Source organism: Rhinolophus hipposideros, assembly GCF_964194185.1.
Source record: "Rhinolophus hipposideros genome assembly, chromosome: 13".
Classification (NCBI taxonomy): Eukaryota; Metazoa; Chordata; class Mammalia; order Chiroptera; family Rhinolophidae; genus Rhinolophus; species Rhinolophus hipposideros.
Window position 1 is genome coordinate 5,928,153 of NC_138059.1, and position 142,953 is coordinate 6,071,105.

The window sequence follows — 142,953 nt, forward strand, 5'->3', positions numbered from 1 at the left end:
CTGGGCTGAGTCAATTCCACTTCTGGGTATTTAGCTGAAGAACACAAAAACATTTAATTTGAAAAGAATGATGCACCCTGTGTTCACTGCAGCATTAGTTACAGTGGCCATGATATGGAAGCAACCGAGGTGCCCACTGATAGACGGATGGATAAAAAAGAGGTGGTACCTAGATACAATGGCATAGTATTCCGCAATAAAGAAGAATGACTCTTGCTGTTTGTGACAACATGGAGGGACTCAGAGGATATCATGCTCTGTTCAATACGTCAGACTGAGAAAGACAAATAGCATATGATTTGCCTTATCTATAGAATCTAAAAATAATGAATAAACAAAACAGAAGCGGACCCATAAGAAAACAAGCTGATGATTGTCAAAGGTGGGCAGGGAGGGAATAAAAAAATTAAATAAATAAATAGAACTTTCTGGGTCATGTGCAGTTGGAAATAAAGAGAAGCTCCCCGGGCCTCACTTGTAAGAACTTCTTTCTAGGGGACCCAAGTATATCTCTCTGTATCTTGTTGATCAAAATGGGAATTAAATCCACTCATTCCTCAGCCAAATTCTGGCAAAGATTAAGGTGGTCATGATTGACCAAGAATGATCAGCTGGCTGGTACGGCTGTTGGTCTAGTATTTGTGAGCAGTGTGGATGGAGGGTATGGTTCTGCTGAGTGGTTCTTCTGACTCAAAAGATCCCAAGATTCTCAGGGTTGGAAGGGGTTCAGGCATCATGCCCTATATCCTCCGTAATGCAAAATCTCCTGGATGGCTCTCCTTCCACAAGTTTACACTCCAGGTGGCTCAGGCTGCCTGGGCAACCCATCACAGTTGGGTTGCTGGCCCCTGACCCTGTGAGGCCTGCCCATCAGATTCCTCTCCTAGAAAAACAAAAACCCACAGTGCATTCACAGCAGGAAGTGAAGCTGAAAGGATTGCCACCGGTGTAGAGAGGCTGGGGCCACAGACATGCACACAACTTTGAAGGCTGGCTCCAGGACTTAACGGAGAGAGCCTATAGGCAGAGAGAGAAGAGAGCAGAGAGGGGAGGGAGGGAGCGAAAGAGAGAGCCAGGAAGACAGGCCGTCTTTCTCCTTCCAGCTTCCCACTTTCAGCTTCAGTTTGTACATCCTCACATTACCTCTTTTTATATAAGGAAAGCTGGACCAGTTCCTCACAGCCCCAAGAGCCCAAAGTAAAACACTATCCAAAACACAAAACACCACGTGCTCAGCAGCTCTGAACTCACCTTTGACGAGCAAGGCAGCCCTTTGCTTTTCTGCACAATCACCCAGATGGCATCAGAACCCATTAGGATCTTTCCACGCTGATGTGCCAAGGGGTGGGGGCAGGGTGAAATCAATTTCCTTAATCATCATTACTGAGAGGTTTGCTGTAGCTCTGAAAACATGGAGGGAGGGGGGAGCATCAAATCAATGTCGGGGCTCCCCAGGGGGTTCCCTGTGCAGTCACCCTCAATAATTACTATTACCAGTTGTCCTCCTGCAGCACTTGTGGGGAGACCCAGTCAGGGTGACCAGAAGGAATGCTTGGACACATGTCCCCGACATATAGCCCTGCACCTAGGCTCCTCCAAAAGGTCCAGGGCCATCAGAAGTGCTGCTTTCATGGAATGTCACAACTCCAGAGAAAAGGGGAGGGGGAAGAGGCCCTCTCTGCTACCTTGTAAGATATACATTGGAACAGAAAGGAAGTGGGTGAGAAAAATCCCGTCAGACATCTGGGAAAAGATGTGTCTGGTGTATACTTTTTTATGTAGACAAGGTGATGACTTATGCGTGTATCACCACCAGTCACTTAATAAGGAATTTCCATCTCGCTGTGGAGTCATCTAGGGGAACTGCCAAGAACCCAGGGCTGAAATGGGAGCAGACTTTGGCTGCAAAGCAAAACAGCTGGATGGTCTGGGGCCACTAACTCGTGCAGTCTGATCCTCTCTCCAGACTCTACTAGGAAAGGAGTATAGTCTTATATTACTATAGCATTTGCTACCCTGCTTCCCCGAAAATAAGACCTAGCCGGACCATCAGCTCTAACACATCTTCTGGAGCAAAAATTAATGTAAGACTGGGTCTTATATAACACCGAGTATAATATAATATAATATAACACCGGGTCTTACAATAATTTTTGCTCCAGAAGACACATTAGAGCTGATGGTCCGGCTAGGTCTTATTTTCAGGGAAGCAGGGTATTTTTTTCAAAGTGCTTTCATGTACATTATATTATTTGATCCTTGCAATAAACAATATTTCTTTATTAATTCATCCATAAAATCTTTAAGAGGTGTGAGATGGGTGTTGCCATCAGCAGGGAACAAAACTCCACGCATTCCTTGTCCACAGCAAGCTGGGTTAAATCGGAGGGCAAAAGCCACCAACTGTACAATCATGCAAATCAACAGGGTGCTGCAGGCAGCTGTCCTTGTGAGGACAGCAGACAGACCGCTCTTGTATTTCAGACGATGACTCGATGAAGAGGAGCTGGATGGTGTGCCCCGAGCCACAGGTCCAGGTGCTGAGTCTGAGAGGTCCAAGCTAGAAGAGGTTGGAAGATGCTGTCTCTGGAGAGAACAGTAGTTGATGCTTCTAGAAAACGTCTCTGAGCCCCTCCTTCCATCCACCAAAGCATTTTGGGGAATGCCAAGTGCCTCACATTTCAGAAGGAGCAAAGCCCACAAGGTGCTTCCAGATAGACCCCCTCTCTAGAATCAAAACAAAAACCAGCAAGGTCACAAAACAGCCCCAAATTTTCTCTCAGACTCATGGAGGGCAGCAAACTCACCCAGATCCTGAGCCCAAAATGCAGCTTGGCAGGACTCTTTGAAGAATATTTATAGATCCATATGCTTTTTGTTTTATTGTTTTGTTTTGGCTTAAATTTTCCCCTGACTCCTGTCCTCCCCTCCCCACCCCTTTTAAAATCTGTTTTTCTTCTACTTCTCTCTTCTCTGAATATCTCTCCTTGTCTCCCGCAAGTCCCAGAAGTGTTACTCAAGACCTCTACCCCATCCTCAAGGATGGACCATCTCTGTGCTGTAGGCAGGGACCAGTACTAGCAAAGTCCACTATGGACATAGCTCACTTTTATTGAGCATTTACTATATGCTAGGTACAGATGTGTGCATTCACGTAATCATCACAACCTTATGGGATGACCAGTTCTTAGGCCGTTTTCACAGATGAGGAAATTCAACAACAGAGCTAAGTAAGCTTAGAAATTCCCTAACTAATCTAAGATCTTACATCCTTTGAGTGGCAGGGCAGTATGTCAACCAAGAAGTCTGATCCATTTGCCCTGGCCTGAAGCCTTATACTGCAGTATCTCTCTGATGAAAGATGGGTTAGAAAGCTCTCTTCTCTTCCACTGCAAAAGGCTGACCACTCCACTGGAGTAATGGAAGTTGGAAGAATTAACTCACCTTTAGGCCAAACTGCACCTCCTTTTCTCTTAGCATTCCTTAGAAAAGTTGCAAAAGAGGTAAAGTCCAGTAAGGGCATAAGACCTGTACAACCAGAATTTTTAATGCCTCTTAAATCTTGTGTCCAGCATTTAGCCTCTAAGGCTGGCATTCTGCCATTGGGCAAGATATTTCCAACCTCCTCACTCTCCTATAAGGAAAGGCAACAAAGCCAGAAACCTGATCTCCCGAGGGTGTCTGGTCCCAGGAGCCCCAGCACCAGGCCGCCTTGGAGCCAAACGCTAGCTGGGTCCCCCTGCCTGGCGCTCACCCTGCTCCGCACCGCGCTACAACCTCCGCATGTGGAAGAAACGGTGACCGGCAGGCGGCCCGCGGTTGGAGCCTGGCCGCGGTGGCCCTTCGGTGGCTCCAAACTGGGTCGGGCTGGGCCTCACCAGCGCCCCCGCCCCGCCGCGCTTCTTCCCTCCCCCTCCTCAAATCCCACCTCGAGGCCCGCGCCCTTCATCAGTCGGCGACTCCGCACCGTCGCCAGCAGGGGGACCAGCCCCTTGCTACCTCGCACCCGACTGAGGCTCTTCAGGGCGCCCCACGTCCTCCAGGTGGGCGCCCGTTGCCTCCTCCCCGGAGCCGACCCCACGAAGCCCCGGGCCACCTGAACGCTCCTCCCCAGCCTTGCCAGCTTGGGGGCGGGGGCCTTGGCGAGCGGTGCCCCGGAGCTGTTCCTGCAGCGCCCCTCTCTGGGCCGCGATCCGGCCCCGGAGCCGCCTCCGGAGTCTCCCCAGCCGGGCCTCCGCCGACCCCGCCGCGAGACACGTGGCTCCGGAGCTCTGCATTCGTCTCGCAGGAAGCCCCGAGCGAGCGGAAAGCCGAGCGGAGCCCGGGTGGGAGGGGGCCCGGCGCGGGGAGAGGGAGCGCGGGCCCGAGGGGCGGGCGCGGGGCGGAGGAAGGGGAGGGCCGCGCGGCCCCGGCGCCCGCCCTGCTCTGGCGTCCGGGCTCCGGCCCCGGCCGCCCCGCCCGCCCCTCCCGTGGCACCCGGGGGAAGGTGCTCCCGAGACCGCTCCCAGCCTCACCCCGCCTCCCCGCTTCCCCGGCTCCAGCCTCCGCCGGCGGAGCTCCACTATGCCAGACAGTTTCGACACTTTGCAAAGACAAAGACCAGAGGGAGGAGGAAGAGGAGAGCGAGGAGGAAGAGGAGGAGGTGAGAGAAGGAAGGGGCGATGTGAGCCGGGCAGGAGGCGAGCGTTCGGGACCCTCCCCGAGCCTCCTCATCCCCAGAGCCCCCGAAACTCCAGCGTGTGCCCCGCCGCGGTGAGTGAGCGCGCCGAGCCGACCGCTGCCGGGGTGCGCGGGGGCTGCGCCCGCGGAGTTGGGACTCAGGCAGTTTCGTGTGTGTTCTCCGAGTGGAGGGGTGACTGCCCGGACCCAGGGACAGAAGTGGTGGTGGGGGGGGGCTGGAGGAGGGTGTGACCGGGGACGTGGGACCCAAGACCCCAGGCGCTGGGAGGAAGACCCGCGTAGGGCGACCCCTTCCCTCGCCCCGGAGTCACCCAGGTCTTTGCGAGAGGAAGGAGGTCGCGGAGGAGCTCGCGCTCCGCTGTCTGCAACCCTTACTGGACCGACTGCTGGGAGCCTACGCCGGGTCTCGTGCAGCGGTCCCTGGGGTGGCCCTAGTGACACTGCACCCCAGCCCGCCTGGAATCTCCCGGGTCTGGGCCGCGGGAGGGCGGAGCACCACTAGCGGCGGGGCTCGGCGCGTGTGAGCCCAGCCGGGGTCGCGGAGGCCGCGGGGCGGTATCCGGATCCAGCCTCCAAATCCGCTGCGACCAGGCACAGATCCGAGAGGTGGCCGTCGCCTCCAGGGACGCCAGCAGCCCGCGTTTCTCGGGATACGGTGGAGAAGTTGGCACCGGTGTCGGGGCAGCTGGATGTGGCGTGGTGGGCAGTGAGGGACTGGCGTGGGCGACGCGGAACATGGCGGGGGTGGCGCTGGTGGCAACTCGAAACTCCGAGTTCGCCCTAACCCCCAAGAAGCGCCGCAGCTGCTGCAAAAGTTAGCAACTCGCGGTGTGTGACCTGCGCGGGGCAGAGGCCGCGCCTTCGGAGAGCGCGAGAGGGTAGTGAGCGGTGGTGGGGGGCAGAGCGCCCGCCTGGGGGTACAGTTAGATTCGGCCCTGGGACGGTGGCGCAACTTTCATCTCCTTTCACTAAGCTTGAGTGTGCGTGAGCGTGACCTTGAGGGAGGAATCGCTGCTGACTTTGAGTTGGGGGGCTGCGGGGGCGCCCGGCTTGGCACAGACTCCCCAGCGCGCCTTCGCCTAACCCGGTGGCCGGGTCTCCAGCTCGTCTGGGCTCTGTTCCTTGTCTGCAGCCCCGAGTTTCTCTTCCCTGCGACCCTAAGGTCCCTGCCAGTGCCTACCACGCACCGGGTTTGTTGGGGGCGCTCGGCGAGCGGACACGTGCGCGTCCAGAAATGTGTGAGTGAGTGGGGGCTGGGCGAGTCACGGGCTTTGCGTGCCCCTCAGAGGGGGACAGCCTGGACCCTGAGGGCAGTGACCTCCTCACCGGATCGCCGCATCAGGCATCCGCCTGGCGTCCACGTGGCCACCTCCAGGGACCCCTCGCCTCTTCTGGCTTATCCCCCTCGCGGTTCCCCACGCCCCGCGGATTTGTGCCGAGTCCGTTCCCCTGGGAGACAGCGAGCGCCCACCCTCGTTCTGCAGCTGTGTGCCAGTGTGCGGACCGTCGGGAGGCCGATACCTCCGGCAGGGTAAACGAAATAAGCGGGATCGTGGTTGCCCAGTCATTTCCACCGCTCCTGGCACTTAGTAGGTTCAAAAGGTGTTGGGAATGGCCTCTGTGATGGAAGGTACTGGCAGGGGCCTAGACGTCTCCTTCTCCGCCCTGTTGCAGCTATTGAATACATATTAATCTACCAAGTCGAGACCTTTCAGCTCCCAGGCGTGCCTTGAGCACCTACTACGTGCTGGGCTCAAAGCGGGGCGATTCCTAGAAGCCGCTTGGCGGAGCCGCGTGGTTTTCTTTCCCCAGAGCTGCGGGAGAGCGCCCCAGAGGTTCATAAAAGGCAAGGTGCACTGCCCCCTGCCGGTTGTTGTGGAAACTGGCGCCTGGCTTCGCGGTCGGGAAAAGGCGCCAGCTGCAGGGTGCCTAGGGTCATTCGGGGCGCCTCCCTGCACCCTAACACCGTGGCGCATTAATTTTCTGAAATCCGTGGTTGGCTGAAAAGACCGACCCGAGTTCACCATTCCATGACCCCGGCCCAGATCTGGGTGTGGAATTGGGAGTCGTCTAGTCTCCCATTCTCTCTGTCTCTTTCTTCTCCTCTCTCCCCCACTCTCTCCCCGCTTTCTCTCCCTGACTTTGGGCATGAGGTTTAACTTCTCAGAGTCTCAGTTTCCATATCTGTAAAATGGGATCATTACTATCTACACCTTACAGCTATAAGAATAAATATTATATAATTGTGTGAATGTATGTGTATATATGTATGTTGGGGAAAGGAATTCCATCATACATGTTTTTGCTGAATAAATAAATGACAGAATGAGTAGGGGGTCTTCTTCCCCAGCCTGAGCAATCCCACAAGCCTGGAAATGGCTGTCCCTGCATTTTGCTAGACCTGCATTTCCTCTCTAGGTTTTACTGCTGGGGCACCGCCAGGGCCTGGGTGGAGCAGGGTCTTCTCCCCCCCTCCCTCTGCTGGCAGGCCTCAGCACCCAGGTCAAGTATGGGGCTCGCAGAAAAACAGGAAGGGTTGCCCAGAAGTGAGGGCAGAGGGTTTCTTTAAGGGCTGTGGGTTCTGCTCCTGGAAGCCCTGCACCAGCAAGCCAAAACTAACTTCTAAGCAGCCCACTTGCTAACCTCAGGGCTCTGTGGCTGTGTTCTCACTAGGAGGACCAGGCTGGGCACTCCCTCCCCTGGCTGGGGTCACCAGCACCCCTGCACATTGGGGACCTGCACACATATGGCCTTTGGGAACATTTGGCTCCCCAGGTATGGTGAGATGGGGTCCTGGATCCTCAGGGTTGTATGGGGCTTTGTGCCAAGTAGGTCTCTGTCTCCCCTCTCCACCAAGCAGTGACCCTCCCCCCCACCAGGCCAGGACTTTACTAGGAGGCAGGCTGTTGGCAGCCCCCCTGGAAGGGGCTTCTCTGAGTCTCCTGGTCAGTTAACCTTATTGAGTCCTTTGCCAGGTAGCAACTGCTGACTCAAAGGAATTATATTTGGACAGGGCTTTGCCTTGTGAGATCTAACCCTCTCCCCGGCTCCCTGCTCCCCCTCCACCCCACACACACCACAAAAGCAACCAAGAAAATGGAAAATGAAATCCACCAATCATCTTAGCCTTACATTACTTCCCAGTGAGTCCTATATGCATATATGCACACACATGGGACAGGGAGAAGCTGGTGGATTGGCTGGCCTGGGCACAATAAGGTTTATTTTACTATAATATAAAACTGGGTCTTATATTAATTATTTCTCCAAAAGTTGCATTAGAGCTGATTGTCCGGCTAGGCCTTATTTTCAGGGAAACAGGGTTTGCATATACTTTGTTCAGTTGTGTAACCCTGTAGGACCTTCAGCACCCTCCTCTCTCCTTCCCCCCACTCTTTACCTCCCCCTCCCCTGAGGATCTGAGAGCTCTCCCCTGCTCTGATTTAGGCAAAGGAGCCCAACCTTGGGCTTCAACAAGCCCCTCAGTTCTATTTCCAGGGCTAGCACTTTGAAACTGGGTCTCCACTTCACTTTGCTTTGCAGAATGAGAGGCTCAGAGTTCTACTGAAGAAGGACATTAACGCCTTTCTTTCTGAATACAGCCCCCACCTCGTTTGCCTTTGCCTCCAGCTCCATCCTCAGAACCCTCCAGGCACTGAGGGCATCACAGACAGCCCTAGCCCACCCTGTGCCAATGCACCTCCCCTGTCAGTCATGGAGCACCGGCCTCCTGGAGTTCAGTCATTCTCCAGCACTGCTCCGCACTGGATATTGAGAGCTGGCCCAGAAGTTTCAGACTCTGGGGCCTGAGACATGACAGCTGAGGTGACATTTGTGGGACTCTCAAATGATGCCTATTGTACATCAAACCATAGTAACCTCACCAGGACCTATTTTGTTCCCACTCTAAGAGCTGAAAATGTCCTTAGAAATCATTTTATTCAACTCTCTTTTGAATGCAAACATGCAGAGGCCCAGCTGGGAAATCACAGGACCTATGGTGATGAAGAGTGATCTCCAACGGTGGCTGGTTTCAAAAACTCCAAAGCCCTCTGTCCTGCCCCTTCCCCCAAACCCACACTCTGTTCCACACACTTAAGGAAACACTCCGTTTCCTCATTGAAACTAACATATCCTTGGGAAGCCTGGGGTTTTTGTTGTTTCTGTGGGTTGTGTTGTTGGTTAAATTGTTTTGATTTCAGTTGAACCAACATTTCTTAGGAACTTACTAGGTTCCAGGCACCATGCAGGGTGCTGGAAATACAGAGATGGAAGAACAGGCAGTCTGTCCTGTCCCTTGTCCCTCAGAGGTCACAGTGGTGCATGCCCTGCTTGAGCAAGAGTAACAGCTTAGCTAGCATTGGTCTGTTCTGCATGGTTCTGCAGAGGTGAGGGAACTGGGGATTTCCGGGGTGAAGTGCTTTGGCCCCCATTTCCTGCACTATGTCTTGATTTCTCAAGTGCTTCCATGGGATCCATTCTTGCTTCTCAGCCAGAGCACATGTCCCTTAACTACGTGCTCCTCGGAAGGTGGAGGGCTTCAGGGTGAGGGCATGTATGCTACAGAATGGCTGCTTTGGCTTTAAGAAACTAAAATCCAGGGCTTTATCTTTAACACTTGTCCTTATACTTGATCTCAGATTTAAATAACTGATTTGGGAGAGTGAGGTTAAAAAGCAGGGCCGGCAGCGTGTGGGGAAAGGGCCCAGGTTTCAGGAGCACACACCACACGCTAGCTGTGTGAGCAGGGCAAGCCCTGCACCTCCGAGGGCCAGAGCTGACGTGCACGTGGGTAGTTATCCCGTGATCGGTGTGCTGTGAGGATTAACCGAGATCATGCATGGGAGAGGACCACTCCTGGGGCCCGGTTTCCAGAGCCTTCTGATAGTCCAGTTAAGAGTCTGTGTGCAAAAAGGTAGTAAGAGGAAATGCTGCGTGCTGGACAGAGCATGCGGAAAATAGAAGAGTTGACTGAAGGTGGAAAGTTCTGGAAAGGTCATGGAAAAACACTTGAAATACAGGTTGGTTTTAGGGTTAGCAGTTTGTTAATAACTCCTCCTGGAACGAGCAAGGCCAAATGACTGGGTTAGAGTGGCAACATGCTTTTCTCATTCCTGTGAGTTGTGTACACCTTGTGAAGATTTTGTTTATTTTTTCCTTGGAGGACACAGAATTACCAGATACAAAGACACCTGGGTAGAGTACACTGGCGGAGGGTGCTCAGTGCCCTGAGCCCTTTCTGTGACACGGGTATAACGTGTCAAAGCTGGAGGCACCTGGAGGGGACTCAGTCTGTTGTGGTTAACGCTGGGACAAGGGTTAGACAGAGGGGTGTTTCCTACAGAATCAGGGAGACCCAGGTAGGGAAAGCACTGGCCCAGGACTCAGAATTCCTAGGTCCCGGTCCCGATCCATTTCCTCCAGCTGCTGGCTGGGGACCCGTGGGCATGTCACTTAAGCTTGTTGACTCTCCATTTCCTAACTAGTAGATGGCAGTGCAAATTCCCACTCTGCCTGGAGCAGAGGAGAGTTGGGAGGAGCCTACAGGATGAGGCATTTAGTACGTTTAGTAGCCTCTACTATTTTGTTAAGCATTTAGTGTGTGCCCGGTAGAGTGGCAAGTATTTTAGACATCGATTCATTCTGGGTTCCAGTTGGAAGCATGCACACTCAGATCAGGGGAGAGTTTAACACAGGGAGCATTTACAGAAAGGGGAGCAGCACGTAGGGAACTCAACGAGGGCTGCTGCCGTACCCAGTCACCACCACCCAGAAGAGGCAGAACAGGGATGGGCAAGAGGAAGGAGCAGAGCTAGAGCCTGTCAGTAGGAGCTGATAGAAGCCTCTGGAAGAGAGACACAGCCACACTCTTCAACCTGGCAGGGAGGAACCAGGAGGATAAACTCTACCACCTTGCTCTGTCCTGCTTGCGCTCCACAATCCTTGTGCCACCAAGAGCTGAGCCCCCCTGGGGTGGGGGGTAGTGGGGGGCACAAGAACCCCAAAACGCAGCAAGAAGCCAGAGGCTGGAGAACTCTGTTGCCCAAAGCCACACAGCTGGCGGAGGCTCCAGGTTTCACTCACTGTGTTCTGTCACCCCTAATAAAATAAATGCCTCAAGTGTAAGATATTATTATTAAGACGCTTAAGTTTTTTTCAATAGCTTCTTAATGAGAAGCAGAAATAGACTAAGTAGTCAGGTTTCAGTCCAAGGTTTACCACTTATGACTCAGTGATGAAATTATTTACCTTTCTGTGTCTTGAATTCCTTATTTGTCATGGCGATGATATCGTTGATGGGAAAATAAACCAGTGTCACTCAATAAATGTTCTGCGAGCGTTGGTGGAAGGGTGGGTTGTGCTTCCTCCAATCCCTTTTAGCCTGTTCAATACCCAAATAATACTATTTGAATATTATTAGGTTAAAAACATTTTTTTTTCTTTCTAAAAACACCTGAGGATGTTTGGACCATTTCTTCTCTCTCTCTCTCTCTCTCTCTCTCTCTCTCTCTCTCTCTCTCTCTCTCTCTCTCTCTCTCTCTTTTTTCTTCTAAAATACATAAAAGCTATCTAACCAGTTCTGTTTCTGGAGTTCTTAAGAGAATATAGCATACAAGTTAAAGATCACTTACAGTAATTCAGAGAAGTTGAAAAGAAGAGAATATTAATTCCAAATTATTTGGCAGAATTAAAAAGAGGGTTGAAAAGGACTTTTGGAGGGTCTGCATTCCGGTGTGCAAGAAAACACTTTCTCTGAATTTCACCAGGCAGAGCCTTTTACAAATTCAAACCAAATAGGTATCATTTCTATAGGTTTTGCTACATTAAAAAAGAAATCCATTTGAATCCACATTGAGCTAACAGTCGGGACTGGCTTAAAAACTCCCTTCAAGCATATTTACTTAGCGGAGGGCTCTTGAGAAACATACAACAGGAAAAACACAACCAAAGCAAACCTGGCTACTTCTCTAACTGAGAAAGTGGAATGACTCCAAAATTTTGTTTCATGCTCAAAAAGCCTAAAACAACTCCACATGAAAGGCGAAAATCCATCAAATTGGGCATTTACTTTTCAGAAACAAAAGGCTCCGTGGAAAGGAAAGAAAACACACATACACCACACACACACACATACACACACACATGACCTCTTTTCTTGGAAGACTCCACCAGAGCCCAAAATAAATCCCCTGAATTTTCTTGGCGGCCTGACAGTGGCCTGCGTTCTGTCTCCCTCCCTGTAGCGTGCTGTTGCCATAATGACCTCTGAAAACTCCCAGTGGTCTGACGGCTAAGCCAGCTTCTGAAACACTGACCTCTGCGTTCACAGCCATTGGCATTTGCAGCGCTGACTATTTGGCCCTCAGGTCAACTGCTCTCTGTGCTCCCCTGGGATGACTGTCCTCCCATTGTGCCAAGAAGTGGCTGACCCAAGGTCACACTGCCTCTCTCTACCCAGATTGTCCCGGTGCCTGAAATTACCTTCGTGAGAAGTAGGTCATCCTGGGGAAGGAATAAGCCCACACTCCCACCGCCTGGCAGCCCCTCAGAAGTCTTCCTCGGCTCGCCCCTCGGAGCTCCACCACCTGCCCTTCTCCTGTACAGATGAGGAAGTTGAAAGTCAGTGAGGTGACCTGGTCAACCCCAGGGCAGGTGCCTGGGAAAGGGCAGGTCTAGGCCGCTGACCTTGGGGGAGCCACCTCCCTTCACCCGGCCCACTCCCTGTGTGCATTCCACCCCGTCCCATGCTCCCTCTATCTGTTGGGCTGAGTCTTAGAACAGTGACCAAGGGCATACAGCTCAGTCCTAATTAGACCCTAGCGTCAACTTAACGAGCCAAAACCTTTATCATCATAACAATGTAATGTAACAACACAATATTACATAACACAACGCAAGACAAGGCAAGAGCACATCGCACAACACATCACATAACAACACCACCTAACACCACACGAAATAAAGGGAACACATCATTATGCAACACAACAGAACAGAACACAACACAACAGAACGTAACAACCACAGCTCCTGTAAACCAGGTACGGATGAGCCAGACCTTTGGTTAATCTCAGGAGTCCAGATTTAGGGGAGGGGCCAAGGTGAGACCAGGTAGGCAGCTCAGGAAAGGAGCGGTCAACAAGTAACTCATTTAGTTAGGTAATTTCCTGCTGTTTAGTTTATTTTGCATGTAAATCTTCTCACAGGTGTGGGAGTCCAGGTGGGAATCCACTAGTACAGGGAGTCAGAGTCACGGAGCAAAGGCATGAACAGGATTCCTAAGGAGAAGGAGACAGAAGAGAAGCCCTAGTGATTGCAGGCAGTCTGGGAACGGCAAATCTTACACCTTTTTGGAGGAAATAATAAACGGATTAACTGTCAGCCAGCAAAGAGGTTGCTGTGTGCCTTCTGTCCTGCTGTAGGGTTTCAAAGTAAATAATTTTAGTGGGTGGATTTTCTAGAAAACCCCAAGAGTTGAATTGTGGAGCCTACAAGATGGGCTGTCTCTGGGTTCCCGTGTACCCGGCCCTACCATTTGCTCTCCCATTGTGGCTGGGCCAGGACGCACACTTCTCTTCATCATGGTTTCCTATTACTCTAATTAATATTAAATCCCCAGTCTCTACAATAGCCCTGTAAAAATCACTGTTTGACCTTTTTTCCTAGCACCATTTTACAGATATGGGAACGCAGGCCCAGAGAAGTTAAGCCACTTGCCCAAGGTCACATACACCAGAAAATGGCAGAGCCAGAATTCATAACTGCTCCTTGCAAGTCCAAAGGCTGAGAGCTCAGGCACCAGGCTGTGTCACTCCCAGGACCATCCTTTATCTCTAGATTGGGGAACCTGGAAGGGTGGGACAACCTACCCAGGCAGTGCAGATAAGAAACTGGTCACAACCAGTGTGTGCCCCCACGCCTAGACCCTGCTGTGTGCTGTCCCACCCAGTGGGCGTGGCCAATGGACCCAAGTTCTGGAACAGCCTCTTTGGAAGGAGGTCCTGCTTTCTCTCCACATGCTGTGTCCTAAGTAATACACTAGCAGCCTCGTCCTCCTGAACTCTGGGGCTCCCATCCCGTTCCCTGATTCACCATGTGGGGCGAGTTGGATGGCTTAATGTAGCCCATGGTCCTCTGATTGGAGTTTTGGATCTCCTCATCGCGCCCTGCAATGCTGATTGCAAGAACTCATCCTTTGGCTTGTTGGCATAAATGGAATTGGGAGAGCCCGAGAGTGCCTGGGGATTGAGGAAGAACTGTGAGCCTCCCAAGGGCTCAGACAAGACTGAGCAGGAAGCTCGTCATCAGGCATTTAAATCACCCAACTTCCTAGACAGGTACCTCTTGTGCACCTGCGTCAAGTAAACCGACTAGGAAGTCTCTGTTGCAACACTGGAAAATTCCCTTTTAATCACATCTTTATGAAGGAGAGAAAGGTGTGTGTTGTGCTTCTCCTTACTTGAAAACGCTGCTGATCCTACCACCTGGTGGAGAGTTTGATAAATAAAGGCCATTGCTTGGGAAATAGATTAGCGGCCACCAACAAGAATGGCTTTGTGGGGAGTATTCCAGGTTGTCTCCAAAGCACAATCTTAATATTAAACTTCAGTCTTTGGGCAGAAAAGGAAATTAAAACGAAAGAGGGAGATTAGGAGACAGTGACATTGCCACCTCCTAATAGAAATTTCAAATGAAAGCCATGCCTTTCGTAATGGTTTAAAGAATTGGTTCCACCGTAATGCCTGCCGCTACTTTTCTGTCTCTGCCTACGACAGGGAACAAACTGGGCCAAGGCAAAATAATCCGGGCGCTACAGGACCTTAACAATTCAACTGATGTCTGTTGACAAACAGGGAGAGAAAAGGACTGGCCCTGGGAACAGTTTGGCATTTCGGAATACCTCTGCATGGTCGGGAAGCTGCCCCTGGGATGGAGTAAAGGAAAGTTTCTCTCTTTCTCTGAACATGAGCCCTGGTGTCATAAGCTGTAACCATTACTAAAAGGGACGGAAAGGAGGTGTGTATGTGAGTCCACTGAATGATAACAAAGTCACAGAGGGTGCACATTTAGGGAGTCTGAAACAAGAAAGAGCTGTGCGGCCTAGTGTTTGCAAGGAGCCTTACTTAGCCTACTCCAAAACTTCAGTTATTCATCTCCTGCTTCACTCAATAAAAACACTGGCTCTGCCCCTTCCTTGCTGTGTGACCTTGAGCGAGTGCATTAACCTCTCTGTGCCTCCATATCCTCATCTATGAAATATGGATAATAATAGTACCGACTTCCCGGTAGGTACTAAAGGAGTTAATACTTGGAAAGTGTTTAGAACAGTGAGTGCCCTGCAGAGTCCTGTGTGCCTCTGTCCTGGTGTAGGGTTTCAAAGTAAATAATTTTAGTGGATGGATTTTCTAGAAAACCCCAAGAGTTGACTCCTACACTCCTATAAGTGGTTGCTAAGTACAGGTTACGATGATGATGGTCGTTCAGGTTTAGACACAAACCTTCGTGCTCAGCCTCCCTTGAATTAAATTTTCTCATTTCAACTCCACCACCTGTTTACCCTGCATCTGCCTGAACGCTGCAAGGGATAGGGAGACCTGTCCCACACAGTGGTCTTTGACCTCCAGGCACCTCCGTGGATGAGTAACCTCTTCCTCACATAGAACTTCCAACCAGGGAAGGCTTCCTGGATGAGGTGGTAGGGTGGGGCTCTGTGGAACTGTCTGAATGTAAGGCTGGGAAAGTTGTCTGGGCTTACAAAGCTAGGGTGTGACCCCTGGGCCCTAGAGACAGGTGAGACGCACCTAAGACCGAATGTCACATTTTAGACATTCCCTGTCTCTTAGTTCACTGCTAAGGAGACAGCTCAGAGAGAGGCCTGATCGATACGATTCTTTAGCCTATTAGTGGGCAAAGCCAAGCGAGAAGCCGGCACCACATTTTCGCTGCCACGCCAGCCTTCACTGATGGGTTTTCTGCCCGACTTGGGCAGCCCAGGTTGTTCAGAGGCAAGCCTGCCGTGTCCTGGGTGCCAGGTCTCCCGTATAACCTGCTGCGTCAAACCCTCTCCACTCCCATTGTGTTTCCATGGTCTCCTGGACATAGTCTCCTGTAGTCCTCCCTCTGAGCAAATCCATGTTGGGTTTTGTGAATTCTGGGGTCTTTCTGTCTGTCTGTCCTGAGTTCCTGTCCAGGAAATACCAGGGGCTGGGCATTCTGGGTTCATTTAAACTTCTCAGCAGGGCTTTGTGGTCATTATTCTTACACCTATTTTGACTGTTGAGAACACTGAGACTCACTGAAGTTGGCCACCTGACCTAAGGTCCCCAGGCTGGGAGCGGTCGAGTGGGGGGCTGTTACACACCCCCTCCCACCCATGACCACGTCTCTCTCTAACGCAACCCCGCATTGGAAGGTTCCTGGCCCAGCCTATCTGGTCTGGCTGCCAGCATTAACCAGACCACTGCCCACCTCCCTCCCACCTCCTTTCCCTTTGTTCTGAGAATCAGATAAGGGGCCAAAAGAACAAAGTCCCCCTTTCACTGAACCATATTTCAAAGGGCTATAAATAGGACAGTTAATGGTGGCACTTGGGTTCCATTCACCAATGACAGACAGGCTTTACCTGACGCCAGCTGTGTCCTTTGGGCCTACGTTTCCCTGGTCAATAGGTTTCCTTCCTTCCTTCTTCCCCCTGATCCACAAGTACATATTTATGCCTCCTTAATTATGTGGTTGCCTAGAAAACAAACACATTTCACAATTCCTCCCAAATCTGAGAAAGGAGAACAATTCTGGGCAGACACAGAGAACAATGCTCGCCAGGCCCGAGGAGGCCACTCAGCCAGGCAGCGTCTCCCTCCTCTGAAGGTTAATCCGCTTTACCCAACAGGAAGTCCAAGGAGCCACCTCCTAGCTGGGAGGCCCCTGGGGGACAGAGGGGGGCAGTGAGGGCCAGAGGGACAGCACAGGCCCATGGTTGATTAGCTGAGGGTTCTGAGGCAATTACTTCCGTGTCTGAACCTCAGTTTCCTCACTTATGTTCAGCGTGGGGGTTGAGATAAATAAAACAGGAGAGGGTGGAGAAAAGCCCCAGAGAACAGCAGGTCTTCTAGCTGGAAGACGGGTGGGACCTGCTAACGGCAGCAGTAAGGGTGGAGGGAGCTCCTGCCCAGTAGTGGACCCCGTAGAGGAATCCACAGACCCAGCAGTTGTAGCTCCCCAGTCGTGCGATCAGAGGAAGGAGTAAGTCAGGAAAACATCCTACAGGACCTGCATTCTTTCAGTGATAAGGGGTGATCAAGGTTTTCTTCTTGCCTGCAAAAAGAGACTTCCACCCACGTTTTAGGAAAACCAGCTGGTAGTCCATGTGGGAGCTCTTGGGAGCCGTGTTTGGAGTATCTACTCCAGTGTGACAAGAACTGGTAACTTCATCTCTATGGGATTAGAGAACTGATGAAACTTGGGGGCTGAGAAACTATAAATTGAAAGCCCCTTGGAGATGTCCAGCCTGGTCGCTGAGAAAATTGGGGAGCCATTGATGATTACGGGGAGCCCAGCTTCAGAGGTACAGACCAGCAAACCATGCTGTCCCTTAAGGGCGGACCTGTGGGGTGTGAGGTAGAGAGGACCACCTCCTAGAGCCCAGCGAGGCTGGTTGGTGAAAAGAAAGGCTTGTGTGCAGGATGTCCATGGCTTTGAATCACACCTCTGCCAGTTTCTACCTGTGTGTCCTTGGGCAAATGACATTACTCTTTAGGGCCTCCGTTTCCACATCTTGTAATGGGGCTACGACGGCCACCATCTGAGGACTGCCGTAAAGATTGAGTGAAATCATGCACCTGAAGTGCTTAGTACGGTGCAAGGTCTTATTGTCTGTGCTCATTCCATTACAGCTAGCCAGACTTCAGCGTTTAGCCTCCGAACTCAGAAATCCACTCATTCTCAGGACTCCGGTGTTGAACCCCTTTCAGAGAGGGAGGGTGCACACTTTCTTAGCCTAACAGGAACATGTGCTTCCTGCCTTTCATTTTTACACCCACTGGCTGGCTTCCTCAGGCCCTGGACCACAACGGAGGAGGCAAAACCACACCCAGAAGGGGACCATCCCAGCTGCTCCACTCAACTTCCACCCTCAGCATTAGTCCTGTGGTCCCTGGTTCCCGCACCCAGAATTTCTGTCCCTATACCCTGCCCGCGTCAGGAAGCCAGCAGCATTCTAGCATTTACATGAATAGCTGTGGAGTCGTCTCACCACCTGATCTGCCCTTGTAGTCCCCTACTTCTGGGTCATGTGTCCCCTTTGCAGACAGAGCTGGCCAGGCCATCTCAGTGTTAATCTCATGCTCCATGATCATTTTGTCCTGGACAGGAATTCAGACGGAGAGGGAGAGACCACCCACTTGTTCATGTATAATCTGGCACGAGGTACAGAGTGGGGTGGTTCCTTGCTTGTGTTCCCGTATCCTCACCCCACACCGTGGGTTCCTATGGACAGAGCCCAAGAGTGTACTGTTGACCCCACCAGGTCAGAGCACCGTGCTGGCACAACGTGGGAAAGCCTTGACAAACGCTGACATGCAGTGAAGTCTGTTAGTCCTGGCCTGACAGTAGGGTCCAGTTACGAATCCGTTTATCATTCAGGCTCCACTCTTTACTATGACCTTGAGCAAGACCTTACACTTCTGCAAAATGATGCAAATAATAGTGCATGTATCACAGCACTACTATGAGCACTAACTGGGGTTTAAGGTACAAAGGGCTTAGTTTGGCAAAGTGCTAATGAACACTTAAAAATGATATCTGCTACGATATCATTACATTATTATTATTATTATTATTATTATTATTATTATTATGATTTCATGTTGTCTTTTTTTATTCACTGAGGTTTCAGTACAACCCTGCAAAGTATTGAAGCAGCTATGGTTTCTATTTCACCAAGGAGTAAACTAACACTCAGAGAAAGGCTATTGTTTTTGTTTTGTTTTTTTTCTGAAATCACACAGCTGGACTTGACCAGCCTCCCCCAGTTGACACACCTACCCTAGCATCAGGCCACACTGTTTGGGCATATGACATGACCACAGGCCTCTGAGAAAAGCTTCCTGTAATTTAAAAGTGCAGCGCTATTATTCAGTCAGGCCCAGTGTGGACAGTTGTTCAGACGATAGTTTTCACTTGGAGGGGAAAAGCTATGATTTCTTAAGCAAACTCCAGGAGTGAGGAAGGGCTTTACTTCCAGTCCCCTGCTCGACCCAGAGAAGAAACAAAAGCAGAGAACGAAATCTCTGGTTAGATTTATTGTGTGGTATTGCACAGCAGGAAACAAACATAAGCTGGCACGAGGGGGCTGCACGTGGTAGATGCTTTGACAGGGCAAAGAAGGAATAATTTTAGATTCAGAAAAGGGGGAGAACAGTATCATGATTTTTGTGTTTCGTGTTTTTTCCCCTCGGATTTGCCCTGATCTGTGTGCCAATAGAGTTGGACGTTTTCTTTGCCTCCAAGTGTCCTGATTTAAGCCCAGTAGACCGCTGCGAAGGGCCTGGTTGGTACCTAGGCGTTGCCAGTTTGATGGGTAGATACGAAGGGGCTGGGTGGGCTGGGGCAGGATGAGGGGAAGCCAGTGTGACAGTGGGAAGAGCGCTCGGCACACAGCAAAGCCCCCCGCCCTGCTCTCCTCTCTGGGTCTCAATTTCCTCCTTTGTGATCTCTGAGAGGGACCTTCTCTGGGCCTCCCTGAAAATGGGGATGATCTCTGATTTGTCTTCCTTGTATGACCCGTGCGTATAAACACACGTCACCCATTTTTAAGAGTTTGGTTGCTGTTCTGAATTGGAAGCAATTGTGGAAAGGATGGGGAAATGGGAATCTAGGAAGACACAGGAAGGCAGGGTGTGGGAAGAAGAACCCTGGCACACATTTCAGAAAAGGTTTCCGGAGCCTATGTTACAAAACAAAGAGCCAGGAGAGTCCAAGGAGCTAATTAGGCTGCTCCCGGGACCAGCAGGTAAGGCAGTGGGATACTGGCCTCCTCTGTGTGTTCAGCGCCCCTGTGCCCTGTTAGAGGAGCTGAGAAACAGGCCGTAGAAGGTGGGCGACACTTGGGGTACAGTCTAGTTTTTAAATGCCCTGTGGTTGCGAGCTCATCGGTTGGGGCTGGGAATTAAACCAACCAAGTTGCCAGCTATATCTTTAAAGGTCAGCGACAGAATTGCTTCAGGATGATGCTTTGCTCGAAGGTGAGTCCTAGGCTCTAACCAAAGGTCACAGGTGGCCACAGCTGCCAGGCTGTGGAGTCAAACAGCTGAGGCTCAGTTGGGAGCAGAGCTCCATGTGTAATTTACTTCACAGATTTCCTGCTTACATCTTATGGCATAGAACAATTACCATATGTGTTTCTATATGTGCACATGTACATGTAGGATTTCATGTTATCATGATTACCAGTTGTTTAGTAAGATGTGACATGCGTAAAACTCAGCTATAGGCTCCTGCTAAATCAGCCACATCCCAATGATACTCAGAGATTCATCTGCTTCATTCATTCATTCATTCATTCAACAGTCATTACTGAGTGCCTCCTACATCCATACCCTGTCCAATGGGAGTTGGGATGGGGGAATCGAGTGATAAGTAAAATACTGCCCCTTCCCCGCAACCTCTCAGGGCCTCAGTCTAGTGAGAGCTCCAGATAATAGGATTGAGTTAATTAATGCCTAATGCCTAATAAATTCTTGTTAAATGAAAGAATGAAAGAATAAACAAATGAATGAAGATAAGCAAATGAATAAGGGAAGCTGTATTTGCCCCAGCATAAGTTCCCTAACCCAGCTTGCAGTGTGGACTTTCTTGTGTCAGAGAAAACATATTGGAGGTGTGGCACATGAATAGTTGTGTTCATTCTCTCATTCAGGAAATAGTAATTGAAATTCTCCCAGGTGGCAAGCAGTGTGCTGGGTGGCTGTGAGTAGGACAGGCACACTCTTGCCCCCAGGGAGATATCAAGCTAGTGAGCTCAGGGAGTTCTGTGACATTTAGTGGCCATGGCTAGCCTTGTCTGGGTGGTCAACAAAGATGTCCCTGGGAAGGGCCACTGATGTTGAAATTCAAAGAGTGCGTCGAAGGTACAGTGGGAAGGGGTTGATGTGAGCCGGAGATAGTGTGAGCCGGGGATGGTGTGAGTTAGGGATGATGTGAGTTAGGGATGGTGTGAGCCGGGGATGGTGTGAGTTAAGGATGGTGTGAGTTAAGGATGGTGTGACCTGGGGATGGTGTGAGTTAGGGATGGTGTGAGCCTGGGATGCTGTGAGTTAGGGATGGTGTGAGCCGGGGATGGTGTGAGTTAGGGATGGTGTGAGCCGGGGATGGTGTGAGCCGGGGATGGTGTGAGTTAGGGATGGTGTGAGTTAGGGATGGTGTGAGCCAGGGATGGTGTGAGTTAAGGATGGTGTGAGCTGGGGATGGTGTGAGTTAGGGATGGTGTGAGCCTGGGATGCTGTGAGTTAGGGATGGTGTGAGCCGGGGATGGTGTGAGTTAGGGATGGCGTGAGCCGGGGATGGTGTGAGTTAGGGATGGTGTGAGTTAGGGATGGTGTGAGCCGGGGATGGTGTGAGTTAAGGATGGTGTGAGCTGGGAATGGTGTGAGTTAGGGATGATGTGAGCCAAGGATGGTGTGAGTTAAGGATGGTGTGAGCCTGGGATGGTGTGAGTTAGGGATGGTGTGAGCCAGGGATGGGAGCAGAGGATGTCTGGGTTACAGTTTACAAAGATCCTTCTGGCTGCTGTTAAGAGTGGGGCTGGCACTGGAGGAGGTGGCCATGGTAAGCCAGGCTAGGAGGCTGGGACCATGAGCACCCCACTTTAATGCTTCTGAAAAGGAAGTCTCATTCCCACAGCTTTCTTCCCTGGGACACTAAGCCCTAACTACTCAGCTTCTGACCACTTTGTGTATTTCCATGTCAACGTCCTCCAGTCCCCATCAGTGAGCTCCAAGTAGAATCTGTTTATAGTCAACACCAGATACTTTAGACAAATCCGGGGTCAGTCTGGCACGAAATCCTGTTGATTTTACATTTTAAATAGCTCTCGCATCTCTCACTCCTCCCTTTGCCCACAGCCCTGTCTTTTCTGGTCAATATCATCTCTTGACCATCAGCAACATGCTTTCTCTCCAAATGCAAGTTTATCATGTTGCATCATTGTCGGCAGTGTAAGGATAACAGTGATTGTATTTGTTAGCTTTCTCTGCATAACAAACAGCTCCAAACAACAAACATTTGTTATTTTCACTGATTCTGCGGGTGGACTGGGCATTTCTTTTGGTCGAGGCAGCTTGGCTGCGGCTTCCCAGACAAGCATGAGGGTTCAGCTGGGGTGGCCATAATGCCTGGGGCCACTCTTTGTGTAATTTCTCTTCCTCCAGGGGGCTGGCTCAGGAGTGTAAATATAGCTGCAAAATGATTCAATCCCAGAAGCGAGAGAGAGGAAGTTCTGTGTGTTAGCACATTGTAAGCCTTTATTGGTGTCACATTTGTGATTGGCCCATTGGTCAAAGCAAATTATGTGGCCAAGTTCAGATTCCAGGGGTGGAGAAATCAACTCCACTGCACGAGGGTGTGCATGGAAGGTGGCGTGAGCAAATTGGGGCCTTACTGCAATTTTCAATGCCAGTGGCTACGATAAAGACACGGAACCAGACAGAATGGGGGTATTCTGTTGTGGTCTGTTCTCCACCACTTACTGCCTTTGTCGTCTGGGGCAAGCTGACTCACGTAAACTCTCCAGGCCTCAGCTGCCCTTCCATAATGTGGGAATAATCAGTGTGACCTCCTTGGAGATTTTGCCAGAGGATCAGATGGGAAAACATGTGGTCTGCACCCCTGTCAGTGTTTGGGATACAATAGCTCAGCAGGGAGTCGGTTATTATTCCCAGATAAGGTCTTCAAAAGCCATTTCCTGTCCGGCTTCAGCCTGATTTATCCTAACCCTGATCTCACACTTTCACATCTCACATCTTTCTTTATTCTGGTCCTTAGAGACACTTTCCCTGGAACCTTTTCCTTTTGCCAAATAGCATTTCACTGGTACCTTGATCAAGAAGCAGTTAAAAACATCATCTCCTAATCAAATTCTTCTTTCAGACTGAGTCGGTCATTTTTCCCCTCAGTTCTCCCAAGTATCACTCTTGTCCTCGTGTCACACCTACCCTGAAGGATTTATCTCTTTGTCTGTTTTCTTCACCAAACGGAGCGTCTTGAGGGCACGAATTATGATTTACTCAACTTTCTGTCTCTGGCACTTGGCTCTGTGCATGGGACAGAAAAGGTGTTTATTTAAAAAAAATATTGAAGTATAAATCATTGGGTGAGTATGTGGAGAAATGGGTGAATACCTTTTTAAATTATCTTGAGTCATCTTCAAAAGACAGTGGATGAACTAAACATCAAAACTAATGCAAACTTTTTTCCTGTTTCTTTCCAGCTGGTACCATTTTCAGACTCAACCTTTGTGACCTGGAAATGCCAACAGAAGCCATTAGCATCACCAGGGTCTGTGGGGAACCGACACTTTGAGCTTTGTGGACAGAATCAGAGATGGACGGTCCTTCAGCCAACTGAGGTACATGACTAACCTTCCCGCACGAGTGAGAGGTGTTGTCTTTTCTGGTTTCTTCCATGGGCTGTGTTGGGTGGAGGTGAGAACATGTTCCCCTGTTTCTTGGTCTCTCTCTGTAACTTGGCCTGCTCTTCCAGGATAGTTCATAAAGAGGGAATTCTTTCTCCCTCCGGGAGAAAAGGCGGCCCTCTTAGAGTATCAAGCAACCCCTCTTTTTCTTAAAATGAAAGCCTTCTGAGCTCTGATGAACACTGGTGAGTAAAAACCTGGATTGGGGACATCCTTATATGACAAGTGGCTGCCATCTCAAAAGGCCAGGAATGACTCTGGTGCGCCTTGGAGTAAGCGTCAGCAGACAACCATGACCCACAGGACAAATCCGGCCTGGCCGTTTTGTGTGAAGGTGTTTGACACCCAGCCACGCCCATTCGTTCAGGCGTGTCTATGGCGCGGTCGCACACAACGGCCAGCAGCTGTGACAGACTGTTGTGTGGCCGCAAAGCCGAAAATATTTACAGTCTGGGTCCTAACAGAAAATGTGTGCCAGTCCCCGGTCTTGAACTGAACTCCATAGGTGGCTGTTTCAATTTTAATTAGTGAAAATGAAATAAAATGAAACGTGTAGCCCTCAGTCGCACTCCCCACTTTTCAAGTGCAAACAGCCACATGTGGCTCGTGGCTGCCATTGTGGACAGTGCCAGCTGAGCACGTTTCCATCTTCGCTGGGAAAGCTGGCTTGGGAAAACAGTGATCACCCTGGGATTTCTCTCTTCACTCTGCCAATCTCTAACCAGCTTGGGTGTAATTACAACCATCCTGGAAGAAGGAAGGTTGGGGTGTGTGTGTGTGTGTCTATTCTATATGATTATTGGTGAGGATCTCTCTTTCTCTCTCTCTCTCTCTCTATCTCTCTCTCTGTCTCTCTCTCTGTCCCTCTCCCTCCCTCCCTCCCTCCCTCCCTACCTATCTATAAAAATGGAATTACTTTTAAAATTTCTTTGGGCTGCCGACCTGTGGTCTCTGTGTGTGAGTCTGTGTAGAAACTAAGCCACTTGGGCCTTGGGGTTTATTAGTGTGATATATGTAAACAGTTAGATGAGATACGAGCTTCAGTCCTTCCATAGTGACAGGCAGACAGATACAACATGGGGTCTCCCCTAAAGGGGAACACACAATGGCCGCCATGTCCCCCATGGGCTGAAGTTAGGGCAAAGGAGATAAAAACAAGGAGAGGAAGAAAATGAGCTAAAGATGGGACATCTGTGACTTTTGGAAAAATGTGGAATGGTGGAGATGAAAGCTGGAGGGAAGGGATCGTGGGTTTACTTTCAAAGGACTTGCTGAATAAAGTAATGATGATTGGGACCTTATTGTCGTCGAACAGAAAGAGTTCGCCCACCAGGTGCTAGGAGACACAAACACTAAACACCGAGAATTGCAATGGAGAAATACTGGCTATTTTATTTTGAATGGCACCACGCAGGAGAACGGGAAGCTCAAGTGCAAAAGCCCGAACTCCCCGATGGCCTGTACGTTACAGACTCTGGGGGGCAAAATCACAAGACACCATGGGTTAGGGGTTCAGGGTCGTGCTGGGAGCCAATTGGTCGGAGGTGAGGTGAGGATAATGAATTGTTTCTTCAGGTCCTGAGGACAGTTCTGAGGTCTGTTCCGGCGTCCCTCTGTCTGGTCTTCTGGAGAGTAACCAGGGGGTCGTTCCACCTTAGGGCTCAGGAGCTGAACCATAACTTAGGTCAAGATGTATCTTTATCCTGCCAGAGGTCCTGACCCTGCGACCGTCTTCTGCTACCTGGGGGGTTGCTGATTATGTGGGGAAAGGCTGGGTCTCTGAGAGGGAGAGAGAGAGAGAGAGAGAGAGAGAGAGAGAGAGAGAGAGAGAGAGAGAGAGAGAGAGAGAGAGAGATGGGGATATGATTTCTAGAGCTGGGATTGAAAACTAAATTTAAGCAAAGTCCTAAGGACCCTCGGTTTCATGATCACATCTCAGAACTGGGCTGACCACGACCTGTTCTATCCAGGAGAGGCCTACACGTGAATACCTTTGTAGCCCCAGCTCCCAGAAGGATATATGCAGAACATGTACTTGATGATGCTCGTTTCTTTCATGCATCCACAAATATTTCTGAGCTTCATGTGCCAGGCACTGTTCTGGGCAGACAAAGACTCAGGGAGTTCACATCCTCGCAAGAAGTGGGGAAGGGGATGAGATGAGGGTAAGCAGGGGCAAAATATATGAGTGGTAGTGACTGGAGCAGGCAGAGGGTCGGGGGAGGGCAGCCTGAATGTTTATGGAACCCAATCACAGTGCTGATAAGAGACAACAAACAGGGAGGGGCGAAGGAGAACAGGGGTTGCTGATCAAAGGACAGGCAGGGGTCTTATTTACTCTCCCCAAGGGCGCTGTGGCCTCCTCCTGGAGAGCCAGGCCTGTATTCCCCGCCTTGTTAGAGGAGTCATGGGTTTGAGTACTCTCCCTTAAAACTCAGGCATTTCCTCCCCCCAAAATAAATGTTATCAGCTGGCCCAGAGGCAGAGTGGAGGCCAAGGCATTCCGACTAGATAAGAGGACATCCGAGCAATCATTAGATATGAAAATGGGCCCCAGTTCAAGCTGGTGGAATTTCCGTTGCTGATAACCTTTAAGAAAAGCTGCTAGAACAGGGCTTGTTTCCCTGGGAGAAAGGAAACTTGGGAGAGCCATCTTTGAACGTCTGAAAGGCTGTCAGGTGGAAAAGAATTAACTTGTACTGGGTGATTTTAAGGAGGGAATCCAAGCAGAATGAGTGAAATTAACAGAGACAGAGATTTCAGTTCTGCCTGGTTTTCCTCCCTTCTCATCCATCCATCCATCCATCCATCCATCCATCCATCCATCCATCCATCCATTTATTTATTCAGCAAACACTCCTAGGTCCCTGGCACTGGGCCAAGCACTGGAGGTAAAACAGGATAAGAGCTGTGTATGTCCTCAAGGTGTTAATTTAATGGGAGAAACAGAGAAATGAACAAATCAATGGTATGCACAGGTACAGGTCTGCGTTTGGTGAGGCCTGCAGCTAATACAATTTGGCAGTTGTCTTTAAGAAAAAAATAAAGTTATGAATTGAAAATAAAATACAAGCCCTAGACAAGTGGGGTGCCCTGGCGTTTAAGCTTCCTTGCCCTGGGCCTGGTCTCCTCTGGGTTTGCTGTGAGGTAGGTGAAGATGCCCTCTCTCCACGGTACCTGGAGCTGCAGGGGCTGGCTGGGCACCGCAGGGCTCTTTACCTGGGAGTCTGGACAAACACTTGACAGAAAGGCTGGCAGTGGGGATTCTGGTGTCTGTACTGGGTAGACTTACGTTTTGGGTCCTCTGAGACCTTGTTCTTGGGCTAATGAATTAGGGCTTACGACCTTGTTCTTCTTCGTGCTGCTGGGAGTTTTAAAGGCACTGTCCCTACAATTCTACAGGCTGACTTTATGATTCTACCTGCAGGACTGCACTCTTAAGAAATCACCTGAATTTCAGGACCGTAAGTGCTGGTGGAGTGTTTGCCAGCACTTATAAAAGGCTAAGTGTGGGTCATAGACGCTCTTAGCCCCAAACATTGGCAGATGTAACCCTGGGAATGTGCTGCTGTCATTCTCCCTGTTTCACTGGTGATGATGGACCCATGGTACAGAGTGGTTAAGTAACTTACCCACAAATGCACAGTTACTCGTAAGCAGAGAAGCTGGGCTTTCACGGCGGCATGTAGCCTGCCTCCAGAGGCCGGTCCCCTTGCCACATGGCCTCTACATGATCCTGGCTACATAGCAATATACTGGAAACGCCGTGAGTGGCTAAGATTAGAGAATGGATGAAGTACATCCATAGAACGGAATAATGTGTGTTGGAGCCATGCCAAGAGTTCCTACGTTCAAATGCTTTGGTTATTAGGTGTGAAGGTAGAGTACTACCTAGAAAATGAGACTCATGTTAACTGAAACTGTGTGCTAACAGTGCTTGAGCCTCTTCTCAGCCTTTTTCCCTGACCTGATGCTTAGGACAGGCTTATTCATTCACGGATCCATTCAGCAGGTTTTTACTGAGTGCTGGTTACACTCCTGATACTGGGGAGACAGTGGTAAGGAGCACAGGGTTTCTGCCCTTGTGTAGCTTACAACCTGGCCTTCTCCTGCTCGCAGGGCCCGCACGTCCTCCCTCCACATTGCACTAGACCTATCTTGCAGCAGAGCCCATTGGTCCCCGGTGCCCTCAGATCCAGTCCCTCCCTGCACCTGTTGCCTCATTTGTAAAACAGACCAGGGGACCCACAGACCATGTGGAGTTCAGAGTGAAGGCTCTTCACAGTTGTCAGCAGGGGGCTTTGCAGGCATTACTAGCATCATTACCATTTTCTAGAAAGGTCAGGCTCCTGACAGCTGAAACGATGGCAGCCAGCAGCAGCTGTGTACCTTCCTGATGCTCAAAGACCCAGCCCTGGTCCACAGCTGGCTTGCAGGGGAGCAAGCCCGAGCCCTGGAGTCCTCAGGACAAGCTTCTAGAGGGTTCTGTGCTTGCAGCTGTGTGCTTGCCTGTTGAGCTTTGTTCTCTGGATGAAATGGGCCCAGTCCCCTCCCCACCCCACAAGGATGTCCAAGTTGTAGAGGGTTCAAGAGAATGAACCCTGGAGTGAGTGAGATGAGCCTGGCGGCCACCTGCGTGTGCCTCTCCCCAGCTCTTGGTATTCCGCGTCCGTAAGAAAGGCAATAACCATAGCACCCACCTGCCAGGGTTTGTCAGGATGAAATGAGACAATGACTCAAAAAGCTGGGCACAGCGCCTGGCCAGTAGTAAATGCTAACTAAATTCCAGACATGATATCAATATTATTTATAGCCAAGCCACCCTGTGGTGGGCTTTTAGGACCTGGGCAGGGCTCCCCTTCCTGCCAGCACAGGGACAGTGTCTGCCTATAGCAAAACGTTTCTTCCACGAAAGGATGGATATTCCAGGGGTAACTGTGGTGGCCAGGCCCACGGGCCTTGGCAATACTAGTGCCACAGAGACAGAGGGCCACTAGAAACAGGGACATTTCCTGTGTGCTTCTAGAAGCCAACCTCACAGATTGAGTCATCCCTCAAAACCCTGATTTTTATTTTAGTCAAGCCTGGCTGATAAGCATTGGAGTTTTTCCCAATGACCTTTGTATCCGAAGGGCGTCCAGTTATGTCCTTCTTCTTGTTAGTGCCATGTCCCTGATGGCCCTGGGACAGAGTCCACATTCCATAATCAGCTGGACAGGGCTCACCATGCCCCAGGCCCACCAAGGGCCCCGGGCTCACCACTGTTCTCCCAGCCCCACCTAGCAGTGTGGTCTCTGAAGCCAGATGGCTGAGTCCCAATCACACTTCTGCCGTGGGCTGCTCCGCCTTGGGCAAGCCACCTGACCTCTCACGATCTGCGAAATAGGCACAAAAGATGGCAGTAGCACAGACCTCGTAGGATTGTTGTTAAATCCTTTGGACTGTGTAAAAACGCTTCGAACCCTGCTAGACTCAAAGCAATCCCTGACCCCTAGTGTTCTGTATACCGTGCAGTTCAGTCTCTGCTAGGAAGGCCTGGGCCACTCACCTGGGTCCAGGACGTTCTCCAGGCCAGAGTCAGTGATGTGCCTGGACCAGCCCTTGTAATTCATACTAAGATTGCAAGACGCACCTCAGTAACACCATCAGGGGAGTTTGAAAAAAAAAATCACCACATCCTGCAAGGCACATGGCACACCCCGGGTCACAGAGCGAAATCACAGAGAGAGAGGAAAGAAAAACCATACTGGGATTCTGCCTTTATTGGGGCCAAGGTTGGGGGGCGGGTGCCTAGGGTTTCCACAGGTTCACTCCTTCTTGGTGAATTTAAAACATAAGAGCGGGAGTTAGGGCACAGGAAGGGAAAAGCAGGGGGTCATTCCAATGGTTGGTTATCTAGGTTAACCAGGGCTTTCTAAAGGGAGAACTTCATGGATAGGGAGGCCTGGCTGTTTATCTGGTTGTGTGGCCAGCAATGTGCTTATTCCAGACGGATGCCTTTGAAATGGGCGATCAAAAGCTTAATGTCGGGCACGTTACAATGAAAATGGCTGATTGTCAGGTACTTATACAACAAATACATAGATATATATAGATGTGGCTCTGGCTATGACCAAAGCTATAGATACAAATAACCGTCACTTTAAATGAAGTACCTTTCGTGTCTCTAGGACTTGGGATAGGTGGTTGTCATGTGCTCCTCCTGACCTTGCACACCTTTCTCTTCTCACCTTCCTGTGTGAATCATCCCTCTTTAAAACTTAACTCAAGTGTCACCTCCTCCGGGAATTCTTTGCCCGCACTTGCTCTCCATTCTCCCACTGCTCCCCCAACACACCCCACGGTGTGTCTTGACCATACTGTGTGTCTAGTGTGGCTGCCGTGGTGTCTCTTCCCTGTTAGACTGGGAGCTCCTTGGGGAACAGGAACGTGTGATTCCTTCTTCATAGGGACGTATTAAAAACCCACCTGTGCCAGGTACTTCTGTGCATGTCCAGGGCCACAATGGATGGACATATGGAGGCCGGCACTGTTGGTCCACTTGTCTCGGCCACACAGAGCCAGCCCTGGCTGCTGGGTTGATAAAAATGACGGACAGCTAGCTAGCTGGCCACTCTGCTGGGTGGACACAGGCCTGGGTCCCCTTGGAGATTATTTCTCTCTTCTTCAGTCCTCTCAGGCGGCAACCAGCCTTCCACCCTTCTTGTGATGTCTGCCTTCAGCTTTTGGAGAACTGGAAATGAGGGGATTCCAGGTCAGGCTCCTTTAACTTGGGGACAGGCCACCGTCTGGGTATGGCTGACAGCCAGCCTGTGTGCTTGCTGGAACACCTGTTGTTTATAGGCCTGTGTGGCCCAGGTTAAGTGGAGCAAGGTCACCCTGCCAAAATAGCTGACTGCCCTTTCCGACCTGGAACGTGCAAGAACCAAAGTCAGCATATGACATCCATTTGGCAATCACTGTCCTGTGTACAATGTCCAAAGGCCGTGCGGGGGAGAGACATGTCGCCGTGTTGCTCAGTGGTCTTCGTGTAAACACTTTTGTCACAAGCACTAAAAATATCTGCTGTGCTGGGGGATTGGCCATCAGGTAAAGAGGAGGAAGGGAAGGCTTTCGGGGCGCGAGAGATGGATTGGCCTCTTCTGTTGGTTGAGGAGAAGGGAGTTGGCTCCTGTGCCGAAACCATAGCACGTGGACCGTCACTTAACGGGAACCTCCTTGAAGGCAGGGGCCATGTGCTTCCCCATCGAACACACAGCCCTGGGACAAGTTGGGGCCACTGTGTAGTGTGCTGGGAGGGGCGAGGAGCTCTAGCATCGGTGTGTAGGCTGCCCTGGAGTCTGAAGCTTCCTCAAGTCCATTTATAAACCCTCTCGAGGGCAAGGGACACTGAGGGGACATCCACCTTGGCACTTAGGGAGTGTCTTATGGAGCGTAACCCACATAAATGCGTGATCCCAGATGGGAGAGCAACTGTGGAGGCTCCGGGGGGCCCATAGCCTCTGCTCCCCCGCTTGCTTCCCTGGAGCCCCCTCGAGGGCGTGATGACAGCTCCTCCCTGTGCACCTCATTATCTCTTCTTCTGTTTGCTGGCAAAATGACTATCTTCCTGGAACCTCCTGATTGAGAACAGCTGGGCTCCAGGCAGAACTCAAAAAAGGGAACCCGCAGTGCGGTCCCCAGGGATTGTGGGGAACCCCAGGCGTCTCCTGAAGGCTGGCTTGTGCTCTGTCAGGGGCGCCTGTCACACTGGGAGTGGTTTCCTGCAAAGCTTTTTGTCAGGAAGCTCTCTGTGTGCTTTACAAAGGCATTTCCATTCCCTTAGCCTTTGAAAAGACACTTAGGTTCCAAATAAGATAAAAGGTGGGAGGCAGGGAGGCAGGAGGTCTCTTACCGAAGGGTTGGCTCCTTCCTTCTCCACCGCGGGGCACTCACCGGGAAGACCTTGTGAATAGTTTCATCACAGCGCCGCTCCTCACCCTGGCGCATTCCTTAATTCAGTGTACAGATCCCGACTGGGTGCCTCCTAGCGCCAGGCAGGGCTGCAAAGCTGGGGGAGCTTCTGTCACTTACGAACAGCAACCCCTCGTGAAACCTACATTCTGGTGGGGGGACTTCTGATAAAGGACAGAGTTAACAAGTAGGTTCAAGGATTCGTAGGAAGACGAAAAGTGCTGAGAGGGGATTTGAGGGTGCTACCAGGGGAGGGTGACTGGGGCTGGCCACACAGAGAAGAGAAATGTGAGCAGCGACTTGGAGGTCGTGAGGGCATCATCCACATGGGTACCTGGGGGGCAGCCATGGCCAAGCCCTCAGGTGGGAGCATGTGCCTGTGGAATCTGAGCAGCCGACCACTCGGGGTACCCCTGCAGAGTGAGTGAGGGGCCAGCAGAGGGTCAGGGAGGAGGGGGAGGGCGATTGTGCGGTCTCCCTGGCTTTGGAGGACACTGGCTCCATAACTTCCTATGGCTAATTCCCAGAGCTCCTCAAATTCCTCAGTCTTGTCTTTTCTGGGAAACCATCTTTGCACCCATCACTGGGCCTGGAGCCCCTCCTCTGGGTGCCCATGCTATCCCATGGTGACCTCTGGGCACTCATTCCCAGCTTCAGATGGAAGTTAAGCCACCTGCCACATTAAGACCTGTTAGCTGGGTCTTTCCATTCTATCTGCCACGTAGGGCAGCTGCTAGTCCTGTCTTTCATGGCTGCCTAGCCTTTTTCAGGAGCACCGCCTTCTTGAAGAAGGGCTCTCGTGCAGGACGCAGGACACTTTTCGTCCTATGCCCAAGTGGACAGTTCTCTCCATCAGAACCAGCTCACATTCTCTCTGCCCCTCCCCAGGCACTCAGCACATTCGCCGGCATTTGCCTGTCAGGTTCCCGCAGTAGATGCCCCATTCCACGGGGTAAGGACAGCCTGCACCCATGTGCGTCACCTCCTGCACTGCAGCTCCCAGGCTGCCGGAAGGTGCCCCTGGACCTGCACTGTGCCACCAGCACAGAACATGCAGGGCGCATGCGTCCTTGCATGGGCTGTCCCTCTGCCAGGAGTGCCGTCCCCTGTACCGTCACCCAGCCAGCCGTCTGCTGGCCCTTACGAACTCAGCTCCAGGGCCATCTCCATGGGAGACTGTCCCTGAGGCCTCATCTCCTTCAGCACCTGTCCCCGTCCCTGTCTTGGTGGCATGTGGTCCTGCCCTCAGAGACCTCACAGCCTAGAGCAGGGGCAGCAGGCTTTTTCCGTAAGGGGCCAGAGAGTTAATATTTTGGGGCTTGCGGGCCAGATCATCTCTGGGGTGACTGCTCAGTTCTGCCATTGTGGCGCCAAAGCAGCCACCGGCAGTACTTCAATGAACGGGCGTAATTGTGTTCCAGTAAGTACCGGCAGATGCCTGACACACAGTAGGCAGGCAGTCAGTATACGGGGACGCGTCAGTGAGCCTCTGAGCCTAGTGATCTGGGGAGACCCTGCCCTGTCCCTCCCAGGGCCAATGCTGGGGGCAGGCTGCTTGGGGTCTCTGGGGCCCCTGGGTAATAAGCCCCATCCCCCCTCCAGGGGCACTATTTCTGGGCAGGGGCAGGATTTGAACCCAGCAAGGTGACAGCAGCAGGTCTTTGCTCATAACCCCTGTGCCAAGCTGACAAGCAATAGACAGGATTCAGAGCTGGAGGGAACCACAGTGGATCAAACACACCCACCCCACCCCATTTCCCCAGTTGACAATGTTGCACAGAGAAGTGAGGTAATTTGCCCACGATCACACAGCATGTATTAGTAGAAGCAAGATTTGAAGCTGAGTGATTCGATTCCTAATCCCCACGTGGTTTATCCACCAGCCTAAACCCCTCCTTTGGCTGGACCTATAGAAAAACAGAAGCAAGGCCCCTCCCCCCGCCAGAGTAAACAGCCTCTCATGTTATCCTTTGTTAAAAAGTAGCCCCTTCTCCAGGCGGTGACAATACATAGATGGGTGTCCTAGGCCTGGAATCAGCCAGATCTGGATTCAAGAGTCAGTACTCAGGAGGGCCTGGGCAGGTCTCCTCACCTCTTGGAGCCTCTGGTTTCTCTTCTGGCAACTGGGGAACAAGGCCCTGCTTGGCTGACTTGTTCTGAGAACTGAGCGCACACACGATGTATCTGAGTGCCAGCCCTTGGCACTCAGCAAATGTGGCTTTTCGTCCCCGCTTCCCCGTTCACCCTGCCCCAGAGAGCCACCACGCACCCCACCCACCGCGCGAAGCTGCAAAACTTCATCCAGTGGTTCCTCTTGTAAACGGCCACTGTGACCTCATCATGTGTACTTTTGCAAGGCCAGGAAACCACGCTGAGCTATTTCCACCCCAGGGGCCGTGGCAGCTCCCTTTTTTATTCCTGCCCTATAATTGCAGGGTTTGACAGTGGTTTCTCTGTTGCCTGGAAGTCCCAGGACTCTCTCCGATATGTAATCATTCTCAGGAACCCACAGCAGTTAGGCCCCTGGCCCCTTAGTGGATGCCTTTTTCTGTGGAGACAGATGTCTGGGTGGAAAGGAAGACATTAGCTGGTTGAAGCAAAGTGTATGATTAGCCAAATGGACTCCACATGGATTTGGTGGCTCTGGATGGTTGGGGATCCTTAAGAGTCTTCATCAACTCTTTTTATCTTCCTCTTGATCTAGAACAATCTGCAAGAGCTTAAATCCTGGGTGCTGGCTGGGGAATGAGTGATGGGAGAGTAAACAGTCTTCTGTGGTTTCCAGAAGACTCCAGGGCTGGGAGAGTGGTCATGTCTGCAAAGGCGGGTGGCAGGGTGTTGGAGGGAAACTCAGCTCAAGAACCTGCCAAAACGCAGGCTGCCGGAGCCCAGGCCAACATCTGACTCAAGGCCACCTTTGGGAGAACTGAGAGGAGTGGTGGGATCCAATCATTTGCAAAGTGGTGACGTTGGCTGGAGGTGGTAGTGGTATCTGTTGGTGAAGAGCTCTGTTCTGGAGGAGACCATCTGTCTGGATTTGTGTCCTGGCTCTGCCACTTACAGGCTGGGTGACCTCGGATAAGTTCTTAACCTCTGTGTTTCAGATTTTTATCTGAAAAACTGGGATGATAATAACTCATTCAATCCTCGTTACAAAGAACTTATTTTTTGAGCGGTCATAAATCTATTGCTTGGAGAGAGGGCTGACCCCACTGCAGGCTTTTAAACAGGTCCTAGGAATCCCGTGAGAGTTGCCTGTATGTGACACGAAGTGGGAGAGGTGTCTGGCCATGCTGATCTCTGTGGCATGACTCTCTAAGTGCTTTACGTAAACTCCTGAGCCATCCTTACAATTCCCCTTTGAGGTCAGTGCTAGTTTTAGCTGTGCCATCCCTGCTTCACAGAGGAGGAGGGAAAGACACAGAGAGGTTAAGAAACATGCCCCAGGGTGCCCAGCAATGCTTGGGCAGAGCAGGATTCAGACTTGGGCAACTTGGCCCTGAGTCCACGTGCTTAACCACTGGGCTTCCTTACTGTCTCTTGGTGTGGAGGGAACAGTGTCTGCATGGTTGTCACAACGTGACCACATGCTGTGACAGAGATTCGCGCCAGGGTAGTTGTCGGGTCTGCCTGTTTCTTGGCTGACGCAGGCCTGCACCTCCCAGTCTGGGCCTCTGTGGTGCTTGGGGGAATGAGCAACCCCCCAGGAGGCCTTTCTGCCTGGTCAGAAGGTGGGAGGCCCTTCACTGCTCTCTGAGGCCCCTGGAGCTGGGTGGGGGCAGGGCGCAGGCCCATCTGTTTGGAATTAGACACGAACTGAGCACAGTTGGCCAGAAACCAGCTCCGCAAAGCCAGAAAGCAGAATTTGGAAACACTCCGCCAAATGTCTAAGCAGAACTGACTCTCCCCTTGAGATTCCATCCTGGTCTCTTTGCTCTGGCTCTCTTTTTCCCCCGCATTTTCTCCACGTCGGGCTGGGGACAGACGCGAGGAGACCCTGTCCTTGCCCTGTGAGGGTGAGAGGAGGGAGACAGTGTATTGGGGTCACATCCAGAGCCCAGAGAAGGACTTTATTCCAGAGAAGACAAAGGGGATCACTACCAACAATACAATTATTTGTTATGAGCTAACAGGGTGCCAGGGCTTAACATTTTACTCCTTGGGGTTGTCTCCAGTTTACTGATTAAAACCTGGGCTCCTAGTGCTTAGCTAGCAAGACCCCACGACCATGGAGTGACTCTGCTGGGATTTGAACCCAGGCTTCCTGGGACTCCTGCACTGGGCTCAAAGGCCAGCTGTGTGTGTGTGTGGGGGGGGGGGTAAAGTCCTCCAGGGTTCAGGTGAGGAGGCCTGAGTGCCATTTCCTGCTCTGTCCCTTATCAGCTATGTGGCCTCAGGCATGTTGGTTAACCTCTCTGAGCCTCAGACCTTCAGCTATGACATACAATACATATGACATTGGGACACATTCCAACAGGGACAGTGTACGGAGATCCAGCCACACTGAGCTTGTGACAGCACTTTGAAAGGCAAGCAAGGACCTATCTGAACTGCTAGGCGAGAGTGCCGCCATCCGACAGGCTTTTCAGTTGGGGTTTGGAGAAGGAAATAGAGGGGCGGAGGGGTGGGGGGGCTAGGGAGCCTCAGAGTCCAGGGACAGTGTTCCCAAGCCTCATTCCTGGGAAGCCGTTGCATTTTTCTTTTTAATTTTTTAAAATTTTGCTGAGTCTGCCTTCTCGCACGTCCCCTACCTTCTCTCCATTGTGGATGCCCCCTATTGCTTCCCATTTTCCATCTCTGCTTTGGGCCTAAGCCTCTGCAAGTGCAATTCCAAATCCTGAGAGACTGTCATTAAACACAAGCCTTGGGAGGTCCCTTGGTCAGGGTCCTGGGCAGGTCCCAGCTCACCAGTGGGGTGCTGGAGAAGATTTTAAAAGTGCCACAATTTTTCAGGTGTTTCTTTTTTTTTTAGTTTTGTTTTTTGGTTTTTTTTTTTTTTTTTTGTAGTTTTATTTTCATATCATAAAAGTAGCCATGATGACTGAAGGATATCCTGAGAAGAAAGAAAAGTGGAAAGGCCCAGAGCAAAAAAAGTCCCACAGAACTACCCCTTCCAGAAAGTACCTATTTTAGTGTTTTAGAACATCTCCTTTCACTGTATTTTGGTCCCTATATTGCTAAACTTATGATTCTGATTCTGATATTGTCTCCTTTGTTTTTTTCCCCCTACTTAACAGTATAGCAGGTGTTCCCCTGTGTTCTTTTACTTGAGCCTTATTAACGATGCAGATTTTTCTGTCCCATAAGAGATATTTGAACGCACCACAATGCACCTAATAATTTCTATATGGTGGAGCGTGTTGGAGCTCTCTGGCATTTTGCTATTAAAAATAACATGATGGTAAAACTCTCTGGGCACCAAACTCTGTCTGCATGTTGACCCACTTCCTGGAATAGATTCCTAGAAGGGGAATTACAGGGTGGAAGCAGACCACTACTTGAGTCTTTGGATGGCCACAGGGATGGCCTTTTGTCATAGACTGAAGGCTGTGGTGCGGCTGACCTGGCAGGAGCAGTGCCTCGTCTGCGGGGGGCCCATGCTCCTGCCCAAAGGGGATCCGACTCAGAAGTAGGGTACCAAATGGGATGGGCCAGACGCAACATTCTTTCTCGATGTGTTTGCAGAAGCTCTAAGAGTCCTGATGGTCTACGTTACGTTTCACTTGAAGCTGGGACAACTAGCCAGACTTGGAAGCCACAAGTGTCAGGACACAGAAGGCTTTGTGACGCTGGCATAGGGGCTAGTTTCGGCAAGACTGAATTCACCGTAGAATATATCCAAAGTGCTGCATGTGCACACGCACTGGCTACACCTTCCACGTCCCCTACTTCTCATTCTTCATCGCTGCTCTCTGGACATTTGACCTAGTATACATTTACTTCTTTGCTGATCCTTTCTGGTGCCTAGGATTTTAGCTGCCTTCATCCATTGTGCACCCAGCTGTAGCCTTTCCACCTGGAACGTGACCTGAGCCATAGCAGGTGTTCAGTACATAGGTACTGAATGAATGGATGGTGAGGGCAAAACGTAAAGACCCACTCAGAGGCCTCAGAGCACGATTATTAGAAGTAACAGTGCCTGACCACATTGATCCGTCGAGTTCTTAAGGTGTGCCTAGCATGCGATCCTGGGCACCTCCCAGGTCACCCCACGAGGTGGCTCTGTTATCATCCCATGGGCTTCCTAACTCCCGTCACTTTGTCATTATAACCGAAACCCCTCCCCATGTTTAAAAACAAAATTCCTTGTGACCCAGAATTTTCCTTCCTTTGACATATGTATATAAGAACATTCTGGAATGTGCGTGATACTCTCCTTGGCATTTTGAAGAGCTCTGGTGTTCACTGGGGAGTGGAATTGCTGGCGCCTGGAGCACGCCTCTGTGTAACGCGTCCCTGTACTGCTAGGTGGTTCCCTAGAGTAACTCCCGAATCTACTTTCCCATTAGCAGGTTATGAGCTTCCCTGTCTGCAAAACCCGCCAACATCTGGCATCACAGTGCCTGCTAATTTAGCCAGGCCAAGAGGTGTCAAGGGATGTCGCATCCTGTTTACATTTGCATTTCTCTGATTGCTAGTGAGGCCCAGGCCTCTGTGCCTGCTCTACTCTCAGCCTGGCCACTCACCCACCTGGTCGCCTCTGTTTTTTTGTTTGTCTTTTTCTGCTCCCCAGTGGCTCATCTAGACTCGCAGGCTAAGGTCATGTTTGCAACCCCAGCAATGTGGAATCTCACATTGCAGGGATCAAAGCCTGTTCCAGCCCCTATGGGCTGTGCAACTTCCAGCAGGGGCCTAAACCTCTCTGAGCCTCAGAGTTCTGACCTGCAAACCAGGGATTAAAAATAGCACCTCCGTGGGAGAGTTTTCTTGAGAGTTAGGTGAGATCATTTATACGCGTGTTCGGCACACGGTATGAGCAGTGGTGGCTGTAGGGTGTCCTGGCCCTTGTAGTCCTGCACTGTCATTATCTGTTTCCCGGAGTGGCCTCCACAGCCTGGGTGAACTCCAGGATTCCAGTCCTGGGAGGACTGCATGCACTGCTTCTTTCTATTTTCAGCTCTCAGCCATGCTGGGCAAATGGTAAGACCTTGAACAAATCACGTCAGGCTCGCTGGAGGAGAAGTAAGCATCAAATGATGGGTTGGCCTGTTTGCCTTTGGAAAGTCCCTCCCAACCCTGAAATTCTATGATCAGGAAATTACCCAGGAAAAAGTTCTCCTTGCTGGGTCCTTTCTAAGGTTTCTAAATGGGACTTTATTACACACTGCAGGTAATTATAGGAGGCTATCATCTTTCCGCTGATCAGGGGATCAGAATCCTGGCAGAGGCAGGGCCTCTCCCTTCAGCCGAGCGGTGGGAGGCAGCCCCGGAAGACTGAGCCTCAAGCTGGCAGCCCTCGACTCTCTACCCCAGGGGATGGCTGGGCAGCATCTAGTGGCATGTGACATTAGGAAAGTCATGACACCTTTAGACGTCCAGTCCATGGGGCACAGTCTCCTATGTCCACAGGGGCCATGTGGGTAATAACGATGGATAAACAGATCTGGATAAGGCAATAGGGAGTGGTGCAGCCTGTGGCAAACTGGAAAACTGACCAGGTTCTGACCAAAGGAGATAACTGCTGCTCAGCCCCAGGGGATTGTCGCTATGGGGAATGTGAGCCCAGGGTTCCTGGACCTTCCCTTCCTTTATTAAAGGTTTATTAAAGGTTTATTAAAGGTTTATTAAAGGAAGCCAGAGTCCAGACTTTTTTGTAAAGTTTCTGATTTTTAAAAGTTGCAACTAATTCAAAGTTCTGTCAATTGTTGTATATGATGCAGACAAACATGCCCATGAGGCAACAGTTTTTATATCCTCTGATTTATCACAACCTTGGACAGATTGGGAAACTGAGGCTTGACATTTGGGGAAGCTGCCAAAAATCCCCAGGGAGGTAGTGACTCTAATGGATGTGAGGATGGTCCTTTGTGGCTTAGTCTGAACGTGTTGTCCACCACCCTGATGGGCTCGTCACCAGCACCTTTTTCCAAGGCAGGAACTGAAGCCCAGAGAAGGAAAGGGACTTACTCAAAGTCACACAGGATGTAATGGCAGAGTCCGGAGTTGGTCCGGGGCTTTTGGGCCCTCTGCCATGGGACTGTCCACCCACAGTGCTGCCAAAAAAGACCCTGGAAAGGCTTCAGTAAAAGCCTGACCTAGGCTCGGCACAGGGCCAATTCTGACTGGCTGCCAATCTGCAGAAAATGGCTCACACACCAGTGGGCAGGAAGCTGCCAAGTGCTACTGCTGCCCAGAAAGAGCCATTTGTGGGTTTGCTGAGCTAACATTTTCAGCTCTGATGGTTACAACCTGGATTCAGGTACTGACTCTGCCATCTACTCACTGTGTGACCTTGGATAAGTGACTTAACCTCTCTGTGCTCACCTGAATATGGGGTAACAATAGGGCCCCTACTACTGGGTTGTTTGGAAGATTGCATGGCTTAACTCACAAAAGTGTTTGAAACAGTGCACATATAAATAGCGAGTGAACCTTAGCTATTATGTGTAGACTGCCGGGCACATAGTAGGTGTTCAGTGAGGGCAGTTGCCCTTCTGTGTTATTAAATGTGTCAGAACCTTCGCTTCTCGGCCTTTTGGCTAAGATCAAGTGTGAAATGTGTTAGAACCAGTCCATTATATTAATCTGGCTCCTTTCATAAAGACTGCACATTTCACACCCATCTACCTCCCCACACACCGTTAATGAAAGCCCCAAGCCCAGCTAACCTTGCTTTTCCATTTTTAGTAAGCTTTGGCTTGATGAGAATTTTCCAAATGTGTTTGTCGATCTTTTAAAACCCCAGAGATGAGTATTTACTGCCAAAATGTGCAAGTCTATCAAAGGGATTTAATTCAGGTGCTGGATAATGATGCTGGAGATTTGAAGAGGGAAAGTGACAAGGTTTTCCTTTCTTCCCCTTCTATCCTCTGTGGCTACGAGCACGTCTGTTCATCACTTAAAATCCTGTTTAAAAAGGTCACCGGTTATTTGTGTGAGTCACACAGTGTGAGCACTTAGGAAGAAAGAACTGGAGAGTGGTCTCCTTAGACTCCTACTCCATCCTGTCCTTCCTCTGATGGATTCTGTCCTGCGTCCCCATGCTGCTCCTAGCTATGGTGGCTGCCCCTCAACAGAGGACCACTGAGCCCAGGCACATGCCACTGTCCGTGATGAGAAGACCAGACACCTGCTCCCAGAGTGTGCCGAGTTTGCGAGCCGCCTTCCGTCCACTCTTTGACAGACACTAGTGTTCCCATTTTCCAGAGGAGCAGACAGGCTCCAAATGCTTTCAGCACTGGTTTCAAGTTGTCCAGCAAGGGAGCAGCAGAACCTGCAGCTGCCTATGGATAGCAGGGAGCGCCCTCTGAAAGCCCACACCCTATCTCAGCTCACCTCAGGCAGGTACTCCCCATGCCGCCCGCAGCCCAAGCTTCATTTCCTAGGAGATGGTATGAAGGGCGATAAAATCTTTACTGGCCTTCGTCTGCTAGGCGGCTTCCTGTGAAAGCCCAAAAAACATTTTGGAGAGTGGAGCTGGTGTGCAAAAGGCCACTGATTGGTTTATACCCGAGGCTTAACCTCTGATATTAAAACATCCAATGTGGTAGAAGGTCTTGGCCTGGGAGCTCCAGTGGGAACAGGAGTGCAGCCTAGTTCCCCAAGGGCACAGCCCAGAGGACGTGACTAGAAAGGGAAGTTGTGAGGAGCCTCTCACCTTGGCTGAATGGTTGGGTGACAAGTCACTGTCCTCCTGGGGTGACACGATCTGGCTGTGCTTCCCTCTCTGACCTCATCCTGTAAAATGATCCCCTTTGCTCAGCACGCTCGCACTACACTGGCCTGCCGGATGCCAGCTCAGGTCTGCCTGTGCTCTCGCACTGACTGCCCCTCTGCCTGAATTCTGCTCCCCTTGCCCGTCTTTGCATGGCTGTCTCACACAGAAGCTCAGCTGCAGTCCCTCCCGGTGCCACCTTCCCCGGCGTCCATTGTCATGCCACCTCCTTGCATTTTCTGCAGAAGTGTTCACCGCTCTGTGTGATTGGATGGGTGAGTTTCTAGAAGAGGGGGCTTTGGCTTGTTCGCTCTTGGATCACCAGCATCCAAGCGGGCCCGGCACATTCTGGGCCCCAGTGAGTCTTTGCTAAATAACCGAAGGCTTCTGTTGCTCGTTCTAAAGCCGAGAGTTTGGACCAGGTGGTTGAAGAGCCTCCCTGCTCTAGAAAAGGTCTCTGAGCTCGAGAGCACTCACTCCCGAGGCTTTCCCATCCTGCGGGTCCCAATTCAGAACAGCCTCATGCAGGCGTCTCAGTTCCCTCCCAGCAGAACCTGAGGCAGCGATTCATGTATGGAGGGAGTACCGAGGAGGTGCTCCAGAAGAAGGGGGCTGAGGACGGCAGGGGGAGGACAGAGGCTGAGCAAGGACATGCCCCCAGCTGGAGGCGACCTTCAGCCTCACCCCACCGGGGCCCTGGAGCACAAAGTGCACCCACCACAAGCACCATGGTCGGGGGCCTCTGCAATCCAGGTCTCAGTCAATACCTGGGGGCCGCCCAGGGTGGTGGGGTGCCAGGAGGTGGTCACCTCCCAGGTGAGGCATTGCCTGTCTGGCTGAGGCAACCCTCCGGAGCGAGAAGCAGCTGTGAGCGGCTAGCAGCCAACCACCATAGTGGCTGAGGGGCGGTGGCCCAGCCTAGAAAAGCCCATCCGGGCTGCATGCCCACAGCCTCCCCTCTCCGGAGCCCCGGCGCCTCCCAGGTAGCCTGACCCCAGCTGAGGAAAGGAAAACCTGAAACCAACCTTTCCAGGTGAATTGACTTCCAGGGTCACTGGGAGTAAGTAATCTGCTACCTAAGGAAAGTCCTGCAGCTCTTGGTTACCGGTCCCTGCCCCTTGTTGCCACAGGAGGGGAAGTGCCTCAGTGAAGGATTCTTAGCCATGAGCCACAGGCTGTGGATTCCCCAGCCACTGTATACGTGGCCTTGAGGCTTACCTGCTGTTAGCTAAGCCGGAGTGTTACCACCAAAGCTTCCATGATGGGAGGAAGTGAGCAAATAACACGTTGCTTGTTTTAGAAAGTAGTTACTTTCAATTAAATTCTATCATGAGTCTTCAAAATCCCTTTTTTCATGTTTCTGTGGAAAGTCTGAGGCAGGCCAAGCCCATCCTGGGCACCGACTCCCTCCTGCTGCCCGGGGTGGCCACTATGTAATATTAACGTCCACGGGCCTCCGCACCATCCATTATTGATGTGCAGAGGTCAGCGAGCTCAGGTGCTGCGTGAGCGCACTCAGGTGAGAGGGGCAGAAAGAGGCCCAGGCTGTCTTGACCATTCAGGAAGCTCTTTTCATCCCCATCCCCAGGTGGGAAGGCATTTTGCACACCTTACAGGTGACAAAAAGCAAGACAGCATGTGGCTGAAGCTGCTACAAGCCCACAGGATTATTGTTAAAACCAAGGGTATTATTATCTTTTGTCCTTGTTGTTTAGGGTGGGCCCCCACTCAGCTTTTAGGAAAAAAAAAACTAAAACAAGAACACCTCCCTAATTCTCGGATTCAACTACTCTCTCCCTTTATAAAATGCCCAGCTGTCTGTTTTCTGCCAATTAGAATATTCCAGAGTCAGGCCCAACCCCACCCCATGTGATCTGGGACTTGCCACCTGCACAGGCCTGTGGCGTGGGGTGGGGGGAGAACGGCTTCAACCTGACAGACAGCCTTCCAGCCCCTCTGCCCCCTCACCAGCCCTGGGTCCCTGCCAAGCTTTGCCGTTTGAACCCAGTTCCCTCTGTCACACAGGAAGCTGGAGCCACCTCGGAAACTGCTGCAAGCTTCCACAGTGTGTGTGAAGCGACCTACCCCAATGCCTGGCACAGGAGAGATCTCAGAATTAGAGCATGCCCTCTGATCTTCCGTCTAGAACAGGAAACGGTCCTAGAGATCACACAATACACAGCTTTCATTAACAGTTTGCAACTAGAAGGCTGATACTCAGGTCCCCTGACTGCCACCCAGCCCTCTGCAGGTAACCTCTGTCCTCTCCTCGCTGGTGAATGGCTTGTTAGGGTTCTGTCACTTCCCATTAGCCCTTAATATTTATTTACTCTCTGTGCCTGAGGTGAGCATGTTTCAGATACTCTCCCTGTGGTCAGTCTGACCATTTCTTTTTTCCCCTGTGTTTCAGATGAAGAAACTGAGGCTCAGAGACGTTAAGAACTCCCCTGAGGTCACACAGCTGGTAAGTGGCAGAGCTGGGACTTGAACCCAGCTCTCTTTGGCTCCAGAACCTGTGCTCTCAATGGTCTTGCTTTCTTTGCCTTCAACTGTGTTGAAATAATTGTCCCCCTTCCCACAGGTGTGGGAGACCTGTGGTTTGTGCCGTTCCCTGTGCTTCCTACAGTACCCAGGACACAGTAGGCTGTCCATACCCGTGGGATATTTAGAAGGCAATCCTTTCTAACCCCGTGTGGTGGGGCAGTGTGTTCAGGGAACGACATGTTCATCGAATCATTAGAAAGTTCTGGTTACCTGAGTGTTTCCCTGTTTGCCACATTCGTATACACCAATAAGTCAGCAACGCAGACAGCAGGAGAACTGCATTCTGCTCCCCATTATAATGAGGGCACACCCCATGTGTAGACTCTATCTGTAGGCTGTTTCGAAGATGGGTGATGTTTTCTTTGTGATTCAGAAAGTAGGACCCTGACAAAAAGGTAGGAAGGCAGCAGGCAAGGCAGGCGGTGGAGGTGGGGCCAGCATGGGGCCCCTGGGGCCCTCACCTCACATCCAGTTAGGTGCCCATCAGGGGCTGACTTTGTTCCCACCGGCCTTTGTTCTGCCCCCCGCGTGGCTCTGAGTATGACCATTCTATCCTGGTCTTGCTGTCTCTCATGTCCCCAATCTCCTGTCACCAGAGGCACCCGAGCCCTCTTCCCCATCTTTCAAACCCACTCTCGTTGTGAGAAGATTTCTTAGAACCCGTTTCTGAGAAAACTTTGAGAATGAATTAGCCCCACTTAGTAACATGACCGCAGATTAACTGCTTGATTTGGTCTCTGAAATCTCCAGAGGCCTCGTGGGATGGGGGTTGGAAGCGGATGTGACATTCTGAGGTCACCAGCATGGACAGAGAGTGTGGTCTGTGAAGAACTTTGGTTTGCAAATCACCTTGAGGGTGGTGAGAAGGCCCAGCAGCTGGGCTAAGGGTCCCCACCCCCACCTGCACCGGAAAGGGTGTTTCAGTCTCCGGTTTCTGCCTGGACGTAAGATAACAGTTTAAAGAAAATTTGAAAACCACTATGTAATGGCGAATGTCCTTGTCCAGAAGTCCAGAAATCTGGTTGTAGGTGTGGCTTTGCTCTGTCACGCTGTGTGGTCTTAGCCAAGCCCCTTCCCTGGGCCTCTGGTTGCCTATCTGTACAGTGGGCCATGGACCAAATACAGCTAAGGCTGACCCTCGGCTGTTGTTTCTCTGCTGGTGTAGCAATGAGACTTTGATGATACTTGTGCTGATTCTTTAGTTGACAAGGCAGAAACATGAAGCAGAAAACGGAGGCAGGCGTGGGTGGTATTTGATTAAAAAAAAACTATCTCCCATGGGTGCCCTGGTCAACATACCTGGGTTCAGGAATGAGCCACCATGGCTGGCAGAGGTCATTTCCAAGGAAGTCTCTCCGAGGCTCCAGGTTATCTGGGTGCCTCAACATGCTGTGTACCCCACACCCTGCCCAGGCACAGAGGAGCCCGCAGGCAGGACTCACACTTGTTTGCCATAGCTCTGGACGGCTGTACAGACGCACAGTGTGGTTTTGGAGTATTTTTGGTTTTGTTGTTTTTGCAAAAGTTAAAGGAAGTGTGTAGGCCGAACTCTGCCCTCCCTTCCATGAGAACAGCCAATCTGCTTAGTGGGGCAAGCAGAGCTCAGCTAGGAGAGGAAACCTCCAAACACAATGTGCAAAGATCAGAGGGTCCCTGCACTGAGCTGGACACTGTCCCAGGCCGTTCACTGGCAAGGCTGATATGAGATTGGCATCGTAATCATATTATCTGCAGGAGGACGTGAAGGCCCAGAAATGACCGCGACCCCCACCTTTCACAATGCACAAACTGGAATGACCTCTGCTCCCTGAGTTTGGAGCACTTCTCTCTGTACCCTCAGTCTATACATATTTGTTGAGGGCCTTCCACTGTTCTCAGCAAGGGGCGGACAAAGCAGTAAGTGACAGAGAAGTCTCTGCCCTCCTGGTGGAGGGCAGACAGACAAACTAAGAAGGGATTCAATATACAAGTGTCATTTTGTGATGAAGGCTGTGAGGGGAAAGGCAGTCCAGCTAGGGGATAGTGACAATGGTGACATTTTAGGAAGGTTTCTCTAAAAAGGATATTTGAGCAGAGCCATGACTGCAGCAAGGGGGCAAGCAGCCACGTGGATTCTAGGGGAAGGACATGCTAGGTGGTGGGAACAGCATGTGCAAAGGCCCTGGGGCAGGGAATGTGTTTGTTGTACCGTCACCCTCTTTGATTCTGACTTTCTGTGTGTTTGCTTCCCCACTCTCCCACCAAACACAGCTACTACTCTCTATTGTCCTTTCTGTCTGTCACTTGCAAGTGTCTGCAGGGGTATGGCAGGGATTAGTAGTTGTGTCACAAGAAAAATCAAACAGAATTGAATGGGGCAGAAAGAAGGTGTGTCTTTCATAGGAAACTGCTTGTCTCATTCCGTCATCTTCTTTGTACAGTTCACTTGGGTGACACGAGAAATGGTCTCCTATTCTTGCTTAGTATTTTTTTGAAAACATATTTGAACCGGGACCGTGACTTTCTAGTGCACTGTAATCCACTATTGCAGGCCCATCCTTCTCAGCAAGGCCGAGAACCTGGATCCCAAAACCACAGAAACTGAGCAAGCAGTGGTACTGGGGCTCGCTGCGGACCTCGAGCTGACCACTGGAGAGGGGGCTCCCGCAAGCAGAGCCTGGGGTGTGGGCAGGGGCAGGCAGACCTCTGTGCATGCATGGCCATTAGCGATCTGTGGCCTTGGGCAGGCCCATCCTGCCATCGGTGTCTGACTCCGGCTACAGCAGCTCACAGGCTGGGTGTGTTGTACGGGACATGTTTGGGGAGTTAGGGTCCCCGGGTTTTAGTCTCAGTACCATCAAAGTCTCGTTGACCACCTTGGGCAAGTTACATCCCCTCCCTGAGCCTTGGTTTCCTTACCTGGCAAAGGAAGCGGAAAAGTGTGGTCCTCCCTATGTTCCTCTGGGATCCTGAAATGCCACAAGCCTTTGCCTCCAAGGCAGGCAGCAGCCAGGCCTGGGGACAGAGCATCCTGACAGCTTCCCTTGACTTTGTAGAACTGGCTCTCAGCAGAAGGGGGCACGGCCTTGGTGGTCCTGCCTTGGGCATTCAGGTAAGAGCTTCAAGCCGACCCTGCCTCTCCCTGGTCTGGGACCTGTGGCGACACAGCCAGACAGACACTCCTGTCTGTGAGCAGAGGAATGTCTTTTCTGTCCTCGGGGCCCAGATCTTTAAGTCTTCCACCAACTGGATCTTATTCAGCTGGAAAAGTAATAATCAGAAAGCAGTTCTGCCTGGTTACTGGCCTGTGAGCTCCTTGAAAGTTTCCCATAAGGAACACTCAGAGAGCTTCTGTGCTCTGAGACTCAGAGCCCAGCCCTGCCTGTCTCCTCCCCAAGGAATAGGCTGCCTGGTGGTCGACCAGCCAGCCCATCATCCATCGGCATCAATGGGATATCCATCTGTCCAACTGCCCATTAAACAGTGCCCATGAGGGACCAAGGCCAAGAGTACACTACCAGAGATAACAAAACTAAATAAAATGTAGTCTGTACCCTCAATGGCAGTTCAGGCTCAACCTGACCACATTCTCCATTTGGTTGAATTCCAGAGAGTTCACGGCTAAGCTCGCTCTCAAGGGCATAAAAGATGCAAACACTCAGAAACTCTCACATCTCTATGTTACGTGTTTTTCCAAATTCATTGACTTAATAGGTTCTATGGTTACTAACTAAGACTAGTGTCTCTCTCTCCTTTAGTCAAATCAAATTTTCTTCTGGTCCGTTCCATCTAATACATCCAAGGCTCATATGAATTTCCATTCAGAATGGGAAGAACATTCTGGGCAAAACAAATAGCTTGTATTGAGGTCCTGTGCTTGTCGTGGGAAAAGGGATAGAGAGGGACTCAGGGAAGTGTTCCTAGAGAAGGTGGTACTCGAGATATGACGGTCACCAGGTGGGAGGAGGCCTGAGACAGAAAGTTGCTCCATCAACAGGGGCATTTTACTGATAGTAAAATACTGTGTGGAACGTAGAACAGCATAGGTGTTAAGTCTGGGATTTGATTTGATTTCACTAACAAGTTAATAAGTTCGCCTATTAGTGTTTCGTTGATGCCGGCAGAAGACACGAGACTCCTGAGTCAGAGACCAGGGGCTTTATCACTCAGGGCACAGCTAGCAGGACGAGCTTCGAGTTTGTGTCAGCTCCCCGTGACCTTACATCCACGGAGACCAGCCAGAGGGCCCTGACAGATGCCGGCACGTGTGATGGCTTGCAGTGTAGACCAGGGACACTGAGTGTGGGGAATCCACTGTGTGTAGCGCACAGGAAGCAAGCTGCCCCCTCTCATTTCATGATTGCATGCTGCAAACACAACCCTGAAAACTGATCCACATAAAAAGCAGTCAGGGTCTTTCATTCTTAGCCTTAGTCTACACAGAAAATGCACATGAATGTGAGGCCTACAGAACTGCGTCTCCTGACAAAGTTGGCATCGAAGAAGACTGGATTTGAATCCTGGGTCTAACACCTACTGACTGTGAGATTAGGTAGATGGTAATCTCTGGACTTCCTTTGGCCTTGGTTTCCTTATCTGTAAAATGGGGATAATACCTACCTTTCAGGTGATTATTAAAGATCATGTACAATCACTGTTCTAGGAACACAGTGGGGAATGAAAGAAAGTCTCTGAGCTCCGGGAACCTAGTTGCATGGAGAATATTTTCAGCTATACGAAAGTACATAGTGTCAGAAAACAAAGGCAGGGGGAAAGCAAAGGGTGATAAACATTATAATTCGGGGATACAAAAGATTCAGGGAAAGTCTCTCCAAAGGGTGGACATTTGACCCTGTATCCTGAGCTAAGTAAACAGTAATTAAGTGTTCTGTGGGAAAAGCACGCTGGGCAAAGCTAATCGCCTGTGCAAAGGTCCTGTGGTTGTCACGCTTGAGGTCGGTGTGGCCTGAGCAGAGTACGAAAGAAAAGGTGTAGAAAGTGGAGTCAGACCACAGGCAAGGGCCAGGCCTTGTAGGCTCTTGCAGACCGTGATAAGAACTTTGCATTTCATTCTAGGCATGGAGAGAATCCACTGGAAGCTTGAGCAGGTGACAGGCGTGAGCAGAGAACAGCGAGGAGAGGGCATGAAAGGGTGTTAAGGTCAGGATGTGATTTTGTCCTCCTGTTCCCAAGAGGCTAGACTTAGTTTCTCATGGCTCTAAGGCACTGTCGAAAAGATGCCACTACTTTCACGCCTGGAGTCTGAGCTCAAAGTCAACGCTTTAGATTCTAGGGGAGATGATAGCTGAGTCGATACTTTCAGAGGCTAAGGTCAGGAAACAAAAGGGAGTGAAGGTTCTGGGGACCAACCCCAGGTCCTGGCTAATCAGGAGGCGCTTGCCCTCTAAGCCTGCCTATCTACCTGCAAAAGAGGGAGAACATTAGCATCTGGGCACACTGTGGGGGCTGAGTGAATATAAGTTGGGTCTGAAGACCACATGCTTTGTCTGCGTTAGTAAGAGGAAGCAAACTCATCCTAATCATTCAGGCTTCTGGGTCTTGGATTATTCCATTTCTTTGCTGAGAATCAAAATGTTTGGTGTGTAGCTCTGAGTCCACGAGACACACACAGATACCTGCCAGCAAAATTCAGCCTCCAGTATCTTCCTGATACAGGGTGGTGTTGGTCATTCATTGGAGAGGGAAGGAGAAGGCCAAAGGGTCAGGACCCCAGAGGGTGTAAGTATGGAGGAAAGAAAACCCTGGGCGGCCCCTCTTCAGATCCCGGCCCCCACTCCCACCCCGCCCTGTTCACCTGGAGAGAACCTCAGTGTCCCCCACAGACTCCTGTGGTCTCTGCATCAGCCCAGGGCACTCGCAGATGACGATTTGCAGTGCCCCGTTTACAGGTGAGGAAGGCTTCAAGAGGTCACCCAGCTGGCGAAACATAAGGGCTGGAACCCTCAGACGGAGAGCCCTGCCTCGTGTGGTGTTTGCCCTGCCCTGCTCTGCCTGGAAACATGCCTGTATTTGCCACCCGGTCCAGCCTTGGTCTCTCTGAGACCCCAGGGGAGCAGCCAGCCCTTTCAAAGCCCGCCTCTCACCACTGCACTTTAGCAGGACATAAAAGGGCACCTCTGTGGTTTGAAGCAAAATGGGCAGAACAAGAGGTTGGGAAAGTGCTGTGTTCTCCAAGTGGGAGGCCTTTTGATGGCAGCTGGGGACAAGGTGTGCAGTCTCCCGCCCCCAGCCCTGAGGAGCTGAGGCAGAACGGCTCTCTCCCTGGGGCATTTCTGGCCAGGAGGCTGAGGGTATGCACTGTCCTGGGGGGGGGGGGGTCAGCCTCACTGACTCTTTCCCTCCCTCCTGCCCGACTTACCTCCTTCATTGGCTAGAGGGTGAGTAGCAGTTGTGAGTGCTTTGCGGAGAGGGGGCGGAGGTGGGACTAGGGCTGAGCCCCTCGCCTGTGTGGACACACCTGTAGGGGAGGTGATGGGCTCCATGCCGGGCCACGGCTGTGAGACCAGCTCAGCCTGACACTGAGAAGTAGCCACTGAGCGTGAAGAGACAGGGCTCTGCGGCTGCGCTGCTCAGACCACCTTTAGCTTCACTCTTAGGCAACACGACCCTGGGCCAAACGGCTTAACCTCCCTGGGCCTCCATTTGCTCCCCTGTAAAATGGGCGTAGTAGTATTCAGTGAGTTAACAGGAATAAAGCTCTCAGACCAGCTCTTAGAGCTCCCGAAATGTCCATTCTCAATGGGATTAGTGTAGAGATGGGAGCAGATAGGCTATGCCCCCCACCCCCTGCTGAGGCCAAGGCTCTTCCCTCACATTCCATCCTCTCAGCACTTCTGGGGCACTTGTCTTTGTTTCTATTTTGCACAGAAGGGCAGGGTGTGGTTTGCTGTGGTCAGCTGACTTGTCCAAGGTCACACAGTTGATTAGGCTTTGGAGTTGCAGCTCCTGTGGTCGTCTTCCCGTTGTACTTCTGGACCTGAGTTCTCTGCCTCCATCCACTGCTGACCCGGTGAATGCCCCTGAAGAGTGGGTCCTTTAACTTGGCTGAGTCCCCTCTGGCCAGTAAGTGCTGGATGACGAGGCGTCTCAGTAACTGCTAATGCCACAAGGTGGGAAGCGTGGCTGGGAGCTGTGACGCCTCAGAGAGGGAGAGAACCTTCTGGGTGTTCCCATTCCTACCTGGTGTAAAATGCAGACACCGCAGAGGTGGGCATCACTGCAGGCACGGCCAGTGCCGTGCAGGCTTGGACTCTGGGTCGAATCTCGGGTCCCTCACCTCCGTGGCCCTTGAACAATGGCCCTCAGCCTCCATATTCAAGAGGAAGCAGCACCCCTGGCACTGCTGTTATGAGGATGCAATGAGCACCTGGGAGAGGTGCCCAGCTCGATGCCTGGCACACCACGGTGGACGTCAGGGATGGGGCCCCAAACCTCCTTTGCCAACATGCCTTCGCATGGGTTTCTCCAGGACTCAGCAGCGGTGGGTGCAAATGGGGAGATGTCAGTGCTCATAGCTCACGCTCTCTCTGGCTCCAGCCCCCACCCCGTCCTCGAGGCTCTGGGGACAGACGCCTCCCGTGGTGTGCCAGGCCTCTGCTGGCCTCTGCGCTCTTGCCCTGCTCGCTGGGCTGCTGCCCAGGCTGCCCTGTGCTCTCCTGTCTCCTTCCCCGCGCCTCTGCAGGGCTGCCTGCTCCCAGCTGCTCTGAGAGCTCCCTGGCCCAGTGGTGTGACCCCTGCCATGTGCTGCAGGCGTCCAGGCGCCCAGTCTTCTCGGTGGACCTCACAGCCGTGCCATGTCCACGGGGCACGGTCTTCCCTGAGTCCAGGGCTCAGGAAGGCGATTGGCTCGGCCCAGAGTGCTGCGGAGTTGAATGGGTGACTCCTTCTACTGAGCTGCCCTTCCTGTTCCCCAGTTAGGACTCCGGGGGGCTGGTCCAGGGCAGTTTTACCCCAGCGACCCCAGGAGACGCCATGACACCCTCCAACCCTTGGTGTCTGGGATGGTTCATGCCGAATACGTGTTGGTTGTCTGGGGCTCCCGTCTCTCTTAGCACCGCACGGGGGCCGGGCTCCTCACCCCGTTGCGGCTGGGTTTATCCTGAGGTCTGAATCCCACTCTGGGCGTCACCGGAGATTGTCTCCCAAACCCTTCAGGAGGCTTCTGGATGCCTCTGTGAATCCAGAATGTTTAAAATCTCCCCACGGACGTCAGGGGGCCTGGGAGGAAAGTTATCTCTTTAAGCCTCACGTCAACTGTCTAAACTCCTGTTCCAGACCCCTGGGCCCCAGCGTCTCACTCATTCATAAGCTCCTTGGAACCAGGGACAGACGCCTGAGGTGGGGTGGGGTGCGGTTCATAGTTCTGAATGTCTTTCCAGTGTCATGACTTCTGTCCCACCCAAATCAGGAAAACCTTTCTCTTTTTTTTCCCACCCCCTGGGGACACCTGTCAGCCCGGATGTGCATGCAATGTGACTCCCTAAATTTCTGAGCACATTTCACGCTTCGGATGTTATGTGGATGTCTTAGGACTCTGACTTGAGCACCCCTCATTCCACACACATAAGGAGATTTGTGGATTTAAATTCCTTTTGTGCAGCTCCAAGTAGGAAAACGTATCCAGCTCTTTGTCATATGGCCCTGATCCTGGATCATCGTGTTTCTTGCGGGTGCTTCTCCAAACGCCCCACTCTGAACCTCCAGTCGTGCTGCAGGGAACCTTTGCTTTCTCTTCCAGCTCCCCACAAAGGAGCACGTGAGAGGTACTAGGGTAAGTCCGGGGGCATTTGCACGCGCAAGGAAGGGCTCTCCTCGCCTGCCAGCTCTTTTTGGGTGTGGGGCACCTGGGCAAATGGTCAAGTCAGTGCAGGAAGGAGTGGGGAAACTGAGGCCCCCAAGGAGACGGGCTTCCCAAGGCACCAAGATGGAGGCGAGGTTCCTGTGTAGACTCTAGGGGCCTCCTGCACACCCTTGGCTGTCCAGCCTCCATATGCTGCTCACAGACTATCAGCGGGTCCCCTGTCGCCTTCAGCGGGGACCACATTCCTGAAGACTTCCATGATCTGGCCCCGCCCACCCCCTTTTCCTTAACTGTGCCAGGTGCCCCCATCGCCACCGCCACCATCCTGTGCTTTGGGGAGCCGCCTGGTATACCCCATCCTCTCCGCTCTTCCATCAGTGTCAGAGCCCCCATCTCTAAGGTCCGTCCCCAGGGCCACCTCCCCCACAGAGCCTTCCCTCGCCCTTCAGTGGTCCCCAGTCTGCCACTGCCAAATCACTGCTGTTCCCTCCTTGGGGGTGCAGAGAGTTACATGTATGAACTGCTGTGTCCTCAGGCCTCCCCTCATGGAGGCTGGATTTCTTCCGGATGATGTTTCTGGAAGAACTGGCTTGGCTGCTGCTGTGGCCCATCCTCCCTGACCCGGGGAAGAAGGAGCCAACAAGTGGGTCCAGATCTGGGCTGGACTGCAGAACAGCTGCCAACTTCCTGGGTGACTCAGCGGGAGGAGCTGAACTGGAACGAGATGACCAGGGAGAAAACAAAACAAGGAAAGGAGAGCTCATGCTCGGCCCCGAGCCGGGCCACACGCAAACCCCGTGTAGTGGCAATGGTCACCGTCCCTCTCCTACAGCTCAGACACCAGGCTCAGGGCAGGGAACACCCCCCACCCAGACAGTGCTTGCTGGGCTCTGCCGTGGCTGGAATGCCAGCTCCTTAGGCAGCTCACTGGACTCGGGTGGGCCTCTGTTCCGCTTCTGGAAGATGGAGACAGCACTCAGCACCACCTCCGTGAGGCTGTGGGCTCAGGCAGTTTGATGCCCTGTTGTGCTTAGGGCGGGGACCAACAAAGGGAAAGCCCTCCACAAACGGTGGCTGTCCCTTCGGTTCATAGATGAATTAGTGCTCTGTGCGGCCACCTGGAAGGTAGAGACCGTTTTTCTCCTCATTTTACAGATGAGGGCCTTGAAACTCAGACAGCCCATGTAACGTCCCTGGGGTCATAGGCAGAGGGCTCGATGCGTTTCGGATTTCCCCTACAGGGCCCCGTCCCCGGCTGCAGCATCCAGACCAACTCCCAGCCCTCTGCCTGCCTTTCCTGCGGTCATTTTCAATCCGTGACGCCTTCTGAGCTTCCCTTGAGATGTGCCATGCCAGGGGAGCCGCGTACATCTTGCAGTTTGGGGCCTGGCTCTTCTCGGAGCTCTGGCAAACTTGTACTGTGTGGGGCAGAGATGGAAGGGGGTGAGTGTGTTAGATGGCACTCTGTGTAGGAAGATGGAAACCACTGGAGGGGTGTTAGTAATGAAACCTAACAGGCAGGAGCACTCACGACGTGCCAGGTGCCACTCAGAGCACGTTCCCTGCACTGCCTCGTGTCCTTCTCCACACAACCCTGTGAGGTCGGTACGAAGCATATGGAGGAAGAAACTGAGGCAAAGCTTCAGGCAGAAGGATTCCATTCAGGGATGCTTACAAAGGTGACCAGGGGCAGACCAGACTGCAGCTGCAACCCACCAACCTGTTCATTTGTCCCCTTCCCTCCCACGACCTGCTCACTCCACTGGTGTGAGGAGCTTTTCCCAGGCACCTCTGGCCAGATGTGCCAAGCCCCGGACATGTGCAGGATGTCAAACCAGGCTCCAGGCACATAGGGGGGCAGAGGAAAGACACCATGGCTTTCACGTCTAGCTATGGCAGAAGCTTGTGTCAGAAGAATTCTTTCACCGAGGAGAATAAAAAGTGGGTAAGATAGGAACCCAACTCGGAAGGCACTGGAGAGCAACCAAGGCAGCCAGGGCTTGTGGGGCGAAGATCCCAGACAGAAGGGAAATGTGGGGTGAGCCTGAACTCCCTCCACCTTCCTGCACGTGGGGTATGCCGACTCATAGAAGGGTCCAGAGCGCAGGCTGAGAGCAGCAGCTCAGTGTGGGGGGCTGTCTTACAAGGCTGGGGAATAAAACAAAGTAAAAAGTACAGTTCAGGACCGAGCCCAAACCTAAGGAACCAAGAACCTGGAGCAAAGGGAACCACAAAGAAGAGTTATTATTCTGCATCTCTTTTTCCTCTGAAGGCATTTGCCAGTATTTAAGGTGCCTGGGACCAGAGCCTACAAAACCAAGCCAAAAACAGCAGCCAAGCCTAAAAGGCTAGACTGAGCTTTTGGCAATCTGTCAGCGCAGGGCAGACAGAAATGGGAGATGCCATGCTGCAAAGAAGAGGTGCCTTGGTAGGCACCCCAGCTATGCCCTGGGAAGGGCTACACCCTATCCACAAGGGGAAACCAGAAATGACCAGTCATCATAGGTGACTAAGGTGCAGCTCCTGGCACCCCGTCACCAGCTGGAACAAGAAAATGTGCCCCTGCTCTACCTGCCCACCAGGAGAAAACAACTTCCTCTCTGAATAAGGACAGCCGCATCCAGAGACTCTGCATTTCCGTCATACACAGCATCCACAGTCACCATGCCACGGGACAGAACCAAATGACCAAAGAAAGAGCAAGAGAGAAGACAGACCATAGAAATAGACCCAAGATGGAGAACTTCTCCAGAACACTGGAACTTATACAAAAAAATTACTCAGGTAGCATTTCTAGAACTGAAAAATACGGGAATGGAAATGAAGAACGTAACATACCGTTGAAACAGATTAGACACAGCAGAAGAGGACAAAGTGGCATCCAGGTAAGACGTTGCAAAGAGAACAGAAGTCAGTCCCAGAGAAATGTCAAGAAAGGAAATCAGGAAGACGAGAGCAGGCATTGATTAAGTAGAAGCATTCGCCATGGCTATGTCCAAAGATCCCGGGAGGCAGAAACTTGTGTCGTCACGCTGGCTCTGCCTGGGTCTCACTGTGTGACCTTGGACACGTCACTTGTCTTCTCGGAACTTCGGTTTCCCGGTTCAGGGGAATAGGCAAGATTGCCGATCCCGCCCGGTGGGTGTGAAGATCACAGGGCAACTGTGGCAGCTCTTTAGGAGAAGTGCTAATATCACCGCCCACCTGCAGTCATTGCACGTAGGGCCACACTGCGGGGCGCTGTGTGAGGAGCTGGGAGCCACCCCAGCCTTGGGATAAGGACTGCACAGTTCAGCAGGCGTTTGTTACACGTCCAGAAACCCACACAGTTCATTCATTTGGCTTTCCAAGCATTTAAGACAATTCTCCTCTCAGTGACTGGTAATTGCCACCTCTACCCTATTGCCAGGGGCGCTTGTCTTTATTAGGAATCCTCCTTAGGGAAATCCTCGCGGAGTCCTTGAAAGGGCTCTGACATTTGTCAACATTGTGCCTCTGGTGACCTGTCACGTACACGTTCTCTGTGCCTCCTACAATTCTTCGGTTTGTGGCCCTGAGATGGCTGTAGTGCTGCACACAGCTGGCGAGCTGTGTTCTCTCCCCATCCCTCTTCTCTTCCTCTTTGTTTTGGGGAGGTGTGGCCGGCTCTCCCCACACGCTTGGCACACAGCGATCCTTGGCCCGTGGCATCTTGGCCTGGGTTCCATTTCGGGAGCCAGGGCTGGCGTCCCCCATGGTTGCCGGCGGCCTCACGTAATAGAGAACAGAGAAGTCACGCATTCCTCCTTTCTTCCCTGGGGCCAGGGAAGGGGTGAAGGGGTGTTCTTGATTTTCCACTGCAGTTGTCCGCAGTGCTTTGGAAAGTGCTAATTGATACCAGCTCAGCTGGTAGGTGGTATCCAGCAAGCACCCTGGCCTTGGTGATATGGTTACCAGGACATACCAGATTGACGGGGGGGAGGGTGTCGCCGTCCCCCTGGTTCTGCTGTGCAGCCCTGCCCTCTGTCCCAACTCTCATCCCAGCCATAGGGCCCGCTGAGCATTCCTAGCTCTCAGGTGGAGCCGGGACCTTGTGGGAAACCTGGCCTCTCACCCCGGATCTTATTCGATCCACGCCGTGTAACAGTCATCTATTTCAGTGAACTTCCCTCTGCCCTTGGCTTTGGGATACATAGTAAGAACTTCATGGGCCCTGCTCCTCACAAAGACAAATGTGGTGAGACCGTGTCACTCCCTTAGCTGAGACCCTCCCATGGGCTCCGTGTCACTCAGAGATTTAGCCTTGATAATGACTTCCACAATGGCACCCCCACACCTACCCACATACAGGCCTGTTCCTCTCTGGTCCCACTACCTGCTTCTCTCTTCCACGCTGATGCCGGCACCCCAGTCCCCTTTCTCCCGGAGGCCCTGGGACCTTAGATGCTCAGGACGCTCCTACCTGGATTCTTTCACCATGTGCCCCAACCGTCTAGCCCAGTGCCTGGCACAACACAGGGCCCAGCAAATACGTCATGCGTGAATTGGAGGAATGGATAGTTCTGGCTTGATTGACAGCACTGAGGAGGAAGCAGAATCTCTGTAATCAGCCCCCTTTTCCAGTTGAAGGAATGGTTCAGAGAGATTAGATAACTTGTTCATGGTCACACAGCAAATGGTACGGTCTGATGAAAATCAGTCTTCCGAGTCTTGGTATGTACTTTCTTGCTTAGATCTCTCCTCTGAATTGTCGGCCCTTCCTTGCCGTTCCCTTCATTCACTTCTGTATTCTTCCATGCCACGTGTGTGCCAGGTGTCATGCTCATGGCAGGGATGGGCAGGCCTTTCTCTAGGAGTCAGTGCCAGCTGAGCCCTAAAGAATGACTAAGAGCCACGCAGGGTAGGGTGGCTTTTCTGGACAGTGGGGACAGCCTGGGCAGGAGCCCAGAGGCAGGAGCAGCTGTGACCTGTGGGTCAGTCATGTTGCTTCAAGTTACAAGTACTCTGCTTTACACAATAAAGGGGATTTATTCTCTCATGTTACTGAAAGGTCAAAATGTAGGGTAGGGTGCAGGTACGGCTGGATCAGGGGTTTAACACTGTTTGCCTGGCCCTGTTCAACAGTCACCTCTTCCACATGAGCTAACAGAATGGCTAGCACAACTCTAACTTCCACATTCAAACATCAAAGTGGCCAGAGCAAAAGAAAGGTTCTGCCCGTCCTACAAATGTCGGGGGTTTTACTCTGATTGGATGGAATTAGGACATATTCCCATCCCTGGAGCAATTACCATGGTAAGAGGGGTTGGGAACAACATCCTGGTCAAGTTAAGTCAGAGCCTGTCCTTGAGGGTTAATTTAACTCAAATGGCAGAGTTGCTACTTGACAGAGGGGCCGGGGGTAGCTGGATGGGACAACTATGGATGCCACTGGGTTCTAAATACAAGCCAGTTGTTGTGAAAAGTGGAAAATGGAGCAGTAGGCCAATCAGAATGACCTGAGGCATTCCAAAATGCTGAGGCATTGAGGAAGCTGTAGGAGGTTGCAATAGTCTTTGTGTCTCTAGGAAGGCACGGTGGATTTCATTTGATTTCTAAGCAGCCCCTCTTTCTACCAGAAGGTAAGTAATCTCCCTTCAACTGTCACTTTCTTGGAAAAAAATATATATCCTGCTTGTCAATGAGCAACAGGTTGAGGACAGGGAGGAATTGATCAGACATATAGCAATGGGGACACAGTCCAAGCAAAGAACAAAGGAGTCACAATCAAGTGCAGAGTTGTGAGCACGGCCGGCCGTTCCCTGCAGAAGGCGGAGGACGTCGGTGAAGTCTGGGGACTCGGTTACGGGCATCTGAGGAGTTTCTGTTTGCTTTCTTTGATTAAATAGACTCCCCTTTCTCTATGTCCCTCCAACTATGGTCATCTGAAGACCAGTTCGCAGACGGGGTTCCTCCAGAGCAGAGCCCCCCATCCCTGGTGTCCCAACCCCTCCAGGTTCATGGAACCAGAGGGCTAGGGGTCTGGATTCAGACCTGCTTCCTCCTTTCCCCACGACCTTAGGCAAGTCACTTATCTCTCCGAATCTTACTTTCTTCCAAGGACAAAACGGGAAACCCCTATGTAGCTGGTGGTCTGCATTGAGGATTATCTGAGGAAATAGATGTGGATGAATGTGCCATAATGCCCAGCTCCTAGTGGATCATCCAAGAATATCCATTCATTGAAAATGGAAAATTAAAGGTTAGCAATTGCCTAATAGGTACCAGAAACTCAGCATCCATCATTTTATCTTACCTTCATACTCATTCTGTGAGTGTTGGTATTACTTCCCCATTTTACAGAAGAGGAAACTGAAGGCCGCGAAGGTTAAATAACTTTCCCAAGGACACACAGCTGGCAAACCAGAACTTGAACCTGGATATAAAGCCCACATGATGGGACTGAGACTAAGTGGCAGAGTTTGGATGCTGGGCGAGGCGGAAGCTAGGACAACCCCTAAGCGTATACCCTTTTAGTTGTTGTTGAAATTAGAATCCAAAAAGAGTGGGAGAGAAAGTAGTGTGTACTTAGCAACCTCTAATTGTGTACATGCGTGGTTGACTCAGTTCCCAAACTTTGATTGAATGCTTAAGTGTACTAGGTTTTGATTGCAGGAAAGATGGGTGGGACACCTTCTGTGTCCCTTAGGAGCCTTGCAGCATAGGTGTTCACATCCCATTGTATGCATGCACACACCCAGGTTCAAGAGGGTAAATAAGTCGTCCCTAGCCATCTGCCACGTGGGCTTGACAACAAAGCAGAAGATAATGGAATTCATCCCAGAGCAGGTGGGGCCAGAGAAATGTATATATATATTTATAATAAGGTAATAGAATTTCATCCTGTTTTCTTTTCCCTTTTCTGTGCAGATGACAGACAACCCTCAGTGCCTTCATTAAGCTGCCTAACCGCCACGTCTCTGGTGACAGCATGGACAGACTGAGTTCTAATTAAGGATCATTGCACACCATCCTTTCCAGAGGACAGTGAAAAGAGAGCTTCTCTCTGTCCTGCGCCGTGAACCTTCTTTCCAGGTCCTCACCCCTCAGGGATCCAGGACTGTCACCAAGATTAATTAGCCCTCAGCCCCTTTGGATGGGGAAGGAAGTCACCTGTATTAAGTTTGATTAACATTTCGTCAAGAGACGTTATCAGCTATTCAAGGAATGCTGACAAAGCTGGCTACTTGATTAACGGAAGAGACACATTTTATGCAAAAAGAGCCGTCTCACCCAGAGTGGTCCACTTAGCCTCCGAGTATCACAGAGTGATGTCCAGTGCCCCGGGGTGGCCATCACCCAGCGGAAGTGAAATCGGCCGTAGCAGGCCTTGAGGGCCTCTGGGAATCCCTGCCTTGCCTTGTGACCCAGCCTCCATCGCTGGGGTTTTTCTTTCAAGTTCCTCCTCCGTTAGGCGTGATTTCCTCCAGCCCCTCACAGGAAAGCACAAATGGCCGCCATGAGGAAAAGGACCCTGAAACTGCTCACCTTCTTCGTCCTCTTTATCTTCCTCACCTCCTTCCTCCTGAACTACTCCCACACCGTGGTGACCCCCACCTGGTTCCCCAAGCAGATGGTCATCGAGTTCTCGGAGAACCTGAAGAAGCTGATGAGCTACTCTCACAGGCCCTGCACCTGCGCCCGCTGCATTGGAGAGCGAAAGGTCTCGTCCTGGTTCGATGAGAGGTTCAACTGGTCTATGCAGCCGCTGCTGACAGCGCAGAACGCGCTCTTGGAGGAAGACACCTACAGCTGGTGGCTGGTGAGAGCTGGGGCCGAGTGTGGGGCTGGTGGTGAGCGGGGGGCCTCAGGCACCTGGGGCCCTGCCAGGCGCATTGCGGGATTCACAACCTTGGTCCTTCGTTCATTCACAAATTATTTATTGAGGATCTACCGTGAATAAATCAGAATGTCCTGTGAGGACGTTCTGGTCCTGAGCACTCCCAGTGGTAGGGCTCCAAGGGCCCCTTCCTGGTGGGGGTCTCCGGGGAGGTTCCCGCAGGGGAGCTTGGCTGTGGCCATGCCCCCAGGAGTTCTCCGTCTCCTAGCCTGGGAGCCTGTTGGAAACGCAGGTTCTGGGGCACAGCCCCGCCTGATTGAGTCAGGATCTACTTGGAGCTGCCCCAGGAGAGCTTACCAGAAGCAGGTCTAATCCTGGGTTATTGTTTCCCTTGTATTGTGGTGAAATAATATTCATCATCTTAACCATTTATATGTGTACATTCCAGTGGCATTACATACTTGCGGGGTTACCTAAGCGTCACCACTGTCTGTACCCAGCTCTTTTTCATCATCCCCCCAAACGCTCTGTATGTAACTCCCCTCCCCTCTCCTTCCAGCCCTGACATCCACCAGTCTAATTTTTGTCTCTGAATTTGATTTCTCTAGGGACCTCATATAAAGGGAATCATACAGTATCTGTCCTTCTGTGTCTGGCTTATTTCACTAAGCATGATGTTTTCAAGGTCCATCCATGCTGTAGCATATATCAAATTTTTCCTTTTTTCTTATGGCAGAATGCTATTCCATTGTGTATATACTCCACCTTTTTTAAGTCCATCCATCTCTCACATTTTGGGGCCCAACAGCGGGGTGGCAGAGCCCCCCCAGTGAGAGGCAGCACCGCCAGGCTAACCTGTGTCCTTCTGTTCTCTGCCCACAGAGGCTGCAGCGGGAGAAGCAGCCCAGTAACTTGAATGACACCATCAAGGAGCTGTTCCAAGTGGTTCCTGGGAACATGGACCCCCTGCTGGAGAAGAAGTCCGTGGGCTGTCGGCGCTGTGCCGTGGTGGGTAACTCGGGCAACCTGAAGGAGTCCTGGTACGGGCCTCAGATTGACAGCCATGACTTTGTGCTAAGGTGAGTGCCCGGACCCTCACCCCAGGCCCACGCTGCTGCACCCAGGGACCCTGTGGAGCTAAAGGTGGCATCTTAGCTCAGGGGCAGGATGTCAAGTTCCCAGCCCTATTACTTACAGACTTACCTGGAGACCCCAGGCCTCTCACTGCACCCTCTGGCCTCAGTTTCTCCACTGGTGCTGTGCAGGATGGAGGTGGACGTTAAGTACCTCTCTGGATACAGAAAGGAAACTGTGCATGGGAGGTCCCCAGTAAGCAGGGAGCTTGGCACTGAGAAGCCTGGCGAGACGGCAAGATTAATTTGAAGATTCTCGTTTAGTCTTTAAAATTCATCCCATTTTGCAATATAGCCCATAATATAACTAAATGCTTTTAATGTAAAACATATTTTCCTATCACCACATAAAACAGATATTCCAGGAAGATGTCCCGTGTCTCCCCTGGGTTTCTGGTAATCTCCGCCGTACCTTTCACTCGACCCAGAGGCACGAGTGCCCCAGACTGGGGCTAGCGATCCCCAGGCACCTAGTAAAATCTTCGCCTGCTTCTGTGACCTCTGACTTTGTTCTTGGAGCACTCAGCTGGCCTCTTGGAGCCTCAGCCTGCCTGGAGGTCAATGAATAGGAGCGTCCATGGTGAAGGGAAAGAGTCAGGTTCTGGGTCAGCAGACTTGCCTTCAAAGCTGCCGCATGGCAGCACTCTGTCCTGCGACATATTCTTTGGCACTCAGATTTCTCCGGCCATGAAATAGGACCACAAAGTACCTACTGGTCACGGGTCTCATTGACCCTCAATGAGGTACGTCACCTGGCCTCGGCAGTGCCTCACCCATCGTAGGTCATCAGGGGCAACGGAGGTTAGGCTCGCTTGAGAGAATAGAAGAGGACAAAATAGCAAAAGGCTTTGAGCTGCATTTTCACTGTCTCCGTTTTACAGATGAGGAAACTAGAGGAAGGAGGGCGTGGGTCTGAGGTCACACCGCAGGCTGGCGGAGCTAAATCTGACTCCCAGACTTGGGGCCCATGGATACGATGTGTGTTCTTCTCTCCGCTCTCCTCCCAGGATGAACAAGGCCCCCACCGTGGGCTTTGAGGCCGACGTGGGAAGTAAGACCACCCACCATCTCGTGTACCCTGAGAGCTTCAGGGACCTGGCAGAGAACGTCAGCATGATTCTGGTGCCCTTCAAGACCCTGGACCTGCAGTGGGTGATCAGTGCCGTCACCACAGGCACCATCTCTCAGTAAGTCCCCTCGGGGTGTCTGGATGGAGAGTCCTTTGCCTGGCCCCTCACTGCCTCTCCTTGCTGCGTGGGTGCCTCCCGGCCCCCCACCATGCCGTTCCCTGCACCACAGCCTTCCTCCCCGACAATGCACCCCTCCTCATACGTTGTCCTGGAACGCAGGAGAGAGCCCTGCAGCTGACTGTCCACTCTCCCTGGTCCCTCACCTGCCATCACTCTTAACACACCCCGGGCCCCAGCCTTCCTCCTCCTCAAGGCCCCCAATTGGACCACTGTGGTGTGCTTCCCCGGGCACCCTGGAAATTCCTGGGAGGGGTCCCCACCGGAAAGGACTGAGCATGTCAGTTCCGACCCTTGCTTCGCTCTGCATTGCTCCTCATGACGACAGCCCCCTGCTTCTCAAACTGAAAATGGCCCTGGCTGGGGTGGGGGGCAGGTGGGGAGAGGCGGTGGGGAGCACATCAGCTCTGCTTGAGTCATCAATCATGTGAGACTGGGAAAGCTCACGTCTTCCGAGCTTCTGTTTTGTTCCGGGTGCCGCACTTGGCACTGAGCACATGTTGTCTGACAGTTCTCACTGTAGTTGTTATTATACCTCCAGCCTCCCAGGGAGGACCCTGAGGCTTTGCCTGGCAGCGCGCCCAAGGCTAGACTGTACACAGAGCCGTGCTGGCACCTGGGTCCGATTCCTAAGTCCCTACTCTTCCCGAAGAGAAGCGGCTTCAATCCAGACGGCCCTGAGTCTCCTTGTCTGAGGCCCGGTTAGGATTGGGGTGCAGGAAACTGGGAGCTGCACCCTCAGGAGAAGGGCAGTGAGGGAAGCTGGCTTGGGCAGGGAGGTGCCCGGCTGCCTGGGCTCAGCTGCCCTCTCCTTCCACCTGGTCCCACGCACGGACACTGGAGCATAAGTTGCACCAGGTGACCTTTTATCTCGGGGGCGCATAGAGCCTCGCAGATGAATAGGGGACAGTGTGGGCCTCATCAGCCAGCACCCCATCTGTGGGGGTGGGTGCTCTGGCCCCCACTGTGCTCCTTCAGGCTGTGTGGAGGGCTTGGAGCAAGTCCCTCTTCTTAATGTCCCCTGGAGAAGGCACAAAAAACAGCAGGTCCTCAAATTAGCCAAGATCGCCCTCTGGTGTCTAGAACAGGCCACTGCAGCAGGCGGCGGTTCCCCTGAGAAGGAGCGCTCTTCCCCCACGTCGCCCTCCCTCCCTCCCTCCGCAGTGCTGCTCCCAGAGCTGCCTGCAGGCAGCCCGGCCCCCTGCCCACATTAACCACCTGCTCTCTCCCCCCGCAGCACCTACGTTCCTGTCCCCAAGAAGATCAAAGTGCAAAAGAATAAGGTGAGTGGAGGCCCAGGGCCCTTGTCCCCCGAACTCCAGTTCATTTGCAAGGCTCTACAAGGTGGTAGAGAGAGCATCACGTCCCGCTGTGCCAGCATGTGAGGCCCAGAGTCTCTGGGCCCCCGGGCTGGTGCAGGTGTAGCCCCCACTGAGCTTCCCTGCTGGACAGACCAACACTGGGAAGGTTTCTCCAAGGGGGTCCCCAGATCACAGCATCGCCTGGGAGACTGTCACAGATGCAGGTGCCCAGGTCCATCCCATCCCCACTGAATCAGGGACCCAGGGTTCTTAGAAGGCCTCCAGGGCTGCTGACGTGGCTCCAGCTTGAGAACCAACCCCGTGAGCTTCTCAAAGCCAGAGCTCACCTGGGTCTCCATAGGTCCGTCTTCCCCAGTGGGCCCTGGTATGGGGACCCGCAGCTAGTTTCTGATGATACTGGAACTGAGTCCTCCTCATGCTTCCAGCTCCTGCCTTTTGCGGGGGGCCACACTGCCCAGAGAAGAGGCCACATGTGACTCCGTAGGGCAGAGCCAGTGGAAGGGACAGCCGCTCAGAGAGCCAGTCTTGAAACCAGGCTGAGAGCTGAAGCGTTCACCTGCGTCATGTATCATCCCCGCTCCAATCCTTTCCCTGGGGCTGGGTTAGGCTCCCTGCACGTGCACAATCTCTGCTGCCTGAGCAGTCCCCTTGCTGTCCTCGAGGCAGCTGTGGGTGATAGGACCAAGTCCACCCCTGATAGCAGGACAGCCCAGCTCTGCCACTGCTGTGTGACATGGAGCACGTTGCTGAGCCTCTCTGAGCCTCGGTTTCCTCACCTGTAACATGAGGAGAGGGAAAGCAGGACACGGGGTCACTTCCTGGGTGGAATGGGTGGCTCAGTACCTGCGTCCTCGCAGTGACAGCAGTGTCCTTGCCCCCAGCTCGTGCTGCTCCCTGGAACCTCCTCACGTCTCACTCCCTGGCCGTATTTGATGGTTATCCAGATGTCACCCCCTCTCAGCGAGCCGTCTCACTTAGGCCTTGATCACCTTTCTCAGCTCTATTTCTCTCCATACCCCCATAGTTCCTTTTCTAGCATCTTCTGTCTCTTGATGATTTAGGTGACTGTCCGTCTTTCCCCACGAGAGCCTAAACCGCACAAGTGCAGGGGTATTGGTTCCGTTCGCCGGCGTGGCCCCCGTGGCCCCCGATAGGTAGGAGTGTGGTCTCCTTCACCAGCCGCCTCCCACGTGTTCCCCTCCCGCAGATCCTGATATACCACCCAGCCTTCATCAAGTACGTCTTCGAAAGCTGGCTGAAGAGCCATGGGCGGTACCCATCCACCGGCATCCTTTCGGTCATCTTCTCCCTGCACATCTGCGATGAGGTATGCCACCTCCGCTGTGCCCACGTGGCCTCCCTGGGGACCAGGGCTTCTCCCTCCATGTTCCCAAGAGAGGCGGGGAGACCATCTACGTCAGGCTGGCCTCCATCCTGACCCCAGGCCCCAGCGTAGCCCACCCCGCTGGAAGCTCCCATCCCTTCTCTCCACGGTGGGCCTCTCACACGGTGCTTTAAGGAGCAAGTAGTGGTGTTCTACCAGAACGTTCTCAGGGTGCTGTGTGAGGCCGAGCGCAGACTTAGGGGCAAAATAAAGGAGCAGATTATAATGGGAGTCTTGGGCGAGGCTGTCATTTCTATCTCGGTGGCTCCTTGGAATCCTCATAAATCTCAGCATCCAGGCCCCAACCCAGCCCTACTTTCACTAGAATTTCTGAGAGAGAGAACCAGGCTCCCAGGGGTTCCCCTGTCCACCCAGATTGAGAACCAGTGATCTTGGGAGGTGTGTGTTGCCCCTCGTGGACTTGCCTCGCCATCCTCCAGGCGGGGCCAGGTTCCCATCTGGGCTCTGGAGTGTTCACTGCCACCCTGGGCAGAGGAGCAGGGGACAGGCCACAGGGCCCTTCACGCCCTCCCCGGCCCCCGGGCTCAGGCAGGGCACCGAGATGTCTTTGCTTCTCGCATGCAGCCCATCCCCACTCCCACCCGGCCGGACTCATGGTTAGAAATCTCAGGGAGGGGTCAAGAGGTTGCCAGGCATGTCCACCATCCCAGCCTCGCTTGTTCTGTCACCATCCCTGTCTCTTAGCCAGAAACCTGGCTTTTCCCTCCAGAATCCATCTCTCCCTCTCCTCCTACCCCTTCCCCTGCCACCTCCAGCCAACTGGTCATGGACCCCATGCGGCGGCTCTGCCTCAGATACGCTGCTCCATCTCCTCCCTCCTGCTCTGGGGCAGCCCATGTCCACGCCAGCACTGAATGAAAGAGCTGCACTTGCCACAGAGCTGTCCTCTGCCCCCAGTCTGTCCCCACACCTCACATATGTCCTGCACTCTGCAGCCCAGAAAGCATTTCCCTCCCTGGAAGCCCCTCCCTGTGTCCCTTCTTGACCATCTTCGACCCATTTTCCAAGACCAAACTCCAATGTCATCTGCTCAGCCTAACTCTCTCTTACCTCTCGGTCATTGGTCCCTCCCTCCTCTGTGCTGTCAGAGCCCTGATATTAGCCCTGTCCCTCATGGGCCACTCAGCAGGTGCTTGACATGAGTTATAAGTGCTGAGGGCTGAGGCCTGATTCCTGTGTCCCCGATTTCCCCAGCACCCACCCAGGTGGCCCTGAAAAAGGCATCTGTCTGAACTCTGATGTATTTAGTGCAGTGCTTGGCTCCGAATAAACACTCAGTAAATGTGTGTGTCATGTAAGAAAGGCCTCCACTAACTGCCCAATGAGGGCCCCTGGACCAGATAAATATCAGCCTAAGGGAAGAAAAGAATCAGCTCCTACCATCTGCCTCACTGGAGACATTACTCTTGGCCCCATTTTCCAGATGAGGAAAGTGAGGCTCAGAGAAGGGATCTGCCTCTTGTAGGATCTGCCAGCGAGTGGCAGAGCTGGGGTGTGCGGCAGCCTGCTAGGCTTCAGAGCACTGCTCTCCGCTCCATTCCATGCCCTCCCTCCCTAGCTCCTCAAGCCTTAGAGGCTGTACCTGCCCCGAGGTGAGACCCCACTGTGCCATCAACATCAGACTTTTACTTAACTCAGTTTCGCATCACCAAGCCTTTGAGAGTTCCAGAAACCTAGAGAAGGGTTTCTGGGAGTCCTTGGTCCCTCTGTTGACAGATTCTGGGAATGCCTGCAGGCTCCCTTTCTTTGCGGTCCTACCTGTTGCCCCGCTGTCTGGTCTCACCTTTGCTTCACCCCTGTAGGTGGACTTGTATGGCTTCGGGGCGGACAGCAAAGGGAATTGGCACCACTACTGGGAGAACAACCCATCGGCGGGGGCTTTTCGCAAGACTGGGGTGCACGATGGAGACTTTGAGTCCAATGTGACGGCCACCTTGGAGTCCATCCACAAAATCCGGATATTCAAGGGCAGATGAAGCTGCGAAGGGTTCAGCACGGCTGTACCGGAGCACACCTCTCGTGTCAGCCCCCGCTCCTCGCCGGAGCCGTCACCTTCCGCGAGCTTCCAGGGCCAGCCGCAAGGGTGTGCCCAGGTGCCCCTCTCAGCCGCTTGCGTCCCAGCGTTTGACAACATCTACTCAACAAGGTCACCAAGCCTTGCCAGGGCTTTAGAGCAAATCTCAGAACTGGCGTGGGTGGGAAGTCACGCTCACTGCCGTCCAGGGCTGAGGGCAGGTGGGGAGATGCGGGAGAGGTCCATTCTCCAAGCACATAGGTCATCTGGGCTTTGGAAGCCGTGGGGCAGCAGATACTGAAGACGCCCAATGTTGTCAAGGAAAGGACAGTTTCCCAGGGAAAATGGGCAGAGACGTCCTTCTGCCGAGGAGCCCAGGGCTAACTCCCAACCTGGTTCTCGCTGGGACATTTCTGAGTGAGGATGGCCTCCAGGGCAGGGCCACGTGGCCCATGCCAGCCCTGGGGATGAGATGACGCCTTTCTTTGCACGACACCTGGCCTCTCACTTGGTGTGACACGCCCGTCTCTCCGTTTCTTCCCAAAGCTCGTGTGTGATAGCCAGGAGAAGCTCCCCACCCTAAAGGTCGTCATGTTGGCAAGGTTTCTGACGCCAGCAGACGTCTTCTTCCCAAGCTGATATGCTCTTGAGTAATCGATCCTTGTGGTGAAAATTATGGCTGAGAGCAGATCTGACTACTTCCATGTGCCTTTGTATTGGGGTCGAAATGCATGCATTGGCTGAAAGGAGGCAAATGACCCGGTTCGGAAAAAGGATCCCCGGGCAATGGCCCTCCTTGCTTCAAAGCTGGGGACAGACATCTTTTGTAGTTTCCTGAGCCAGCTCCTGACTTGGAACAAAGCTCGGATGACACTCAACGCCTCTCAGAGGCTCATGAGCCATGGAACGTCACCCTTATTGTCACAGACTGTTGGATTTGGTGCCTGTAACCTTCCAAGCCCATGCTCTGGGCCCAGTCCCTGCTGGCCACCAGCATGGTGTCCGGAGGGTTTGGGGACCATCCTAGGAATGTGACTGTCAGAGAGGGAGAAGTCATACCTCATCCTCTCACTCTTCCTCGTTCACCTTCCTGATTATTTATTGATTTTTCTGTTGTTGAATTCAGCTGATATCTTGTGCACTTTCTCACTCTATTGCTGGTCCTGGGAGGCTAATTAAGTTAGGTCCTGCCCCACCTGGCAGCTGGGGAGCGGGGAGCTTAACACAAGCCTTATAGGAATCCTCAGACTCGGGGGTTGGCAGTACCTCGGGCTCGGGGGCTCAGTGATGGGCAGATCCTGGGGTGGCAGGTGGGTGGGTTTGTGGAATGCCCTGTACCTCCTTTCAGCCCCACCTTCCTTTGTTTACCTTGTGAACTTAGATTCAGTCTCAGGCTACGACTCTCCAAACACCTTAGGGCCAGGTGGGGAGTGGAGTCACAGGCAAAGGAGGATATGGAGGGTTGGCTCCAGTTACTGACATTTAATCAGAAAAACCGCTTTTCCTGTTGACAGCATTTCCCAAAAGGCCGCTGCTGCTTTGAGGAGGTGTGACAGGCTCCTGGTGGGGGGTGAAGTCTGCCAGGGGCTGCATCCCCTGCTCCCTGCAGTGCTCGGTCAGCCCTGCTCTCTCTGGCCTCAGTTTCTCCATATGTAAATGGGGGGCGGATGGAATTGTGGGTGCTCAGGGGCCATAGGTGGTGTCTGGCAGCTCATAAGAGTCCCAGGAAATTGCATGCCATGTTTAATTTTTCCCTGTCTGTACATATGAGCATTTTCCTGGGGAAAGGTTCCACAGCTTTCCTTAGATTCTCAAAGATTCAGAATCCAGAAAGTGTTTAAAAAAAAAAAAAATCCTGTTCCAGCTTTAAAATCCTCCCAAACCTAAGACCCTGTTCACTGATAAAGTCTTGTAAATTGTTGTGAAGTCAAATCCTGGAAGAGCAGAGCTCATAGCAGAACTTGAGTTGAGGAACTCAACAAGTATCTGGTGGCTGGCTGATTAATCCAGGGACAGACCTTGAGAAAAGTGAGCACCGAGACAGGGAGCAATGTGGACTGACTCGTGCACACTCTGCTGTTCTTACAAGCTGAGTCTGTTCAGGCAGGTCAGGTTCAGAGCGAGCAATCAGAGCTTCTGGGCTTTGCTGAGTCGGAGCAGGTCTTCAAAGGGAGGAAGTGTCCCCATCTGGGCCCTCTCCTGTCTCTTTCTCCCTCCCACTAGGCTGTTCAAGCTGTGGGATGTCTTTCAGCCCTCAGAATATCCAACTCTCCCATTTTACAGATAAGAAAAGCAAGGCCCAGAGAAGGGAAGTGATTTGCAAAAGTGAACCAGTTGTGACAGGTAGCACAAGTCCAACATTTTGAGCAAAAATAGGATGTTTCTGGCTCCAGGTTTAAAACGTCCAGAGGTGAGCTTTCCCAGCTAGGCACCATCCTGCATCTCAAAGCACTGTCACTGGGTGTAGGCTTCAGACTTTGCTGTCTTGCCACGGAGCTGCCTCCTCAGGCTGCACACAGTGGCCCAGGCAAGCTGCAGTCTCTGCCTTCTCATTCCTCCAGTGGAGGAGACAACATTGCACTCACAGCCCCAGCAGGCACCCTCTGTGTCTCATTGGCTTAGCAAAGGGGACTTAACTGGGGAAAAAGGAAGTCCAGTCATTGTAGCTGGAATTAAATGCACCAATTGACTGAAGCCAATGAGGATCCATAGCTGGGGTAAGGGTGGCTGAGAATCGGGTGAGAGTTTCCCACAGGGCATTGGGCGTGTGTGGGCCGGAGAACAAGGAGGCTCTGGCATGTCCACCACACACAGCTGGGCTCCCTCAGGCCCCTGGATTGCAGCCCAGGGCGCCTCCATTCCACAGGCAGAGAGCTTGGGGACCAGCCCCGGGCTCCAGCAGGGAGCAGAGGCATCTCTACCTGCAGCAAACAGTGCTGAGCCTGAAGCCGAAGAGGCCGGGTCGATGAGGGAGAGCGATCTCAGCCGCATTCCGGGGGTCAGGTCCCCCTCAGTGAGCCAGGAGCAGGCGCCACCAGCAGCAAAATCCACACCTACGTCCACATCCCCCGGGACCCCCGTCCTCAACCACCTGGTGGAAGAGAACGGGGGTGGGTTAGTCGCCTCTGGCTGCAGGAGCAATCGGAGGCAGAGAAGAAAGTTCTCGTATCGATGCCCTTTGAAAACCTGGCTTCATCAGTTACTGCCCAGCAAGCCACATGGGGTGGGCTTAGTGGGAGAAACCAGATAAAAGAAAATGGGACCTGAAATGCTGGAGCCAGACGAGCTGATGGGAAGGGCATTGCAAATGGAGAAGGGCGGGTCTGGAGGCTCGATGGCATCTGGTCTCTATGGTGGTGGCCAGAAGGAATAGCAAGACGCCAATGCTACCTCTACGTGAACTGGGCCTCTGGGTCATAGGCAGAATAGGATCGGAGAGCATTTAGAACTGTGATGTTTGCTTTATCCGTTCTCTTCAAAGCAGCCCAACACGAAAAAAAATGGAAAACCAGGAAGTCTCCTAACCTCTCCAAAGCTTACCTGCCTCATTTGTCAACTCAGTGTCAACTCATTTGTCCCTCACCTGATTGTGACAGAAAGTTTCCCAAGGAAGCCAAAGCCCTGACTCACTGCTGTCCAACTTAAGATGACTGGTGACCAGCCATGGGCCGTCAGGAACCAGCAGCTGTCATGTCCATCGTGGACGTCTGGTTTGCAGCAAACATGCCACAGGCCACCAGCCGGTCAGCCTCCTCAGGCACTTGGGCTAAGTTTTGAGATGGAGTCACCTTTCCTGCTCTTGTTTATCATGAAAACACCAGCTCCCTGATCCCTGGAGTACTTACTATGTGACACCTCTGTGCAAGGAAAAGGGGGCTTAGGAGAAACAGCAGGCATTTTATCAACATCAGAGTATTAGCAACTTTTTTTCTTACGAAAGAGCCCTGTGCTTCCTACAGGCAGCCCACCTGCTTCCAGATTCAGACTTGTGTTGCACAGCTTCGGTCATAGACCGGAACCGCCATTTGTGGTCCCCCTGTCCAGGACCCTGAGCCAGAGGCCAGCTTTAAGGCGGGCCTGCTTCAGGACCCCCGCCCCCCAGGACGGTGCCCACCTGAGCTAGCATTTCACTGAATTCACGTCAAAGCCAAAGCTTCCTGAGCACTTTTTCTTCTTTGCAATCTAGTTTGGTTGGTTGGTGGTGTTTTAAAATTTGTTTTTTCCTTCCCCCTCGCCCTCCACCCCCCAGCCTTGCTCCTGTGTTTTGGAGCTGAGTGTTAATCTGGTTGAATTTTGAAAGAAGTTAGCAAGAGTCGCCTTCCTCAGCCTCTGCTTAATTTTATTTATTGTTGAACATTTCCAGTGATCTGAATCAAAGTGAATAAAAAGAGCTATTTTATCGTTTGAATGCGTTTGTCGTTTTTCTGGGAAGGCCATGCCATGGTTCCCCTCGCAATTTCCATTCAGGAGGTGTTTTCAATCCTAAAAAGGGCAATGCTTTGCCTCCTGAGGGCCTCCTGCTAGCATCCACCCGACCAAGTACCCAGAGGTTCCGGCGAGGCAGCGGTAGCCGCTCCTCAGACACAGCTGTGCCTCTCCCTGCTGTGTGACTGCAGGGAGTCATCTAACCTATCTGAACCTCAGCTGACTCATCTGTGAAATGGGCACAACTACCAACTGTGAGAAGGGACGTGAGGTCCACAATAAAAGCATGTCAGGAGGCCCAGGGGGATTCATGCCAGCTGCTCCAGACGTTCGCTGAATGAAATAGATGTCACCAGGGCCTAATGTGGTCCATCAGTGTCCACCCTTTCCCACCAGACGGCCACATCCATGAATGATCCAAGTCGGGTCCAAAGTTGGCACAAATCTCCCATTTTATTTTTAAAAATAAATCCACCAACCCAGTACTGGGACGGTAATATAAAACTGGAGTAACTAATAATGCCTCCCAATTTGTGTGGCACTCTACAGTCTGCACGACAACTCCCTGGGCACGGTTGTGAACTCACAACAGCCCAGCAGGGCCAGTGCATGGCTGCCGGGTTTCCACATGAGGAACAGGTGCAGAATTAAAGCGAGGTGAGGGCAGAGGTGGAGTTCATGCCAAGCCTTCCCTCTCGAGACCCAGGACTCCCTGTCACTGTGCTGCCTCTTCAGTTCATTTGAGAAGTTTCTCTGTGGTGACCTTCTGCAGGCAGCCCCTGGAGGCAGGACGGTGCAGACAGTAACAGTGTCCTGGAGCCGGGCTGCCTGGGTCCCTCATTAGCTGTGTGAGTGTGAGCGAGTTACTTAACCTCTCTGTGCCTGATCTCCACATGGCTCAAGTTGGGATGTGGTAGTACCTACTATATAAACATGTGTTGAGAATTAAATGATTATACTATACGAGGGCCTTGCTCTCCTCTATTAACACCTGCTCCCACCCCTGCACCACATCAGAGAGAGACCCGGCGGCCCCAAATTCATTCCTGGTTGGTATCACATCACAGCTGCAATGTGGCCCGGTGGCCAGGAGGTGGCGACACAGCCTGGCGTCAGTGGGAGAGCTTTGCCTAAGGCAGCCCCCATCACAACCTGGTTCCAGGCCAGAGTCCATGAAGGGAAAGGAACTGGCCAGAGAACCCTGAGGGTCTACAGGCGTTCTCCGGAAACCTCCAGGTACGTGCCTAGATACAGGAACTAAGAGCTGAAGCCTCCCTGCTCTGCGCCACCCCACTCCCCCACAAAAGCAAGTCCCCCGGGTTTCGGTGTGGGAACTCTGGGAAAGTCCTCCTGGGAACACCCATCAGGCGGCTCTAAACACACGCTTGATTGTTCCACAAAGAGCTAATGGGATGAAAAGGAATTCCCTGAGAAGGGCATTTCTAACTTTAGTTTACACCATAAGGATCTTTAAACATACCCAAGGATTGAAAGAATGTATGAACCGCATATGTCCATTCTCTAGATTCAGCAATCATTAATGTTCCCCACATATGTCATTTGAGAGCTTCGTTTTCTCCTTGGGGTCAGGGGAGGTCATGTGCCAAGGGCAGGGGGAGGCAGGAGGATGCAGAACGGCCCAGAAGGGTTTCAAGTGGGTGACAAGGGCAGACTGAGTGTGAAGAGGCAGTCCAGGGGTTGGCTGGTATTGAGGGCCTGGCGAGGCCCTCAACGGCCTACAAAATACATGTAGAGGCACAAAATACATCTGTGGAGCAGGGCGTCTGCTCAGCCACCATCCAACTGCAGGGAGACAAGGAAATGGAGAGCCTAGAAAGGGAGTGGCTGAAGTGAGGGATGGAAAGGTGACGGAAGCTGGTGGGGAAGGAGGAGAGGCCGGCGAGACAAGGCAGCAGCGCAGGTAGCTGGAGTCCTGTGGATGTCAGGACACAGGACGTTTGCAGACATCATGTGGAGAGCTGGAAGGCTGTGGGCGTGAGGTGTCTGAATGAGTGGACTTCAAGGTGGGGTCATTCCGGGTGATGGAGAAAAAGTGAAGGGAGGATGTGTGAGGTCAGTGGACACCCAGGATTTGGGACGACACGTGCTCCGTGTGAGCTCCATGGGACATGAAAGGCATTGGGATAAGGGTACAATTTGGTTAGAATCACACTTCATGTGCAAAGTCTGCCAAGAATGAGGGAGAGTAGGGAGCAAGGCGGTGGGTACCCTTGATCAGAAAGTGTTGTAACCAGATGGCATGTGCAGCAAAGAAAGGTTTGGGGTGGAGGGGCATGAAGTCCAGAAACAGCACCGTGGACCCATCGAGACGCGGTCCTCACCCCACATGCTGCTGGGAGCTGGACAAGAGCAGCCATGGGCATACGTGCCCCAGGTATGTCTCACAAGTCAGAGCAGAGAGCCTGCCTCTTTGCAGAGCAGGGAGCCCTCTGTGATGCCACATGCCTGGCAGAATTCCTGGTACACAAGAGACGTTAACGGGTTTTGATTACTATCAGTCAGTTCAGAACATCCTTTCTGGAGCCTTCCGGAAGGGGTGCTTACATGTAACCTACAGCTATGAACGTTGAATGCCCTGAGGGTGCCTTCAAATCCACAGATGTCCAGGTTCAAGTTCCTGTGGCACCCACAAATTCTGAGAACTCCTTCCCCTCCTTGTTTCATAACATTTGGACTGCCTTTCCTGAAACAGAGAGCTCTAGTTGGTGTAGATTTGTGGATTGCTAGAAGATTCCTTTTCTTTCTAAGTCCCCCAAGGAGAGAGCTTGGCTAGATTGGGGCACCCCCAGGTCCCGGAGTCAAAGGCCTGGACCTTCTCTGTAAAGTGGGAGTGATGACTCCTGATTGTCTGCCTCATGGGACTGTGTGAAAACTAACACACTTTGTGTATACAGCAGTACCTCGGTGTTCAAACATCTCTGTTGACAAACATTTCAGTTTACGAACGCCGTAAATTTTGTGACTCTATGGTGTCATTAGATAGTAAAATTCATGCTAAATTTGCAGTTTGAGGGGTTGACTTTAAAGGTCTGGAACGCATTAATCTATTTTGCATTACTTTCCATGGGGAGACTGTGCCTTGGTTTTTGAACGTTTCAGAACTCGAACGGTCTTCCGGAACGGATTACCTTAGAAAACCAACGTACCGCTGTCCATACATTTCATTGGACAAATAGGTACTGAGGGCCGCTGGTAGCTGGGGATATGGAGATGGGCAAGCCGAGGTCTCTGCCAGCAGAAGGTCACAGGCTAATGGGGGGGGGCAGCCAGAGGCAACACCGTGAAAAGGGGGAGATTATATTGACCATGGCTCCCTCTTGCACGCCATCAATTTGGGCTCAGTGTTTGACCTCCATTAGTCTCACTTTATCTTGCAACAATTCTGGCAAAAGACACTACTCCTGCTAGAGGAGAATTTTGGAAACAACCTCCAGGAAGTGAACTAACTTGCCGGGGAAGAAAGGGTGTGACCAGGACTTCAGAAGCAAGGTGCTGAGTTCAGGAGTGTTGGGTAAGGATGATAAAACTCCATTATCCCCGAGAGCATGGGGACAGGGGACACTCAACTTTTCTCCAAACCCAAGCCCTTTGGAGATGAGCCCCCGTAGAGCCTGCCCTGCCCTGGCAGAGCTGCCAAAATGTTCATTCTGACTTTGTGCAGACCAGGCCCCCTATGGGTGGTGGCCAACAGAGGTTGCAATGGACCCACCTTCGGCTGGTTGATTTCTCTTCACACGGGATTAGGTTGGGACCCAGAAAGAGTTCGAAAGCCATGTGAGAAAACACACCCACACCCATGTATAAGGTCAGAACTTAAAAAGACTTGACACTGGATATTATTAAGTCCAACCCCCTTCAGATAAGATGGAGATCTCTGCTGCTTGGCCAAGAAAATGTGTTCAAGAGAAAAGGCTGAACACAGGTGGAAAAGGGCAGAACCCCAAGGAAAAGGATGGGCTGAAAAGCATCACATTGGTACACAGCATGCCTGGCTCCGGGCCCAACCTCCAGATCTTGGAATTTCACTGGTTTCCTGTTCCCAGCCCTTCTCTGTGACTCAGTTGTTTTGTAACCTAGAGGGAAAACCTGACCTCTTGGAACCTTAGTTTCTTAATCTGTAAAATAGATATTAAATGACAGAGTATAGATAAAGCAAGACGGCAGGCAGCGTTTTCTGAGTCCTTTCTGTGTCGGGCATTTGTCTTGTATTTTCTCATTTAATTCTCAACCACAGCCCCATAAATGAGATGGCATCCCTCCTTCCTGGAAGACCGGCAACTCAGAAACTCTGTTATTTGCTGGTGGCTCCACACTCCACAGAACCAGGAGGACTGAAGACCAGCTCTGATTCATCAGTGTCAGCACAGGACAGGCTACTGCGGCTGCAACAATAAACCCCACCTTCCCAGTGACTTCAAACCCGCATCACAAGTTTATTTCCTGCTGCTGTCAGAGTGTGATGGGTTCAGCCGTTCTCCTGTGTGGACCCTCCATGTGGTGACTCAGACTCCCTGGCTCTTTTCGTGTTGCGAGAAGGCCAACTCCCACCCGTGACCTTCAAGGTCACTGTGCAAGGGGAAGTGGGGGCGGAGATAGCTCACTACCTCTTAACTGTCTCTACTTTGAGTCGGCAGCCATCACTTTCAAGGTCGAGTGGCCAGAACTGCCCACATGGTCCAAACAAAAGTGAGGGAGGCTGAGACATGGAAGAACTTCTAGAATAGTTGAGGAGTGCTAACCATCTCTACCTACGTCTTTCCTTGTGTCACAGACCCCAGACCCTGGCCTTGGGGCTGGCTGGTGAGCGGCCCCCTGGCCCTGCCCTGTCAGTCCTGAGTGTACCTGGGCAGAGCGCTAAGTTCCACAGGCTCAGTGAAATGCAGACACCTCAGGGCAGACGCTAGGGAGGGACCTCAGAGACACATGCGGTGAAATCAAGGTTTTTCCACCTCGTACCTGTCAGTGCTTTCCATTATCTGAAGGGCTGTCGTGTGGATGAGGAGCTCGGTGCGTTCCAGGTGGCTGTTGTTATCACCTTTACCTGGCTCCCTCTGTGCTAGACTGTTCAACTCGGTACAGACTCTCCAGGGGAAAGTGAGCTCCACCCTGGGAGCTGTCCAGTTGAAGGCCCGAGAACCACTTTTGGGAGGCACTGGGGAGCAATTTGGGGGTCAGGGAAGATGCACTGGGAAGGGAAGGTCACCCAAGTGGTTCCCATCTAGCAGACAGCAAGGTAGCTGCTTGCACATGCTGGCTTCTGATGGTCCTAACTCCAAATCTGTATGCTGGAGGGCATGGATGAGGTCTGTGTGAGCTGTGACAGCTGAACTCGCTGGCCGGAGCCAGAACGCCGGGCGAGTCAGTCAGCAGGCCTGGCACTCAGGACTAAGGAGCTGGGACCCGATGCCCAGCTCTCCAGGCTGTCCTTCTGTGTCAGGGTTGGGGGAGCGGCGTGTCTCCCCAGCTGGGCTGTGAGTCCCTCATGATTGGGACCCCTCGTATCCCCGGGTGTGAGTGGAGAGCGTGGCCCAGGTGGGTAATGCACGTGTGAGAAACTGAACTGGTTGAATGGAATGGATTTACAATGGAAAGCTCCAGGCTCAAGTGGGGGTGCGGGGCTCTGTCTCATCAGGTCTCTGCACTCGGAGCTCAGTGCCTCCAGGTGGGCGGGAGCCATCGGCTCCACCAGCTCTGCCTTCCCACGAAGGGGCGGTTTGGAATGCTCTGCTGTTAACAACCCAGGAATCCCAAAGGAGTCAGAATGTTCTGGAAGTTATGACTGGAATCTCTTACTGAAATATAAGGTCATTTCCCTTTCTCTGTATGTGTGAGAGAGAGGAAGGGATTGGAAAGAAAGATAGAGTAAGAGGAACCCACGCAGTGTTCCTCCTTTCCATTCCTCATTCATGCAGTTGTATTTTAAGAGTTGCAACCATAGAGGGGGATCTATTTTTGCATTTTTATTGGTTTGTTATTTCGTAACCATTATTCTCCACATTGAAGTGCTGTTTCCTAATCACCATTTTCAGAGGCAGCAAGGACCTCTGTCCAGGAGACAATATGCCTTACTGAGTGTCCACTGTGACCAGGGCATGGTGTCATAAAACAGAGACAGCCCTGCCAGTCTGGCAGTCATGGGACAGGAGAGGTAGGACAGGAGGGGTAGGGTTGAGGGGATCTTTGGTGGGGGAAACCGTACAATTAAATATCAAGCCTGGCAGGGAGGGAGGAAGAGGCGAGAGCGAGAGCGAGGGAGGAAAAGAGGGAGGAAAGAGGATGGAAGGAAGGAAGAGGGAAGGAGGAAGATGAGGCAATGCTAAAGTTACTAATATATAATATTAAAACATTTCTAAGTAGTATTAAAAAATAAATTATTTCTAAAAACCCAAAGAATAGGAGAAAATATTTCTAAATCACATACCTGATAATAGTCTACTTCCCATAATACATCAAAAACTCTTACCGTTCAATCACGAAAAAAGCAAATGACCCAATTTAAAAATGGGCAAAGGATTTGAATAGGTATTTTCTCCAAAGAAGACGTACAAATGGACGCCATGCACAGGAAAACAGGCTCAGCATCAGTAGTCAGAAGGGAAATGCAAATCAAAACTGCAATGGGAGGGGTCAGCCCGGTGGCTCAGGCGGTTAGAGCCCCATGCTCCTAGCTCCTAGCTCCGAAGGTTGCCGGTTCGACTCCCACAAGGGATGGTGGGCTGCGCCCCCTGCAACAAGCAACTGCAACTGGACCGGAACTGAGCTGCGCCCTCCACAACTAAGACTGAAAAGACAACAACTTGACTTGGAAAAATGTCCTGGAAGTACATACTGTTCTCCAATAACAAGTCCTGTTCTCCTTCCCCAATAAAATTTCTAAAAAAAAAGAAAAAAAAAACGGCAATGGGATTCTACTTCATACACTTAGGATGGCTGTTGGCTGTAAGATGGAAAATGACAAATGTTGGTGAGGATGTGGGGAAACCAGAGCCGTGCTGTGGTCGTGGCTGGTGGGAATGCAAAATGGTGCCCCTTCTGTGGAAGGTGGTTCCTCAAAAGGTTAAAACACCGCTCGACCCATGGCCCCGGGGTAGCGAGATGTGAGCCCTCTGGGCTGAGTCTCAGGGCAGCTGTCCAGTCTTGTGTCTGATGGGTGGGGATTCTCCTTGAAGCCTGGACTAAGGGGCACATGTAGGCCTTTGGGATAGAAGGGGAAGGGGGGGAAGGAGGAGTGGGGCAGGACCCGGAACAATGAAGAAGAAACTCTGAACCCTTCCTTTGTCCACCGGCCTGCAGTGGTTTCATTTGAGTTTTCTAAAGAAATTGGAGCCTGTGGAATTGTTCCAGAAATAGAGCTGTGGTTGCATCGCACATCCTGGAAATCAGACTTCCTTTTAAATAAACCTGCTTCCCTTTACCAGCTGAACTTTCCAAATAAAGGTGGAAAATGCACAGTGCAGCCTCTCCGGGTAATTGCTGGGTAGACAGTGGAAGCCTCGTGGTCCTGATGCACGTAGGCACAGCTGTGAGCTGGAGGCTTGGGAAAGCAGAGTTGATCCGGTGTTGCTTCCGAGGGCTCTGACCACCCGCTTCCCCCCTCCAGGAAACCGAGTCCAAGCCGGTGACAGTGGCCCTGTCCCAGCCCCTTCCCTGATCTCCAGCTGTGCTGAGCTCCTGGCTTAGGCTGTTGCCTCCTTTCTTGCTTTTGCACTCGCTGGCTGGACAGGACAGGAACAGCCTGTGGGGCCACTGGAAAGTGATGGACTGCCCTCTCAGCCTGGCTGGAGGGTCCGTCACCCCTTCCCTCCTTGCACCCTCCCCCAACCTCTGACTCATCAGTCTTCCAGAGCCCCCCAGAACAGCCATCCACCCTTCTTTCCCTTCCTGTCTGCCGCATTCCCTGAGAAGCTCTTAATCAGAGATGCGTGAATTCTCCTGTGTTCTTGGCGTCCTGGACAGTGCCTGGCGGCTGCAGGCACTCCACCATCAGTGTGGGCTGGTGGGAAAAGGGTGTCATGTCTATAAACGCGGAATGGGTAGGTAGAAGGGAGAATGGAAGTGTTGAAGTGGAATGTGAAGGGGACCACAAATTGGAAGATCAGAGAGCCGTGCCTGCGTCATTCCCAATTCACTGGAAAGCCAGAGGACCACCCTGCCCCTGCTCGGACCCCATTTCTCTCAGCTGTGAAGTAAGGAGTTTGGATGACCTGATCCCCAAAGGTCTTTCCTGCTTTGATCTGTGAGACTCGGAGCCCTTGGCCTTAGGTGGGATGGAGGGAACCTTCCCGAGGCTGAAAACTCAAGGCAGAGGAGTTGTGGACGGTGGCCTCACTTGGAAGTGTCCAGTTAAGACAGGGAGTGGGGATCAACCTAGAACAAGGGGGTGCTTTGTGCTAGGAGTCAGGTGTCCCCAGGAACAGTGGGCAGTATTCCACATTCTGGCTTTTCCCTTACCCGTGAGTGTCCACAGTCGTATTTGCTTGCTTACATGCAAGGCCCACAACAAATAGCGTTGCTGTTCTTCCTTAGGCTTTGAAGGTCTCTGTTCCCACGCAAATCTGACCTAGAAGAAGGAGCTCAGTAAGTCAGGAAGCCAGGGCCCTTTGTGTAAATGACTGGGCATGCCAGCCTCAGCCTCCAGCAGGGCACTGGAGCTGAACTCAGAAGTCAGATCCGTTTTGAAGGGGTCAAGCTGGGTTGGGAAGCTCTGGAATGCCATGCCCTGCAAGTTTGGGAGTTGAGGGCAAAGAACCCAAGGAGCAAGGACGTGATGGCTGAGAAAACGGTGGGAGTGGGCAGGGGAGGCGGAGGAAGGCAAGGTTGCTCTCAATGGGCAAAGAGAGGCTTCTCGTTGAGGAGGGAGATTCTTTCCAGAGTGCCCCCCCCCCGCCCCGCCACTGTGTGTGCTCTGATTTCAGCTCGGCACAAGCAACCCCCAAACTTGGAACATCTTTCCTGCCACAGAGGAAGGCCGGAGAGGCCAGTGAGGCCACACTGCTGGCCTCTCGTCAGCCGCCGAGCCTTTTGCATCTCGCGTCACCCCCCCTTCCCTTTACCACCTTCCCCTTTGTCCCTTCACCTCACCATTCCCCTCCTCCTGTCTGCTCTCCTCATGTCTTTGCCCCGGCTGTTCCCACCGCGGATGCCCTTGCTGCGTTCTCCCCAACTCCTTCATCGCCTTGATTTCATTGCTGAGCCAGAACTGCTCCCTCTGTCCTCTGTCCCGCTGGGCTAATGCCAGTGCCTTAAGTGAGCACGCAGAGCAACTTGCTAACGTGTGCATTGGGTCACCTCTCGCCTCCCTGTCACAGCGTACACGGGACTTTTAGCTTCGTGTCCTCAGGACGTAGCACTCTGCCCTGCACTTAGCCGATTCTGTAAAATAGATGACAACAGTCAACAGTTGCCGGGGCACAGACAATGGGTCAGGGACTGTTATTGGTACTTCAGGTGGCTGGATCCATTGAACCTTCCCACCAGTGGGCGGGGCTGCGGTGGGCCCGGTCCCCATAGAGGCAGCCTCGGGCTGTGAGTGACACGCAGGACTCTATGTGGTGACCCTGCACGCAGGGTAGTCGTCGTCACTGCCATTGTCATCATGCCCCGTTTTATAACTGAACAATGAGAAGCACAGAGAGCTCAGTCACTTGCCCAAAGTTATAACGCTAGTAAGTGACAGAGACAGGGTTTGAACCGGCCATCTGAATCCATAGTTCTGGCTCTTAACTATCTCACTGTGGCGTTTCCGATCACAGTTAGCTGCCAACATGTATGTTTTGAATGTTGGAAGGAAAGACCTAACCGATTCAATGCCTTTTGGGGGAGAGAGAGTGAGAAGAGATTTTAGGTGCAGTGTGAGCGAGAATGCGTGGGCCCAGATCAAGAGGGAGCTCCTGCCAGACCCAACACTCTGATGAATTGATGTTGCCCGTGGTTCTCTAACTTCTGTCCTTTCCCTCCCCCGCCCCCAGGGCTGAAGCACTTCCTGCTGGTGCAGCAATGACCTGACCCTGCCACATACATCCTATGTGGGATTTGGGCAAAATTCTTAATCTCTCTGAGCCTCAATATCCTCATCTACAAAATGTGAAAAAGAATGGAACCTTCCTCATAGTTTGGTTAAGGATGAAAGGATGTATGCAAATGGACTGCTTTATACCATACCACAAACATGGCGAGGGCTCAAGAAACGGTTGAAGAACTCTAATATGTGGTGGAAGAAATCTAATAGGTGGTGAAATTTATAGTGTGGACATTATACCCTTGTTCTGCAAACAAGGGCTGGCTCTGCAAACTACATTTCCCAGGCTCCTTTGCCAGTGGCCGCTGACTGGGTTCAGCCAACGGGAGGCAGGCACTGGTGGAGGCTGGCTGGCAGGAGGAAGAAGCTATGGTATTTCTCCCTTTTCTGCTTGGGGCAGCATCTCTGCAGTGGCGGCATCCCCTCCTGGTCCCAACCCCAGCCAGGCGGTCCCAGTCAGGATACCAGCTCCGTGGGGCAGCCTCAACCCCGGATCCTGGCAACAGCTTTTCTGTTGTCCTCCAGCCCCAGGAAGAGATGTTTCCTGCTGTTGCTAACCTCTAGTTTGCTCCAACACCCCGTGTGAGTGGGGTGTACCAAAATTAGTAAGTGAAACTACAGGAAGTCCAGTTAAATTCGCCTCTCCGATAAATGACAAATCGCTTTTTAGTATAAGTATTTCCAAATATTGCATGGGACATACTTACATGGGGGAAAAAAAAAATCCTTGTTTATCTGAAATACAAATTTAACTGTCCGTTGTCCTGTGTTTTATCTGGCAACCCTGCATGTAAGGCTTCTTGACCCTTCTGGCAGCATTGTACTGAATTCTCTGTGTTACGTGTCCTCTGTTAAACTTCCCACTCGTGGATCTTTTGTTGTTGGACCCTGTTTGATCCAAATGCTGGGTCTAACATGCGCCACTGGCATATTTCTGGAATTCTAAAGTTACTCCCTGACCCCAGCTTTCTGATCACCTTCCAGGAAGTCAAAGACGACTATGGAATTCAAACCTAACGTTAATTGACCGTCTGTATGTGCCAAGCACTCAAAACCCTGGCAGAGATAAAAACACTTTGCTGTCTTAATGGCTGGCATCAGAAGACCTCTCTGAGAGGAAGTTTTGTTTAGGAAAATACCTTAACGAGCGACAGGGAGTGGAAACTGACACCCTGAGGGCCAAGAGTAGGAAAGAGGAATGCTAGCCTGCTAGGCATAAGAAAAGGAGGGACATCTATTTTACTTCTGTGAGAGCAGGGAAGGGATGTTCCATTTGCTACGTGACTGTATAGCAAAGCTCCCCCACACCTAGTGCTGTAAAACCACAGTTTTATGATACTTGCAAATTATGTGCGCTGGGAATTGGGACAGAGCACCGAGGGGTGTCTCGTGTCTGCTGTAGCATGTTTGGGCCTCAGCTGGGAAGACTCAGCAGAAGGAGCTGTCTTAACAGCACGTGGCTGGAACCATAACTGCATCTGCACTCATCCGTTTGTGGCTGAGGCGGCCCGGCTGGGGCTGCTGGCCAGATCACCCATCGTGGCCTCTCCATGTGGCCTGGGCTTCCCCCTCAGTCTGGTGGTCTCGGGGGAGTTGGATTTCTTACATATCAGCTCGGATTTCCCAAAGCGAGTGTCCCAGTAGATGAAGCAGACACTGCCATGCCTTTTATGACTTGGGCTCAGAAATCCTGTGATATTTCTTCCTCCACACACTCTTTGGGACAAGGAGTCACAGTTCTCTCCAGAGTCAAGATGGGGACAGAGACCCCAACTCTTGCCCGGAGGGTGGTGAGATCCATTGTAGAAGAGCATGTGAGATGGAAGACACAGCTGCAACCATCTTTGGAATAAAGCACATCTGCCACAACAGAGAGGAGAGAGAGAAGTGGGAAGAGAGAAGAGGAGAAAGAGGGAAAATAAACCCAAAACTAACATGCAGTTAGGATAATACAGAGAGGGCAATGGCAGTGAAAAGGGCCTGAGCAGAGGAATGGGGTGGCCCCGCAAATTTAAAGATGGGTTGTTGATTTCATCTGGAAGTTGCAACATTGATATAGGGTAAATGCCCTTCTCTGCCTTCCACAAACTTTAGACAAGTATCATGTTCACTCACAGGCATCGGGCCAGGGGGTGAATGTGTGTGTGTGTGCATGTGTGTGTATACGTGTGTGTGTGAATGTGTGTGTGTCTGTGAGTGTGTGTGAATACACATGCAAGTGTGTTTCACAGAAAGTGATGTCCAAGTTATTGTAATGTGAATAAAGATGGAGTGAAGGCCCTTAAACTTAATTAATCTGGCAGAAAGGATAGCAAAACACTGGAGCTCTGAGCCTTTGAGCCCAAGTTCCTGGGAATTTGCAAAAGCTTGGGTAGGCTTCAGACTTCCATAGAGTGTAGAAAGGGGAGTCAGGCCAATTTCATTTATTCACTCATTTATTCATTTATTCAAAAAGCTTTGGTCATGCACCTACAATGTGCCAAAGACTGTGCTAGGAGCTGAGGCAACCACTGGTACCAAGTCAGCCAGGGTCTCTGCCCTCATGGAGTTGACATTTTAGTAGGAAAACATAGGCAATAAACAAGTAAGCAAATATAAATGTCTAGGTTAGCCAACAACCCCGAAATCTCAGGGTTTTAACACAATAGAAATTTATTTCTTACAGAGAAAGCCAACGTCAGTATTTACCAAGCCTTCCCTGATTTAGGAGTGCAGGCTGTACTATCACGTGACAACTTTCCCCCTGCCCTCCACCCCAATCTGCTAGGACCTCCTAGTCCTCAGCGGAACCTCTGTACTGGCCTCACAGACGGGGCAGACAGAGCAGAGGATCACACTGGAGAATTTATAAGCCATGTCTTGAAATGGACCCCATCACTCCTACCACATCCCATTGGCTGGGGTACAGTCACATGACCACATTTTACTGCAACGAAGACTGGGAGATGTGGTCTAGCTTGGTGCCCAGGAGGAGGAGGAACTTGACAGATGTGATGAAGGAAAAAAACAAGGTTGGACAGAGGGAGTAAGTGGGGAACCAATTCATACTGAGCGGCCGAGTCAGGCCCATGTGCGGAGATGGGACTTGGGCTAAAACCCAAAGGGTGAGAGGGAACCAGCAATTCACAGTGCCAGGGAACAGTGCTCTGGACAGAAATGAAAGCAAGAGGTACAGTCTGATTTGGTGTGTTCTAAGAACCAGAAGTCAGCCAATGTGGATGATTTGGGGTGAGAGTACGGAGGTGGGAGGGGCTGGTCCTTGCAGTTCCTATAGGCCCCCGGAGTGAGCTCGAGCTTGACTGTAAGTGCTACCAGAAGCCACTGGGGGACTTAAGACAGGAGAGTGCCAGAATCTGAGCTGCTTATCTTGGTCCAAAGGGCAAGGAGATCTTTATAAGGATCTGAATTATCTGAGTTATAGGTTACCATGTCAACCTATCCTCACAGTAGCTTTGGGGAGGAGATAGCATTGAGCCTCTTGTGCATGAGGAAATGGAGGGTCAAGGATTGGCATTAATTTGTCCAGGGTCGCTCATGCCCTTGGAGTGCCCAAGTCTGGTTCCAAACCCAAGGTCCAGAGAGCAGCCAAGGTTGAGAATAGAAGCCAAAGCTCCATCAGCATCCAAGGAAGAGGAAGTGCCCAGAGGGCAGCATGAGTGACCCACAAGGAGACCCACAGGGGTACCTTGTCACCCTGTGGGAAGGTTCTTCAGTGCCTGCTCCACTGAAGGACTTCTCCCAGCCCTGGGGAGGGGGCCCTAAGGAAGGAAAAGGCCAAATGCCTATGGTTGTGGGTCAGTGGGAAGCTCTGCAACCTTAGAACACAGGATCTGTCAGTGGTCATTGCAGCGAGAGCTCAGACCCACTCTGCTCCCCTGAATAATGTGATGTAATGTAATGGTCCCCTCTCCAAAAATGTCCCCATCCTAACCCAAGAACCTGGAAATATGGTACCTTACTTGCAAGTGGGCGTGTGCAAATGCGATTAAGGTAAGGGTGTTGAGATGGGAAGGTCTTCCTGCATCTGGATGCCCAATGTACCATGTTTCCCCCAAAATAAGACCTAGCAGGACAATCAGCTCTAATGCGTCTTTTGGAGCAAAAATTAATGTAAGTCCTGGTCTTATTTTACTATAATATAAGACCAAGTCTCATAGAATATTATATTACATAAGACCGGGTATAATAGCATATCATATCATTATATAATATCATATTATATCATATCATATCATATCATATCATATCATATCATATCATATATCATATATGGGTCTTATCTTAATTTTTGCTCCAAAAGACACTTTAGAGCTGACGGTCCGCCTAGGTCTGATTTTCGGGGAAACACGGTAGTCACAGGATTTGTATAAAACCAGCAGGAGATCTGGAGTCCAGGGAGGAAGTGTGACAACAGAGTGATGTGGGGCCTTGAGCTAAGGAATAGCTGCCGCCTCTGGAAGCTGGAAAGAGCAAGGAAACAGATTCTCCCCTAGAGCCTCCACAAAGAACACAGTCCTGCCCACAGCTTGATTTCGATTCAAGGAGACCCATTTTGGACTTCCACCCCCCCACCCCCAGAACTATAGAATGCCAATTTCATGTTGTTTTAAACCCTGAAGTTTGTGGGGATTTACCTCAGCAACCACGAGAAACCCATACACCCATCAACCAAGTCAGTGCCATGGGGACTTGGAAAGATTCCACAACTTCTTTTTAGCTGTTATTTGCTTCTTTTGATGGTCATTTTTGCTCCCCTTTTTCTGTTTCTCCACAAATATTATTCGTGAAAACTCTGAAGCCAAGAAGACTGGTGGGCTTGTCTTGGGAATGTCAGAGAATGTTTGTCAGTGTCCTGACTCCAAGCCAATTTGGGGGCCAGGGTAGAGGTGGCAGCCAAAGCCCTGGGCCCAGGGGGTGGGGAAGACAGCCAAGCTTCCCAAATTCCCAAAGCAGGGGTGCAGGCAGGAAGAATACCGGTCCCCCACAGTGGGCCTCCTGAGGTCAGAGGAAGCAGGACTCAAGGGGGCACCTTCCCTAAAAAACACTCCACAATGGGGCCTTTCGAAGGGTCCAGGAGTTGGCACCCGAGTCGAGGGGCCCTTTCCATGGCTGGTTTTCAAGATTGCTGACACCTGGGCCAGAAAACCAGCTCAGTCTTTGACCCTTGGCCACCTTGGCAGAGGTGATGGCTTTGGCCCCCCCACGGCTGCCGAGCAGCTGGCAGGCCTGGAAAGCAGGCGCTGGTTAATCAGTAAGGCTCTTGTTTGTCTGGCTTGGCCTTTGGGTGATTTTCACCCCTTGGCCTATTTATGAGGGTTTGCATATCAGCATTTAATAAAATGTAATGAGTAACCAGCGTCCTGAGTCTTCCACACCTGCCCTTTATAAGCACAGCTGATCTCCCTGGGGACTTTGGGCTGGGGGCGGATTCCACATGGGTGAGAACTTGTGGTCTCCTGTGGGGCTGGGCACCTGAGCCCTGAGCTGGCTGGTCTTGGCTTCAGGGCCCAGTTCTCCTTACCCCACTGGGGGGGGTCACCCAGCTTCTCGGAGCCTCTCTGTCTGCCTCTGCAAGGGACCTCCCTTTGTCCATCCATAAACTCGATGGTTGGTGCTGAGGAATAGATGATATGATGGAAGGAAAGCAGAGAAAAGAATTTTGGGCACCTGTCAAGTACCCAATAAATGAATGTCCCCTTCTCCAGTCCTTGGAAGTCAACGAAGGTGGTATGAGGTTGCTCTCCGGGGCTCCCAGAGACCCAGGGCCTCTAAGAGAGGCCTGTTGGGTGGATGAGAGTCATATTTAAGGTGGACATGGCATGTTTAAGGCGGATGTGGCACAGGGGTCGCCATCCCACTGGTGTCAGCCGCGGGCTCTGTGAACCAAGCAGCCTGTGGCACGAGGCAGAGCCCAGGCTTGGGCATCGCAGCTGTGTGTCCTCAAGCTAGTGACGCCGTGTCTCATAGCCTCAATTTCCTCATGTCTAAAGTGAGGATAATTAGTCATGCCTCCCCAAATCAGGAGGCCTGGATGAGATGATTACAGAGAGCTGTGTCCTGTGCAGCCAGCACATAGTAGGTGCTTAGTAGAGGTAGACACCTTTCTCCCCTATCGATTCTACTGTCGTCACGCGTGGCCTCAGAGCCCGCAACCATGGAAAGCCTTATTCTGGGGGGTAGGGAGCTTCCCATGGCTAGCTTTCCAGCAGAGACTGAATTTCCACATGTGGGTATTAAGGAAAGATTGGCTAATATGGGCATTCTTGGTGGCCTGAGCGTCTATCGAGTCACCTGTTGCTGGCAGGGCACTCCAGGGAGGCTACCCACCGGGGAGACGGGGAGCAGCAGAGGGGATGGGGTCTCGAGGACACCCCTGTTCCTCAGACCTGCCTTCTACCAGCACACGGGGGGCCAGGCTCCATGCTCTTGCCAGAGGCTCCTTTGCACCCATTGGAGAGACACAGCCTGTTCTGAGGTCCAAGGATTTTGAAGACCTCAGGGATATTTTAGAGTGTCAACTGATATAATCATGATATGTTAGAGCTGAAAGGGAGTGTAGAGACTATTAGGTCCAAACCCTCACACTATAGATTAGAAAACTGAGACCCCAAGGCATGGGGATTTCCCAAGGTGACAGCCAGGAATCCAACCAGGTCTCCATAACCATAAGAGACCTGCAACCTCACACCCACGTAGTGGAGAGAAAACCCAATGTGCTACACTGGGCACCAACAGCCAGAACATTCTAGAACACAGATGCAGAAATATGCAGGTGCCTTAGACCCTGGGCTACAAAACGACCTAGGCTGCTCCAGGAAGCTGGGCAGGACCACCATGAAGTCTCCACAGAGCAGTAGTGGGGGGCCAGAAGTCAGAGGAGACTGCGACAGGAAGTGACATACCGTTGGGGTTTCGTGAGATTTGGCCTCAAAGAACAAAGAAAGGGATATCTATATAGTGGATGTTGTGCTATATCCTTTAAATATATCATTTTATTTAATTCTTAAATATCTCTTGCTTAGAGAGGCCACCGATCAGAAAGAGGTATTCCCTGTTACTCTCCATTTCAGCATTGAACCCAACTTTCGATCATTTTGTTTTTTACTGAAGACATTATTTTTATCATATTATATTATTTTAGTACCATATTATTTATATTATATATATATAATATATATTATTTTTTATTCATTCATTCAACACACATTAGTTACCTCCTATCTGCCAGGACTTGAGGATAACACGGTGAGAAAAAGTTTTTAAAAATATAAATACTTGTCTCTGCCATCACAAAGACTCTAGTCTAGTGGGAAGACAGATGTATATTAAATTATTATACAAATAGCTTTTGGTTTCCTTCCATTACACAGTGAGCCCATGAAGACTAGGACCAAATCTCTTCTCTAGGGACAAATGGTGTGCTGATTGTTAGAGCCCAAAAACCAATTGTTAAATATACAGGAACTTTGTCACCTGGGTAAACTATGGGTAGCTCGAAATTGATGATGGTGGGAGTATTTACACCCCAGAAATGGTTAGCAGTCACAAATGAGGGCTTTTTTCTTCTTTTGCAGACAGTGAGTTACCAGCATAGCCTTGTCCTCTATATTGGGGGCCCACACATGGTAAGAACTCAAGTAAATACTTACTGAAATCGATGAACACTCACAAATCGTTTTCTGTGAAGGAGACACTGTATTATGCCTATTTTTCAGATGAGGAAACTGAGGTTTAGTAATTTGCTCAAGGTCCTAACAGCTTGTAGGTAGTGAAGCCAGAATTCTGACTTGAATCTCTGGCTCCTACAGTCTGCTCTCAACTTCCTGTCTACCTGGCCCGGCCTTCTAGGGAAAGGGAACCATCTACAGGGCAGGAAGGAGGAGGGGACCGGCCTGGCAAGGCAAGGGAGAGGTTTGTGAGATCAGATCTGGGTGTCGAACGTCAACACCCAGGCCGCTGAAAAGTGAAGGCAGAATATGCCTTTTGCCTGTTGTTGATGAGTTTTGTTTCCAAAAATATAAACGTCCACCTGAGAGACCTGGAGTCCTTCCCAGGCCGGCATGTTTAAAGCAGAGTCGAGATGAGGTCAGCTGACCCACCCTGGGGCTGATTGCTTAAACATGCAGCTGCGGCAGAGCTCAAAGACAGACCTGTTCCTTTTGATGAGAAAAGGTGGTTCGTTGGGGTTCTGTGTCAATGGGCCAGCCTCAGCCTTGGCCTGCGTCATCCTGAGAACTTGAAGGAGCCCTCATTAGGCCTTGATTGTCTCACTAACCCAGACTTCACTGGCGCTGCCAACAGACTGGGCACTTGGTAGACATTCATGGATGAGACGAGGTGTCTCTCACGTGGGTTCAACAACTAACGCACCTGCATTCTGATTTACAAGTAACATAAACTCAGTCTCACGTTATTTTGGGAAACACAGATAATCCCAAGGAAGAAAATAAAAACTAGAACCCAGCCACAGAGCTTCTCATTCGCTCTGTTCTTCTAAAACTAGGTGTCTGTGTGCACGCACATATGTATTGAATGTGTGTGTGTGTGGGGGGTGAATCACACAGTCATAGTTTGTTATTTTCACATAATCCTTTATCAGAACAGTTTCAATCTATTACGATCCTGTAAAAATCTTCCTTGCACAGTCTACTTAGCATGTCATCATATGGAATTACTAAAATCTATTTTATTTATCCGATCCCCTAATTTTGGACATGTGTAGTGTTCCTTTTTTATTCTTCCAAATAACACTGCGATGATGATTTTTCTATGTAAAGCATCATCTAGATGCCTGTTTCGTTTCTGCTTTCCCTTTTAATTAGGAGCCCTGAGAAGTGGAATTTGTGGGTCACGCGGTAAGAGGTTTTCAAAGTCATACATAAGGCTAACTTGAGTTCTGGAAAATTTGTTCCAGGACCTTCCAGAGCAATGAGTATTAGCATTTTTAACTTTGTGAATTTGATAAGTAACCAATATGTGATCCTTAATTGCACAGGGGGTGGGCGAGTTACTGCATTTTTTAAATTTATTCACGAACCAAACGTTCCCATCTTTTCTTGCTCTGCTTTGTGCTGGCAGGGGCTGCGGTGCAGACTTCTAGGTGTTGGCACTGCTCCTGGGTGGCCTCTCCTGTCCCCAGGCCCCTATGCTCTCAGCCCCTGTGCTGCCTGCTCTCGTGGAGGCTGTCAGAGCCGCAGAACCAGACCTTTCCCTGGCACAGGGGGCCGGGCAGATTCCAGGAGAAGATTGGCACAGCCTAAAGATTTCTGGGAAAAGCCACAGCCCACCTGGCCAGTGACAGAGGCCAACTTGGCACCCAAATGCCTCCCCTTCTCAGTGGGAGGCAGGACTGGGGGGGGGCTTTGGGTCAGAGGTGGGGGTGCAGCCTGGCTGGCTCCCCGGCCAGCCTCTCAGCTCACTTGGCTCCCAGCACGGCCGAGCTGCTTTCCTTAGGGTTGTGGCTTCCTCCTCGGCGAAGCAGGGAAAGAGAAGCTAAAAGGTGAAGTGGGAGAGGAAAAAGAGATTCCTGCCTATGGATCTGGATTAGAAAGGAACTGGGATCATCCTAGATTCTTCCTCGGAATCGACACTACGATAGTCAACTCATGAGTCTCTGGATCACAGAACTGAAGGGTCCTAGCAGTCTTTTATTCAGGGGAGCAGCCAAGAGCTGGGGCTGTGGAGTCAGACTGCCTAGTTCCAATACCGCACGGCCCCCCGCCACTTACGACCCTTGTGACAGTCACTTCATTTCTCGCCGTCTTCAGGGGCTAAATGAAACGACTAATGGGCATGCTGAGCAGAGTGGGGACATTTAGGGAGCCTTCAGTAAGTGTTAGCTGTCACCATTTGCATTGGTTTCCTATAGCTACTGGGACACATTACCAGAAAGTTAGTGCCTTAAAACAACACAAACTAAGGATCTTACGGTTCTGGGGGCCAAACATCCTAAGTGAGACTCCATGGGCTAAAATCAAGCCATCAGCAGGGCTGCATTCCTTCTGGAGGCCCTGGGGGGAATTTTGTTTCCTGGCCTTTTTCCAGCTTCTAGAGCAGGGGTGTCCAAACTTTTTTCAACGTTTTTCACCAAGGGCCATATGTGGTAAAATACACAAACAGCCGGGCTACTCACTCGAGGTGAAGTACGTATTGCCTCACCTGGTTTATTTAAGTAAACTAAATATATTTTTGGAATTTGCTGCGGGCCAATTAACAATGGATCGCGGGCCGCAGTGTGGACACCCCTGTTCTAGAGTCTTCCTGCATTCCTTGGCCAGTCAACCGTCACACCACTCTGACATCTGCTTCAGGGGCACGTCTTTTCTGATGCGTCTGCCTCTCTCTTGTAAGGACCCTTGTGATTATTTGGTCCCATCTGGATAACCCAGGACATTCTCCCTCTCTTAAAATCCTGAACTCAATCGCATCAAGTCCTTTTTACCATGTAAAATAACATATTCCCAGGTTCTGGGGGTTAGAATGTGGACGTTTTGGGGGGCCATTATTCCGCCTACCACACTGTTATATTTTCACATATATTTACTGCCTCTTCTTAGCCAGCTGTAGTATCTTATTCTGAACCAAATAAGAGCTTGGACTATTTTCTCAAGGAACTCACAGCCTAGGTGCAGAAGACAAACAGGTAAACAAATATGCAAACTACAGATTTTCAGATGTAATTCTGTACAGGGAATGGAGAGATAAAAGAGGAGAAAGAAAGAGAGCTGAGGTGAGAGAAACATCCCAGGAAGAGGGAATAAAATAAACAGAAGCATGAAGGTGGGGAGATACCAGTGGGAAGCCACGCCAGGCCGTTTACTGTCACGCCAGCTTACCGTGTGTTGATACTCATGTACGAGGTGTTGAGTCAGGGGCTGAAGTAGCTCTGAGACATGAGCCTAGAGAGGAAGGAAGGAAGCAGGTCATAGAGGACCTTGTATGTTACGGCGAAGAGCTCGGACTTCATGGGTAGGCAATGGAGAGAGGAAAGGTTGAGAGCGCTGTGTGACCTGGTTTGGCGTCTAGTTTATAATAAGATGGAACCTAGATTATAGAGGGTGATGCTACACAAGGGGGAACCAGCTCATCCACTACCATCCATCCTTTCATCCATCCATCCATCCATCCGTCCATCCATCCATTTGTCCATACATTCAACCATCTGTCTATCCATTGTTTAACTCATCATCCATCCATCCATCCATCCATCTTCCATCCATTTATCCAGCCACTTAATTATTTATCTATCTGTTCTTTAATGCATTATATTTCCATCCACCTATCTATCCACCAATCCATCTATCTTCCCATCTGGATTTATTCTCAGTCCATCTATTCAACCACCCATCCAATAAGCATTTATTTAGTACCTGTTTCTCCTCCTGGCACTTTGCTCAGAATACAAAGACAAAAGACATAATCTATGCCTTGAAAAGCTCGGCTTCTAGAAGAATTGACAGTTGAATAAAATTCAATTACATTGTCAAGATAGCAAATATTCTCAGGAGTGAGGGAACAAGATGTGGCTTAAGGAGGCACTAGAAAGATACCTAATCCATCCGGAGCATGAAATAAGGGAAGACTTCCCGGAAGAGGCAATGCCTAAATTGAGTATGTACAGTTGAGTAGGAGTTAATGAAGCAAAACAGGAGACAGGTAGAAAAAGTGTTTCAGGCAGAGAAAGGACATGTAAAAGCATGAACAAGCCTGGTGGGTTCTGGAATCTCTCAAGGGGTCCATGACAAGAGCCCAAACTAAGCAAGTAGCAGAAATTATTCTCCCTGTGCCCAGGGGAATGTGAGCTCCACGAAGGCAGGACTTTGCCTTGTTCCGTGTTTGATACCCAGAGACTAGTACAGGGTCTGACACACAGTAAGTGCTCAGCTAAGGTTTGTTGAGTGAATGAATGATGAACAGATAATGATGAAAAAACAATCTGTGCCTTTATGTATGTTTCTAACATGCCGAAATATCCACCACCTGGTTATCACACTAATTATTGATGTTTTCACTATGAAGTTTGATACAACTTGCATTCTATTGCAGAACCATAATTCTTGCATTTGTTTTGAGTTACCGGCATTTAAATGGATTCAGTATTCATTATTCGCCCGTCTATAGTAACTTCATCTCAGCGTCTTGTGTCTTCATTTATCTCTTGGATGACGGAAATGCCTATTAAACTGGTTTTTCTCTTGTTTTCTTTTCTTTTTCTCCCCAAGAGAAGCTCACGGGCGTCGTGGTTCCTAATTTCCTGCTTGATTGAAAATGTTTGTTGCTAGATGGCCTCAGGGTTTTTCTTTTGAAAATTAATTTGGGGAAGGTATTCTATAATGTTGTAAAGATTTTGTTGGGTATCCGATGGACATGCGTCCTATTTGGGAGACCACCTCAGGGATACTGTGGATACCTGATCATGGCATTGTACATCAGAAGCTAAACATTAATGAATGCCAACTATAATTTTATATATATAATGTGATGGTTCAGTGTGAGGTCGGAGGGATAGTGGATGGGGGGAGGGGGGTTCACAGTATGAGGGATATAAATGATGAACGTCTAAGTATTACCTTGTTTTGTACACCTGAAACTAATAAATAAATTAATTAATAAAAAAAAGAAAAAAAAAAAAAGAAAATGTTTGTTGCTTTCATCTAGGGAAGTCCACTTGGCTGGATTTCACATGCTGGGGCCCCACTTCCTTCCTTAAAGAATTCATTGCCATTATCTCTGGCAATTAAAACTGCTAGAGAAAAAGGAGAAGTCAACCTAGTTATACTTGATTGCTTATTCTACCTGAATGTCTTCAAGCTCCTTTCCTTAGTATTGAACTTCAGTAACTATATCTTGGCACTGGTTATTGTAAAGGCTTTTATTTGGGGGGGGGGGGTCCTGGGACTTTGCCCATTGAATCTGCATATTTTAAAGAAAGTTTCACTCTACTACATATGTGAAAAATTTTTCTCCCGTTTTTCTGTGTTCTTTCTCAGAAATCCTAATTGTGAATATGATGGATATCGTCTGTTTGTTTTCCTTACTTCTCTCTCCTCTATTTTTACCTTAGTTTCCACACTGCTGAAGCAAGGAAAAGGAAGCAGAAGCAAGGAGGATCTGAAAAGAAAGATAGGAAAGCAGGTCACGCATGACTTTGCAATCACAGTACTTTTTGGCTTTTCCTTTGTAGGAGATGAAAGTAAGCTCTTAGAAGGCTGAGAAATGATCGTTATTATTACTGTTACCTTTGTTGTTGTTTTTAGCAAGATAGCTGCTGTGCTGTATGCAGATCACTCCAAGTTGATTGTTGGCCATTGATTGGGTTAAACATGACCCTTTCTCTGTGCCACTACGAATCCATCTAATGGTATGATTTCTGTAAATGTATCGAGGACGTAGTGTTCCACCCACAAGAGCCGGTCTGAGCTGCCTCCCCGGGCCACCCTCCTGGTCTCAGGCCCCAAACAAGCAGCAGAACTCAATCCAAGGTGCACTAGCACACCGCTGAGCATGTAGCCAGCAGGGGGACCAACTGAGCACCTAGTGGGTGCTGCCACTGTGATCTGCTCCTCCACCCATTATTTCATTGAATGTTTCCAGCAAACTCCTCTCAGACTTCCATCCTGCTCACCTGACTTAAAGGAAGGGGAAATTGCATGGCATAGGGGAGGGGCAGAAGGCAGCAATTACCAGTCTCTGCTCTCTCAAGTTATCGTATCTGAGGAATCAAAGAAACGGCTGGAGAAGAGAACCCAGGCAGCATGGCCACCGACTTTGCAAAAGCAGAAAAGGAAGCAGGGAAGGGTCTCTATGCAAAGATGAGGGTCATTGGGGAATTGGGGAGCTAATGTAGGAAGCCAGAGAAAGGAGGGCGGGGCTCACCAGAGATGTGGGAAAGGGAGAAGACTGTTGTCTTTCATGTGTCCCTGGGGTCAGATGTACGAGGAACAAAGAATGTTAAAAATGCCATAGCAGAGCCAGCAAAAGATGCCAAGTCTTAGGTTGAGTTTCCTAGGAGTCAGACTCTAACACAAGGCCTTGCGTGTAGGTAGTTTATTTGGGAAATGGTCTCCGGAAGCTCTGGGAGAGGGAAAGTGAGGCAGGGAAGGGAGTTACACCCGTGCCGGATACATCCATGAGCAGGTTACATCTGTGTGTACCTGGGGCTCACTCCTACTGGGGTTCTCTGGGAGACTGCAAAGAGCGCCATCTCACCCGAGGGGTGAGGGAGTTGGACATGCCCCCACCAACTCCCACCTGCCAGTGGTTATGGGGCTGCTGGAGCTCCAGGCCTCCTCTGGCCTGCGCCACACACAGGCTGAGCCTGTTTCTGCGCAAGGGGACATCGCGGGTCCTGGGGACGTCCTGAAGAAAAATGACAAAGGCAGGGCTGCTGAGGTTCTGCCTAGGATGCTGCTGGCAGTGGGTGCAACCACGTGGGCCCTGATGGATTGAACATGACCCTGCCCCAAGCCCTGGCCAACCCCACCACTACCAATCACTGCGGGAGCTGCGGACAGAGAAGCTCGGATCTAATGGGCTCAGAGCCCCTCCCTCTCCACCAGTTGACTGTTTTCTGGAAGGAATGTTCACTTTCAGCTTGACCCAGGGAACCAGCCCCCTGAACCAAGTCCCACCCATGCAATTCAAACCAGATGAAACTGTTTCCTGCCCATGCATGCGGATATGTATGTGTCTATCTTCCCTTCATGACTCTAGAAGTAATACTTACACATTGTATAAAGTCTGAAAAACACAAACATTTGGAAAGAAGGAATGAGATCCCATTTCTTCCCACACCAGAGATCCCATCACCCAGAGATAAACAGTGTTAACATTTTTGACATGTATCTTTCAAGTTATTTTCATTGCGTGTATTTTTTACATGCTTGAAGTCATCATAATTCTGTATATACAATAATCTAGCTTGCTTTTTTGTTAAGGTTTTTAGTTATTTCTTTTTCTTTTTTTTCTTTTTAAACATTATTTATTGATATACCAACATAGAAGATGATGATGTTACTTTTCTTTACATTCAATATTATTCGATATTAATTTCAGATGTACAGCATAGTGGTTAGACATTTATATCTAATTGATACAAATTGATAGTTACAAAATAATACTGGGATGTAAAGTACAGCATAGAGAATATAGTCAACGATATGCTAATAACTATGTATAGCCTATTGCCATTTTATTATTCATAATTTTGAACTTTTATTTTATTTTCCATCTTAAAGAAGTCCCTCTAACATTCCTTGTAATATTGCTTTGGTGGTGATGAACTCCTTTAGCTTTTTCTTGTCTGGGAGGCTCTTTATCTGTCCTCTGATTTTAAATGATAGCCTTGCTGGGTAAAGTAGTCTTAGTTGTAGGTCCTTGTTTTTCTTCACATTGAATATTTTGTGCCAAGCCCTTCTGGCCTGCAAAGTTTCTGTTGATAAATCATCTGACAGTCTTATGGGAGCTCCCTTTTAAGTTACTAGTTGCCTTTCTCTTGCTGCTTTTAGAATTCTTTCTTTGTCTTTAACCCTTGCCATTTTAATTATAATGTGTCTTGCTTTGGGCCTATTTGGGTTCATCTTGTTTGGGACTCTGTGCTTCCTGGGCTTGTTTGTCTATTTTCTTCACCAGGCAAGGAAATGTTTCAGTCATTATTTCTTCAAATCCCTTGCTTTCTGAATTCCTTGCTTTCTCTCTTTTTTTTTTCTGGTTGATGTTGTCCCAGAGGTCTCTTAAACTATCCTCATTTTTTTTTTAATTCTTTTTTCTTCTTGCTGTTCTGATTGGGTGTTTTACGCTACCTTGTCTTCCAAATTGTTGATTCAATCCTCTGCTTCATCTAATCTACTGGTGATTCCTTCTAGTGCATTCTTCATTTCAGTTGTAGTGTTATTTACTTCTGACTGGTTCTTATGGTTTCCATGTCTTTTTATTATGCTTGTAATCTCTTGGTTGAAGTTCTCACTAAGTTCTTCGAGCCTCTTTATAAGCACTGTTTTGAATTCTGTCTCTGTTAGGTTGCTTGTCTCCATTTTGTTTAGTTCTCGCTCTGGAGTTTTCTCCTGTTCTTTCATTTGGGATGTATTTCTTTGTTCCCTCATTTTGGCTGCCTCTCTGTGTTTGTTTCTGTGTAGTAGGTAGGTCTGCTACGTCCCCCAGCCGTGGCCAGATGGCCTAATGTGGTTGGTGCCCTGTGACACCCTGGCACAGTCTCCCTTGTCACCTGTTCCTGGTGCTCCAGGAGTGTCCCCTGTATGGGTTGTTTGTGCCCTCCTGTTATAGTTGAGCCTTGATTGCTATTGGCATGTCAATAGGTGGGGTTGACCTCAGGCTGATTGGCTGTGGGGTTTGGCCACATCGACAGCTTATGGGCTGCTGTGCGAGGGGACGGGGGGTTAACCCACTGAGTGGGATTTGCCCCAGCTGGCTCGAGTGCCTGATGAGACTGCTCTTTGGGTTTGCCATTTGTAGGGCTAATTGGGTGGTGCTCTGCTGTGGTCTGAAATCAACCTCAAAGTATGTTGGTTCTGGGGCCTTTTGGGAGGGGTTCTGGTGCAGGCCCAGGTCACCCCCTGCCTAGGACTGGCCAGGGACTACCTGGTAGTAACTACAAAGTGATCCACAGTTGCTCCCTGCCTGCGCTAACCCTGGAGGCATGTGGGAGAGGCCATGCTGCAAACCAAGGATGGGTACCACCACAGCTGCTGATAGAGCCTTGAGTGGTATGCAAGTGGATGAGGCAGGATATCAGGGAATCATTACAGCGGGAAGTGTGGTCACCAGGTTAATAAAGATTCTGGTTTGGTGCCAGTGCTGAGCTTGGAGCTACTCAGAAAACATCTCAGAGCACACTAAGGCCAGTCGCTGCCCATCAGTGGCCCACGGGACTTTGACAGTTTTTCAAGAAAGAGTACAACGCAGGCAGGGCTGGTTGTTTGCAGAGAAAGTGCCTCCGGCATTGGGGAAGGTGGGTAGGGTGGAGCAGCGGAGCTCAGCAGGCCAATCAGACTCAGATTGGCTGTGTGGGGGCGGGCTCAACACAGGAAAGATGGCGCCTGCCTGCCAGCTGCACGAAAGGAAGACTCCACACGGGGAAAATGCCGGCCGTTCTCCAGCCTTCTCGTGTGGAAGCCACACACCTCAGTCTGCCTCCAACGCACCCTGAGTCACCGTTCTTCCACTGGAGCCCAGAGTAAGTGCCTGTGAGCAAGTGAGTGAATCCATGTGTGGGATTTTTAAGAGGATCGCTGGGTTTCCAGCTACCTTCCATCCCACCTGGATGGTCAGAATCCCCACTGGTTTTCACAGCCAGTTGTGGCGCTCCTCTTCTCAGCACCAGTAGTCGGGGCTGGGGAGCCTGGTGTGGTGCTGGGGTCCCTCACTCGTCATGGGGGAAACTCTGCGGCTGAGATAACTCTCTGGATTCTCAGCTGCCACATGGCGGTTTGGGGCTGGCCCGTTTTGCATCTCTGCCCCTCCTACTAGTCTCGATGTGGCTTCTTCTTTATATCCTTGGTTATAAAACTTCTGTTCAGCTAGACTTCAGATGGTTTTCCAGGTTGAGCGTTCTTTAATTTAGTTGTAATTTTAATGTGTTCATGGAAGGAAGCCGGCACAGTGTTTATCTACTGCGCCATCTTGAATCTCCCAGAAATTCTTATACTCCTGCTTTTTTCTTTTTACCTATCCTGAGCAATATTTTTCTTATTATATTTAACATTGTCAAACATGATTTTTATGATTGCTTATCATTCCAGTGGTTGGTTTATCTTAGTGCATAATCGCTGGACAGCGAGGTTTGTATCAAATGTTTGCATATAACAAAGACTCTAGTGATTGTCCTTGTTCCTGAAGCTATTTTTGCACCTCAGATTATTTTCTTAGGATTCCACCCCTCATGTTAACTCAGAAAAATTATGAGAGAGTATGTAATGAATCTGAAAGAAGGGAGCATGGGAGAGAAGTCAGAAATGTATGGCACAGTCTACCCAAAAACTTCCCAAGAGCCCACAGACTTAAATGAAATATTGAGATATAAGTGAATGTGGGCAGTCAAGTGCCAGGCTGGGGGGGGTGGAGGCTCCCAGAGTGACAAGACAGAGACACCAACTCTACTGGGAGCCTTGATCAGTCAAAGAAGTCTCCACAATAGATTAAATTCCCTCAAATAAAATATATAGCTTTGCTAAGAAGATTTAAAAAAAAAAAAAAAGAACAGGACCCAATAATATGCTGCCTACAAGAGATACACATCTCTGAACATGAAAGGTTAGAAAAAGATACTCCATGCAAATGTAAACCAACAGAGAGCAGGAGTGGCAGTACTAGTATCAGACAAAATAGACAGTAAGTCAAAACTGCCACAAGAGACAAAGAAGGACTTTAAATAATGACAACAGGGTCAATTCACCAGGAAGATATAATAATTACAAATGTTTATGCACCACATATTAGGGCTTCTACATAGATGAAGCAAACACTGACAGACTTGAAGGGAGAAATAGACAGCAATAAAATAATCACAGGAGATTGCAAAGAAGGCTCCATGAAGGGACTAACTTGAAATACCAGAAAAATGTCTTTAAGCTAAAGGGATGAGGTAGTAATTATAATAAACATGTATACCAGACACTGTTCTAAGCTCTACTTGCAAAATTTTATTAAATTGTCCCACTGTGCTTCAGAAGGAGGCATACTCATTTCCCATCAGACCAATGAGGAAACAGAAGCCCTGAGAGATTAAGTCACGTGCCCAAGGCCGCACTGCTAGGAAGTGGGAGAACAGGGATTATGACCCTGTCAAAGCTCACCCACTGTTCTCTACCACCTGCATGGGCCTGGCATGGACGTCAGAGGGAAGGGTGGGAGGAAAGGTACAGAGGCCAAAATGCCCCAAGGTGAGTGTGGAGCCAAAGGCCTTCCAGGTGGCAGAGGGGTCCATGGAGGGAAAAGGCAGGGCCAGGGCAGGGAGGGCCTTGCCAGCTGTGCTTAAGCACTGGGCCTTTAGGTTAAGGTCAACAGGGCACCTTCCAGGGTTTAAAGCAGGGAGGGGGGCAGTCACTGATGAACCTTGCCTTTCAGGTGTATCGCTCCTGTTTCAGGAGACACTGGCAGCCAAGGGAGAAAGGTGCAGGTAGAAATGAAAACAGTGGTAGGAAAGAGAGAGAACACGACTTCTAGAAATAATCATCCCACGTTCAAGCAACAGAAACTCACTGAGCCCCCTCTGTGCCAGGCCCTGTTTTGAGTGCTGTGGGTACAGTCGACACTGAGAGGACCTCCCACTGAGCGCTGCTCCTGGGGGAGACAGACCTCCCCACGAAGGTGTTATCACCCCCAGGCCACAGCAGAGGGTGAAACAGAGTGGCAGTGGTTTCCCAAAGGTCAAACCATGGGCAGGACAGGAACTTGAACTCAGACACAATGTTTTTTCCTCTGCAGCTTCCTAATAGATTTTGGCAATAGAGTGCTGCAGACATGGAGGACGGCCATTGTCTAGTGCAGGGGTGTAAGGGAAGCCAGGGAAGTAAGAGCACATGTCCCCTGGGTACCCACCATGCACCAGGTTGCCTTGTGTCAAGTGCTGGGGACTGGAGATGAAGGTGAATCTTCCCTGACCCCCAGGAGCTCACAGTCTAACGAGACACAGACTTAGATAAGCACCAGACACTCTGAGAGGCTCAGCCCCTGGGCACCAGAAATGCCTTCATGGAATTTTCTGAAAGGCAGCTCACGTACCCTGAAAACTTGCTCTGGTCACGTCCAGCAGAATATTCTTTCTTTGAGTGTTTGCGACAAATCCACACAAACCATCATCTGCACATGTTTTATCAGTGAGTACGAGTCAGAACTGCCAACCCGAATGGGAATTCAATGGTCAGAGGAACATCTCTGGTGGAGTTACCAGACCACACACTCGGACAACACGCCGGGGGGGCGGAGCCCAGGAGGGCGGGCCTTGTTGCCTGGAGGGAGCGTGGGCAGTGGGCAGCAGCAGGAAGCTGGCAGAACTGGACAGGAGGCTGCAGCAGCAGAATCAGGAAAGGGGGGACACCAGGAGCTCCAGGGTCTCAACACTGACGTCTGCTCAGGGCTGTATTCACTTCCTGTGGCTGCTGTCACAACTTCCCAACTCAGTGTGTCAAGGCAGTGCTCACTCACGTCGCACAGTCCTGTCAGTCAGATGTGTAAAATCAAGGTGTCGGCCAGGAGATTCCAAGGGAGAATCTGATTCTACCTTTTCCGGTTTCTAGGGGCTGCCAACATTCTTTGGCCGGTGGCCCTGAATCACATTACCTTTTCTCCTTCTGCTTCCATGATCCCATCACCTCCTTCTGTCTCTGACTCAGACCCTCCTTCCTCCCCTTCTTAAGGACCCCTGTGACTATATTGGTCCATTTCAAGATCCTTAAGTTAATCACATCTGCAAAGTCTCTTTTGCCAAGTAAAATTTATAATTTCCGGGATTAGGAATACGGACCTTTTTTTTTTTTTTTTTTTCCAAGGCAGGGGGTGGAGGGGGAGTACGTATTCAGCTGACCACTGGGTCAGTTCCTATAACACTGACCTCTATCCATTCTTCCATCTTGGCTCACCGTGCTTGAGATTTGCAGTCTGGACAGGCAGGCAGTCCAAGGAGCCTGGCTTTGGCCATACCCCCACAGCTTGGTCAGGAGAGGGTAGCCCACCTAATACCTGTGGTCCCACAGCCCGCTCACAGCGAGGACGAGTAAGTCTTTAACTGAAGTTCAGGGGCTCTTATCACTCAAAGGCATATGTAAAGAGAAGGCATCGTAGCTGTCTGAAAATCGACTGTGAACATGTCACAGCTGGATGGCTCCTTGGAGGTCACCGGGTCTCTCCTTATTCAGGGAAGAAAGCTGATGTCCAAAGAGTATCAGTCTGCCTAAGCAAGGGAGTGGGTGAGCAATTGTGTGGGGGAGTCAGAGAAAGTTCTGGATGACAATGGAAGTAGCACTAGGGCCAAGGAGATACAGCGTGGCTGGGGGCAAGCCCAGCCCTCTCTGTAACGCTTTGACAATGGGCTTTGTGCAGGGTCTATACACTGTGCACTCCAGGACTGATGGCTCGTCTTTAAACACACTGCAGGGGCTTTGTTACTCCACCCATTTCACACACAGGAAGCTGGCGCAAGGAAACTGAGGTGCTAAGAGACTGAAATATCTTGCCCCAGGACATCCATTTAGTAGGTGGTCAAGTGCAGAAACCCAGCTTTAAGAGATTTTAAATTCCACATGCTAATTGAATCAAGTGTTAGGCTATCTTTTCTTTTCTTTTTTTTTCCTCCTCTGTTTTGTTTTCCATGAAATTCAAGGCTGGGTGGGTAAAGAAAGGAATCTGATAAACTTTCTCAGGCCTGGAACTTTTCCCAGAGCGCTAGGGGCAGAGAACCAAATTGTGCAGACACACCCTCTCGGCCAGAAAGTTCTCTAAACAGCCATTCCAGGCGGCTCAATTCCTGTTTGTACCACCGGGAAGGGAGGTCGGAATGGAGAGAGGGACTAGCTGTCATGAAAGGCAGGGTAAGCCTTCACTCCTGTACATCCCCGAGCTTATCATGCAGGAAACATGGAGCAGAGAGGGGTCAAGCTACCTGCCTGAGGTCACACAGCAGGAAGAGGGTGAGCCAAAGTCAGAGGGCTCATATTCAGAAACCCCCTTGGAGAGTCTGGGGAAGCCCAGGGACCCTGTAGTAGGTTGAATGGTGTCCCTAAGCATGAAAGATATAACCACCCAGAACCTGTGAATGCAATCTCTTTGGAAAACGGTCTCTGAAGATGTAATTAAAACCCTCTAGGTGAGATCATACTGGATTTAGGGTGAGCCTTAACTCTAATGTCAGGTGTCCTTACGAGAGGAGAGGGAGGTTGGCGGCACAGAGATGGAGGCAGAGACTGGAGCGATGTGTGTACCAGCCAAGGAAAACTAGGCTTGTCCCAACCCCCAGAAGCCGGAGAGAGGCGCAGGATGGACTTTCCTGTAGAGTCTCCAGGAACCAACACTGCTGACACTCGGTTTTCAACTCCTGGCTTTCAGAACTGTCAACAATACGTTCCTGTTCCTTTAAGCCACTGGGTCAGTGGGAGTCTATTAGGCAGACAAAGGGCACAAATACCGACTCTTATCAGAATAATGTTTTTAAAAATATGCAATCAAATATCTTGGATGATAAAGGAAAGCAAATGTGAGAGACCTTCCAACCCCCCCTTGCAGGCCCTCTGATTAGTCCTACTTCCCCCGCTGCACCCCTGAGATCAAAGTGGAAAGGCGCGTGTGTGTGTGGCCTGTGTGCGATGTGTGCTGTGAGTGTGGTATGTGTGTATGTGTGGACATGTGAGGAGGGTCGGTGTGTACATGTGTGTGGCATGGGGGGAGGTGGCGTGTGATATGTGTGTGTATAACATGTGTGTACATGGTGTGTGTGACACGTATGCATGGTATGTGTGTAGAACTGAAAAGAGCAAACTATAAAGAAGTGCCCCGCTTCAGCCCTTCTCTCCCCGCCCCCACCCACCCACCACGCGGAGGACAAAGCTCTCGCCCTAAACCCAGAAACCTAGACACTATCTCCAATCAGTAGCTGTCACGGGGGCAGAAACACAGCCTCGGATGGGCGAGGGGAAAAGGAGCTCCCACAGCCCAGGTTCAGGCCCTGGGCCTCCCTGGCCTGCGTCTTCGTGGGCTCCACTCCACCTTGCTCACAGCCTTGTGTGTTCCCAGAGGTCGGGCCTGGCCTGGGCATCTCCTCTGAGGACATCTGCAGGCCACTGCCTGAGCCCGCCCATCCTCTGTGGGCAGCAGGGCTGGGCCAGGTGCAGGGAGATGCCTAATGACCGGCCCCACCCACCCCCGGGCCTGGAGCCTCAGCCATGGAGGAAGAGGGGAGTGTCGCCTGTGCCACGTTAAAAATACTGTGGGGGGGAAGTCACACTTCCCTTTCACCGAGGCAGCGGAGGTCTGGACTGAGCTTGGGGTTCTCCAAAGCTTATGCCTTCAAGACAGGGGCTTGTGACCAGGCTCACTTTCCTCCAGCTTAGTGGGAAATAGGCAGCTTCCCAAAGATCTCAGTCTCATCTCTCCAGACACGGGGGCTCCCAGGTACCTTACGTAAAACAAAACACCACCCCACTGGCTCTGAGGCCCTGTGGGTCGGGCCTCCTGCCCCCCTTCATCCTCATCCCCGGCAAAGCAGCCCTCGCCCACTCCTGTCCTGCCTCCAGGGAGCTAAGCCCTTTGCCGCCTCGGGCCTGTCACATGCCCGTCCCTCGCCTGGAACACTTTGCCTTCCCTCCCATGCTGCCTTGGCTGCCTTCCTTTCACCCTCCCAGTCTTGGCTTAAAGGTTCCCTTTCTAGAGAAGCTTTCATTTGACCACGTTGTCTAAGGCGGTTCCCAAACTCCCCACCCCTGTCTCTTCTCGTTCTCTCCTCAGTCCCATTCTTTCCCTTCTCACCGTATATCACGATGACTTGACTATTTGTCTGAATTCATTTGTGTGTTACATTTGGCCTTCATGCGACTCTAAGCTCACCAAGGCTAAGGATTACGCCTTTCCTATTCACTAATGTACACCCAGTATGGAGTTTCTGGCACATAGTAGGGGCTTGTGTTAGTTAGGATAAAATAGGTTATGCTGCAGTGACAAACACTCCAGATCACAGTGACTTAAAGCAAGCAAGGTTTTTTTTCTCACTCATGTTACATGTGTGATGTGGGCGACTGGGGCACGGAATCTGACCACCATAATCCCTTGTGGATTCAGGCTGGTCCCCCATCTTAACCTTTAGCTTTCCACAGCAGAAGTAAGGGAATGCAAAGAATCACACTGGATTTTAAAGTTTCACCCAGAAGTGACATGCTTCACTCCATTTCATTGACCAAAGCAGCTCTCACAGCTGTGAAGACCCAGACGGAAATAGAAGCAAAACATTTCAGAACAGCCCCGTGGAACAAGCCCAGACCAGCCTACTGGAGAATGAGAGATGGGTGGCCCCGGCAGTCACTCTTGTCACCTCAGCCCACTGCAAGCCACTGCCAGACATATGAGTGAGGCCCTTTTATGGCAGCCAGCCTCCAGTGCATCTATCAGAAAGCTGAGCCAAAATCAGCCAAAGCCTAATCGGATGGTCACCATTACCCGTTGGCTTGTGAGCAATCATTAAAAAATGCTTACCGTTTCCAGCAACTGAATTCGGGGTGGTTGGTATGATGCTCAGTACATATATGTTGGATGAACAAGGGAGAGCAAAACTGCCTCTTCCCCTCCACTGCCTTATCTACCAAGCCCAGACTAGGCTTCCAGGAACTGGGAATCCTGATTTAAAATGGAAAGACCCCTGGAAGGTGGTAGGGAGAAAGTTTTACTAGAAGCTCTAGATTACATTCTAACACGACCACTCACTTGAGTGGTTCCTGGCTAAGTCCTTTTCACTTTGTGACTTTGTTTTCCTGAATGAAAAATGAGGGGCTCATTTTGATGGTCTCCGATGGCCCCATCAACCTTGCAGACTGGTATCGTCTAAGTTGTTCCCTTCGGGCTGGGATCAACCAGAATAGGGACCACTGAAGGATGAGGAGGACAGATCTAGTGGCTGTCTCGTGGCACCTTGGGACAGCTGGGTTGGACTAGAAACCATGTTTCCATCCAGGGAGGTGGGTCCATGCTGCCCTTGAGTTTGGAAGAACTCAAAACGGGGAGATTTCAATTTCCTGGAAGGCTACCTCTGCCCCTCAAGGGCTCACGGCCCCCACAAACATTTAAGCATTCCCCTCGGCTGAGCCAGGCCCAGGGCTGAGCCCTCAGGAATCAAAGATGGTCACCCCAGACCCGAGGTTTTCAGGAGCCCTTGGTGCACTTGCAGGAGGTGAGAACTACTCCGGAAATTAGAATTATATCTCTATTCTGCTACTGAATCCATCCACTGGGCTTTTTATTTGACTTACCGTATTTTTCAGTTCTAAAATGTCCATTAGGTTTTCCTTTGTATCTTCTATATCTTTGCTGAGATTTTCTATTTCTTTGATGAGGCTTTCTATTTTTTTTTCATTTGTTTCAAGCATGTTCATAATTGCTCATTGGAGCATTTTTATGATTGCTGCTGTAAATTCTTTGTCAGATAATTCTAACATGCCTGTCATTATGGTGTTGCCATCTGCTGATGATCTATAATCTGTTTGAGAGCTTCCTGATTCTCAGTATGACATGTGGTTTTCAGTTCAAACCTGGGCATTTTTGTATCATGTTATGGAGACTCTGGATCTCATTTATAGCTTCCCTTTTAGTTGGCTTTTTCTGATACTACTCCAGGGGGAGGGGTGTGCCGTGTACTGCCAGGTGAAGGTGGAAGTTTAGATTCCCTCTTTGATGTCCAAGGCAGAGATACTGGCGAGCTCCTCGCTGATTATACTCGTATCTCAGATAGTCCCCACAAGGCCTCATAAAAGAAGGGAAGTGGGTGCAACTACGGTCCCAACTGTGGACTTGAAACTGAGGGGTAGAGAGTGTCCGTTACTTGCTCAATCACACAGCCACAATGTCACATGACAATGGCTGGGATTAGCATGTAACTCCAGAGCATGAATTCTGACCCATGTTTCTCGTCAGCCTCTTCATAGCCGCTGTGATCAGGCCTGACCCATCATGGGTGGTCAGCACCTGTGACAAATTGAACTTCTGATCACTGGAAGTGCAAACTGAGAATCTAAGACAGTGAATACACGGGTGACACAGGGAAGTCTTATGCAGGGCCAGGCCGAGGTGTCAATGCATGCTCGGTCTTCCTGGCCCTGGACCGGTCACGCCACATCTCTTGTTTTCCTATCAGAAAATTGGGGCTACTAAGACCTTCAAGTTTCAATAAGGTAAACGTGGAAGATCGTGTAGCACAGTTCCCAGGATGCCATAGGTCATCAGTGTGTCTCTTCTCCCTGCTAGTATGAAGACGTGTGGAGTCTGGAGGGAAAAGAGCTCACTGTGGACCCAAGGGACAATTACCTTTTAAAAAGATAAGGCTCTGAGAGCCTGGGAGAAGGTCAGGGTTGGCCCAGAGGAAGATGTGGGTGGAGGCCATGGAGTGGAGGGTCAAGAACAAAGTGGGAGCAGGGAAAGACATTCCCGGAAACCAAACTCCGCCTGGAGGAGCCCTCGGCAGCTCTCAGGTCCTGACAACATTGTCCTAACTCAGGTTCCAAACTCACTCTGAGAAGAGCCCAGGAAGACACGGCAGCCTGAGAGGCAGACCCTGGAGGCTGGAAAGGCATTGGCTGCCCCCCTCCTCACGCGGAGAAAGAGGGGGTCTGGGGAGGTTTGTCAGACCTGGAAGCTTTGTATCCAGGGGTGTTATAGCATGAGTCAGGTGGGTGCTTGAGGCTTGGGGTCACCGCAGCAGGAAGCCCTCAGATCAGTGCGGCCTGCTTGCAATTCCTGATTTTCAAGGGCCTGGGGCAGGTTCTCCATGAGGTCCAGGCTCCAGCCAGGAGAAATGGCCGTCATCGGTCGCTTCTACGGAAGCCCAGGAGTGAGGAAGTTTGTACACCTGGTGGCAGATGCTTATTCGAAAAGATTTAGAGAAAGCTTGATTTCCAATAGCTTCCCAGATGCTCTAACATGACCTAGGCTCTTCCTGTGCTCCACAGCATCCTGCAGCATCCGGGAATTCTGCCTGTCTTGCCTCATCTTATGTTTTTCCCTGTCACTCACTGGGACCACCCCAAGGGCCTTCTCATACTCGCTCCCATCCGTTCAGCTCCTTCCCACCTGAAGACCTCCTGATATCCTCTTCCCTTTCCCTGAAATGCTGTCCACCCTGACTGTCCAGGGGCAAGACCATCTGCTTTAGATCTCAGCTGCGGTGTCACCCCTGGCTCCAGACTCCTTCTCTGCACCCTGTTTGTCCTTCCGATCACTATGAATTTTGTGACTTCTTTTCTTGTCATTTTTTTTTATCTGTGGTCTGGGGCCAAGGAGACATTGTGTGTTTTGTTCACTAACGTATCCCCGGCGTCTACCATGGTGCCAGGCTCACAGTAGGGCCCATAGCTATTTCCTGAACAAGTGAAGGAACGGTGTGTGGAAGATCTGCTTTTCCTAGAAGGCAGGGAACTGAAGAGAACTTGCTAGAAGGGGACATAAAGTACACTAATCATATAAATAAGTTTGAGAAGACCCCAGGCAGTTGGGAATTTAATTCAATTCATAAAATATTTCTTAATATGCATTAAGGGCCCCTTATGTGCCTACCATGTGCCAGGGAAGAACAGGGCTCTCCGAGTACTGGTCCTGATACCTATCTGGGTATGTCATTAAATAAATAAGACAAAATCCTTGATCTACAGCCCAGTGGAGAGAAATCAGCAGATACAGGAATTATCGTTTATCAGGAAAGTAGTGATAAGGCGTATCATAGAGGTTCAATGTGCAAAGGAAGACCTGGGAAAGGGAGGTGAATTTGGAGGGTAGGTTTTAGAAGGCTCCTTGGTGGGGAGGGTGAATCCCAGCTGGACTTTGGCAGAGCATGGCCCTGGATGGGGAGAGGGGAACCGCAGGAAGTTGGCATGTAGGAAATGGCACAGAGTTCAGAGCAGCTCAGGTCTGGTGTAAATCAATCTACGATTTGGGAGGCAGATTTACAACCACTTTCTCATCCTGGTTTGCCAGGTCCTTTCAGTCACACATCTGGGAACACAGAAGGCTTTGGGGGTGAATGCGTGTGCCCCAGGCTGCCACCAGGAGGGCCTTCTGGAAGACGGGTTAGCACCAGAAGAGGCCAGACCAGCAACGCAGTCAGGGAAGAGAGAGGAGGGCCCATTCAGGAGACAAGGGTCAGACAGAGGGGACAGGATGTGCCATCTGGTTGGATAGGGAAATAGGAGGAGGAAACTGGTCTCAGCAGCTAGTCACAAAAAAGAACACGAGGCAAAGCTAGTCCCGTGGGCAGTTTGGTGAGGAGGCAAGGCTGAAGAGGCCCATTTAGGACATGGGTCTGCCGCCAGCACCTGGAGAACATGCCAGAAGGAGATGTCCAAGCACCTGGACCCAAAGCTCAAGAAAGCATAGGCAGCCATTTCCAGAAGGAGATTTTAGGGCTGCTACAGGTGTCTGGCTTCTTGGCCATGACAGGACCTAGAAGCTCAGTTCTGTGTCTTGCCACAGCAGCGGGAAGATGAGTGGCCTCCATTTCCAGCCCTTTCCCATCATCGATAACATTTGTCCTGTCACCTCTTGGCGAACAGCCAGGCCGGTCAGCCAAATGTCAGACAGGAGAACCGAACCTGTGGCCCAAACCCATTGGCTTGGTAACCTCATGGGACATCTGTGTATCATGGGATTCAAACAAAGCCTCGAGGGAAACATGGTTCCCAAGGCTATGTACAGCCTTGTGCCTTTCCTTTGTGTCTTACTTTCTGAAGATTAATGCATGTCCTCAGCCACCCAGCAAGAATAGGGAGAATGTTCAGCATATGTGCCCATGCCGTGCCCGGTGAACATACTTGTACAAACACAGAGAGAAGTCCGCAGGTACTGCCCGCCACCAGTGGGCCGAGCACTTTTCAGTGATTATTTTATTGATTTTATTTTATTTGTATTCTTGCAGACTTCCTTCTTGCGGGTTCTAGTCTATTCTTTTTCTATAAGGAAATAAAACTTGAGGAAGTTATATGACCAGGTCCAGCAGCTGTGAGTGACAGATAAGATTATAACACAAAACCTATCGGCTTTAGAGTCCCGTGCTCTTTCTGTTTCAAAGGGCGGTCTGCCCCTTTTACTGTGTAAACTTTAGTTTCTACAGATTTCAATCACCAGTTTTAACGTTCATTTTGCCACTGAATTAGTTACTCATTGTTTTATGAGTGATCACTCTTAGTATGACCAAGTCACACCGTTGTCCTTGGAATGTAAGGAAGGGAAAAGCTTCCATAGACTGTGTTCTTTCAGCATGTTTTTCTAAATAGTGCCTCCATAAGCGAGAAAGAGAGGGAGAAAGGGAGAGAGAGAGAGAAAAGAGAGGATCTCTCCTAGGAATGTGACTGCTTGTAAATAAGAAACCTTTCCAGGAAAAACAAATCAGCATTTACAGAGGAAGTGATTTCTTCCGCTGGTTGGGGACAGACTGCCCACTCACTTAGCCAGTTGCTTCTCCCAAATGAGTCTTCAACCCCATCCACATGCTTTCCTCTCCTAACTCCAAACACTCCGAACTATGCCCCTGTGGCCATCACTACGTGTTATCATGTCACCCCACCCTGAGTTTGTCAGAAGATGAGTCACACACTGCTGGGAGATGTCCCCCCACCCTAGAGAGGGACCATCTTTAGGTCAGGGACCACATCTGTTTCTCTGTGTAGCCTCATAGCCAAGCTCATCGCTGATAGATAGTACATGCTCCATATGTGAGAAATATCTGAGTGTCAAGAGCCCCAAATAGGTAACGTTGAATTCCTTTCTCATGCCTGACTTGGTGAACCCTGTCTGTCCTTTGAGAAAGTAGACCAGTTCTCCAAGACCCCAGGACTCAGAACTGAGACGAGCCAGTAAAAGCTTTGTGAAGTCAGACTGCAACAGAATGTTGCAAAGAACAATCAATACTCTCCAAAGATGAAAAGAAAGGTGGTGAGCTCCCTGCCACCAGATATGTTCAAGCAGAGACTGGTGGAGCTCTGTTTCTATAAAGATTATTTGGATATTCTCTCAACAAATACTTACTGTGCCAAACCCTGGATAAATAGGAGTGCGGGCATGGATTATAGTCAGGGGCTTTCTGGGGGCATTGTTGCCGTGATCTTTCTCTGTTATCTCTGGCACATCATTTCTCAGGACCTCTCTTACTTCATCTATAAAAGGAAGAAGTGTGAAAAGGCTTTTAAAAAAAGACAGGAACCAGTCATCTTGGCGAAAAAAACGAATACATAGTGGTTAAGGGTCTTTGTACCTGATGTCTGTCACAGCAAGGTTTACATTAGGTTGGTGCACAAGTAATTGTGGTTTTTGCAGTTATTTTTAACCTTTTAAACTGCAATTACTTTTGCACCAACCTAATGTAAGTTGAAAAGGAACAACTAGAAATCTTCTCAGTGTATCAATAAAATTGTTAAATAAATTATGACGTATCCATAGAATGTCTTAATAGCCTAATATTAAAAAGATTATGTCAGAGATCTATGTACTGAGCATTTGATCTTGGTATAAATATTGTGAAGCAATTACTACGTATGGCATACGGCATGATACCTTTTTATCTGCACACATATGTAGGTATAGCTTTGCTATAAGCATAAAGAAATTTATAGAAAGATAACAATTAACACCAGGCAAGAGATGGGACTAGAAGGGGAGAAGTTAGTTATAATTAGATCCAGGTACATACAATGGAAAACTTAAACAAAAAACAACCAGTGCCTTAAGTAAATAGGAGATTTAGTTTCCTCTCGCCCAAGGACCAAAACTGAGGCAGTAGCTCAATGGTCATTAACTCAGGCTCCATCTATTTTCCTACTTTACCATCCTTGACTAAAGAAAGTCCTGTAGACTCCAGGTCACCTGTGGTCAGAGAAGGCAGCTGGTGCTCTGGCAGACACATCCAGGCAGGAACATGGAAGAAGCTTTTCATACCTCTTTTAGGGAACTATTTCAAAGTCCCACCAACCATACCTAATTGCAAAGGAAGGACGCTGGGAAATGTAGTTTTTAGCCAGCTAAAATAATTGTATTGCATCATGTTATATTTCATTATATTGAACAGCTCCAATAATATAAGGATTGTATTACTAAGGAAGAAATGGAGAATGGATACTAGGTGGCCAGGTAGTGGTCCCTGCCACAAGAAGATTATTTTTTTGAAATAGATTTCCTTATTATCTGGCTAAATATAATCAGACTGCATTGCTTACAGTTTTAAAAATATCCAATTATAGACGGTTTTAAAAAGAGAAGAAAAGAACTCAGTTTTCTTAGCACACACCATGATCCAGCCAGGCATTTCACGTTACCTCATTCCATCCTCACGATAACCCCACAGGGGAACAAGACTACCCCTTCCCCTTTGCAAGAAGTGGAAGCCAAGATGCAGAGGGATGACACAAATGTCCAAAAGTATCATTGTCACCAAGAAGAGGAACTAGAATTGGAATCCAGGTGTGTGTAATTATAAATTCTATGCTCTGTCTCAAAGACCATTTTCAGGAAGGGGAAAGAAAAATCACAAAAAAGCAACTCCTGTATGATTCTAGAAGCCAGGGTTTTAAAGGGGCTGTATTTTCTAGCCAGATTATTAGGATGAGAACAGGAAGACAAATGAATACTTGTTCTTCTTTAACTTCTTGATGTCGGATGGGCGTTATCCAATGCGGAGGCTTAGGACACCAAGCATTTTTCCCCGCTAGGATATATTCATTTCCCGGCAACATGAATCTTATCTTTTCTTTTTTGTTCCTTTTGTGAATTTTCATGCCAACATTCAGACAAAAACAAGGAGGTGAAAAATAAAGAACACATTTTTTTTCTTTTTTTCTTTTTTTTTTTCCGGTTTCCTAACATAAGCCTAATTTCATAAGAGTGAGAAGAATAAGATCAGAGTCTTACATAAACACTGGGCTCCCCTCAGATTTTCATCGATGTGAATTTACGAGAGACTCATGGAGGGGAACTTACAGAACAATATTATTCCAGCCAAGATGCTGTCTGCTGCCTGCTGTGTGGGAAAGCATGAGCACCATGGGTATTTTCCTTGAAGCACTTTCAATTCTAGACAGGCTAGAAACAAACACAAAAAGAAGATATCGTATTCCTCCATTCTACACCAACTTGGGCCTTAATTCTTGGTGTCTCTGTCCTACCAGAAATGTAGTTCCATCCCTGAAATGCAAGTGTTCCTCAGAGAAATATGAACGCCGCTCCATGCAGCGTCTTTTCCATATCGGGTTCCTGTTTGTCCCTATAAATTTTATCAAGGGTCTCGCCCTGCCCTCTGGAAGCCCAGAGAATAAGCTTCCTCCCCTTCAGAGCCTATTGAATATTGGCACATGGCTGGTGTTTCTGCCAAAGTGAGTTCTACACTTGTTTGGGAGTGTGGAGAAGGGTAGGACTGACCTGAGGTGGAATTCCAGCCTCATTCCTCTCCAGCTGTGGGAACTCGGCCAGTTGCTTAATTCCCCTGGCTCAATTTCATTATCTGTAAAATGGAGAGAATGAAGTTGTGTCTTCACTTTCCCTCCCCCTGTAGACTATAAGTCTTTCAAGGGAGGGGGGAGAGATTTTACTCATCTCTGGGCCAATATAAAGTCGCTGTAAATATCAGGAAAAAAAATCGAAACCAAGATTGTTCTCTTATTAGTATCACAAAAAACTAAACACTTAGCCACAGAAAAATTGGCTGGAAACTGGATCCTAGGCAGCAGGGTAGGAACACGTAACTATAAAACACCCTGAAACCCAAAAACCTGGGTTCAAATCCCACCCAGCTCCACCACCTACCTGCTGTGTGACGTTTAGCCAGCGACCTGACCTCTCTGTGCCATAGTTTCCTCATCTATAAATGGAAATAATAATAGTGATCATTGATGGGTTGGTTCATGCAGGAGGCTTAGAACAGTCCTAATAATATAGACTCAGTAAACATTGACAGTTGTCTGTTATTATTCCTGAAACTGCTCAGGGAAGGTTAGGGCTCATTCCCTCCCGGCAATCACCGCTTCTAGAAAACCTGGCTATTTCTGTGGTCAAAGCTCAGAGAGGCAGGGTGACCCCTCCCGGTACCCCTGAGAGAGTCCCAAGTCCCATGCTGGGTCCCCCAGGCCTCGTGGAATCCACAAGAGGGAATTCTAATGAACCAATGGTTAATTGGAAAACAACTCTTTTGAAACAAGTGGGTGGTGCCAGGATCCAACCTTCACCTCCCAACTGTGCTTATGGTGCAACCTTAGGCTCAGACAAAATACCGATGAAGTGAGGCACGCAACCATTTTCTCAGCAGGAAAGATGTTATTGGATGGGATTCGAGGTCCCTCCGGGGCTAACTCAGGACACATGAACTCGGTGCATTTACTGAGCATTCTGAGGTGCTCGGTTAAGGCGTAGCTTTATCTCAAGCAAATCTGATTTGAGCTCCTCCTGTGTGTACCAAGCCTTATGTTAGCTTCTTTAGATACTGAAGAGATCGACAGCTTAGGGTCAGTACCAAGCCTTATGTCAGGTTCTGTAGATATTGAGAGATCAACAGCTTAGGGTCAGTCCAGTCCTACAAGCAGTTTTTTGGGTACATGTGGTCCTGGTGTAGCATGGGGATTCAGCTGGAAGCTTCTGGAATTGGTTTGCTGGCTGTGAGTTGTGAGTCCACTGCTAACTCAGTGACTGGGGCAGCTGACTTCCCCTCTGGAAGCGTCAGTTTTCTCATTGGTAAAGTGGAGATAACAAAGGTGCCAGTGACTGTAAAATGAGGAAATCCGTGTAGGGTGCTGAGCACACACTGTATTCGATAATGTCAATGAGTGAATGGCAGCTTTCACATGACTGCCTGCATGGCCCCGGCCCTGTGGATGGAGAGATGGTGGAAGCGCAGTCCCCAGCTCTGACGTGATGGGCGTGCGGGAAAGATGAGGAAGTGGGCCTGGAGTGTCGGTGACCGCTGACCTCCTTTCACAGAGGACCCAAGCCCAACAAGGCTCAGGACGTGCCCATGACCCCCCCACGCCCACCCGCAACACCAAGCGGAGGTCCAACGACTGTCCTCAGTGTGCTTCACGCTGACCCAGCCTGGTCCCCCCATCACACATGTTCTCCCCCCTCTCTGGTCCCCTCCCCCACTCCAGAGTGGGCATGGCATTTGTAGAATCCCCTTGGGGAGACCCTGTCTGGTTGAAGGAGGCATGCTTCCCCTTGGTGGGTCTGCCTTTATCTGGAGGCCTTTTGTCTTGCACATTTTAGTGGGTGGGAGCCAATAGCTCCTTTGCTGTGGGAGGGGGAGGGCTGGGGGCTAGGGGGGCACCATGGGGAGGATGCTGATAGGAGTCGGTGAGGCTGGCCCTGTGTGGAAGCCCGAGAAGGGGACTCAAGCAAAATGTAGGGAACGGTACCTAGTGCGTGCTACGGAGATGCTGCCTGGGCCATCGCAACGCCTCTCACACCCAGCTGCAGAATGATCTGTGGTGTCTGAGTTACTCAGTGACACGGGGTGCATGGGTTTCAGAAGGGAAACCTAGAAAGGAGGGGGCAGGTGACATCGGGGCTACTGCAAACTCCTTCAGAGTCTACAAGCCAGCAGAATATATCAGTTCTTCCTTTGAATCACCCACACACCCAGCTCTTCTCTGACCTGCTGGCCCTCTGCAAATGTGGCCAACTGGGACTGGCTCCCACCTCCACCTCCTTGCACTGCCTCCATCCAGCTGCACTCTAGCGTGGTGTGTTTGCCAAACGGAGTTAAAACCAATGCCAGCTCTCATTTCTCGTAGCATGGAACCTTGGGCTGGTGGCCTAATTGCTCTGTTTCATCGATCCCATCAGTGGAATGGGAATAACAATAGCATCTCCCTGAGATGGGGACACAGAAACAGCTGGAACCTGTTGCCCAAGAGTGGCCTAAGTGCTTCTTCAGAAGGAAATCACTTCACCCTGACCACATGCTCTGAGGTAGGAAGCAGCTGTGTGGCCTCCGTTTTCTTACAGAGGCAGGAAGCTAGTCCCCGAGAGCTCGGGAGAGTGTAAGAGCCCATGGAGTGGTGGTGAAGAAAAGGACGGGGGCTAAATGGGTAGCACAGATGCCCAAGGCTGGGGGCAGGGAGGCAGACAGGGCTGGGTTCAAATTCAGCCACCGTACCTGGAAAGGCACTGAGCTCTCTGTGCCTCAGGCTCCTCTTTCCAGCAAGCAAAGCTGAGCCTTGAAGGTTTTTAAGCAGGGTGGTGATATTATCTGTCCCATGTAGCTGATTGTGCCCTACTGCTTGGGCTGGAGCGAGAATTCGTGCTGGCCTCCAGCATACTCCCTGGGCCTTCGTAAGCATTCACCAAAGGTCAGTTCTCGCCCAGGGGTGAAGTTTTGTCTTCCCAGGTCAATCTGCAAAGGGGAAAGACCTCCCTTCCTCTTGGACCCACCAGGTACTACCCTGGTCCGGGAGCAATGAACAATGTTTTGGAAATTCTCGAAGCCCAGCACTTTTGGAGGCGCCTGCCCCAGGCTGAGCCCTGTGGGAGGAGAAGCACAGAAACAGCCTGAGGAAACAAACACACAAACAAAGCGACAAATAAGAGATGTTTTTGTTGCAGAGAGACAAAGGGCCCATTCAGCTCTGGGCCCAGGGCGCTCCAATGCTTCCTCCAGGCCTGGAGCAGGGCAGTACTCACATTTGTCCTGAGGCCTGGCTTCCCCAAAGCCACCTGCGACTCCTGGCTGCTGTGTGGGGTCCCTGGAGCTGAGGTCTGAGACATCCCAAAGTCAGTCAGGCTGAGGGGAGCTGCGCTTGCCACAAAAGGTCACAGGAGAGGCCCATCTGAGAACCTGAGGCTCTTCTGGCCCTGACACACGCCTGGGTGGGGTCTCCTTTTCATTTCTCCCTCCTCTACCCTTCTCTTGGTCTCCTCCTTGCTCTTTGCCCTTCACCTGAGAGGCCAACAGTGGCTCCGATGGCTAAAATGGAGAAAATCATTCCAGCCATCTTAGGGTAGGGGGAAAAGGTGAAGTAATATTTATTGAGCACCTACTATGTGCCAGGCACTCTGCTAAGCCTTTTCATCTACCCCTGGCAGAGAAGGAACAGAACTCCAAGAAGTGAAGTGGCTGGATCAGACTGAGATCTCATTCTCCTTCCAGCACAAAGTCCGCCCCCCGGGATGAGAATGAAGGAAGAGGAAAGGCTACAGTGAGTGAAGAAACAGCCTGCACACAGGAGGAGCTCAGGAAACACATGCACTGTGTCCCATCTCCGAGTCCCTAACGTATGGGCCGAAGACTTGTTTAATGGAAGGAGAGAAAGAATGGCCACTCTAGCAGGTTCATGTGCTTCATTCATTGAATATTTACTGAGCACCGACGATGTGCCAGAAACTGAGTAGGGGCCAGAATACATCGACACAGACAGACAGCGCCCCTGCTCTGTGCAGTCTCCGTGCCAGTGTAACATGAGGGAGACAGATCCTTTTTGTGCATTTATCCAGCATACATGTGTTAAATGCCTACTATGTGCCACCTTCTGTTCTCTGCCCTTGTGTCCCTCCACCATGCCCCACACTGCATCGCACCTTTGTCGGGCCTTTGGGGAGAAAATGTCTTTTATTCTGATATCGGCCAGAAAAAAAAAAAAAAGTCATCCTAATGAACACTCAAATCAACAAGCACAATAATGTGACCAGGTGGCTCAGAAGCTACTGAAGAGACCCTCCAACCCTAAGGAAGTCCTACACACTGGGAGAGCTCCATCGTGACAGCAATAATAATAATTACTATGAACAGAAACTGGAACTAACATTTACTAAAGACTCACTCATATTCCAGCAACTGTCACACGTTCCTGATGCCGTTCCGGTCTCCCAGTGCCCTAAGAGGTAGTGTTGTAGACTGAATCGTGTCCTTCAGCCCTTCAAGGACCCTCTCTAAGAGGGTCCTTAAAGACATGACTGAGTGAAACGTGGTCATTCGAGTGGGCCTTAATCTAATATGACTGGGGTCCTTATAAGACAAGATTAGGATACGAACAGGGACGGAGGAGAGACCATGCAGACCCAGGGAGAAGACGGCCAGCTAGAAGCCACAGAAAAGCCTCAAAAGAAACCAACCCTGCCGGCACCTTGACCTTGGACTTCCAGCCTCCAGAACTGAGAAAATACATTTCTGTTGTTTAAACCACCCAGTCTGTGGTATTTTGTTATGGCAGCCTTAAAAGGTGCATTTCTATTTTCCCCACTTTCCCAATATACAACCTGATTCTTAGAGAGGTCACGTAACCTGTCCAAGGTCATGCAGCTGAGAAGTAAGATCTGTCTGATTCGTGTGCTTAGCCACACAGCACTGGGAAGATTTTTCTTTTCAGATACTTTTTTGGGCCTGTTTCAGAGATGTTATTTTTTTAATCACAGAGATTTTTAATCACATCTCTGCAGGGTAAGCATGTCAGGGAGAGGGAGTTGGCACTGAGCCTGACTACACACCCCTGTACCCTGACCCTGGGAAGACCCTTGCCCCTGGAACTGGGTGGGACAAGCTAAAGGAATTCTGTTTTATTTTGTAAATAGTCTTGGTCTTTAGAAGGCAGTGACCTTTAGAGAAAGAAATAAAAATGCAAAATATTCCAAAGACTGAGTAATCTGAAAAGTCAACTCTAGACCAGGGAGCTGCAAGTTCTTTCTTAAAAGAGTCAGATAGGAAATATCTTAGGCTTTGCAGGCCAGATGGTCTTCGGTCTTCATGGCAACTGCTCAATTCTGTCATTGTAACTGGAAGCTGTCATAGATACTATATAAATGAGCGAGTGTGGCTGCATTCCAATAAAACTTTATTTATAGATACAAAATTTGCATTTAACATCACGTTACTGTAACTATTATTACTATTTTTTTTCTATCACTGAAAAATGTAAAAATCATTCTTAGCTTGCAGGCCCTATGAGGATAGGGATTGGGCCAGATTTGAGTTGTCATTTGCGAGCTGCTAGGTAGGTAATTGTATTTAACATTTCTGGGAAGTGATTTTAAACCATTAGAGTTAGGATGCCCTAGTGGGCAAGGCCATCCCACCTTGGCAGACAGATGGGGACACTGGGGCTCAGAGTATGACGTGCGTTCAGGACCCTGAGTTCTCGGGGCCTGGCTCCATCTCTGGTCTCCTGGTCTAAGCCCCTCCCCACAGCCTGAGGGCACAGGCCCCACTATGGAGGCGATGGTGTTTCTTTGCAAAATAAGCCCCAGACCCAAGCGCTCACTGTCTCAGCTCCCGAAGAAAGTCCCAGAACATGCACCTACTCAAGCTCAAGTACTGTGAGTCAGAATAGGGGTGGCACATTCTAAGTGCTGTGTACTGGCTTCAGAGCTAGGTGGTCAGTCAGTGGTGTCGTGACAAACCCCTCCGCCCTGTTCATAATCTGGTCACCCTGACCATGGGGCTGATCTAGCAAGCATAGTTCTGTTACATTCATGGGGACATTTCTCAGAGAAGGCAGAGCACAGGGAGCTCTGTCACCAGACACACCTGGACAGGAGAAGGCCTTATCTTTCTGTCACCAGAAACTTGGGTGACATCACCGCGGTCCCTCTCAGCTCTGTCCAGACGAGTTTAAAATTACTCCTGTCAGGTGGTAAAACACATGCATGTTGCTGTGTGTGTCTGAAGCAACAGCATGAAATCAGCCCAGAGGTCAAAATAAGAGCTGAGTTTAATAAATGGTCATCTAGCCACAAGGCAGCACACTGCATGGCCGTTAAAATGAGACTGAGGAATGTTTATGGGTACTGTGCTGGAAAGATGATTACAGTATATTAAGAGGTAAAACTGGTTATACAATCATCTGTCTGGTAAAATCTCATTGAAATGAAAAAACAATATGAGATGTATGTGCATGGAAAAATGTCTGGAATTGTATGCACCAAATGTTAATGCTGTTACTAGTTTGGGTGCATTCATTCATTCACTCAACTAGCACTTATTCAGCACCTACTATGTGCCAGGAAGCACTCTAAGTGCTGGGAATACAGCAGAAAATGCAAGAAAAAATTCCTAGGACAACGGTTGATTTTTTAATTTTTAAATAGACTTTATTTTTAATAATAGTTTTATGTTGACAGCAAAATTGAGCAGAAGGAACAGAGATTTCCTCTGTACACCCTGCCCCCACATGCACAGTCTCCCCCACATTCCATCCCCACCAGAACAGCACATTCGTTATAATCCATATAAACCCTATGTTGACACACCGTTAGAATCCAGAGTCCATAGTTTACATGAGGGTGCCCTCTGGGTGTTATACGTTTTATGGGTTTGGATAAATGTGTAATGGCATGTATCCTGCGTTACACCACCATAACGAGTACTTTCACTGCCCTGAAAACCCTCTGCACTGCGCCTGGTCACCCCAACCCCCCAACCCCTGGCAACCACTGACCTTTTTACTGCCCCCATAGTTTTGTCTTTTCCGGAATGTCATAGAGTTGGGATTATACAGTATGTTACATTTTCAGATTGATTTCTTCTACTTGGTGTAACATACGTGTGAGTTTCTTCCATGTCTTTCCGTGGCTTGATAATGCATTTCTTTTTAGCACTGAATAATATTTCATTGTCTGGATGGATCACAGTTTATTTATCCGTTCATTTGTTGAAGAACTAATATTATTTCAACAATATAAAAAACGTTGAGATATTTTACATTCTTCTTTCAGACGAGCTCTTTGAAATCTGGTGTATATTTCACACTGCCAGTACATCCCAATTTGGATCCTAAGTTTTCATCTGGTATACTTGATCAGTATTTAGATATCATAAAACTTGCAGTTGAAAAAGTAGATTCACATACCCAACTTGTCCCAAACACTCTTGAAAGTTTTCCGATATCTGAATTGAGTATCAGTGTAAAATTTTTCATTTTAATTAAAATGGAACCAAATTTATAACTCAGTTTCTCGGTGGCTCTGGTCATACACCAATTGCTCAAAACACGCGTGGCTAGTGGCTGCCATATTGACAATAGAGTGCTAGCACTTCATTCATTCATTCATTCTTTCATTCACCACACATTCCTTGGGAGGCCCCTACCCCATGATCCACAGTGCCCAACCTGAGAAGGATCAGTCCTAGCACAACGTCACGGCATCCCTTCTCTCCCCCACCAGTGACTTCTCTTCCCTGTGCCTCAGTTTTCCTTTCTGTGAAATGGGCAAAATGCAGTGGAGTCTGTCAATGATCCCCAAAGGGTCCACCCAGCCCCAGTCAGTGTGACTACTGCGGGGGAAAACACACAGTCTTGGGGTCAGGCTGAACTCCTTGCACAAGTCATGGCCCCTCTTTGAGCCTCAGTTTCCCCACCCGGGCCTGGCAGGATTGCCGGAGGTAGCTTTCGTAGAGCCTTCTGTACTGCAAACCGCTAGCCCTGCGTTACCGCCCTGGGAGTGAGGATGGGTGAGTGCAGGACCGAACAGACGTGTGAGGTCCCCATTAAACAACCTGAGGGGACCAGGAGGGAGTGGCAGCGGCTGAACAAAGTCCAGGTGGCTGCGCAGGTGCAGGTGGCAGGAGGCACGGTCAGGCCCTGGAAGGGGTTGCTCCGCCCTTGCCACCCTCCCTTCCTCCTGCCCCCACCGCCTGGCTTTAAATCTCATAGGAGGCATTGCTCATGAGGCGCTGAGTCACGTCTCAGCCTTGAAGGATTCCTGGGAGGGGTGTGAGGCACAGCACGTCCCAATTGGGGCGGGCAGGAGGGGAGGAGGGGGGTGGTTTTCAGCACCAGGTCTCCTCTGCCTGAAGAAAAATACACTAGCTGAGGGTCCCCTTGGGGTCCAGGCACCCAGACAGTGCCCCAGTCCTCCTGCAGCTCTCAGTTCCGCATGGGACACAGACATAATTTTATTCTAAGATACAGGGATGTCGGTGCCGGTTCTGGCCACCCAGCAATAGTGACCCTGGCCCCAGCTCTTTGCTTTTTCAGCTGCAGTTTGCAAGTCTGCAAAATGGGCATAAAAACATCGCCTCTGCCCTGCTCCTTCCAGAATGCTAAGGGCAAGTGCCCTGCAAATGGGACAAAGACCTCCCTAAAGTCAAACGGAGAGGCTGGACGGAAGCTGGGTGGCTGTGTGGGAGCCTTGGGAAGGAAGAAACCTGATTCTTGCAGGGCAGCTAAACCCACCTTTATCATTTGGAGGATGGAGGATGGAGGACTTGGGGCCTATTTATCACGCCCCAAGTTTGCTTCTCCTTAGTTTGCACCCCCCTTAGTTTGCTTCTCTGCCAAATGGGCAAATTCCATTTTCCTCACATGGCAATGTGTCCCGAGATAGAGGAAGTGAGGCAGGCAGGGTGCTCCCCAATGACCCAGGTGACCTCATCTGCTCATTCTGACTTGGCAGCCTGTGTGCTGCTGTCAGTCACGCTTATCTCGTTTGTCCACTTGGTTTTGTGTGTTTCGTGTGTTGAATGAATGAGAATGAATGGCAAAGGGCACGCTGAGAATAGCTGTCCCTTGTCCCAAGAGGTTTTGTGATTCCAGAACAATCACAAGCATCCCCGTGAGACCACAGGTGGGTTCCAAGGCAGTGAGTGAGACCAGGCTGAAGGAGTTGAAGGTTCCAGCAACCTGAAAATACCAGAGACAGGAGACTCACTCCTTTATCCCAGGAGCCCCTGAGGAGTAACTGTGGCATCAGAGAGGAGACACATTAGCAGAGAAAGGAGGACATCCGCACATGCTCCGAAGGGGTCAGAGTTGGTGCAGAACGTGGCCAGACTGGCTTGGCCATGGGCTCCGCTCTGAACCTGACCCCATGGGCCTCGGTGTCCTTAATGGGTAGTTGACAATGAAACAAGAATGGAATGTGTGAGCGTTATCGTACAGAGAAGACAGCTAGTTGGGCCCACACGGCCAGTTTTCCCTGCCGTGGATGTTTGCTATTCTTGCTGTTTAGTTGAGGAATGACTTAGAGAAAAACGCATCGAGTGTATTCATCCTAAGTATATCTATTCCATGCTTTTGCACCGGGAAGCCACCACCCAGATCAAGACAGGGAACAGCCCCCTGCTCCCTGGAGACACCCAGGTTTCCTTTCTCCGTCAATATCCAGTCCTTCCCCAAGATGTAACCCCAATTCTGACCTCTCCCTCCATCCGTCTGCTTTCTCTTGAATTTTATACAAGAGGACTCACAGGGTGAGAGGAGCAGGGTGTCCTGGATTTCATTCATTCATTCCTGAGCCCTTGCCCTACTGCTCAGAGAAGGAGAGCTCCTACCTCATGCCCCAGTCTCTGCTTCCGTCATCTCATCTAACTCTCACAAGGATTACTAGTCCCATTTCACAGGGAAGGAAATAGAGACTCAGATAAGCCTAGTAACTTGCTCAGTGCCACACAGCTAGTCGGTGCCACAGCCAGCTTCAGAATCTGGCCGCATCTCAGGGCCTGCACACTGCAGTGCCGAGGAAAGAGGAGTTCTAGCCAGAAAAACCTCCCAGGGTGATCTGAGCATAAATTCCTCACTGGGCAGGTCACGTTGGGCAGTCACGTCCCAGGCATACAACTTCTTTAGTAAAAGGCTTATTCTTGCCGTAAGCCAGCCCTGTCCGTTGTTTCTGTACATGTAGGTTATAATATAATAACCACTTTGGAAATAACCACCCTCGCAAGAGCACATAATCTTGTTAACTATCCTGTAATCCAATCCCCGCCTTCCTTTCTCCCACCCTCACATAATCTTCTTTATGTTATTCCCTCCTTAATTTCAAATGCATAAAAGAAACTGCACAACTGTCACTCTCCAGGGCATTTGAGATCTTGCTTCTGGGCAGTTGTTATCAGTTTGGCTCAAGTCAAATCTTATAAAATTCATCACAGGGTTGGACATCCTTACATCAACAGCAGCATGGAGGGAGGGACCTGGTGAGGACCAGGGTCTCCACCAAGTATGATCACAGGCTCTGCCCGCCTAGAACTGGCTTCTGCATAGTGGCCACATGGGCAGCTAGAAACCAGGACCAACCCGGGACAGGGCTGAGCTGGAGAAAGGGGCTGCCCAGGCAGGCACACTTGAACCAGAGGAGACCCTGCTTTCCTGGGCACTTGAAACATTTCACATGCTCTCCCTTGCTCTGGTGACCCCCTCCTCCCTCCCTTCTCGCTCTTTCCTTCTTGTCTTCCTTATTTCTCCTCCTCCTCCTTCTCCTTCTTCCCCCCTCTCTCTCTTCCTCTTTTGCTCTCTCCTCCTCTTTCCTCCTTTCTCTTTCTCCTTCTCCCTCCCTACCCTCCCCAGAGCCACTGAAATGTCCTGCCTCTCTCCTTCCTGCTTGCACACCACAACCTGTGACTTTAAAACAGTCAGGGCCCTCAACCCAGTTGTTCCCGGGAAAAGTACTGGCTAACAAACAGTGAAATTGTTTTGAAAACATTTCCTGGCGTGTACAGCCAGGGTAGGGAGAAGCAGCAGGAACTGTAATAACTGTAATCCTGGGCAGAGAGTGGTAAGGGTCTTGCAGATAACAGACCTACTTGTTAAGTCAAAGTCTTGGCCCTTGGGTGTCTCCAGTTCACTGGAACCGAGGCCTAAACAGGTAATTATGGTGGTTGAGATAAGGGTTGTAATGGAGACTATATGAGGATGGTCTGAGCTGAGAAGAAAGCAAAAACTTTGCCCAGAGCCCAGCGGAAGCTCCCAGAAGGAGGGGCCTTGTGAGCTAGGGCTGGCAGACAGTGTTGGAGCTTGGAGAGCTGAGAAGGCAGGTGGCAGGGGTGTCCCAGGCTCTGGAGAAGCAGGACAAAAGTGCAGAGGCATGGAGTGACTGACGTGGGCTACTCACAGCTGCAACCGACATGTGTGGCGTCAGGACGCGTGAGCTCTGGATTCTTCACTGCCCCGTACTTTGGGTGACTTACACACATGCCTTTAACTCTCTGAGTGTGTGAAACTTTGGGGAGACTATTACCTATGCTCCAGGCTACTGCTGGAGTCAGGGTATGGGGCGGGGGGGTTAACGTGCAGCATGATGCTGACAGGAGCCCCACTGCTCTCAGGGGCTGCGTTTCTGCCGGGACTCGCTGTCTCCGCGACAGGAGAAAGGCCCCAGTGCCAGGAAGGGTTTCCACGGCTGCGGCACGCCCGCAGAAGCACTACAGGGTCCCCGGATTTCCCAGCGTCCTCAGACCACTTCATATATTAAGGAATGATGACAGCTACCATATACCGAACACTTAGAGTATCCTGGCTGTTTTATATGCCGGATCTCTAACCCTCACAAGAACTCTGCAAATGGAGGTTATCATCCCCACTTTATAGATGAGGAAACTGAGGCACAGAGACAAGCTATGTGTCCCGAGTCGCACAGCTAGTAAGAGATCCAGCTTGGATTCAGATTCTGACCTTGCCTGGGCCCAGGGGAGCTCAGTCAATGCTTGAGGACTGAATGGCAGTGTGTAAATGAAGAGCAGCAGACACAGAATTTGAGCATTAGACCCTGTGGGTGGGGGGGGGGGCAGGAGACCACGTGGTCCCGACTGCTCCCTGACAACATTTCCACTTGTGATCCTTGATTACCTTCAGCAATGGGGAGCTCAGTCAGGAAACCCACGTTGGGGGCCTGGTGGTGGGATCCAAGCAACCTTGAGGAAAGCCCCTTTCCAGGCCTCGGTCTTCCCATCTGAAATATTGTGGTTTTGCTCACTCCAGCTAACAGACCCTGACCCCTGGGATCTGGGTAAGCATGAGCAAACATTTTATTGTAGGCAGGGTACCTATGGCCAAGATAAGCATGTCAGGAGACTGGCCTAACCCTGGAAAGTGGGTCACAGAAGGAAGGAGCAAATTCCTTTTGTTTTGTTTTGAATCGGGGTGGAGAAAGAAAGGGAGGGTGCAAAGTATGGAAAGGTGGGTGCAGGGCACGATGTGAGAAAGGCAGCTGGGTTCTTGACTGGGCAGGTTGTGCGTGGAAGGGCTAGGGGTTGAGGGATCATTTGGAAAAAGAGGACACTGACTTTGCCTAGTGTGGAAACTTCCAGAAGCTCCCTGTCCCACGGCAGTGCAGGGTGGACTCTAAGTCCCACACCTCTCCTTCTTCTGCCATCCCTTTCCTCCCCCCTGTCCTCTCTCTGGCCGTGACAACTGCAATGCCGTGACGCCAGCCACCCCACCCCAAGGCACATGTGCTGTTTTGTGGTCTTCCTCAAGCAGTCTGGGCTGCCTGAGACATGTCTCCCCTTCTGCCCCCGGGCAGTCACCCTCGTCCTGCTAAAGAAACCCCTGCTGCCACCACCGTGACACAGAGCAAGGAGGCTCCCGGACTCCCTAGTGGAATCTGTCCCTTCACCCTGAGGACAGAGGGAAGCGTCTGCTAAGAACTACAGACTCCTCAGGTCCATCTCGGATGGACAGGCTGCACGGGAGGAAAACAGCATGGCAACCCGCAGAGGAAGAGATGTGAGCTGCTTGCTCGCACTTCCCACTGCTGTGCGTGCTCTCTGGTACGGCCTGAGTCAGCCCCACAGCTGGGAAGGGGAGGAAGAGAAACCAGGCACCCAGCCAAGCAGGTGGCAGCCAGCTCAGTGGCTAGTGGCAGCATCACGGCGTGGCCACCTTGGATTCAAGCCTTTGTCCTCTGCCCCGGCCCGCAAGGGCAGAAGGGATCCTTGGAGATGTCCCCACGCAAGGGACATTGGAGGAGTCGCACCTTCCACAGTGGTTAAAGGATACAGTTCAGTGGAAGTCTTATAAAATCAAAATTATACTTGAAAAGCTTTGAAGTGGCCCCATCAAAAGAAGTCTGGGAGAGACGAGGACGGCATCCCTTCCTCCCCCCAACCCCTGGCAACCACTGATCTCTTTACCGTCTCCATAGTTTTTCTTTTCTAGAGTGTCAGAGTTGAAACCATACTTGTAGAGTATGTAGCCTTTTCAGATTGACTTCTTTCATTCAATAACATGTATTTAAAGTCCCTCCATGTCTTTTCATGACTTGACTGCTCATTTCTTTTTAGTGCCAAATAATCTTCCATTGTCTGGACGGACCACCGTTTATCTCTTCACCTACGGAAGGGCATCTTGGTGGCATGAGCTGTGTTTTAACGCAGCCGCCCCATGAATCTGTAGCGTTTGAAAACAACCGTGCTGCACAGTCGTTCCACACATTTGATACCATTCCTTTGCTGTTCCTTACGCCTGGACGCCTTTAGCCCTGCCTCGAACGGTCTCACTCATATTTGGAGGGCCCCTAAAACACCAAGTCTTCCAGAATGCATCCCCAAATCCCCACAGCCTGCAACAATATCTCCCCGGGGATATTGGGGGTGAGTCACATAGAGGGGGTGAGTTCCTGCAGACAGACACCAGGCTTTCTTCAGGTCCCTAGCCCCTCGCTCCAGGCCGGGCTCACAGTGGTGCACAATAAATGCTCTAGGCTTGAATACTGCAATAGAGAAGCACTCTCGTAAGCTCCTAGATACAGACTCACAAAGAAGCAAGCCATGTGGCGGAGTGATTTTCATCACATTTCCCAGGAGCGATATCTTACAAACACGTGTCTCTCCCGACCAAAAACATTTCTAAAAAAGGAACCGATAAAATTATTTCTTTCTAACGGGTGGGGAAAAGAAAAAAAATTAGCATAAATCAAGCATCGTCCATCTGCCAGCACTGTTTTTGCTTTCTCTATCTTGGTATACCTCACCACCCAGGTGGCCATGCGGGATTGTCCCAATTGAAGACAATGGTGCTCAGAGATGTTGAGCGACTGCTCTAGGTCACACAGCCTGTGCTTCAATGTTGGCCCAGGGACCTATGACGGAAATGCTTTTCCACTGGGCCAGTTCACTTAGAGGAAGGGGCCCAGTAGGGTGTGAAACGAACATTGTGCAGGAACAGACCCCTTGTACCTTCCCTCGCCCTATCCCCAAACTGCCACTCCTTTTGGGGGTGCCCCCATCTCAGGCAGTTTCTGCCTACGGGAGGCGTTGCTGTGTGGCCCCAGCAGAAACAAGCACAAATCTTCATCATTCCAAAGGCTGTTTAATGGGTCAGGCCTGATCTGGTTAGACTCCAACTCAGTTAATAAGTGGAAATCATAAAAGAAGTAAAGTGCCATGAGCAGGCTGTTCCCCACTTCGCAGAAACAAACTCCAAAGACATAAACAGCCGGGGGCAGGCAGCCGTGGAGAAAGGGCCCGGACCCAGGCGATGCCTGCCCCTGAGTCTGCATTTCTGAGTCCTCGTGTGCACACCCTGTGTGTGTGTGTTGTCCAGTGCAGAAGTCTAGTGTTTAAGAACGCCCGCCAGGTTCCTGGTAGGAGAGCCAGGGGCCGCCAGTCACAGTGCGGCAATTGCATTATTTTAAACTTATTCAACTTCAGTTTCCTCATCTGTGATGACAGTAACAGCATCTACCTCTGGGTGGCTGTGAAGATTTGGGGACATACTTATTGTCAGCCACTGGCCCGGTGCCTTCCCGGGGGCAAACTTGGGTGAATTTTAATGATTCTGTCTATCCAGTGTGGGATCTGAAGCAGGGTTTTCACACAAGCTGCTTCTAAATTTTTGCAGAAAAACTGGGAGGAAAATATGACTCCCAGGGCTCAAGAGAGAACAGCGTCCGGGGTGGAGCAGGACCATGAGCGCCCATCTCCAGAATTCTGCCCACTGTTCTTTCTCTTCCAGGCGAGGGCTCTGGGCTCTGGGCTCTGTCATTTGCTCCCTCAGACTGAAACGCCCAGATAGTGCGGGGTTGATGCAATAAATATCCATGCGCTGTGTGGCTAGCCCAAAGTCCTTGTTTGAAATCCACATGCCATATTTTATAGGATGCAATGCCTACCCCCATCCAAGGTCTCTCCTGGTTTTCCCTGCAGGGCTGTGAGGGAGGTGACAAACGGCATAGCTGTGGCGGCCAGAGCACTGAAGAGCAATCGTGCAATCATGGGTTCAGATTTCAGCTCTGCCCCTTGGGCAAATCTCTTGCTACTTGAGTCTCCACTGTTTCCTTCCCTATAAAAGGAGAAGAGGGAGGAAACCCATCTGCTCTAAGGATCTGAAATGCACGCAGCCTGCCAGGTGCAGAGCAGGGCTGAGTAGATGTTCCCATTTGGTGGCCAATTATCCCTCCACTCGTGCTAAGGCTGGGATGGTTACTGCTTTGCTTAAGGATGTTGGGGTAGTGAGAGGCAGAGCTGGGACTGAACCCCTGAACTGCCCCGTAGTAAACTCACCACTCAAACGATGCCCCCTCCCACCTGCCCGGCAGGCAGCCCCCCAACCTCTGTCCTTAAGAAGTTGCCAGTCTCCCAGGGAGGACAGAAGCAGCTCACAGGTGGCTGCAATCTAGGTGGAGTCAAAGCACCTGCAGAAAGGTACAAGGGAAGAGCTGTGGGAGATCCCAGAAGGGGCCGATCCCACTGTGAAGGAGAAGGCGGAACAAGGTAAGGTCCTCAAGGATGGAGCGGAGCTGGAGAAAGGGACACGCTGCTCTTTGGTGTGTGGGAGCCAGCCAGTGCCTTGGCATTGGGGTGGCTCCTCTGATGGCTTCAGGGAGGTTGGCAAGGTAGGGCCTGGCCGCCATGGAGGGCTTTGGCAAGGCTGCAATGGGAGCCAAAAATATGTGTTCCTTTCTGGATTCTTCCACACATCCCTCCTTCCCCTTGGTCCCGGCCCCCAAACCTGCCCTGTATTGAGTCCTGGTGCCCTTGAATTGGTAGCGGAACCAACATCTGGGTAGCTAAGCTGGGTACATGGGTGGGTCTTGAATATACAGACAAAACCCTGAAATACAAAGATTAGATCAGAAAAGTGAAGTTACACAGATGGTAGGGGAGAGTCAGGATTCCAGCTCCCTTCTCGCCGGTTCCCAAATCCAGCATCTTTCCCTTAAACACACTGCCTTGAAGGTCGGAGAAGCCTTTGGGAGGAGAAAAACGAAGACTCGGAGACTCGGGGAGAAATAGCTGAACCTCCTCAATAACCACCCAGACGGATTAACTGCCTGTTAGCAAACATCTACTGATTGATTCTTTTCTGTATATGCCTCTAAGGGTTTTAGATATTTCCACTTAATTCTTACTGTTCACCCTATAGAGGGGGTGCTATTATTATCATCTGCCTCTATTTTACCCCCAGGAAATTGACACCCAGAGTTAAGTGGCATGTCCAGGGGTAGATGCTTCATAGGACTTACAGGGTGGATTTGAATCCAGGCAGCCTGGATCCAGCTTACTGCCCTAACTAGAATAATGACTGAGGTTGGTCAGGCTTTGCCCTGCACATGTGGAGGCTGAAATCCAGCTTGAATTCTGCTCTCTGGGCTGTGCGTGCTGGCTGCTCGGAAGAAGTGGCACCTTGGTGTAACTTATACACAAGGACCGCCAAGCCAAACTTGTCCTGGGAACAACAGCTGTGACCACATTGTGGATTTTGTTATTTGCACGATTGATTTTCTTTTTTTTTTTAAATCGTGACCTTCTCAAAGCTACCTAAGAACACAGATAAAAAACGTAAAGTGCATGAAGGCTGTGAAACAGAGTCCTATCACGGTGGGAAAAGGCATTAAACACTACCCAGCTCAGATGTTCTTGCTCCAGCGGCCGGAAGGGAGCCCTGAAGCAGTCTTTCCAGCAAACGGCTTGGCAGGCTCGTCTGGGGCTGTGTGTCCACACTGTCGACCCAGCAGTCTGTCTTCTAGGCCTCGGGCTGGCTGAAGTGCGCCTCAGCCTCTGCCAAGATCTGTGTAGAAAGTTTACATAGAGCAGAAGATGGGAAACCACCCAGAAAACCATGAAGAGGAGATGGGTTGGGGCCATCATGGTGTGTTCAAAGTGGGAGCACTAAACAGGCCTTGAAATGAAGGAGGCGGGTTTGCGTAATATAATAATGCAAGGGCACAAGATATGCTTCAAGGGCAGAATATTTAGTATGCCGTGGGACCATTTGGGTGAATAATATTTGGATGTAGCCGTGCATATTTAATTACATTGAAGGGAGCAGGAAGCAGGTTAAGGCCCAGCCTGGGATAGAACTGCTTGGGGCAGACCTGGTCCCTCACACTGGCCAGGTGAGCGTGGGTGAGGATGGGTGAGATTTCTGTCTTTCTGTGTCTCAGGGTTAAGGGCTCAGACCCAGAGCCAGGTGTCCTGGTTCTGCCACTTACCTTCTCTTGTGACCCGGATCAAGTGACTCATTCTGCTGTGCCTCAGTTTCCCTGGGTACAAAACGGGCAGGCTGACGGTACTTTCCTCATGGAGCTATGGTGAGGATTAAATAAGTGAAACCACATGACATTTTCCTTGCGTCCTGGAGCACAGTGAGCCCTCCCTGGGGTCTTAGAGATGCTAAAGCCTGGAAGAAAATGTTCAAGAAACACACGCAGCCAACATTGGTCGTTGGTTAACTCTGAAGAGCATTTATTGTCGAACTCACCACATTTCATAACATTTAACATGTTTGGAAAAAAAGAATGAATTGCTCTTGCGTTCAAGGAAAGAAATCATTGATTTCAAAAGAAGATACTTGCAAATGGCCCTCCGGGACAGGTCAATTGTGCTTCTGCTGGGTTCCCTGGAATGAAGGGTGATGAGACGCGGGGCTCAGGTGCAGGGCTCACTGCCTGGGCCGCCAGCCCTCCCTGCCCCCTTATTCCCCGGTATCCTGGCACCGTTCAAGGACAAGGATTGCATCTGGCACACAGTAGGTGCCTAATGAGGTTTGCTGAGTTGGTCTTGAATGCATTACCCAAGGGCTTATGGAAGGAAGTTCCTTCTACAGCCTGACAGTAAACATGCTGCCTTCTGACCCCTCAGGAATGCTCTTGGCACTCAGTCCCAAGTCAGGCCCTAAAAATGAACACTGTGTGTTAATTACACAACAAAACAGTGCATTCTGGACTCAGCCTCCGGTCGGCTGACCCTCTGGGCGGCCACGTGGTCAGCCAGCTGCTGCACAAGCTGTCCCTGGGGAAGGGACCTCCAGCCCCTTCACTCCTGAGCAAAAGTCCCCAGGGTCTCCAGGGGCAGACCGAGAGCAGACCAGGGAATTGAGGGACCCACTTTGCATATTAAACAGGAAGCGTTTTTATTTCCACCCGTGTGTGTGCGTGTGTGTGTGTGTGCAAATGAAACAAAAAAAATGAAAAAGATGAACAAAAGGGAAAATTTCCCTTTCCTACGTAAAGCTTCTATCTGGCTTTGTTCCCGCTCACTTTAGAGAGACATAAATATGGAGCATTATTCCAAACATGTTGTTGAGGGCAGCTGATGCTTGGCCTGGGGGGACCGTGAGGGTAATGGGATGGGCGGATGGAGAGCCGGCATCCGGTACTCAGGGGGCACCCAAACTCTACTCCAGCCAACATCTGCCCTGCAGGCATGCGGGCCCCGTGATATCAGTGTCCCCCTTTTCAAGTAAAACCCTGGACAGGTAGATTTTTACTTGAAATGTATTGATTTTTTTTTAATTGATTGTCGTAGGTCATGAAGAAGGAAAGGAAGAAGGAACGCATTTGTATGTGTTAGTGGGCCATGTAAAGCCCGTGAGTTCACAATTCCTGAAGCTCTCCCCCATTTTATAGATGAGTAAAGGAAGATGAATGAGTCACCAGCCCATGTCACTGGGAGTTAGTGAGTGGTCCAGGGTCTACACCCCCTAGTGATGGGATCTCTCAGGAGAGGAGCCAGACCCACCTCCCTCCTCTCCAACCCCGAGTCCCACCTCTTCCCAGGAACCCATTGTGATAGCGGGTTTGTACTCAATGTGTGAGAGTGGGTCCCAGGGTTTGTGTGTCAAGTGGCCAGTGCTTCCAGCCCCAGGAGGGGGTCCAGAGGTAAGGGACTCAGGCAGTTACAGAGATCCTGGGGTCCGAAGAGATAGAGGCTTCTCTGAAATTGGAGGTCAAGGGCAGGGGCGCTGATGTCGGCTTTGCAGCTAGACCAGTCAGAGTTGGAATGCCTCTCTTTCCCTCCTCAGGTGAGTGTGTCAGTCAGTAAGTGATGGCACCATTCTGGGCCTCCGTGTACTCAGGTTTAAAGCGGGAAAACACACAAGGCTGAGTGGAAGGAGGCTTCACGTCGTGGGTGGGAAGGAGCTGGATGGCGGAGCTTCCATCACGCTACTCAGAACGGCGCCCAATTTATGTTTGAATGATTTATTTCTGCAAGTTTCCATTGAATATTTTTGGACCGAGGTTGAGTGCAGGTAACTGAAATCACTTACCCGGAACTGAGTCAGCCTTCCTCTTGAACATCGAGTGTGCTGAACTGTGAGAAAGGATGATATGTTGTTTAAGCCACGTAGTGTAGGGTATTTTGTTATAGCAGCCTGAGCTGATGCAGGCTGGGTAGGTAAAGCCCACTACTCAGTGTCAGGAGACCCCGTTTGCATCATTTGTCTGCTAGGTTTCCAGCCGTAAAGGAGGAACAGCAAACTCTACAGCTAAGGGTTTCTGACCTGTTTATAGGATATGTCTGCACCTAAGGTGACTAGACAGAGGGTCCAGATAAGAATGGAGCCTGCACCCTTAGGCTTGGAGCAGCCCCAGATGGTGGCAGCAGGGGCAAGGGGTGGCAGCCTGGAGCAGGAACTTCACATGGCACTTTTCAGAAATGCCCGGGGTCAGCGCTGGGGCTGTGTTGTGCAGGATCCGGGGAGCGCGGATATACCTGTCCCCTCTCTGGTTATATATTTGCCTGGTTTGGCTCTGTCTTTAGAGGAGTTCAACCAGTCAGTCCAGCAAACACATTTGGACATGGCCTTGTGCACACGTGGGCTTAAGGCTTAGACAGCACTTTTGCTATTTGGGTTTTTATTTAACTAGAAGAGAAAAAAGTAGATACTTGCTCCCTGCCTCCCATATGCCCCACACCACTGCCCAGCTAACCTTGGCTCCACTCTGAATCAAGGTCAACCAGAGCCTATCAGGCACCTTTACAGGGGAAAGAGCTGCATGTCCTGTGCCCAGAGCTCTGGGGCCAAATCCTTGCTCTGCCATTGGGGATGAGAACTGGGTCTTCCTCTCAGGGTTGCTGGGAGAATGAAAGAAGATGGTGCATGTGCTGTGTTGTCTGAGTTAAGAACCTTGCTTGACAAGATCAGCATCTCCATAAATGACACATCCCCAAGCTCTCTGCTGACTCACTGTCCTTCCGGCTCCATCCTTTCCCTTCCCCCCTCCTGGGTTGAGTAAGACTCCTCTTCTTTATTCGCCTGGGCCATGCTTACCTCTCTCTATAAAGCACACCCCATGGTGGACTTTGACACCATTTTTGCTGGGGATGATGTTCAGTGCCTTCAGATGAGGGACCAGATCAGCAGCACTTGATCAGAGCCAGTTTCTGAAATGAATGAATAACTGGGTGAATAAGTAAATGAGCTGCCAATGACCTTTCCAGCCCTATGGGGAAATGCGCTCGGTCTTCACCAATCGATAGTGATCTGTGTCCCACTTTCTAGGTCATGCCCTAGAAAATGGTCACCAGGCTCAAACGCATGACATAGTGTTCAGTGGACCGGACAGCCTGGCAGGGCAGAGGATGGAGATCAGAGAGGGCAGGCCTGGGTGCCCAGAACAGTACAATGATCATTCTTACGCCTCCTCCTTGCGATTCAATATTGTTCACGTTCTGCTTTTCTCTTGGCTTTTATTGATTGAAGCATTTGAAAGTAGAGACAGATAAGGATCACTTACCCCTAAAAACTTCAACAGATGTCTTCTAAAAATCAGGGCACTGTCTCACACTCTATCATCTCCCCTGAGAAAATTAATATACGTTCCTAATATCATTTCATACCAAGTCCACATTGCAGTGTCCAGAGTTGTCCCTCAAATAACTTTTATAGTGTTTTCTTTTCTTTTCAAATCAGGATCCAAGCAAGATTCACACAGTACATTGTACCCGGTGCATTTTAAGACTCTTTGAACCTAGAGGTATGTCTCCTGCCTGTACCTTTTGTTTTGCTTTTTTTTTTTTTTTTTTTTTTCTCCCCTGACGTTGGCTGTTGGTCAAGAGCAGGCCAGACATTGTGAAGAATGCCCCACACCCTGGAATTGTCCACCTTGCCTTCATCCACCTGTGGTTTGTTCTCAGCTGGGCCTGAACTTGGCCGTTTTCAGGGCTGGCTGTTAGTGAAGGGACCCTTTCTAACCGGCTCAGAGATAAGGGAGCGACACATGCAGTGAGGGCTCCCGGGGGCCTGAGCAGATGTGCTTTGGGGACCAGGAGCCATCGCCACCTCAGATGGAGCCCAGAGGACCCGGGCAGGTGAGGGCAGCTGGATTACTCCTGCCCCTCCCCCACCTGAGTCACCTGCCGCCTGTCCTCCAGCCAGGTGTGTTGTCTCCCACAGTTTCTCCTTTCCTGTCCCACTTGCCCACTATCTTCTCACCTGAGGTCCAGGAAAAGCCCTGGGCATCCAGACTTCTCTATCCATGCCCTTGTTTCATGTAAATTCTAGATGGAGGAAAACTTACTATCACATATAAAATAAATACATAGATATATGTAAATACATAGAGAAAACAAGAGCTGGAATATAGGTGGATATTATTGTACTTCATTGAGGGGAGGGAGAGCTTTAAGTGTGACAACCAAAGCTGAAACTGGGCATGCTGCCTCGTGTTGACATGGCCCTTTACAGATCACACAACACTCCCCTCTTCAGATGGGACTGCCAGTCTCGCTTTTACAGATGAGAAAACACACCCTGAGAAGGGCAGGGTCCCAAGGTTAGCTGCAGGAGAGGACTCAAGCTGAGGTCTTCCTCTTCCCAGCCAGGCATCTTTCCCTCTGAAGGACAAACACATCCTGTATCCTGAAGAGCAAAGAAACTTATTTCTAGAGACTCTCAAGGGCAAAGGTACTCGGATCGTGCCTGTATCTTACCTAGAGGCCAGGACAGAATTACTGGGAAGCATTAAGTGACATCCTTAAGCAATGTTTACATGCCTGGGAAGAAACCATGACTGTCCAGGAAGCACTTCCTCTTCCTGACCTACTTCTGCCCTAGAAAAAGCTAATCAGTCCATGCCCCCTTCTGCAAGTAGATACTCTTTACTATCTTGAAATCAAAATCATAGATAGTATGATCTGCTGATATGTTTAATTTTAAGAAATACATATAAGGCTTTCACTTTGTTGTAAAGGAGAAATAAAAGGAAAAGGATTTGTAATACAGTGATTATTTAATTCAATATGCAAATCCTTGGGCAGGACTGTCCTGGAAAACATGAGGAAGCAGTCAGATTGCCTACACCTATAAATAAAACCACCACGAATACAGTTACAAATGCAGACAGACTAGGGTGTGTTTTGTTGGTGACTCAAAGCACTTCTCTGAATGATGCGATTTTCCAAAAACAGTGAGTGACTCTTGAATAAACCCCAGAACCAGCAAAGCACAATATCCCTCGCTTTATAAGGTAGTGGCTTCCTAGAAAATTCAGGGAATCTTAACCCTGTGTAAAACCCCTTTGAGAGTCTTTGCAAAATGGAAGCAGGTTCTGGGCTCAGATCATTATAGGAAAATGTTTTACTTGCATGGGTGTCCAGTGGGAGATGTTTAAGTGGGTGGACTATGGGCGATTCTTTGTCGTACAGTAAATGAGTGAACCATGCAGTGTAGGGTAGCACGTCCATGTCATTCACACTAGCCAGACCATGGTGGGTGCGGGGGGAGACTTCTGTGGCGATTAAAAACCCCTATGCATTTCTGTACCATCAGGGCGAAGGCTCTCCCCACACATTTGCCTCCATCACCAGACTGTGAACCGCTCACGGTCACAGACAGCCTTTTCTCCTTTGTTTTTCCATTTTCCAAACCAAAGGAGGTTCTCAGTAAATAATTCTTGAGTGAATGAACGTTTCTAATCGAGTGTTTGGCAGAGGAGAGTGCTTTCTGATAGCCAGTGCTCACCAGCCTAGATGGACTCAGAAAGAGCTCCGAACCCACAGGGGAGTGAAAGACACTCCTCTAGGACAGTTTGACAGAGGCTGCTGCAACTTAAGTCGTGAATGTGAGAACAAAAAGGCCAGTAGAAATCACACTCTGACGATTCGATCTGATTTTAAATCTCCCCTGGCATCCTGGTTTTCCACTGACTTACTGTGTGTTTTGGGCAAGTTCTGTCCCTTCTCTAGACCTGGGTGTTTCCCTGAGCAGTGAGTAGACAGACTTAGAACATTAAAGTGCTCTTTCAGTTTCCAACTTGCTGGAGCCCAAATCGCACGTCCTTCTGCACAAAGAAAGCTGGTCTTTCCAGCTAGTTCAGAGCTATTCGAAGCCAGACACACATTTACTCTTAAGGCTTCTTCAAACAGTGTGTATTCTCCCCAAGGTGTAGGAGCTGGGCTATACACCTAGACCTGATTTAAACCTCTCCCAGCAGGGCCTTTGTGGTTTCTGCAAAGCCTGGAGAGCTGGGGCTTTTGTGGCTTTGGTGAGTACCCAGGGCAAGGCTGAGTTCTTGGTCGTTGAGGTCTTACTGTTGCTTTGCATATGAGATCACTTTACTCCATGCACAATTCCAACCAGATAATTTGTGGTGGGAGCTGCCCTGTGCACTCTGGAATATTTAACAGTGTCCTTGGCTTCTACCTACTAGATGCCAATAGGACCCTCCCTTTCGTTGTGACAACCAAAAGTGTCTCCAGACATTACCAAATGTCCCCTGGGGGCAAAATCATCCCAGTTGAGAACCACTCGTCCAGAACTTCCATGATCATATCTTGGGAAATACATTTTTAATGGAAGATGAAGATGAAGAGATGTGCCTTGCCTTCAGATGCCATATACGACATGTGGATCACTCCAGATTAGCGCAGATCTTTTCTTCTACTCCAGAAATATGTAACCAATCACCCACTGGACATTTCCAAGACCATGTCCCCCAGGCATCTCAACTCGGCTGAAGCCAGGTCCCGCATGTACCTCCAACCTTCCCTAGTGTTTCCTGTCTCTGAATAGCTTCTGCAGGCTCATTCTCTCTCAGGCAAGAAACCTCAGCGTCAACCTAACTTTTCCCTCGTCCTCATCCATCTCAGGCAGCCAATCGATTTATGCCAATTCTGTCTCAGCATTAGCTGTCCACTTTTCTCCATCCCTACGGGGACCACCCTCTCAGTTATGCATGCCATGTCCTGCACAGGACACTTAGCCCAGGGGCAGTGGAGCTAGCAGGCCTATTTATAGTTCAAAATCCAATGTTTTAAAAATAATTGATTGATAAATGCTATGATATAGATTTTTTTTTTTAAATTCTACATAGCAAAATAAAAACTCTTAGTAAAATCAAAAGACATAAAACAAACGGGACAAAATGTTTGTAACTCATGTTATAGACTAACTTTTTAATCTTAGAAAGTAAAGCACTCTCGGAAATAAACAAGAGAAAGACGAATAACCCCCAAATCATGTACTCACATAAAATGATATGAAAAATTAAGACTAAATGTTATTTGTCATATCAATCAATATTAAATGGGTTTCACTTCTCTATTAAAGAAAATAGTTCTCAGATTGGATTACAATAGAAAACTCTAATGTATTACAGATATATATCTACAACAAAGTTATTCATACAAATTTTCTTGGGCAATGTATGTCAGGCAAAAGCAACTAAGAGAAAGCAGTGGTCACAGTCTTAACAGGGGACAAAGTCAAATTCTGGTTAAAAAAAAAAAACTAAATGGGAGAGAGATGGAAACTTGTAAGACTAAAGGGGACAATTAACTATGAAAATGAAACAGTTAAATAAACTGAAGACTACACATAACAGTACCAACATTCATAAAGTATAAATTATAGGAACTGAAAGAAAAGATAGACAAAAGCACATTGGTGCACTTAATTTACCTCCATTAATTCTCAGTGCCTGATAGATCCAAAAATCAAGGTAGAGAAGAATTAAAAATGTAATTTATCAGCTATTATACATTCGATATATATTTCAAATGCAGAACCCTAAATATACTTTTCTAGTGTTTCTGGAACATCTTCTAAAATGTACATACCGGGCTACAAATAAAATCTAAAGAAATGCTCAAATGGAAATACACTAAAAGCCATTCTCTGACCACAGTAACTAAAACTAAACAATGAATAATAAAATATAAAAACAAAAAGGCCCTTCCATTTGGAAACTCTGAAAAAAAACTTCTCTTTTAAACAATTCTTTGATCAACAAGGAAACACAAACCCACATTGAAGAATGTCTACAGAGCAACGATTATAAAAGCACCACATCAGAGCATATGGAGATTACTAGTGCTCAGAGGAAAATTCAGACTTACATAACTGTATGAGAAGTAAAGAAAATAAATTAAACTTTCTACACCAAGTTGGGAAAAGAACATTAAAATGCATGTCTAGAGGGAAGTAATTTTAAAGGTAAAAGCAGTAGTCAAACTGATAGACAAAGCCAAAATGTATTTATTTGAAAAATAAAATTACCATCTAACCTGCTTAAGAAAAAAAGGGGGGAAAAGTTTAAATAAATAGAAAATAATAAATAGGAAAGAGCCACACGAAGAGAGAAAATTTAAAGAAGCATAAGAGACCACATCGCTCAACTTTCAAATTTGACCTAACACCCACCATCCATAAAATATTCTTGGCAACAAAAAAACAAAACTTGAATTTGACGTAGCCTTTAGGTCTATCAACAAATACAGAAAATGAGAAAATATAGGGGAAATAAGGGCATGTTAAATGACACTCAGACATTGAATCATCAAAATCTAGACAGTAAGACGTCTACAAGGAAGGTGACCTAGTTTATTCAAGAAATAAATTTCGTGAAAGATAAATAAGGGAGAAGGTGGGACTTATAGGAAAACCTGCAAATTAAAAGACAAGACACATATCCAGTAACTGTAACTGTCTAGACCCTTTCCCTTTCTCGCTCATCCCCAACCCCCCTCCCATCTGGCAACTATCAAAATGTTCTCTGTATCTGTGCGTTTGTTTCTGTTTTGTTTATTTTGTTCTTTAGATTCTACATATAAGCGAAATCACATTGCATCTGTCTTTCTCTGTCTGACATGACTCTGCTCAGCATAATACCCTCCAGGTCCGTTCACGCCAGAGATGGCAAGAACCCATTCCCTTCCCTGGCTGAGCAATATTCCATTGTATCTATGTACCACCTCCTCTTTATCCGTTCTTCCATCGACAGTCACGCAGGCTGCCTCCACACCTTGCCCATTGGAAACAATGCTGCCAGGAACGTATGGATCCACACAGCCCCTCGAAGTGGTGTCTTGGGTTTCTTTGGATAAACACTCAGAAATGGAATTACTGGGTCCTTCTTTGTCTCTTGTTGCATAGCCTTTGCTTTAAAGTTCATTTTGTCTGGTATAAGTATGGCTACCTCAACATTTTTGTTGTTGTTGTGTGTTTTTTTTCCCCATTTTCATAAAATATCTTTTTCCCATCCCTTTACTTTTACTCTATGTGTGGTTTTCAATCTGAAGTGAGTTTCTTGTAGGCAGCATATGTAAGGGTCTTGTTTTCTTACCTGTTGAGCCACCCTTTCTTTTGATTGGAACATTTTATTTATTCACCCTTAATTTTTAATAGATGTGTGTAGTTATTGCCATTTTATTATCCATATATATTTTTTTTATCTTCTTTGTTTTCTTTTTCTTCTTAAAGACATCCCTCTAAGATTCCTTCTAATACTGGTTTGGTGATGATGAATTCCTTTAGCTTTTTCTTGTCTGGGAAGCTCTTTATCTGTCCTTTCTATCATTCTCAATGATAGCTTTGCTGAGTAAAATCTTGTAAGTAATCTTGGTTATACATAGGTCCTTGCTTTTTATCACTTTGAATATTTCCTGCCAATCCTTCCTGGCCTGCAAAGTTTCTGTTCAGAAATCAGCTGACAGTCTTATGGGAGCTCCCTTGTAGGTAACTAACTGCTTTTCTCTTGCTGCTTTTAAGATTCTCTCTTTGGCTTTAACCTTGGCATTTTAATTATGATGTGCCTTGGTGTGGGCCTGTTTGGATTCATCTTGTTTGGGACTCTCTGCACTTCCTGGGTTTGTATATCTATTTTCTTCACCAGGTTAGGAGAATTTTCCATCATTATTTTTTCAAATAGGTTTTCAATTCCTTGCTCTTTCTTCTTCTGGTACCCCTATGATGCAAATATTGTTACATCTAATGTTGTCCCTTAAACTCTTACTTTGTTTGATTCTTGATTTTAGTTTTGCTGCTCTCATTGTGTGTTTTCTGCTACCTTATCTTCTAAATTGCTGGTTCACTCCTCTGCTTCACCTAGTTTACTATTGATTCCCTCTAATGTAGTCTTCATTTCAGTTATTATAGCCTTTATGTCTGACTGGTTCTTTCTTACATTTTCTACCTCCATTTTTGTGTTTCCCATCTCTTTGTTGAAGTTCTCCCTGAGGTCACTGAACATCCTAATAACCAGTGTTTATTAGTTCCAAACCAGTATTTGGAACTCTGTCTCAGGTAGATTGCTTGTCTCCATTTTGTTTAGTTCTTTTTCTGGAACTTTGCTCTGTTCTTTTATTTGGGACATGTTTCTGTGTCTCCCCCTTTTGGCTACCTCTCTGCATTTGTTTCCGTGTATCAGGTAGGACTGCGATGCCTCCCAATCTTAGTAGATTAGCCCTATGTGAAAGGTGTCCTGTGAGACCCATTGGTGCAGTCTCCCTGGTCCCCAGAGCTGGGTGCTCCAGGCATGTTCCCTGATGTTCCAGGCATGTGTCCATGAGTTGTGTGTGCCCTCCTGTTGTAGTTGTACCTTGGTTGCTGGTTTACACATCAATGAGAGGGATTGACCCTCAGGCTGATTGGTTGGGAGGACTGGCCATTACTACAGTGGAGGAGCTGTTGTACAGGGGCTGACCCTACAGAGCAGGGTTTGATTTAGTGGGGCTCTTGTGCCTGCCCAGTCTGTCCTTTGGGTGTGTCGTCCTTGAAGGTGGCCAGGTGATGCTCTGGCTTGGTCTAAAGCTGGCCACCAAGCATGCCAGCCCTGGGGCCTCCTGGGAGGAGACTCACTGCAGGCCAAGTTTAATTGCAGCCTGTGCTCTGCCTGGGGCCACCTGGTATGAGCCACAAAGCAATCTGCAGATGGCCTCCACCTGCACTGGGCTTGGAGGTGCCTCAAGAGTCCAATCTGCAAACCCAGCCTGGCCATCACTTGTGGCAGGCTTAGAGCTGCTCAGGAGAGGTAGGATACATGCCAAAGCCAGATGCTGTTTGTTTGGGCTTTGTGAACCTTTGAGAGATTTTATGAAAGTCCGCAGCATGAACTAAGAGAGGTTGTTTGTATGGAAAAGCTGCTGGAAATGGCTTGGGTGTAGCCAAAAGGTGGGTGGGGCGTAGTCTTAGGAATCACTTGGGCAGGGC

General features: G+C 50.1%; 1 protein-coding gene across 2 annotated transcripts; it reads left to right on the plus strand.

Moving 5' to 3' along the window:
• The first annotated feature begins 4,512 nt into the window (after nt 1–4,512).
• On the plus strand, nt 4,513–71,862 carry ST3GAL1 (ST3 beta-galactoside alpha-2,3-sialyltransferase 1). Of its 2 annotated transcripts, none has more exons than XM_081070866.1 (9): nt 4,513–4,752; nt 23,165–23,302; nt 43,606–43,659; nt 59,428–60,319; nt 61,220–61,416; nt 62,478–62,657; nt 63,955–64,000; nt 65,247–65,366; nt 67,247–71,862. In XM_081070866.1, the coding sequence occupies exons 4-9, from the start codon at nt 60,008–60,010 to the stop codon at nt 67,418–67,420; spliced, it is 1,029 nt and encodes a 342-aa protein (XP_080926992.1). In that variant the 5' UTR covers nt 4,513–4,752; nt 23,165–23,302; nt 43,606–43,659; nt 59,428–60,007; the 3' UTR covers nt 67,421–71,862. The 2 variants fall into 2 exon arrangements, with proteins under 2 accessions (XP_080926992.1, XP_080926993.1); XM_081070867.1 differs by having other exon boundaries at nt 4,532–4,642.
• Nucleotides 71,863–142,953: the final 71,091 nt, after the last annotated feature.

Bases quoted from the DNA above. Each gene is read 5' to 3' on its own strand.
- ST3GAL1 (XM_081070866.1), top strand. From the start codon at position 60,008: ATGGCCGCCATGAGGAAAAGGACCCTGAAACTGCTCACCTTCTTCGTC. The intron at 61,417-62,477 runs GTGAGTGCCCGG...CTCTCCTCCCAG, and splicing joins AGCCATGACTTTGTGCTAAG to GATGAACAAGGCCCCCACCG. The intron at 64,001-65,246 runs GTGAGTGGAGGC...CCCCTCCCGCAG, and splicing joins TCAAAGTGCAAAAGAATAAG to ATCCTGATATACCACCCAGC.